Here is a 127,030-nt window from a genome sequence, read left to right as displayed (position 1 = left end):
GATGACATAAATATATTAAAAATGCTATTACACTACACATCTCTATTCTCATCTGAGCATTGAAGTTAGGTCTGTCTGTGTGTCTCATTTTATTTTCACACAGTATCTTTGAGTATATACTGCTGAGATTTTTTTCTTATCTAATGAAGCAAAACTAGCTTCATTGCTATATTTTAGGGACTACATCTGAAAGTGATTGAAGTATCTTAAGAATTATATCCTAACGTTAAGTATTTTTAATGTAAATATTTGCAGCAGATTTTTAAGATCCTCCAACTCTTCTTCTCTAATATTAATTAATTGCTTTATCAGGAGCTATGGGAGGTATCAAGTCATTCTTTGACATTCCATTTGTGTTTTTTTCTACTCTTTATGTTATCTCTTGAAAAGTGATAAAGAGTGTCAGTACATATGTTGGGTATAAGCTGTACGGAGAGCCCATCTTCTAAGAGAGAAAAGCAGTATCTCTAGAGAATCATCGTACAGGAGTTCCACTCTGAAAGCTCTGAGGATAAATCTTGGCTGTGTGATCTTGGACAAATTACTGAATTCTCTCAGATTCAAATTACTCATTTTTAATACAGGAGTAATATTATCTACCATATAGAACTGTGTGACACAATCTGATGATATTGGTGGTTTTAAGGAAGAAGGAGAGAGAATGCACTAATGCCATGAAGAGGAACAAGGGGGATGCATGCCCAAATTGTCACTCTGCCTGCTGGGAAGCAGAGACCTCAGGTGAAGGCCAGGTCCTAGCGGGTGCACAGAACCTACACAAAAAGAAACACATTTCTAAAGTTATTTATCAGTATTTATTTATTTCATTGTTGTCTTCAAATTTTAACTCAGTTGTGTGGAAATGTCAGTCTCAGAAACTGGACTGTGGAAAAATTTCACTGGTCAGAAAAAGAAAAAAAGAATGATGAAACGAGTACTTCATAATAGAATATTTATTCACTTTGCAAAACTATCCATTTTTGTTAAATAATGGCTTTCCTATACTTTCGCTATTAAAACATGCTTTTCTTATGAAATATTGGTAAAGTATATGAAGTTGTTGCTGCTGTTGCTATTTCTGATTTTCTTCACTGGTAAAGTTAAAATTTGATTATTATTTGTTCATTCTCCAAATTTTTAACCAATGTTATTATTTCTGAAACACAAAATTTTAGGAACTACTGTCCTGACTCACTTGTACAATTAATAGTAAAGGTGATATATAGCCAGTGGGTAACAATTTTATATCTCTCAAAACACACTAGAGCAGCATCTGACGAACTCCAAACATTAGAGACAGTGAAGCAGTAATGAGTGATAATAACCTGACATGAGCCAATGGAAGTAGATATTCAAGAAATCAACCACATAGAGAAATTAATATCAAATATATGTTATGAAAAGGATTGTCCTGCATTTTTTCTACCTTTTTTGCTACCTATGAAAACTTCACAGAAATCTAAGTTATTTTTTACTTTCGTATTTGAGGTTAGTCAATAAAGAATAACTAGCCCCATGCTGAGATATAAATTGGAGCATCTTCCTAAGGCCTCTAAAATTCTTGCACACATATGACGCTTCCTATCTTGCTCATAAGATCATCTTGAGTAAATGGATTTGCAACAGTTAAAGATCAAGATTAGGCAGCAATCATGTCTCTCAGGTGTCTGTGATTCTAACACCAATTTCAGCTTCTGAGGCAAACTTTTGTAATCTTGCGTCATCTAAAGTTTTCAGTTTGATACCTACACTAAACCTTTAGCTTGCGAATTTTACCTTCCATAAAACATTTCTAAAATGAACGCCTATTAAGTAAATCATCTCCCCAGCATATGGGAGTGTGATATAGGCCTCATTAGGAGAGACTGACACACATTGCAGAAAGATGCCCTGATGATCTCTGTGGTCCTTCCAGTGGACAAACTCAGACATTTGTTAATGAGAGCAAGGGGAGACAAATGTTTCATACTCTTGTCTGTTAGCATGAGAGGCAAGAAGCACCTGAACACAAAGCAGTGTCAAAGTGTTAAACTGTAAATGTACAGCAGATAGTAATGATAATACACAGTCAATATATTTATCCAACAGTCTAAGCAAATTTTCAAGTGATTGCATAACTAAGCCGGTTCTTATTTTTGTTCTCACATAATTTGATTGTGTTTAACAAGTATTTCTTAGAAATGTATGTTCACTACTTATGCAATATTTTTATTGGGGTGAGAAACAATGCAAAATTAGTCTTTCTCAAATCTCAGTCTCCACATGAGCAAATCTTCCTTTGTCATCCCTTCGTGAGATCTCAGGCAGAGCTGTCCAGTCACTGTGAGTGTTAAAGATGTTCACTATGGTCTGCTCCATTTGAGAACTACAGTCTATATCTAATTTTGCCGAGGGCTAGCACAGTCTCAGCTTGAAAAGCCTTGTTTGAGGGAAGGAGCATGTTTTGATTTTTCATTCCTTATCTCACTCTGCTTTCTGCTGTATTCCACTGAGAGAAGGAGAGAGTAGAAGAAAAGAAGTATAATCATTTGATACTAAATCTAGTCTCCTTGCAACCTTCACTTGGCGATCATGCCTACAACATCTCTGTAGTGAGACTTCAATAATGACATGCAGTGTTTATTTGGGTTATTCAGGTATCTCTGCAGGAGGCACTTTCATTCCCAGGTTCCTAATCTTGTGATCAGCACTGTACTGACTTTTCCAACATCTTCCTCAAGTTCTATGCAATGTGTCATAGACATTTTGTGTACTCTCAAATGGAAGGCTGGCCAGAAAGGCCAAGCCTGACTGGCTTCCATGTGTGTATTAGCCCACATGAAACTAATGACTCTTTGCACTTGAAATAGTGACAGCATAGGCTTCTCCCGCTGCTGGCCCACTTCTCCTCCCAGCCATCTCTCCCCAATTCTACTTGCCTCTGCTCAGGATAAACACAGGGCAGGTCTGCAATATTATTGAATAAACAGATCTAAATAGAGACTCAAGCTTGAATAATCTCACCAATACCTTCATCAGTGGAGGGATCCCCTGGACAAAGGGACTCCAGAAGCAAAAGCCTGTAAGTTTTCTACTCATAGACTCTAAAGAGAACTTGAAAGAGGTCAACTGCAGTGGCTAACTCACGTTAAAGAACTAGGCCGTGTGCAGGTTCTCCCAAAATGAGTCACCCATATGTGTCACACATGTACTTCATAACAGAGCCTATAATTTAGTACCTGCCGCATTCAGGGCATTGTCCAAAATGGACTATGATACCACCAGGCATGAGAAATCTTTTGTCCCACCGTTAATATTCTCTATATTCCATTTCTGTTCTACTATAGATGGTAAGTGGCATTACAAGAAGAGAGAGAAAAGAACTGTAAAAGCGGACTTATCGACCACACCACTATAGGACCCTACTCTAAAACCTAGGATTAAATAGCTTTCACTGCAATAGGAAAGATAAAAGTGCTAAATGGGATATAACTTTAAAGTTTTCATCCAAGTTAGACTTTACTTTTATATGGGATTTCAATCCCAGAAATTGCATGAAAAGCTATGCAATCTGCCCACAGTATTTTAAAAATTTGTCCGGGAGAGACAAGAGAGCAAGTCTGCATGCACTAGTACCTAACGTAGCAAAGCCATTTTACATCTGTGAAGCACTAGTGCAAAGTGTTCCAAAATTTGTGGCATATTCAATGGGACGAGAGAGCCAATTATTCCCAAGAAAGGACATATCTGCTGAATAGAGTCCCATTTCTTCATACTTTTTCTGAAAAATTTGAGGCATACTTCCAACCATCTTACCATACACTTTGAGCAATCTCTTCATTTCTTAGGAAGTAAATAAGAAATAAATATTTAGGAGTTTTGAATACATTCTTAAGTTTCCCATATTTAAGTTTCATGACCAAAATAAATTTATTGTTGATAATCTCTCATCAAAACTTGAACACTTGATTTCTGAGTTATTTTAAGGGTTGATATTTCAAAGCGCTAAAAAAAAAAAAAAATGAAAAAAATAATGTGGCAAAATGTGGCAATGCCCAATCAGAATGGATGCTTTTCTGAGAGACAGAGCAGGCCCTGCAGGTGCCCTCCTTTGCCTTGCATTGATGTTTCAGTAGAATTGATCATGAGGAACCTTTGTTGTTTGGAGGAGAGAAATCAGTGATAAGGTTACAAGGCGTTGCATGAGAGCTAACGGTAATAAATATTTCCCAACTAGTATTTAAGCATTTCAACACTTTCCCAGTTGGAATGGTTGAATTGGTACCTACATCTGAAGATCAGTCCTGTTAACATAGTTTTATTTATCTCATCTGAAGTCCCATTTTTAAGTTTCAGTTTAAGTTTTCAGATATGCTTTGAAATGACTTCAAAAGCATATCTGAAAAAAAAAAAAGTCATGGCATTAAATTGACTAAAAAACAGAGTGGAGAAAAAGAGAACCCAAAATACACACAATGGAGGTTACTAGAGCAGTAAGAGCTATTCTCATGAATAGAGCTTGAGAGAAATTCTAAATCCCAAAAAGAGCAATCAAAGAGTAAAAGGAAGAAAAGAAAACAAAAGCAATTGTTCAGAAAGTTCCTTCTGGGTTAAAGAAAGGTCTAAGGCTTCCAATTAAAAGTATTCACCAAGTGCAAAGAGGACAAACAAAAAATATACAGGGAACACAATCAGACAAGTATAAAGAGAAAATCTTAAAAAGCTTTAGGACAGGGGCCAGAGGGAGGAATGACAAAGGAATGAAATTCATGCTAGCATCACACTTCTTATCAGTACTAGGTCTTAGAAGCCATTGGAGAAATGCTTTTAAAGTTCTGAGGGATTTATTTTTTTTTAAACCAGAATTGTAATTCTAGTTAAAATTATCACTATAATTGAAATCCAATAAAACCCCTGAAAGCTAATTGAGAAATATGTATATATAAAATGGATGGCCATAAATCTATAGGGCCATGTAAGCCAGATGAATGGACAAGAATTGAGGCAAAATCCTCAGAAATGAGAGATTGCGCTGTGACCAGATATTGGAAGAGATGAGCATGGACCCATCCAGGCCCTGTGGACAGATGGACAGCAGTCAAGTGTGGCTAGCCCTCTACATGAATTCATGAGACTCTGGTTGTCCGACCTTGCTCAGGGTAATTAAGCCATAGCTTCCACCTAAAAAAGCATGGTTTAGAATAGATTATTTAAAAGATACCTTTCAGTTCTAATATTTTGTGAGTCCTTCATCACAGTCCAATGACCGAGTGGCAAGGCAAATGTGAAAAAAAACATAGCACTTTTGATATGGAAAATTTTTTTAACCTTTAATTCCTACAGGTAGAGAGTGGGCTCTTTCCAGAGGATGATTCTCTTTTGTGAAGGGAGGAATCTTTCGTTGTTAAGGACACTTACTCTCTGGCCCTCGGGTGTTTATACTGGTTCTGTTGTTAAACATGTATGCTACCTTGGGTATGTGACTTACCTCTTTATGCCTCAGGTTCCTCATTTTAAAAGGGAAGTAATAACATTCTCTTGCTCATAGGGTTGTTGTGAAGATTAAGTGCAGGCAAGGCAGTTCCAAGCACAGAATGAGTGTCCATAAACATAGATAAATAATGATTAGGTTGAAATTGTTTTACTTGTTAGATCCTTCTGGTTTTGGAGCTCAGGTTTTGCATACCAAAAACACTCAATAAATGTTCATTAAAGCAAAGGCCTGTAGACTAGTCCCCACACAACCAGAGTAGTTCACAGAAAAGAATAATGAGGACAGTAGCTTGTCTCTTTCACAACGAGAGTTTTCAAACACTTAAAAACTAGACAGGTAAGTATGTTGATCTAGGAAAGGAAGTAGTAAAATCAGATGATTTGTCTAATATATTAGAGAGGCTACTAAGAAAGGAAAGACAAGCATAAATATATAAAACTAGCATCAAACATAAAGTACTGGTTTGAATCCTGAAGCTTTATAATAGTCATCATAATTCTTACATACTTTGATTTAGCTTATCTTTACAATAGGCAGTAGGATTATTCCGTAGCTTGCAACACAGAATTAGAAAAAGTTACTATAGTGAAACCTCTAGTATCAAAAGAAGTTGATGAAATTCACTGTTGAAACTGAGAAATTGTGGGTACAGTGACAGTAAGCAGTCAGTGTTGGCTTTAATCATCTGTAAAATCAAGTAAAGACAGGAATTTCTCACAAGAATGGTATAGTCAGAAAGAATACACTTTTAGAATAGGTTTACCAATTCAAAGCATTTGTGTGATAGAAATTATGTGCTAATACATAATGTTGATTTATATCAGTTAGAAATTAAAGAAACAAGCAAGACTTTTTTGATATATATCTACTCCAGCCCCCAAAAATGATAACCAGACTTCTAAAATCTTGATGTCTTCTTATGACAAAGCTAAGAGAATAGAATCAAGCCATTTATTGTTCATGGGACATACAGCACCTTCCAGTTTGACTACCAAGAACGATTCTCTGAAATAACTGAGAATTCAATTGCACCTTGTTTCTCTTTATGCTTTGGAACCAAGTTTGTGGGTCAGACGACATTTTCTAGTCTCTGTCTTGGCTTCATTTTCTTTCCTTCATTTTAGTTTTCTTTCTTTTTTTGAACACATTTTTAACCTTTGCTTTTTGTGTATCCTTGAAGTCCCTGTCCATAATTTTTGAAACAAGGTGCAATTGAATTGAATAAGAATAAATATATTTCAAAATAAAGTAACATAACAAAATAAGAATAACAATCTTAAAACTCTGGCTTAAATGTATGTTCACTGGTACAACTTCTGAACTCTAATGTTATTTTAGGCTTAACAGTAAGAAGCTCACTGAGTGTATGAATATTCTTCTGATGCAAGTTACCTTTCCCATTGTAAATTGATATTATAGTTATTCCCAAATAACTAAATTGATATTAAAGTCAATAGCTCTACCTCCTGACTGATTTTAAGTGACTCTGAAATCACAGTTTTGGATGTGCAAATCTGAACACCAGACAGCATATGCTCACTCCTTTATCCCTTTTGAGCAAGGGTCCACCACTTCTCTAAATATATATCTTAATTGCATTTACATTTTAATAAAAAAATATTGCAAAGCAGCTGAGACAAGATGTAAAGTAATAAAAGGCAGGATTTAGATCATGAGTATATACTAGATGTTTTATATATTCTTTTACATTTTCTCAAGACTACTACAAGAGAGGAATTATTAACCAGAGAAATATAATGAGGACCAGAGAGAACAAAGCAAACTAAGATCACAGTGTTAAATGTCACAGTTGGTATTGCATTCCAGTCCTTTCTTGCTCCAAGGCTGAGTTATTTCCATTACAATCAGATTTTAATGTTATATTTACCAAAGAACAATGAACCTGAATTTAAGTGTTTGGGTCAAAATTGAAGCATAATTCAATTATTTTACCTAAGAAGATCTTGCACATTTATGATCAATGTTTTCCCCATTGTGAGTCCACTGAGAATCTATTTTCAATTTTCTCCCAGTCTAAAAGCAGAATCTACTCTGACAATAAATTTATTGTTGAGGAATTTTCTCTTAAGACTTGACCAGTGACGATTAGCTTCATGGCTTTTCGAAACCAAGGATAAAATAAAGCATAAATCAAGGGGTTCATTGCTGAGTTATAGTATACAATCCAAAGTAATATTTCAAAAATATATGTGGGTGTGATGAAACCTAGGAAGGCATCAATTATTGAATCAATGACGTATGGCAACCATGAAACCAGAAATGCTATCACTGTGATGCCCAGTGTTCTTGCTGCTTTTCTCTCCCTCCTGGCCACTCTGTCTTTGTAGCTATCTGATGATCCCACAGTTTTATTGCTCATACTTTCCATTTTTCTAGCCTGTTGTTTAGCAATAAGGAAAATCTTGGAGTAAACAACGATCATCACAAGCGTGGGTATGAAAAATAATAGAAAATTTACCAATACCCAACTTTGATTCACTGCACCTTGACAGCCTCCCACACAGGTGAGAGCACTGACTAGTTCCTCCAGCCCAACTGCATGTGCACCTGTGCTAAGAAGGGTAAAAGAATAAATAATGGAAAGGAGCCAGGAGAATGCAATACATATGCCAGAAACAGATGTGGTGATTCTGGTTGGATAGAGCAGAGGGTCGCTGACTGCAATATATCTATCCAGAGAAATGAAACATAAGTGGAAGATGGAAGCATAGCAGAAGGACCCATCGAAACAAGAGTGAAATTTACAGTAACTCTCCCCAAAGTACCAGCAGCCTTCCACGGACCTCACTGCACTAAAGGGCATCACAGTCACTCCAACCAAGAAGTCAGCACAGGCCAGGGAGGCCATCAAAAAGTTAGTTGGAGAGTGCAACTGCTTGAAATAAAGAATCGAAATAATCACCAGGAGGTTTCCAGATACAGCCAGGCAAGATCCAAAGCAGAACACTGTGTACAGAATCAGGCGGGGTCCAGGCGAGTAGGAAATTTTGACACAGGATCCATTCAGGTTCTCGAAGCAGAGCAGCGCAGCTGCAGGAGGGGGCAAATCACTGCCCATGATTCTCCGTTTTGACCCTGGCAAAGCTATTATCTTTAAATATCTTTAAAAGAGGGGTATTTACAATATGTCAGTAATTGCCAGTACATTCCGGTCCTATTGCTTTGTAAGTATAAATCCTTATTTTCATGTTTAGAAACTGATTCATACCTTTATCTCTTAAATCTACCGCAACTGAATAAGTCGTTAGTTTTTATTATTACCCAAAATTCTGTTTGTTTAAACTTAAAAAAAAAAATCTTTCTTTGCTTAGCTGGTACATATCTGAGAAGCATGAGTTTTCCAAGAGCTGTTATATGATGCATGTAAGAATGCCATATTTTATTAGCTTTCTTTTCCTAATTTATCAGAGCTAGAATAACACCGCAAACACTCTGTCCCCTCAGGAAGTTAGCTAAATAATTTCAAATACCCAAAGCCCTTAAGCTTAAATCCCCATAGTGCAATATGCAGAAAAAGGAATTTTAAATAATGAGTATGTTTTTGCTAAAAAGAATTTTATGCCCTTCTAATATCCTGATGACATTTGACCTTTCCGTGAAATAGAAATAGAAATAGAAATAGTCTTTTACTTTAAAATCTTTTGTCTAAAATTTGAAAGCCATATTGTTTATTTTTACTTATTTTTACTAAAAAGATTTTACAGAAAATATTTTTCTGATAATGATTTCTGCTCATTTTTACAATCAGCTTTTTTATCTAACGTATGATTTATATTTGAAAATTTCATGCTTTTTTCGCTAAAAATCAGGATTTTCTTTTTATTTATTTATTTATTCATTTATTTATCTATTTAATTTTCTGTTTATTCACGCTGACCTTGCTTAACGAAATCCAGTAAGTTTCAGGTATACAAAATATATATATATTGCATTGTGTGTTCACCGCCCCTAGTTAGATTTCTTTTTATTCAAGTTACAGACATGATAAATGTATCCACACTCGTAACCACCTCCACAATCAAGGTATGGAATACTTCTAACACCTCAGTAATTTTATTTGAGCCCTTTTGCAGTCAACCTCTTCCCATATTTCCCTTCTTCTGTCCGGGTGATCACTGGTAACCATTCTATCACCAGAGAGTAATTCCTTTGGTCTAAAAATCTCATCTAAATAGCATCATACACTACATACTCTTCTGTGACAAGCTGCTTCCTCTCAGCTCAGTGTCCGTGGCATTTATTAGGTATATTATCAGTTCATTTCCTATTATTGCTAAAGTATATTCTGTAGTATTAATATACCACAATTATTTTATACAGTACCTGTTGATAGGCTTTTGGAGGTGTGTTCAGTTGAGGGCTGTTATTAATAGCGTTGGTATGAACATTGCATACAATTCTTTGCATGGACATATGTTCTTATTTATTTATTTATTTATTTTTGGTAAATACCTAGAAGTAGAATTGCTGGATCATATGGGAAGTGTATGTTTTACTATACAAGTAACTACAAACAGTCTTCCTAAGTAATTACACCGTTTTGTCAGGACTGTGGTTCTTAGAAAACTTGGGTTTCAGAAATATGTATCTGGTTAAATAATTTGGTAAACCAAAAGGTAATTGCCAAACATTTTCTTTAACCAACTAAGAGCTGGTAAAAAAAAAAAAAAAGGAGATATCTAGCTCATTGTTTTATAAATGCATTAATTGGGATTAGGGTTTGTCCAAATTCTTCTTGGAATGAGCTCCATGCCTCCCACCATGGAGAGCTGCTGGTACTTCTGAGCCAGATTTTGTACCCTTCACAGTTGCTGTGATGCCACATTTTGTTACTCTTCTCTATCCATTTGTGCTTCATCTCCTTTGACAGGTACATTGCTGTCACTGGCCCTCTACTCTATCCTACCGAGTTCACGTGTCTGTGTCAGGAATTTGCATCAACATCTCCTGGAACCTGCCCATTGTATATAGGGGTGCTGTGTTCTATACAGGTGTCAGTGATGATGGCAGGGAAGAATTAGTAAGTGCTCTCAATTGTATAGGTGGTTGTCAAATTGTTGTAAATCAAGACTGGGTTTTGGTAGATTTTCTGTTATTTTCATACTTACCCTTGATATGTTCATTCTTTATACTAACATTTTTCTTGTAGCTAAACAACAAGCTATAAAAATTGAAAATATTGGTAGTAAAACAAAATCATCCTCAGAGAGTTAGAAAGCCAGAGTGGCCAAGAGAGAGAGAAAAGCAGCTAAAACCCTGGAGGTGACAGTGGTAGCATTTATGATTTCGTGGTTACCATATACAATTGATACGTTTATTGATGATTTTATGGGCTTCATGACCCCTACTTATATTTATGAGATTTGCCATTGGTGTGCCTATTATAACTCAGCCATGAATCCTTTGACTTATGCTTTATTTTATCCTTGGTTTAGGAAAGCTATAAAAGTCATTTTAAGTGGGAATCTTCTAAAAGGCAGCTCATCAACCATTAGTTTATTTTCAGAATAAATGTATGCACTAAGTTAAGAAATTTAAGAATCGTTTCAAAATTTTAAATTTGTGATGAAATTAAATATAGGAAATGCATAAAACCTATAAAAATTGGGGAAATAGTTGTCCGATTAGCCAGGAACAAAGTCATGAAAAGGTGTCTCTATTAAACTATTGTAAAGGTATTTACTGTACTAAATAAGAAATAAAAAAATGGCTTTACATATGTCAACTGTCTCAATGCTCCATACGCATCCTTACCACAGGTTCTGGTTTCTTCTAATTTTATTAAATTCTTAATTTCATTTTAGTTGTGAAATCTCTCATCATCTTCTCTGTGACGCTGAACTCTCTTTTATCGTCAGAAAGTTTTTCTTCCTTTTTTTTGCCACACTATTCCACTTTGCTAGGGTCATCATAACTGAAGTGCACAGACGGCATGACTTAAAAAAGAGAAATTTATTTTCTCACATTTCCAGGCATTAGAACTCTAAGATCACGGTGTCAACAAGAACGATTTTTTTCTGCAGAGCCCACTTGTCATCTCCCTCTCCATCCTTACCTGGTCTTCCCTCCGTGTGTGTCTGTGACCCTATTTCCTCTCTTTATAAGAACACTGCTCCTATTAAAGTAGGGCTCACCCAAAAACTCATTTTAACTTAATTACCTTTTAAAAGACCTTATCTCTAGGTATGGTTACTTTCTGAAGTACTGGGAAGTTAGGACTTTGACATATGCATTTTGTGGGATATGATTCAGTACATAACAGACATAGTCCAGGTTTGATGACACTATCCAAGGGTCTGTTTGTTTGCTGCTCCTCTGTGACTATTTCTCCCTGTTCTTTCAATGTCTGTACCTTCCATGAGCTTTGGTGCAACAGGAAAGCATCTCCTGCTTAATGGCTGGTCAGAATCTCGGAATGTTTACATGTAACATTGTGGAACCAATAAATCAGCCTTGGGACCAGGTGTTGATTACAGAAATTGCCAGAAGTTTTGCAAGTGGAAAATCCATCAATTATCATTAGCAATGGTTATTTCTACACTGAAGTTTCTCATTTGAAAATTGTGTGTATTTCACTTCCCAAGAATGTTGTAGGGTCAAAAATTTTAAGCTAATACTGCAAAATAGTTCTATTAAAAAGAATATAAACAATGTGTGTTCTAATTTTACATTTTTCCCATGGAATATTTTATACTATTAATTCAACAAAAGTTATTTTGGGCTACATATCTGGAGTATTTCACGTGATGAAACTAAATTGTTGTAAAATAATGTTGTTAAACATTTTTTCTTTTTCTTTTTCTTTTTCGGTTTATCTGTAGAGTAGCCCAGGTAAAATGATTGATGTATTTTTTCTCATTTGTTTTCACTAAGACTTTTTATTGCTTTCAAACAGATATTGAGCATTAATTATATGAAAGTGCCTGAGTCAGGAATTGCTAAAGATAAAAAATGTATTTTATATAGTACTTTTCTCAAGGAAAGTAATTTTGTAGGTAATACGGACAACACATTTTAAACTATATTATTGAGGAAGGAAAAAGTGTCAGAGATGCTAAGTCCTGTGAACAGAAGACTCATTCACCATCACAAGTCTGGTACCTAGCGTTGGTCATTTCTATAATATTGTCTTCACACACGCATGTAGTCCCATGGCCTGAGGAGATAAAAATTGCAAAAGGAGACAATTTAAGGGTAAAAGAACTTTTGATGCTGCTACCAGCATGTTTGGACTTGTGGAAACAGACAGGAGTGTGTACACTTTTTTGTCAAGAGGAGTAATATCCATAAATGGAGACTTGAGCTTCACAGATTAGAAGACAATAGGTAGATTAGCAGCGTAACAGTCTATAAATAAAGTTTCATTTTGACACTTACTATCCTTAATAGATCAGATTAGCTATAACAAATATAAAAAATGATATGATATTCTCTATTTTTACAGGACAAAGTACAAACATAGAAAAAAATTAAGTGAAAGATTTAGATAAAAGTCCCAGTCTAAAAATCTCTCACGGTATTGCACTGTTACTAAATTAACCTCTAAGTAATGAATATAACAAGAGTTGAAAGAAAAATTAAAGATTTTTTTTGAAATTTATCATATGGGCCAGAAAAATATTGTATTGTTATGAATGACACAAAAAGTTCCAATAGAATTCTAAATATTGAACTTCTTTTGAACAAGAGGTAGATATGTAGAACTTCGCAGAGGAGAGAGACAGTAAGAGGTTAGATTCTTCCATATATATCATGATCATCTTTCCTAAGTGTGACTACCACAGATATGCTGATCGTAACTCTTTAATAATACAAGCAAATAATGCCTTTGTTAGTACCGGATGATACCTCTTTGGCCATAGATGACTGAATTAAAGTTGGAAGTATGATTCCAGGAAAACGTATCGCTAGGTTGGGCTGAATCCATCATATCATCACTCACGATAATACAAACTAACATACCAGTTCATGTTACTACTAAGCATTAGAATAAAGATTCCTGGATTATGCCTATGTTCTGCTTCTCTAAGTCCCGATGGCTCATTGTTTCCTTCATTAATATGATAATATATTTATCATAAAAATTAAGCACATAACTAGAAATAGAAGCATTCTCTTTAGGGTCCAGGTGAGGACAAAATGGTTTAATATTATCACATTGCATAAATACTGTTTCAGAAGTACTAATGAATGCAATTATACAAGAGAAATAACTAGATATAGAAAATCAAAAATAGGAAATTAAGTTATTATTTGCAGCTGATATGACTAAAAACAAATTTGTCTAAGTCTGCCTTGGTGCTATTGAGAACTAGTGCCAAATACCAAACACATAGAAACAGAGATTACAGGCAAATATTTCTCTTGATTATTTGTTTTACTTAAGATGTAAAAGTAATCATTGACGTTGGTTTAAACTACATGTATCACCTAAGAAAATTCTCCTATTACGATTATGAAAAAATTCTACATGTGGGACATCTGCTTCCGGTAATGGCGGATAGTTTACACAGACCAATTCTCATTGAGGACAACTAGAAAATCTGAAAAAGATATTTTTAAAATCTTTAAAATATTAGAGAGATTTAAATTTAGTCAAGAATTATCTAGGATTCAGAAAAAAATGGTAATTCAAAGAGGTGGATCTAATATTTAGGGCAATTGTTTTAAACGGATATCAGGCAGTTCCAAAAGAAACATTTAAAGGATGAGAAACTAAGCAGAACTCTTGATAACCTCATAGGATTAGTTGGAAACTATTAGATGTTAGATCCTAACAAGAAAGACTAGCCAAGGGCACATACTTCCACCATTCTTTATGTTAAATCCATGAAAACTACTGTTCCCTAAACATTAGGGTAAACCTTGACTTCAAATTTTCTTAATTTTTATAACAGATTAGGATCATTCAAGATCGCTAATTCTCTTAGCCAAATGCCAGAGGTAAAGTTCAATTTTCTCTGAAAGAAGACAATAATTTCTGCAATCTCAAATTATTACATCGGTTTTTCATATAAAATGTCTAAAAATGAAAAAAAAAAATTCCCCAAAAAAGAGATGACAGTGTAGTGAAACCCAATGGAAATAACAGACAAGTTTTTAAAAAACAGAAAATCTATATGATACTTTAAAATAACTAAGTGAAATATCATTAGCAGTTTTTCATATAACTGTGCTGATCATATACAAGAAAATAATAATCAAATTTGAAGACTTCAGTAGAGAGGTATGAACCACTTCAAAAACTGGACGTTCTAGATCTGAACAATATTGGTATCTACTTCTCGAGCTACCAAGAACTTAAGCATTGGTTCAACAGAAGTCTACAAATAAGTCATGTAAAAACATTATCTATATGCTGGCTGACACTGGCTACTGTCCCCACAGGTCAAAATTCATGTTACGGAAGGTTTATTCCTTAAAACTCCCGATTATCTTCACCTGCCACTTCAATAACCTTTGAGGAGTTAAATTACCATATTGCTGAGTCTGAAAGTTGTGGGAGATGCTAGAGTCTCTGCAAATCAGCCTCAGAGAGCAGAATTACATGGCACTAACGGGTTTGTGACCTTACTGGTGGCTTAGTTAGAATAAACATTCAAAGTGTGAGGCAGAGAATCTGAGGCTGTAGAAAAGATGGTTCAATACACAAGCCTTTGGAATAAGGCAGAAATCAAAATGAAAATTAGAAAGAATTAAAAGAAATGATGACAAAAATATGACAAAATCACAAAATAAACTCTAACAAATTGATAAAAGATGTGCTATGCAGGAGGGAAATTTGATTTGGACAATAACGAAAGAGGTTGTATCAAACCATCCCTCTCATTGAGAGTAATTATAAAACTCAATTCAACACAAAGGACAAATATTTGAAGCTTTGGAGAGCAACCAAGACAGCCTGAAATTGACAGGACAAAATTATATAGAGAAACAGAGCACATTGCAATGAGGTGGGTCTTCTCCAGCGACTGAAAACGCAGTATAAGGCAAAGGAGGGCATCTCCAGGGCCTGCCCTGCTTCTCAGAATAGCATCCATTCTCACTAGTCATTACCTCCATCTTGCCATTGCTTTTTTAGTGTTTTGAAATATCAACCTTGGATATTGACTCGGAAATCAACTGGTCAGATTTTGAAGAGCATTTCCTCAGCAATAAATTTATTTTTGAACATGAAAACTGAAATAGAGGAAATTTAAAAATATGTTAAAATTACTAAACAATTGTTTCATTATCCATTTTTTAAGAAATGAAGGCAATCTCTAAAATATATAGGAGGATAGTGGGCAGTGTTCTTCAAATTATTCAGGAAAAGCATGAAGAAATAGGACTCTAGTCATTAAATTCATCCTTCCCTCTAGTCTGATAAGAAAGCCTGGCTCACAGAATATGTCACTAGATTTGGGACAGTCTGAGCTTATTGTATCGAAGTGACTTTCCGATGTTATCTTTTAGTGCAGAAAATTTGCTCTATTGACACTTGCTTCCCCATCTTTGAATTATACTCTGGGCGGGTCATATTGCTTTCCATTCAATTCCCAACATATATAAACCCATAATAAGTTCTTCCTAATTCAGATTAAAACTGTAAAATCGCATTCGGTTTAGCACTCTTATCTTTCCTACCTCAATCAGTGCTGTCCTGGCCTAGGCCTTGGGGACCTAGGGCTGGGAGGAATATAAGCCTGCTTTTACATTCTTCCTTCAATTCTATTTTTCTGCTTGTTACCTCAACCACATGCGGTGGAGCAAATATGGAATAAGGAGAATATTAATAATGGGGCAAGAGTTTTCTCGTGCCTGGTTGGGTCATAGGCCTGATGGACAATTCTCTGTATGTAGCAGGTACCCAAATGTAGGCTCTACGATGAGGCACATGTGTAACTCACTCTGGGAGGGCCTGCCCACTGCCTACTTCTCTGCTGTGGGTGAGCCACTGCAGTTGACCTCTTTAGAATCTGTCTATGAGTGGAAAACTTACAGGGTTTTTTCTAGGGGACCACTCTATTAATAAAGCTATTGGCAAGATTATTCAACCTTGAGTCTCTCTTTAGATCTGCTTATTTAATAGTCTCGCTGACCTGCCCTGGGTTGATATTGAACAGAGTCACATAGAATTGGAGAGACGGTGGGGAAGAGATGCGCCTGCAGGGAAGGAAGCCTATACTGCCACTGTTTCAGGTGCAAAGATGTATGAGTTTCATGTGGGCTAACAGACATGTGGAAGCCTGTCAGACTGGGCCTTCCTGGCAGGACATTCATTTTAGGGTGTATGATGTGTCTGTGACGCATCACACAGGACTTGAGGAAGATATTGGAAAAACCAATACAGTGCTGATCACAAAGATCACAGGAACCTGGGAATTGAATGCCTCCTGCAGAGAAGACTGAAAAACCCAGACAAGCACTGCATGACAAGGACACTATTGGAAGGCTCACTACACAGGTGATGTAGTGAGTAAAGGCTGCAGGAGACCAAATTTGGAACCACATGACTATACACCTTTTCTCCTACCTCTCTTTCTCCCAGTGGAATAGAGAAGAAAAGGTGGATAGGATAAGGAATGAAAAATCAAACATGCCCCTTCCCTGAAACCAGGCTTTTTAAGTTTAAATCCCTCTTAGCACTGGACACAGGGATGATAGGGATATTCAATGAGAGATAGATTGTAGTTTTCAAATGGAGTAGACCATCATGAAAATCTTTTAACACTCAGAGTGACTGGACATCTGTGAGGTCTGCCTGAGATCTCATGAAGGCATGACAAAAGATGATTTGTTAGAGTTCATTTGGAGGCCATGATCGAAGAAAAGATAACGTATCATTTCACACACCACACAAGGCATTCCATAACTGATTAACATATATCTAAGAATAATTTTTAAACACAAATGAATTGTGTAAAGAATCAAGTTAATAACTGACTCCATTATACACTAAAGTGAAGAAAGGCAGAAACTGTTATTAGATACATATTCATACATTGATTGTATGTTATCACTACCAACTGCTGCTCATTTCTTGTTCAGAACATTGACCTTGCTTAGTATTTGGTTTCCTTGAGCTTCTAACCAAAAGAGATGAGAGTACACAACACTTCTCTCCCCTTGCTCTTGTTAACAGACTTTTGAATTAGGATACTGGGAAGACCATAGAGATCATTAACACATCTTTCTCCTACCTCTGTCATAATGAGGACTGTCTCACACTCTCAGTCATTTGGGAAATGGTTTATTTAGTGGACTTTTATTTTAGAAATATCCTAGAAAATTTCAAAACATGAAAGCTGAGGATCGACTGTTGATATGAGTGTGAAAACTTAGATGATGCAAGACAACCAAAGTTTGCCTCCAAATTCTGCCCTTGGTGTTAGAATAACCCCTGGGGAAACATGATTGCTGCCTAATCTTGATCTTTATCTGATGCAAATGTATTTATTCAAGATGGTTTTATGAGCAAGATAGGAAGCATCATATGTGTGCAAGAATTTTAGAGACCTTAGGAAGAGCCTCCAACTTATGTACCATCTTAGTTTATGGCAAATTTTTCTTTCTAGAAGAACCTCAAACAAACAGTATAAAATAATGTAGTGTCTTCTAATAAGTGTTGAAGGTTTAGCGAAAAAAAAAAAGATAAGAAAAATAAAAGAAAGAAAGTAGAAAAACACAAGACAATCTTTTTCTTTTCAAAATAGACATTTGTATTGCTTTTCTATAAAGTTCATTTTTTGGACATCTGCTTCCATTAGAACAGACTGCACTATCTTAAATGCTTTGAATTGACCACATGCTGTCCTGGTTTGTTTTCAAGGGCGAAAGTCTTGCCTGCTAAAATACCATCTTTGCTATTAAAATTATCAATGAGTCTAGACTGTGGATCTTAGAAAACTTGGGTTTCAGAAATATCAAGTGGGTTAAATAATTTGGGAAATCAACAGGTAATTGCCAAACATTTACTTTAACCAACTAAGAGCTGGGGGAAAAAAAATTGGAAGATATCTAGTTCTTTGTTTTTTAAACAAATTTATTGAGATTAGGATTTGTCTGGATTCTTCTTGGAATAACCTCCACGCCTCCCACCCTACTCCCACTTCCAGACCACAAGAAGCTAGGCTTTCATCTCTGTCTTTCACTCTCTATCTCTCTTTCTTGCTGGCATAATATTTCTTTGCACTGTTTCCATCTGCTGACAAAGGTCTGAAAACGCTAGCTATTGTTCCATTCATTCTCATTTATTTTTTCCTGGAGTATATTATGTCATTAATTTACAAATATTAAAGTAGCATTTTTGTCTTAAAGTTTTTATTGGAAAATTTTTGTCTACACTTTCCTGTCTGAGTGATTATTTCACTATCACGAACTACTGTCTTTCACTTTTATAATACTATTCCAATATGTATTCATATAACCATTTCACTGTGAACTTGTTTAAAGTTTTTTTCTCCTCCTTAAGATTAAGAGCTACATAAGGCTAAAGATCATATCTCTTTGTTTCATTACTTTGCAACCAACTTCTGGCATTCAATTAATATGTATCAAATAGAAAAATTCAGTAATGAATACGTCTCCAAATAATGGAGGGAATACAAAGTTATTTCTTTACCAAAACTGAGAAATGTTATATGATGTTTTTTATTGCCTAGAATAACAGTTCTCAGTTGGGCAGGCTATTGAGACATTTGTGCCCAAAAGAGATTTGTTGATGTCTAGACACGTTATTGGTTTTCACATTTGGGCAGATTTTATTGGCATCTACTGGCATATAGTAGTAGGGATCCTGCTAAAAGCCTGCCAATGTACAGGACAGATCTTCATAGCAAGAAGTTCTCTGAACTCAAATGTTCATAGTACTGAATTTGGAAAGCCTGGCCTAGACCTTTGTCTATATGAGCGCTGACACTAAGATTAGGCTCTCAAAAATATTTGCAGGAATCTAAAATATTGTTCATTTCACAGTGTGAAATATCTTGATTAGGAATCGTATGGCCAGATGAATTAATAATAATACCCACGGCACTCTTATACCTTGAAAATCAAGTTCACAAATGTCTCTAAGGTCAAAGCTCTGCAATGGGAAGAGTCTGAGCCCTTCCTTAGGAAGGCTGAACAAGGCTTTTCCTTGCTTTGCAATGTTCCAGCATTCCAGGGATGGCAAATGACCAAGACATGTGTTCCCATTTTACAGCTTCCTTCTCATTGTTTGACTTCTTTTAGCATTGGGAATGGGAAGTTCTATCTCCTGGAACCACAAACCAATGTGTAGTCCGAGGGTTTCCTGCCTCTTTCTCACATTCGGGGACACACTTGGCAAATATTCTTCCAGTGAAAATGTCTTCAGAGGAGAAGTGACCTCTTTTCTACCAGCACCTCAAAAATGCTGGTGTGTATAAGCACCATGTTGTTTTCTAATGCTTTGGGGTAATATATTCCATGAATCTCAAGTGGTCCTCAATGTATGTTATCTTTTTCTGTTTGTTGGTAACCACTGCAGATGCAAAAACATGATGCATAACACGAGAGAATAAGCCAAGTCCTGACACTTACTGCTTGCACCCTACTGTATCTCTAACCAAAACTCAATAAGGTGGCCTGTCAATATTGAGAACAGGGAAACTGTTCAATTCTAAAAAGAAGAAAAACTTTGGCCCAAGAAATATAACAACTAACCTACTTTAACATAAAGAGCTGTTTTGTGGAATAAGTTTCTTGATAATCGCTGTTAAAAATCATCTTTCAATTTCACACCTTGTACTACCAGGACTCCACGTAGGGATTTGTCCATTTTGGCATCTGTTTAGGAGGAAGGACTGCATGCTTTAGGCAGGAACATAGTCAGACAACCCAGAAACAGACGAGAGTTGATCCTTCAGCCTTATAATTCCTTCCTAGATCAGTGCCTGTGGCAAAGAGGAATTCTGGAGGTAAAAAATAAAAACACATATTTTTGACTAAAAGGAATCTGTATCAGATGAAGGAGAACACTCATTAGTTGAAATGAATCTCCAGTACACTCGTAGCTATAATTTTTGTTGGATCATATTTTGTTAAACATTTGAGATTTATAATAAAAACTGGTAAATTGAAGAAAACATGAGTACTAATAGCTGATAATTTCCTCAATCATCCTGGTGTATTTATGTTTTCTCCCTCAGGAATATTGAAGTTAGAATCTCATAGTTCTCGTGATAATCAAAAAGGACCAAATTCTCCCAATGTAAAGAGAAGCTTCATGAGCAGCAACTCACTCCCAGCTGCAGCTGCAGAGCTGTGCTACGAAAAACGTGACCAGATCCTGTGTGAAAACCCCGTACTCACCCGGAATCCGCCTGGTTCTCTATGGACTGTTTGGCTTTGGGGCTGTGTTGGCCCTGTTTGGAAACCTCTTGGTGATGATTTTAGTCCTACATTTCAAGCAGCTGCACTCTCCAAACAACTTTCTCATCGCCTCCCTGGCCTGCGCTGACTTTCTGGTGGGCGTCACAATGATGCCCTTCAGCATGGTCAGGTCCGTCCAGAGCTGCTCGTACTTCGGGCAGAGCTTCTGTGTTTCCACTGGTGCTGTGATGTGGCTTTTGTTACTTTTCTCTCTTCCACTTGTGCTTCATCTCCATTGACAGGTACATTGCTGTTACTGACCCTCTGCTCTGTCCTACCAAGTTCACGGTGTCTGTGTCAGGAATTTCCATCAGCATTACCTGGATCCTGCCCATTGCATTCAGAAGTGCCGTTTTCTACACTGGCACCTATGAGGATGGGCTAGAAGAATTAGCTAGTGCCCTCAACTGCATAGGAGGTTGTCAGACAGTTGTAAATCAAAACTGGGTGTTGATAGATTTTTCTATTCTTCTTTATTCCAACCCTTGTTACAATCATTCTCTATAGTAATAATTTTCTTGTGGCTAGACAACAGACTAAGTGGACTGAAAATACTACTGGCAATACAGAATCATCATCAGATAGTTATACATCCAGAGTGGCCAAGAGAGAGATGAAAGCAGCTAAAACCCTGGGAATGACAGTGGTAGCATTTATGATTTCGTGGTTACCTTATAGTATTGACTCACTAATTGGTGCATTTATGGGCTTCATAACCCCTACCTATGCTCATGAATTTTCCTGTTGCTGTGCTTATTAAAACTCAGCCAGGAACCCTCTAATTTATGCTTTATTTTACCTATGGTTTAGAAAAATCATAAAAGTTATTGTAAGTGGTGAGGTTTTCAAACACGGTTCATCCACGATGAATTTGTTCTTTGAACAAATGATTGAGATAGTTGAAGATATCTTTACACTGTCCAAATGATATGAGTTTTTGAAAATCAAGTTATCAACTATTATTATAAAGAAAAACATATTCTTCAACTTTAATAGGGTAAATCAATGTTTTTCAATTATATTAAAATGTGTACTTCCTTGTTACTTCCCCCAAAATACTTATTTGACTAATAAATGTTAAATTCTATTCATTAAGTGCTGCAAGGCTCCCCATACCCCACCCCTGCAGACACTTCCCTCCCTCTATTTTCTTTTTTATTCCACTGACTGTTCCCTTGCGAACCTAAAAACATCTTTGTTTTCTTTGATTTCTTTTCTTCTTTCCTTACAAAGTCTTCTACTCACTCTCAACTTGTCAAAAATCTCTCTGTGATTGACTTCATGGAGCTGTTGCTTTTTTTTTTTTTTATTCCTTCGCTTGCTTTGCTTATTTTCCCCAGGGAAACTATTTGAGTAGCAGTCAATCTATTATGCTTAATGTCTGTATGGTGTCTGTGTCAGGAATTTGCTTCAGTATTTCATGTATCCTGCCCCTTGCATACAGGTGCCCATGAGGATGGAATGGAGGAATTAGTAAGTGCTCTCTACTCCATAGGTGGTGTCAGCTTGTAGCAAATCAAACTGGATATTGATAAAATCTCTATTATTTTCATATTTCTCATGTTAAGATGAGTCAATATATTTTGTGGGGGTGGGGTGGGGTTGGAAAACATACTAAAAAGATTGAAACTACTAGTAGAACATAGCTACATTATCAGGGAATTGTAAGTCCATGGTACCTAACAGAGAGAGAATAGCAGCTAGAACGCTGGGTTCACTGTTAGTGTTTTTGATCTCATGGTTACCACATGTATTTGATTCATTCGCTGATTGGTTTTTGGGTTTTAAAATCCCTTCTTATGTTTGAGGTATTTTACTGGTTCAGTAATTCTAATTCTGCTCTAAATCATTTGATTGATGATTTTTTTACCCTGTGTCTAGAAGAACAATAAAACTTATAAGTGCCAAGTAATAAATGAGAGTTTATCAACCATAACTTAATGTGTAAATAAGCCTAAATTTTAAATTGATATTTTGAAAGATTTGAAGTTAATATGGTTACATAATGGGAATTTCTCAACAATTATGATATGAAATACAGTGCATGGTAATGATTCATTAAATTGGTGAGGGAAAATGGTACCTCAATTTCCACAGCATAACCTTTATGCTTTCTCTTTCTTGGTGAATTGAACTTCTCTTAGCATTTGCTAGAAATGTATGTACTAAGAGTGATGAACACAAAGCTCATCATTTCTAGTTTCCTCAACTCTGCACACTTGCCTGCTCTGTCAGTTGTTAATTATTTTATCTTTGCAAGCCTCCCGTATCTTTCTTACCTTGCCTACCAAGCTTACCTTTCTGTCATTTTCAAAGGTTTCCTGATTTTGTGTTTCCTGTGACAATTTTGTATTCCTTGTGTTTTTGTGGACTTGGTAACTTTGCTTCCATTTTGAGCTGCTTATTTCTGAGCGTCGGTGTTTCTGGAGTTCCTCGAGGTCTCTGAGCCATATACACAAGCCATTTTGACTCAGGACAAGATTCATATTTTGTATGTTGGGGACGTATTTTCTGATCATGGAAAGAACCAGCAGCAAATGGTAGAATTTTGCAATAGAGATTGTCTCTTGAATGATTGTTTTCTTATTCCATGAGGTGTGTTGTTCTACCTATCAGCATGATTGACTTCAATTTTCTGTCATTTTTTTTTCTAGTAACACTACCCAATGTTTATACATTGTCCATTATAAAAATTACAATGTATTGTAAGTTATGGGAAAAAGATGGATTTTTTAGAAATGTTGATGCGTCATTAATCTTGGGACACTATGTTGTTAAGCATCTTGCTTCATTCATTTTCGAAAACCAAAATTGATTTCTTTCATATGTTAAAAAATAGAGAAAACATAGCTTTTGTAATTTTTCACTGGTATAATTATAACCGAAAACCCACCGAAATTCATGCACTCAATTTAAATATTTAAACTTCAAAAGAAAACAGTCATATTAAGGGGAAAAAAAGACAAAGTTGGGAAAAATCATTGGCAGCATACATGATGAAAAAGAGTTAATAGATTTAAAAGTGTAAGCTTTTCACAAAATAGTAAGGAAGCAATAAATATTACATGAAACGGACGAATAGGCCATTTTTCAGAGGAAAATATCAAATGGCCAAAAAACACATTAAAATGCCAATAGTACAATAATTTTAAAATGTAATAGAGTTTTATATATCAAATTGGCAGATATTAGAAAGGTCAACAATACTTGATGTTAACTAGCGTCTGGGAAACTGAGCACTCCCCTGAGAGTTGAACACGCTCATATAGATCTAGGGAAAATATAATTTAGTTTCTCCTTTCTGGGATGGATTAAAATATTTGTATAAATGTTTAAATCATATGTGTCGCATGACTCTGTACTTCTATTTCCACCAAGTAATCCTAAGAAAAGAGCCAGGCAAGGAAGCAAACATGACCAAGACATTCATTGTAAATGCTTTAATTATTAACTGGAAAAAACCTACATCAATCTAGGATAAATTAAACAAATAATGTTCTACCGATGTAAGGGAATGTTATGAAGCCATTAAAAACTGAAAGAAAGTTTGTGTACATTGGTATGGAAAAACAACCACAATATATTTTGTGACTAAAAACAACAAAACCAAAAATCTATAGCCCAGATTGTAAAACAGTGTATGTAATTATGACCCCTTTATATATATATATATATATATATATATATATATATATATATATATATACTTCAATAGGCCTTTAAAACTCTAACTTTATATGTAATGCACAGTGCATATGTATGAGGTAATTTACTTTGTAGTTTATTTCTATTGTTTTAATATTCGTGATGATATATATACATTAAAATTGCTATTACCAAAAAACATCACTATTCTCATCTCAGCATTGAAATTAGGTCTGTCCATGCGTCTCATTTTATTTTCACAGAATATCTTTGAGTTTATATAGCTGAGATATTTTTTTCTTATCTAATGAAGCAAAACTAGCTTCATTGTTATATTTTAGGGACTACATCTGAAAGTGATTGAAGTATCTTAAGAATTACATCTTAAGTATTTTTAATGTAAATATTTGCAGCAGATCTTTAAGATCCTCCAACTCTTCTTCTCTAATATTAATTATTTGCTGTGTCAGGAGCTATGGGAGGTATCGAGTCATTCTTTCACCTTCCGTTTGTATTTTTTTCTAATCTTTATGTTATCTCTTTAAAAGTTATAAAGAGCGTCAGTCTATTAAGTAAATCATCTCCCAAGTGTATAGAAGTGTGAGATAGGCCTTGTTAGGACACAATGGCAGACATTGCAGAAAAATGCCTTAATGATTTCTGTGTTCCTTCCAGTAGACGAACTCAGATGTTTGTTAATGAGAGCAAGGGGAGAGAAGTGTTTTGTACTCTTGTCTCTTAGCATGAGAGGCAAGAAGTACCTGAACACAAAGCAGAGTCAAAGTGTTAAACTGTGTACTCTAAAATGGAAGGCTGGCCAGAAAGGCCAAGCCTGACTGGCTTCCATGTGTGTATTAGCCCACATGAAACTAATGACTCTTTGCACTTGAAATAGTGACAGCATAGGCTTCTCCCTCTCTGGCCCAATTCTCCTCCCAGCCATCTCTCTCCAATTCTACTTGCCTCTGCTCAGCATAAACACAGGGAAGGTCTGCAAGTCTATTGAATAAGCAGATTTAAAGAGGGAGTCGCGCTTGAATCATCTCACCTATACCTTCATCTGTGGAGTGATCCCCTGGACAAAGGGACCCCAGAAGTAAAAGCCTGTAAGTTTTCTACTCATAGACTCTAAAGGGAAGTTGAAAGAGGTCAACTGCAGCGACTCACCCACATTAGAGAACTAGGCATCAGGCAGGCTCTCCCAAAATGAGTCACCCATGTGAGTCTCACATGTACTTCATAACACAGCCTATATTTTCGTGCATGCTCATTCAGGTCATTGTGCAGAATGGAGTAAGATACCACCGGGCATGAGAAATCTTTTGTCCCACTATTAATATTCTCATCCTCCATATTCCCTTTCTATTCTCGTATGGAGCCTGAGTGGCATTACAAGAAGAGAGGGAAAAAAAACTGTAATAGCAGAATTATCTCCCGCGCCACTATAGGACACTACCATAAAACCTAGGCTTAGATAGCTTTGACTGGAATAGGAAAGATAAAAGTGCTAAACTGGGTGTAACTTTAAAGTTTTCATCTGAGTTAGAATTCACTTTTATACGAGATTTTCAATTCCAGGAACCACATGGAAAGCTATGCAATCTGCCTTCGGGGTTTTAAAAAATTGAAACAGAAGTGTCAAGAGAGCAAGTCAGCATGCACTAGTTTATAAGGTAGTGAAGGCATTTTACGTCTGTGAAGCACCAGTGCAGACTTTTCCAAAACTAGTGGCATATTCAATGCACCAAGAGTACAAATTTCTCCCTAAGGAAAACCAATCTGGTGACTAGAGTCTCATTTTTCATGCTTTTTCTGAAAAAACTTGAGGAATACTTCACACCATTTAACCATACACTTTGAGCAATCTCTTTCGTTTCTTAGAAAATAATCAATAAATAATAATTTAGTAGTTTTGAATACATTCTTAAGTTTCCCCTATTTAAACTTTCATGACCAAAAATTAATTCGTTGACAATTTCTCATCAAAAAACGAACACTTGATTCTGATTTATTTTAAAGGTTGATATTTCAAAGCACTAAAAAAACAAAAAACAAAAAACAATGTGGCAAAATGTGGGCAATGACCAATCAGGATGGACGCTTTTCTAAGAGACAGAGCAGGCCCTGCAGGTGCCCTCCTTAGTCTTGCATTCATGTTTCAGTTGAATTGATCATGTGGAACCTTTGGAGTTTGGGGAAAAGAAGCAAGAGATAAGGACACAAGTTGTTGCAGAGAGTTCAGGGTAATAGATATTTCTCAACTAGTATTTAAACATTTCAACACTTTCCCAGTTGGAATGGTTGAATTGGTATCTCCGTCTGAAGATCAGCCCAGTTAACATAACTGAGCACATAGTTTTATTGATCTTAAATGAAGTCCCATTGAAATGACTTCAAAAGCATAACTAAAAAAAAAAAGTGACATGGGATTAAATTGACTAAAAAAAACAGAGTAGACAAAAATAGAACGCAAAATACACTCAGTGGAGGTTACTAGAACAGTAAGAGCTATTCTCATGAATAGAGCTTGAGAGAAATTCTAAATCCCAGAAAGAGCAATCAAAGAATAAAAGGAAGAAAACAAAAAAAAATTGTTCAGAAAGTTCCTTCTGGGTTAAAGAAAGGTCTAAGGCTTCCAATTGAAAGTATCCACCAAGTGCAAAGTGGTCAAATGAAAAACATACAGGGAACACATTCAGACAAATATAAAGAGAAAATCTTAAAAAGCTTTAGGACAGGGGCCAGAGGGAGGAAGTTAATTTAAGACAAAGGAATGAACATCATGCTAGCCTCACACTTCTTATCAATACTAGCTCTTAGAAGCCATTAGAGAAAAGCTTTTAAAATTCTGAAGGATTTTTTTTTTTAAAAAAACAGAATTATAATTCTAGTTAAAATTGTCACTATAATTGAAATCCTATAGAACCCCTGAAGCTATTTGAGAGATTTCTATATATAAAATAGAAGGCCATAAATCTATAGGACCAGATATGTCAGATCTAATGGAGAAGAGTTCAGGGAAAATCCTCAGAAAGGAGAAATTGCGCCGTGACCAGATATTGGAGGAGATGAGGATGGACCCATCCAGGCCCCGTGGACAGATGGACACCACTGGAGTGTGGCTAGCCCTCTACATGAATTCATGAGACTCTAGTTGTCTGACCTTGCTCAGGGTAATTAAGCCATAGCTTGCACCTAAAAAAAGGCATGGTTTAGAATAGATTATTTAGAAGATACCTTTCAGTTCTAATATTTTGTGAGTCCTTCATCACAGTCTAATGACTGAGTGGCAAGGCAAATGTGAAAAAAAACATAGCACTTTTGATATGGGAAATTTTTTTAACCTTTAATTCCTACAGTTAGAGAGTGGGATCTTTTGTAAAGGGAAGAATCTTTCGTCGTTATGACACTTACTCTCTGGTCCTCGGGTGTTTATACTGGTTCTCTTGTTAAACATGTATGCTACATTGGGCATGTGACTTACCTCTTTATGCCTCAGATTCCTCATTTCACAAGGGAAATAATAACATTCCTTTGCTCATAGAGTTGTGAAGATTAAGTGCAGGCAAGGCAGTTCCAAGCACAGAATGAGTGTCCATAAACATAGATAAATCATGATTAGGTTGAAACTGTTTTTCTTGTTAGATCCTTCTGGTTCTGGAGCTCATGTATTGCATACGGAAAACATTTAATAATGTTCATTGAAGCAAAGGCCTGTAGACTAGTCCCCACACAACCAGAGTAGTTCACAGAAAAGAATAATGAGGACAGTAGCTCGTGTCTTTTACAACAGGAGTTTCAAACATTTATAAAACTAGACAAGTTAGTGTGTTGATCTAGGAAAGGAAGTAGTAAAATCAATTGATTTGTCTAAAATGTTAGAAAGGCTACGAAGAAAGGAAAGACAAGTATAAATATATAAAACCAGCATCAAACAAAAAGTACTGGTTTGAATCCTGAAGCTTTATAATATTCATAAGTATTCCTAAATACTACGACGTAGCTTCCTTATCTTTAAAATGGCAGTAGGATTATTCTGTAGTTTGCAAAACAGGATTAGAAAAAGTTACTATACTGATATAGCCAGGATTGAACTGATATAAAGTAATAAAAGGCAGGATTTAGGTGATGAGTATATACAGATCCTTTACATATTCTTTTACATTTTCTCAAGACTACTACAAGAGAGGAGTTATTAAACAGAGTAATATAGTGAGGACCAGAGAACAAAGCAACAAAGATCACAGTGTTAAATGTCACAGTTGGTATTGCATTCCAGTCTTTTCTTGCTCCAAGGCTGAGTTATTTCCATTACAATCAGATTTTAATGTTATATTTACCAAAGAACATTGAACCTGAATTTAAGTGTTTGAGTCAAAATTGAAGCCTAATTCAATTATTTTACCTAAGAAGATCTTGCAAATTAATGATCAATGTTTTCCCCATTGTGAGTCCATTGAGAATCTATTTTCAATCTCCTCCCAGTCTAAAACCAGAACCTACGCAGAAAATAAATTTATTGTTGAGGAATTTTCTCTTAAGGCTTGACCAGTGACAATTAGCTTCATAGCTTTTCGAAACCAAGGATAAAATAAAGCATAAATCAAGGGGTTCATTGCTGAGTTATAGTAAGCAATCCAAGCTAATATTTCAAAAATATATGTGGGTGTGATGAAACCTAGGAAGGCATCAATTATTGAATCAATGATGTATGGCAACCATGAAACCAAAAACGCTATCACTGTGATGCCCAGTGTTCTTGCTGCTTTTCTCTCCCTCCTGGCCACTCTGTCTTTGTAGCTATCTGATGATCCCACAGTGTTATTGCTCATACTCTCCATTTTCCTAGCCTGTTGTTTAGCGATGAGGAAAATCTTGGAGTAAACAATGATCATCAAAAGCGTGGGTATGAAAAATAATAGAAAATTTACCAATACCCAACTTTGATTCACTGCAACTTGACAGCCTCCCACACAGGTGAGAGCACTGACTAGTTCCTCCAGTCCAACTTCATTTGCACCTGTGCTAAGAAGGGTAAAATTATAAATAATGGAAAAGAGCCAGGAGAAGGCAATACACATGACAGAAACAGATATGGTGAATCTGGTTGGATAGAGCAGAGGGTCGCTGACTGCAATATATCTATCCAGAGAAATGAAACATAAGTGTAAGATGGAAGCATAGCAGAATGACCCATCGAAACAAGAGTGAAATTTACAGTAACTCTCCCCAAAGTACCAGCAGCCTTCCACGGACCTCACTGCACTGAAGGGCATCACAGTCACTCCCACCAAGAAGTCAGCGCAGGCCAGGGAGGCGATCAAAAGGTTGGTTGGAGAGTGCAGCTGCTTGAAATGAAGAATCGAAATAATCACCAAGAGGTTTCCAAATACAGCCAGCCAAGATCCAAAGCAGAACACTGTGTACAGAATCAGGCGGGGTCCAAGCGAGTAGGAAATTTTGACACAGGATCCATTCAGGTTCTCGAAGCAGAGCTGCGCAGCTGCAGGAGGGGGCAAATCACTGCCCATGATTCTCCGTTTTGACATCTGAGTAAGCTATTATCTTTAAATACCTTTTTAAAAGGTATTTAAAAATACCTGTAAAAAAGAGGTATTTACAATATGTCAATAATTGCCAGTACATTTTGTCCCTATTTCTTTGTAAGTACAAATACTTATTTTCATGTTTAGAAACTGATTCATACCTTTATCTCATAAAATCTATTCCAACTGAATAAGTAGTTAGTTTTTATCATTACCCAAATTCTGTTTGTTTAAATTAAAAAAAAAAATCTTTCTTTGCATTACCTGGTACATATCTGAGAAGTATTAGTCTTCCAAGGGTGGTTATATGATGCATGTAAGAATGCCATATTTTATTAGCTTTCTTTTCCTAATTTATCTGAGCTAGAATTACACCCCAAACACTCCGTCCCCTCAGGAAAGTAGCTAAATAATTTCAAATACCCAAAGCCCTTCAGCTTAAATCCCCATAGTGCAATGTGCAAGAAAAGGAACTTTAAATAATGATTATGTTTATGTTAAAGAGAAGTTTATGCTTTCTGATATCCTGATGACATCTGACCTTTCCATGAAAAAGAAATGGAAATAGAAATAGTCCTTTACTTTAAAATCTTTTGTCTAAAATTTGAAAGCCATATTATTTATTTTTACTTATTTTTACTAAAAGGATTTTATAAGAAAGATTTTTCTGATAAATGATTTCTGGTCATTTTTAAATCAGCTTTTTTATATAATGTATAATTTATATTTTAAAATTTCACATTTTTTATGTAAAAATCAGGATTATCTTTTTATTTATTTATTTACTCATTTATTTATTTATCTGTTTATTTATCTATTTATACATGGTGACATTGCTTAATGAAATCCAGTAAGTTTCAGGTGTACTATTTAGCAATAAGGCATATACATATATATATTGCATTATGTATTCACCGCTCATAATTAGATTTCTTTTTATTCAGGTTACCGAAATGATAAATGTAACCACACTCGTAACCACCTCCACAATCAAGGTATGAAATAGTTCTAACACCTCAGTAATTTTCTTTGAGCCCTTTGCAATCAACCTCTTCCCATATTTCCCTTCTTCTACCCTCGGCGATCACTGATACCCTTTCTATCACTGCAGAGTAATTTCCCTGGTCTAAAAATCTCACCTAAATTGCATCATACACTACATAAACTTCTGTGACAAGGTGCTTCCTCCCAGGTCCGTGACCGTGGCATTTATTAGGTATATTAGCAGTTCATTCCTTATGATTGCTAAAATGTATTCCACTGTATTAATATACCACAATTATTTTATCCATGTAGCTGTTGATAGGCTTTTACACTTGTGTTCAGTTTGGGGCTGTTATTAAAAGTGTTGGTATGAGCATTGTATACAATTCTTTGCATAGGCATATGTTCTTCTTCTTATTATTATTATTATTATTATTTTTGGAAATACCTAGGAGTAGAATTGCTGGATCATATGGGAAGTGTATGTTTAACTATATACTGTCTTCTACATACTGTCTCCTAAAGTAATTGTACCATTTTGTACTCCCATCAGCAATCTATAAATGTTCCAATTGCTTCAAGTCCTTTTCAACACTTGGCACTGTCCTTTCTCTTTATTTTAACCATCGTGGATAATGTGTAGTAGTATTTCATTTTTAATTTAAGAATGATGATGTTGAGAATCTGTTTATGTTATCATTGTTCTTTAATGTATCCACTTTGGTGAACTGTCCATGAACATTTTGCCCATTTTTAATGAATTTTAAAGTTTACTTATTATTGAGTTGACTGTCTAGAAATATGTGTTATGAATATTGGACTTTTTATTTCATTATTTTTTGAAAATTCAAAAGTTAAATTCAGATGAAGACCAACTTATAAATTTGTTATGTTACAACTATTTTTTTCTTTGCTTCTTCTAGAGTTTTTATAATTTTAGTTCTTATAGGCCTATGATTCTTTTCATATTAATTTTCAATATGTTGTGATGGAGAGAGTGAGATTTTTTATTATTGATAAAAGTTATTTGGATATTCAGTAATTCCAGCAGCATTTCTTGAAAAGACTGTTCTTTCTTTAGTAAATGATGTTTGTTCTTTTGTCAAAAACCATTCAACCATATATGTGTGTCTCTATTGCTGGACACTATTCTAATCCATTAATTTCTATATCTATATTTAGGTCAACGCCTTATTGTCTTGACTGAAACTCCAAAGTAAGTATTAAAGCCAGGTTGTGTATTCTTTGATTTTTATTGATTGATTGATTGATTTTCTTAGAAGATTTTATTTTCTTTTAATATTTCCTCCTATTTAATTCCCACCCCACCCCCACCCCCCGACCTCCACCCCTGACCTATGGTTGTTGCCATTTCCCCTTTACAACTGAATCCCTGAAGGCAGGGCATCTACTCCAATACACTCCTGGCGTGTACCTGGGGTCTCGCGCCACCAGGGGTATGGTCCGTGGCTCCACCTGCAAAGCGAACCCAGGACCCTCTGAGTGTAAAGCCGACATGGTAACAACTACACTATGGAGCCACCCCCTAAAATACCACCTTTGATATTAAAATTATTAATGAGTGAGGACTGTGGTTCTTAGAAAACTTGGGTTTCAGAAATATCAAGCTGCTTAAATAATTTGGGGAACCAACAGGTAATTGCCAGACATTTACTTTAACCAACTAAGAGCTGGTTAGAAAAGAAAAGAAAAGAAAAATTTCGAAGATATCTAGCTCTTTGTTTTATAAATGCATTTACTGGTATTAGGGTTTGTCTAGATTCTTCTTGGAATGAGCTCCATGCCTCCTACCATGGAGAGCTGCAGGTACTTTGGAGCCAGATTTTGTACCCTTTACAATTGCTGTGATGCCACATTTTGTTACCCTTCTCTCTTCCGCTTGTGCTTCATCACCATCGACAGATACATTGCTGTTACTGACCCTCTGCTCTATCCTACCAAGTTCACGGTGTCTGTGTCAGGAATTTGCATCAGCATCTCCTGGATCCTGCCCATTGTATATAGTGGTGCTGTGTTCTACACAGGTGTCAGTGACGATGGGATGGAAGAATTAGTAAGTGTTCTCAACTGTGTAGGTGGTTGTCAAATTTTTGTAAATCAAGACTGGGTTTTGGTAGATTTTCTGTTATTTTTCCTACTTACCCTTGTTATGATCATTCTTTATAGTAAGATTTTTCTTATAGCTAAACAACAAGCTATAAAAATTGAAAATATTGGTAGTAAATCAAAATGATCCTCAGAGAGTTACAAAGTCAGAGAGGCCAAGAGAGAAAGAAAAGCAGCTAAAACCCTGGGGGTGACAGTGGTAGCATTTATGATTTCGTGGTTACCATATACAATTGATACGTTTATTGATGATTTTATGGGATTCATGACCCCTACTTATATTTATGAGATTTGCTGTTGGTGTGCCTATTATAACTCAGCCATGAATCCTTTGACTTATGCTTTATTTTATCCTTGGTTTAGGAAAGCTATAAAAGTCATTTTAAGTGGGAAACGTCTAAAAGGCAGCTCATCAACCATTAGTTTATTTTCAGAATAAATGTAAGCACTAAGTTAAGAAATTTAAGGATCTTTTCAAAATTTTAAATTTATGATGAAATTAAATATAAGAAATTCATAAAACCTTTCAAAATTGGAGAAATAGTTTTCAGATTAGCCAGGAACAAAGTCATGAGAAGGTGTCTCTCTTAAACTATTGTAGAGGTATTTACTGTACTAAATAAGAAATGATAAAGTGGCTTTACATATGTCAACAGTCTCAATGCTCCATACACATCCTTACCACAGGTTACAGTTTCTTCTAATGTAATTAAATTCTTAATTTCATTTTAGTTGTGAAATCTCTCATCATCTTCTCTGTGATGCTGAACTCTCATTTATCTTCAGAAAGTCTTTCTTCCTTTTTTTTGCCACACTGTTCCGCTTTGCCAGAGTCATCATAACTGAAAAGCACAAATGGGATCGCTGAAAAAAGAGAAATTTATTTTCTCACAATACTAGGCTCTAGAACTCTAAGATCAAGGTGTCAACAAGTCCAATTTCTTCTGAGGAACCCCCCTTTCATCTTCCCTCTGCGTCCTTACCTGGTCTTCCCTCCGTGTGTGTCTGCAACCCTATTTACTCTCTTGATAAGAACACTAGTCTTATTAAAGTAGGGCTCACCCTAAAACTCATTTTAACTTAATTACCTTTTAAAAGACCTTATCTCTAGGTATGGTTACTTTCTGAAGTACTGGGAGGTTAGGACTTTGACATATACATTTTGTGGGATATGATTCAGCCCATAACAGACAGAGTCCAGGTTTGATGACACTATCCAAGGGTCTGTTTGTTTGCTGCTCCTCTGTGACTATTTCTTTTTGTTCTTTTAATGTCTGTACCTTCCATGAGCTTTGGTGCAACAGGCAAGTCTCTCCTGATTAATGGCTGGGCAGAATCTCAGAATGTTCACTTGTAAATTTTGGGACGAATAAATCTGCTTTGGGATCAGGTGTCGATTACAGACATTGCCAGAAGTTTTGCAAGTGGAAAAATCATCAATTATCATCAGCAGTGGTTATTTCTACACCGAATTTTCTCACTTAAAAAAATCTGTGTGTATTTCACTTCCCAGGAATTTTGTGGGGTCAAAAATTCTATGCTAATACTGCAAAATACATCTATTAAAATGAGTATAAACAATGTGTGTTCTAATTTTACATTTTTCCCCCAGAATATTTTACACTATTAATTCAACAAAAGTTATTTTGGACTACACATCTGGAGTATTTCACGTATGAAACTAAATTGTTGTAAAATAATGTTAAACATTTTTTCTTTTTCTTTTTCTTTTTTGGTTTATCTGTAGAGTAGCCCAGTTAAAATGATAATGAATTTTTTTCTAATTTGTTTTCACTAAGACTTTTTATTGCTTTCAAACAGATATTGAGCATTATGAAAGTGCCTGTGTCAGGCATTGCTAAAGATAAAAAATGTATTTTACATCGTATTTTTCTCAAGGAAAGTAATTTTGTAGGTAATACGGACAACACATTTTAAACTATATTATTGAGGAAGGAAAAAGTGTCAGAGATGCTAAGTCCTGTGAACAGAAGACTCATTTCCCATCACAAGGCCAGTACCTGGTGTTGGTCATTTCTATAACATTGTCTTCACACACGCATGTAGTCCCATAGCCTGAGGAGATAAACATTGTAAAAGGAGACAATTTTAAGGGTAAAAGAACTTTTGATGGTGCTACCATCATGTTTGGTCTTGTGGAAGCGGACAGGAGTGTGTACATTTTTTTTTTCAAGAGGAGTAATATCCATAAATGGAGACTTGAGCTTCACAGATTAGAAGACAATAGGTAGATTAGTAGCGTAACAGTCTATAAATAAAATTTCATTTTATCACTTACTATCCGTAATAGATCAGATTAGCTATAACAAATTTAAAAATGATATGATATACCTTATTTTTAGAGTATAGAGGATAAACATAGATAAAATTAAGTGAAAGATTTAGATAAAAGTCCCAGTCTAAAAATGTCTCACAGTATTGCACTGTTGCTAAATTAACTCAAGGTTTGGTCTCTCTTTATCTGCTTATTTAATAGTCTCGCTGATCTGCCCTCGGTTGATATTGAACAGAGGCACATAGAATTGGAGAGATGGTGTGGAAGAGATGCGCCTGCAGGGAAAGAAGCCTATACTTTCACTGTTTCAGGTGCAAAGATGTATGAGTTTCTTGTGGGCTAACAGACATGTGGAGCCCGTCAGGCTGGGCCTTCCTGGCAGGACTTTCATTTTAGGGTGCACGATGTGTCTATGACACATCACACAGGACTTGAGGAAGATGTTGGGTAAATCAATACAGTGCTGATCACAAAAATCACAGGAACCTGGGAATTGAATGCCTCCTGCAGAGAAGACTGAAAAACCCAGACAAGCACTGCATGACAAGGACACTATTGGAAGGCTCACTACACAGGTGATGTACGTCATGCCCACCAAGTAAAGGCAGCAGGAGACCAAATTTGGAACCAAATGATTATACTCCTTTTCTCTTACTCTCTCTTTCTCCCAGTGGAATAGAGAAGAAAAGGTGGATGGGATAAGGAATGAAAAATCAAACATGCCGCTTTCCTAAAACTAGGCTTTTTAAGTTTAGATCCCTCGTAGCACCGGGCACAGGGAGGACAGGGATACTCAATTAGAGATAGATTGTAGTATTCAAACGGAGTAGACCATCATGAAAATCTTTTAACACTCAGAGTGACTGGACATCTGTGAGGTCTGCCTGAGATCTCATGAAGGCATGACAAAAGATGATTTGATAGAGTTCATTTGGAGGCTGTGATTGAAGAAAAGATAACGTATCATTTCACCCACCACACAAGGCATTCCATAAATGGTTTACATATATCTAAGAATAATTGTTAAACACAAATGAATTATGTAAAGAATGAAGTTGATAACTGACTCCATTATACACTAACTTGAAGAAAGGCAGAAACTGTTATTAGATACATATTCATACATTGATTGTATGTTATCACTACCAACTGCTGCTCATTTCTTGTTTAGCACTTTGCCCTCACTTTGTATTTGGTTTCCTTGAGCTTCTAATCAAAAGAGATGAGAGTACACAACACTTCTCTCCCCTTGCTCTTGTTAAGAGACTTCTGAGTTAGGGTACTGGGAGGATCATAGAGATCATTAACACATCTTTCTCCTACCTCTGTCATAATGAGAACTGTCTCACACTCTCAGTCATTTGGGAAATGGTTTATTTAGTGGACTTTTACTTTAGAAATGTCCTAGAAAAGTTCAAAACATGAAAGCTGAGGATCAACTGTTGATATGAGTGTGAAAACTTAGATGATGCAAGACAACCAAAGTTTGCCTCCAAATCCTGCCCTTGGTGTTAGAATAACCCCTGGGGAAACACGATTGCTGCCTAATCTTGATCTTTATCTGATGCAAATGTATTTACTCAAGATGGTTTTATGAGCAAGATAGGAAGCATCATATGTGTGCAAAAATTTTAGAGGCCTGAGGAAGAGCTTCCAACTTATGTACCATCTTAGCTCATGGCAAGTTTTTCTTCATAGAATAACCTCAAACAAACAGTATAAAATAATGTAGAGTCTTCTAATAAGTTTTGAAGGTGTAGCAAAAAAAAAAAAAGAAAAAAGAAGAGAAAAAGAAAAAAGAAAGAAAGTAGAAAAACCAGAAAAATCTTTTTCTTTTTAAAATAGACATTGTATTGCTTTTCCTACATAGTTGATTTTTGGACATCTGCTTCCATTAGAACAGACTGCGCTATCTTAAATGCTTTGAATTGACCACATGCTGCCCTGGTTTGTTTTCAAGGGCAAAAGGCTTGCCTACTAAAATACCACCTTTGCTATTAAAATTATTAATGAGTCAGGATTGTGGTTCTTAGAAAACTTGGGTATCAGAAATATCAAGTAGGTTAAATAATTTGGGAAATCAATAAGTAATTGCCAGACATTTACTTTAACCAAATAAGAGATGGGAAAGAAAAAAAAATTGAAAGATATCTAGCTCTTTGCTTTATAAACGAATTTATTAGGATTAGGGTTTGTCCAGATTCTTCTTGGAATAAGCTCCACGCCTCCCACCCTACTCCCACTTCCAGACCACAAGAAGCTAGGCTTTCATCTCTGTCTTTCACACTCTGTCTCTCCTTCTTGCTGGCATAATATTTCTTTGCACTGTTTCTATCTGCTGACAAAGGTCTGAAAACCCTAGCTATTCATTCTCATTTATTTTTTCTTGGTGTACATTATGTCATTAATTTACAAATATTAAAGTAGCATTTTTGTCAACCTTTTTATTGGAAAATTTTTGTCTACACTTTCCTGTCTGGCTGCTTATTTCACTATCACAAACTATTGTCTTTCACCTTTATAATACTATTCTAATATGTATTCATATAACCATTTCACTGTGAATTTGTTTAAAGTTTTTTTCTCCTCCTCAAGATTAAGAGCTTCATAAGGCTAAGGATCATATCTCTTTGTTTCATTATTTTGCATCCAACTCCTGGCATTCAATTGTGCTGGCTGGAAAATTACTGCTTGGCTATCGCTCATGGGAACATAGGCTATCACTCATGGGAACATAACATTCTAACAATAAGCTTTCTGCTTCTGTACTCCCGCTTGCACATCTGACCTGTGGGTTGACAGGTAGTGAATAGGAGAAAAATAAACCTTTGTGTTTAAGACAGAATGAGGAATGGGATTTAGGGCTTAAAAACCCTGTACCTCTACATTTCGGGGCTGCTTAATTTGGGGTCTGCGTACCCCTGGCAGACCCAGCTGGCTGAATAAAGAGCGTGTTTCCTATGACTCACTGATTTCTGGTGGTCTGTGTGTCTTTTGGGGGCTGGCGGCTACAACATTTGGAGGCCCCAGCGAGATCTCAGGCAGTGGCCCTGGGATCTAAGACCGGACCGGCCTCCAAAGCGGTTGCTGTCCCTGTTACGGATTCAAAGAGGTGGCCAACCTGAGACGTTCCAGGGCCCTTGAATGCTGTGACGGGTCAGTACAATCATCAAGGACACAACCTTTAGGACACACTCTTTGTTCCTGGTCCCGACAGGAATCTGGAATCTCCGAGGCCTCGGTGTCTAGATAAAAGGTACCTTCCTGTTTCTGTTGACCGGTCAGTGGGGGTCTGTGGAGAGACTGGACGCAGTCATATCTCCCAGACCATGGCCAGGCCGTGGGACGCTGCCTCCTGTGCTCTGTTGTCAGGTTATATTTATTGTCTCTGGTCTTGTCTAGGTTGTAGGTGGCGGACTTCTCTGGGTCCACCTACACCCCAGTAATTGTTCTTGTCTGAGTGTCTGATTGTTCTTGTCTGAGTGTCTGTTTTGTGTTTTCTGCTCAAGCGATGCGAGGAAGACACCCTTGGGCTGTCTCCTGCGACATTTCAAAGAAGGGTTTGTAGAAAGAGCTGACTATGGCATAAAAGTTTTCTCCAGGCAGACTAAAAACATTGTGTAAAGTTGAGTGGCTGTCTTTTGATGTAAACTAGTCTCTGGAGGGTTCTTTTGACAGTTTAGTGAGGAATGTTTGGAAGATTGTCACAGGAGACCCGGGACACCCCGATCAGTTTCCCTACATTGATCAATGGTTAAATCTTGTTCAGAAAACTCCTCCTTGGCTCCGCCGGTGTGCCCTCTCTCTAGGGGTGCGAGTTTTAGTTGTGGGTCCCCAGAAAGATGCAGCAACTGAATCTCCAAGACAGCTCAGTCCCTCAGTCCTCCAATCTCCACTGGAGGACAGTGACCTTCCCTCATCCTATAATCCAGGACAACAGAGGCCAAATAGCACCGTCTCACCTCCTCAGACGCAGGCAAGTAACCCCTATGGGCCTCCTGCTCCCGCTCTGGGCGGAGCACCAGCCAATACCACCACCCCGCCATCCTCCCCTTGGGAGAAGCACCACCCCAGGGGCATCATACTGACAGGCCCTTTATGGTTTACATGCCTTTCTCAACTAGTGACCTGTACAACTGGAAGGCACAGAATCCGCCTTTCTCTGAGAAACCCCAAGCATTAATGGGACTCTTAGAGAGTGTCTTTCAGGCTCACCACCGCACCTGGGATGATTGCCAACAGCTTTTAATTACCCCCTTCACCCAGGAAGAACGCGGATGCATTCAGAGTGAAACACAAAAGAAAGCTGTGGGAGGGAGGAAAGTTGAGGAAGCAGGGGAACAGATGGAGGAGGAATTTCCCTCCAACGGCCCAGACTGGGGACACAATTCTCAGGCAGGGAGAATGGCCTTAGATCGGTACCACCAGATTCTAATTGGGGGAATTAGGATGGCTGCTCGTCAGCCAACTAACCTTTCTAAGGTAACTGAAGTTATACAGGGACCTCAGGAATACACCCCTATTGATCCTGAGGCCCCTGAGAACCAGCGGGCAATTAATATAGCCTTTGCTACTCAGGCAGCCCCTGATATCCGGTGTAAATTGCAAAAATTAGGTTTTGCAGGGATGAACCTGTCCCAACTTGTTGAGATAGCCCAGAAGGTATTCAACGACAGGGAAGCACCGGATGACCCCAAACGTATGGCTAAAATCCGAAGCTACTGTCATCGACCTAGCCAATCTATTGCCAGATCCAGACCCCGAGACCCCTGTTCATGACTGCATAGATTTCACTGACGTTGTGTGTTCCTCGTGGCCAGACCTCGAAGACTCCCCTCTGCCTGAAGCCGATGAAGTTCTGTTCATGGACGGGAGCAGCTTCATGCAGGAAGGAAGGAGGTATGCTGGGGCAGTGGTCTTAACTCTAACTGGCACCATCCTGTCACAAGCTCTTCCCCATAGGACTTCTGCTCAAAAGGCAGAACTCATCACCCTCACTGAGGCACTAAGATGGGGAAAGGATAAGTCAGTCACAATATACACTGACAGCCAATACACCTTTGCCACTACACATGTACATGGAGCCATCTACAAGAAAAGAGGGCTTCTGACTTCAGCTGGGAAGGACATCAAGAACAAGGGGGAAATCTTAGCCTTACTTGAAGCCATATAGGTGCCTAAGACTCTTGCTATTGTTCTTTGTAAAGGGCATCAAAAAGGGAATAGTCCTGAGGCTGAGGGAAACCGACGAGCCGATGCAGAGACAAGAACAAAGGCCACAAGGCCAGTGGGGCCCCCACCACATCTACTGACCGTTATCCCTTACCCAGAACTGCCTTTGTCTCTGACCTCTTTGGCAGAAGAGAACATATATTTTCAAGATAAGGGAGCCACTAGGAACCAGCAACCCCAGATGGAAAAATCGGGCTCTCACGGCCCTTCGAAGGACTCTCTTCCACCAACTACACCAGACCACACACCCAGGGTGAACTAAGATGCTCCAAGCTTTAAACCCCTACTTTCACTTGTTAGAAGGGAGAAGAATCACAGAGGAGATTGCCTCACAATGCCCAGCTTGTGCCCAAGTTAATCCAAAGAAGGGGAAAATAGAAGAACCTAAGTATAGGGAAAGAGGAACTTATCCAGGGGACCACTGGGAGGTTGATTTCACTGAGGTAACTCCGATTGTGGGGGGCTACAAATATTTACTTGTTTTTTATAGACACCTTTTCAGGATGGGTAGAGGCCTTCCCCACCAGGAAAGCGATTGCCATAGTAGTTACTAAGAAACTACTACAAGAAATTCTCCCTTGATTTGGTCTCCCCGGAACTTTAGGGTCGGATGACGGGCCAGACTTCATAGCAAAGGTATCACAACAATTGGCTAGCTACCTAAATTTGCAAGGGAAACTCCACTGCGCCTACTGGCCCCAAAAGTTCTGGCCAAGTAGAGCGAATGAATTGGACCCTAAAAAAGACATTAGTCGAGTTAGGATTAGAAACTGATGGGACCTGGATAGAACTTCTCCCCTTTGCTCTTCTCCAAGTCATGTATTAATGGATTCACTCCATTTGATATTTTCTTCAGAAAACCCCCACCTTTAGTACCTAGAATAGAAGATGAGAAAAAGGCAGAACTACGTAACCTTGTCTTACTTAAGTCTTTCCAGGCCCTTCAAAGTGTACAGAAGGAGATTTGGTCTGGGGTTCATGCTGTCCACTCAGCCCCAGGGGACAGACTGCCCCATCAGTTTCAGCCTGGGGACTCTGTGTGGATCCGGAAGTTCACTTCCAAGGGACTAGAACCCAAATGGAAAGGACCCTTCACTGTCTACCTGACAATGCCCACTGCAGTTAAAGTAGACAGCATCCCATCATGGATTCATCACTCCCACGTGAAGGCAGCACGAGAGTGGACAGCTCAGGAAGACGGGCCCTTAAGACTAAGACTCAAGCATACATAAGTATAACCCTTTGTTTCTTCCTTTTTATCTCTTTAGCCCAGGCATTCAACCAGCCACAACCAAAATCAGAAGGAGCATTAATAACTTTGCTAACGACAATACACAAGGTCTTAAATAAGACCACCCCAGACATAGGACAAAATTGCTGGTTGTGCCTAAACCTAAAAACTCCCTTACTATGTCGGGGTAGGAACTCCCTTAAACTTAACTGAGCTCAGCAGGCTAGAACTTCAAGTCGATTCACTAGCAGAAGTAGTCCTCCAAAATAGAAGAGGTTTAGATTTATTTTTCTTTGAACAAGATGGATTATGTATGGCTCTAGGTGAAATCTGTTGCTTTATGCTAATAATTCTGGAGTAATTAGAGAGAGCTTACGACTAGTAGAGAGAAATTTAGATGCCAGGGAAAAACAAAGACTAGAATCAGATACCTGGTTTCATAGGATGTTCAATTGGTACCCATGGCTAACAACCCTTCTATCTGCTATAGCTGGACCTTTAATCCTCCTCTTCTTTTTGTTAACTTTTGGCCCATGTTTCCTTGATTTCTTGTTTGCATATATAAGGAAGAGAATTAATTCTATTAAACTTTTAGTATTACAAAATAGAGGCTATGAGCAAATTCCACATGAAAAATCAAAGATTTGATTTTCTGCTAAGGCCAGTGGGGAATGTGCTGGCTGGAAAATTACTACTTGGCTATCGCCCATGGGAACCTAGGCTATTGCCCATGGAAACATAGGCTATCACCCATGGGAACATAACATTCTAACAATAAGCTTTCTGCTTCTGTATCCCCGCTTGCACACCCGACCTGTAGGTTGACAGGTAGTGAATAGGAGAAAAATAGACCTTTGTGTTTAAGACAGAATAAGGAACGGGATTTAGGGCTTAAAAACCCTGTACCTCTACATTTCGGGGCTGCTTAATTTGGAGTCTGCGTACCCCTGGCAGACCCAGCTGGCTGAATAAAGAGCGTGTTTCCTATGACTCTGATTTCTGGTGGTCTGTGTGTCTTTAGGGGGCTGGTGGCTACAACAGAATCAATATGTATTAAATAGAAAAATTCATCAATGAATAATTCTCAGAATGGAGGAACTTACAAATTTATTTCTTTACCAAAAGCGGGAAGTGTTATATGTTGCTTTTTTATTGCCTAGAATAGCAGTTCTCAGTGGAGCAGGCTATTGAGCCATTAGTGCCCAGAGGACATTTGTCGATGTCTAGACACATTTTTGGTTTTCACATTTGGGGAGATTTTATGGGCATCTACTGGCATCTAGTAGTAGGGATCCTACTAAAAGCCTGCCAATGTACAGGACAGATCTTCATAGCAAGAAGTTCTCTGAACTCAAATGTTCATAGTGCTGAATTTGAGAAAGCCTGGCCTAGACCTTTGTCTATATGAGTGCTGTCACTACGAAATTAGGCTCTCAAAAATATTAGCAGGAATCTAAAAGGTTATTTGGTTCAGAGTGTGAAATTTCTTGACAAGGAATCAGATGGCCAGATGGATTAATAATAATACCCACAGCACTCTTATACCTTGAAAAGCAAGTTCACAAATATCTCTAAGGTCACAGCTCTGCAGTGGAAAGAGTCTGAGCCCTTCCTTAGGAAGGCTGAATAAAGCTTTTCCTTGCTTTGCAATGTTCCAGCATTGCAGGGATGGCAAATGACCAAGGAATGTGTTCCCATTTTACAGCTTCCTTCTCATTGTTTGACCTTCTTTTAGCTTTGGGAACGGGAAGTTCTATCTCCTGGAACCACAAACCAATGTGTAGTTTGAGGGTTTCCTGCCCCTTTCAGGGACACATTCAGGGACACATTCAGGGACACACCTGGCAAATATTCTTCCACTGAAAAGGTCTTGAGAACTGACCTCTTTTCTACCAGCACCTCAAAACTTCTGGTGCGTATAAGCACCATGTTGTTTTCTAATGCTTCGGTGTAATATATTCCATCAATCTCAAGTGGTCATCAATGTATGTTACCATTTTCTGTTTGTTGGTTACCACTGCAGATGCAAAAACATGATGCATAACAGGAGACAACAAGCCAAGTACTGACACTCACTGCTTGCACCCTACTGTATCTCTAACCGAAACCCAATAAGGTGGCCTGTCAATATTGAGAACACGGGAACTGCTCAAGTCTAAAAAGAAAAAAATCTTTCGCTCTAGAAATACAACAACTAACCTAATTGAACGTAAAGAGCTGTTTTGTAGAATAACTTTCTTGGTAATCTCTGTTAAAAATCATCTGTTAATTTCACACTTTGCACTACTGGACTCCATCTAGGGATTTGTCTATTGTTGGCGTCTATGTAGGAGGAGGACTGCATGCTTTAGGCAGGAACCTAGGCAGACAACCCAGAAACAGATGAGAAGTGATCCTTCATTCTTATAATTCCTTCCTAGATCAGTGCCTGTGGCAAAGAGGAATTCTGGAGGTAAAAAATAAAAACATATATTTTTGACTAAAAGGTATTTGTATCAGATGAAGGGAAACAATCATTAGTTGAAATTAACCTCCAGTAAACTTGTACCTATAATTTTTGTTGGATCGTATTTTGTTAAACATTTGAGATTTATAATAAAAACTGGTAAATTGAAAAAACATGAGTACTAATAGCTGATAATTTCCTCAATCATCCTGGTGTATTTATGTTTTCTCCCCCAGAAAAATTGAAGTTAAAATCTCATAGTTCTCGTGATAATCAAGAAGGACCCAATGTAAAGAGAAGCATCATGAGCAGCAACTCGCCCCCAGCTGCAGCTGTGGAGCTGTGCTACGAAAACGTGACCGGATCCTGTGTGAAAACCCCGTACTCGCCTGGAACCCGCCTGGTTCTCTATGCACTGTTTGGCTTTGGGGCTGTGCTGGCCCTGTTTGGAAACCTCTTGGTAATGATTTCAGTCCTGTATTTCAAGCAGCTGCACTCTCCAACCAAGTTTCTCATCGCCTCCCTGGCCTGCGCTGACTTTCTGGTGGGCGGCACAGTGCTGCCCTTCAGCATGCTCAGGTCCGTGGAGAGCTGCTCATACTTCAGGCAGAGCTTCTGTACTTTCCACACGTGCTGTGATGTGGCTTTTTGTTACTCTTCTCCCTTTCACCTATGCTTCATCTCCATCGACAGGTACATTGCTGTTACTGGCCCTCTGCTCTATCCTACCAAGTTCACAGTGTCTGTGTCAGTAATTTACATCACCATCTCCTGGATCCTGCCCTTTGCACATGTGCTGCACTGGCACCTATGACAATGGGCTAGAAGAATTAGCTAGTGCTCTCAACTGCATAGGAGGTTGTCAGACAGTAAATCAAAACTGGGTGTTGATAGATTTTCTATCTTTCTTATATATACCCTCGTTACGATTATTCTCTATAGTAATATTTTTCTCGTGGCTAGACAACAGGCTAAAAGGATGGAAAATACTGCTGGCAATATAGAATCATCATCAGATAGTTATAAATCCAGAGTGGCCAGGAGAGAGAGGAAAGCAGCTAAAACCCTGGGGGTGACAGTGGTAGCATTTATGATTTAGTGGTTACCTTATAGTATTGACTCACTTATTGATGCCTTTATGAGCTTCATAACCCCTGCCTATACTCATGAGATTTGCAGTTGATGTGCTTATTATACCTCAGCCATGAACCCTTTGATTTATGTTTTATTTTATCCATGGTTTTGGAAAGCCATAAAAGTTATTGTAAGTGGTCGGGTTTTCGAGGACAGTTCATCAGCAATGAATTTGTTCTTTGAACAAATGTAAGCAATTAGATTGAGATAATTGAAGATATCTTTACACTGACCAAATGAAATGAGTTTTTGAAAATCAAGTTATTGACTATTATTATAAAGAAAAACATATTCTTCAAATTTAATAGGGTAAATCAATGTTTTTCAATTATATTAGTATGTGTACTTTCCTGATACTTTCCCCAAAATATTTATTTGACTAAGAAATGGTAAATCCTATTTGTTAAGCATTGCACAGCTCCCCATACCCCACTCCCTGCAGACACTTCCCTCCCTCCATTTTCTTTTTTACTCCACTGACTCTTCCCTTGCGAACCTAAAATCATCTTTGTTTTCTTTGATTTCTTTTCTTCTTTTGTTACAAAGTCTTCTACTCACTCTCAACTTATCAAAAATTTCTCTGTGATTGACTTCATGGGGCTACTCTTTTTTTTTTGTTGTTCCTTCGCTTTGCTTTGCTTATTTTCCCCAGGGAAACTATTTGGGTAGCAGTCAATCTATTACGCTTAATATCTGTGTGGTGTCTGTGTCAGGAATTTGCTTCAATATCTTATCCTTGCATACAGGTGCCCATGAGGATGGAATGGAGGAATAAGTAACTGTTCTCTGCTCCATAGGTGGTGTCAGCTTGTTGTAAATCAAACTGGATATTGATAAAATTTCTATTATTTTCACATGTCTCATGTTAACATGTTTCAATATATTCGGAGAGGGTGGACTGGAAAACAGTTAAAAAGATTTGAACTACTAGTAGAAAATAGCTACATTATCAGGGAATTGTAAGACCAGAGTAGCTAAGGGAGAGAGAAAAGAAGCTAGAACATTGGGTTCACAGTTAGGGTTTTGATCTCATGGTTATCACATGTATTTGATTCATTCACTGATTGTCTTTGAGGTTTTATAATCCCTTCTTATGTTTATGAGATATTTTCTGGTTCATTAATTATAATTCTGCTCTAAATTATTTGATTGATGATTTTTTTACCCTGTGTCTAGAAGAACAATAAAACTTATAAATGCCAAGTAATAAATGACAGTTTATCAACCATAACTTAATTTATAAATAAGCCTAAATTTTAAATTGATGTTTTCAAAGATTTGAAGTTGATATGGTTACATAATGGAAACTTCTCAATAATTATGATACGAAATACAGTGCATGGTAATGATTCATTAAATAGGTGAGGAAAAATGGTACCTCAATTAACACAGCGGAACCTTTATGCTTTCCCTTTCTTGGTGAATTGAACTTCTCTAAACATTGGATAGAAATGTATCTACTAAGAGCAGTGAATACAAAGCTCATAATTTCTAGTCTCCTCAAATTTGCGCACTTCCCTGCTCTGTCAATTGTTAATTATTTTATCTTTCCAGGCCTCCCATATCTTTCTTATCTTGCCTATCAACATTACCTGTCATTTTCAAAGGTTTCCTGATTTTGTGTTCACCGTGACAATTTTGTATTCCTTATTTTTCTGTGGACTTGGTAACTTTGCTTTCATTTTGAGCAGCTTGTTTCTGAGCGTCATTCTTTCTGGAGCTCCTAGAGGTCTCTGAGCTATATACACAAGTCATTCTGACTCAGGACAAGATTCATATTTTATATGTTGGGGGTGTATTTTGTGATCATGGAAAGAACCATGAGCAAATGGTACAATTTTTGCAACAGAGATTGTCTCTTGAATGATTGTTTTCTTATTCCATGAGGTGTATCGTTCTACGTATCAGCATGATAGACTTCAATTTTCTGTCATTTTTTTTTCTAGTAACACTATCCAAAGTTTATACATTGTCCACAATTAAAATTACAATGTATTGTAAGTTATGGAAAAAAAATGGATTATTCAAGAAATGTTGATGTGTCATATAATATTGGGACACTATGTCGTTAAGCATTTTGCTTCATTCATTTCAGAAACCAAAACTGATTTCTTTCAGATGTTAAAAAATTAGAGAAATAACTTTTGTAATTTTTCATTGGTATAATTATAATAGAAAACCCAAAGAAATTTGTGCGCTCATTTTCAATATTTAATCTTCTAAAGAAAACAGTCATGTTAAGGGAAAAACAAAGACAAACTTGGGAAATATCATTGGCAGCATACATGATGAAAAAGAATTAATAGATTTAAAAGTGTAAGCTTTTTACAAAATAGTAAGAAAGCAATAAACATTACTCGAAATGAACGAATAGGCCATTTTTCATAGGAAAATTACAAATGGCCAAAAAATACATTAAAATGCCAATTGTACAATAATTTTAAAATGTAATAGAGTTTCATATATCAAATTGGCAGATATTAGAAGGATCAATAATACTTGATGTTAACTAGAGTCTGGGAAATTGAGTGCTGCCCTGAGAGTGGAACATAATCATATAGATCTAGGGAAAATATAATTGAGTTTCTCCTTTCTGGAATAGACTGAAATATTTGTATAAAAATTTAAATCATACATGTCGCATGACTCTATATTTCTATTTCCACCAAGTAATCCTAAGAAAAGAGCCAGGCAAGGAAGCAAATATGATCAAGACATTCATTGTATAAGCCTTAATTATTAACTGGAAAAAACCTACATCAATATAGCATAAATTAAACAAATAATGTTCTACAGATGTAAGAGAATGTTATGAAGCCATTAAAAACTGCCAGAAATTTTGTGTACATTGATATGGAAAAACAACCACAATATATTTTTTGACTAAAAACAACTAAACCAAAAATCTCTAGCCCAATTGTAAAACAGTATATGTAATTAGGACCTGTATATATATATATATATATATACACTTCAATATGCCTTTAAAACTCTAAATTTATGTGTAATGTACAGTTTATATGCATAAGATAATTTACTTTATAATTTATTTCTATCATTTTAATATTTATGATGATATAAATACATTAAAATTGCTATTACCAATACACATCTCTATTCTCATCTGAGCATTGAAGTTAGATCTGTCTGTGTGTCTCATTTTATTTTCACAGAATATCTTTGAGTATATATTGCTAAGATATTTTTTCTCATCTAATGAAGCAAAACTAGCTTTATTCGTATATTTTAGGGACTACATCTGAAAGTGACAAAAGTATCTTAGAATTATATCATAACGTTAAGTATTCTTAATGTAAATATTTGCAGCAGATCTTTAAGATCCTCCAACTCATCTTCTCTAATATTAATTATTTGCTGTATCAGGAGCTAAAGCTGTGGGAGGTACCAAGTCATTCTTTTACTTTCCATTTGTGTTTTTTCCTACTCTTTATGTTATCTCTTGAAAAGTGATAAAGAGTGTCAGTACATATGTTGGGTATAAGCTGTAGGGAGAGCCCATCTTCTAAGAGAGAAAGGCAGTGTCTCTAGAGAATCATCGCACAGGAGTTCCACTCTGAAAGCTCTGAGCATAAATCTTGGCCGTGTGATCTTGGATAATTTACTGACTTCCCCCAGCTTCAGATTACTCATTTTTAATATGGGAGTAATATTACCTACCATATACAACTGTGTGAGTAAAGATGGGAAAAGGACCTAACTTACAGTTAAAACAGAGTTACTATGTAACAACCGATAATATACTATAGTATAGGTAGATAATACATGATAAATAGACAGACAGATAGAATATGGTAATCATTAACAGAAAAAATTACAAGTGAATGATTATTTCTTCCAATCAACTTTATTTCTAAGGAGTGATTAGAATGACTGGTGTTGGCATTTAAGCTTGGTGAAGAGGAGAGTTACAACATCCAGCAAATGAGAGTTTAAAAGTTACTTGTAGTTGGCTTTCTAGAGCAAGCGAGCCTGCAAGGTGATCAAATACACAAAATGGAGAGATTTTAGGTTTTAATAAGTCCAAATTCTGAAATTCCAAATGCTATAACACTGGAAGCTTGTGTCCTAATAAATTTGGTGACAAACACCGACATCAGGTCATTTCTAGCATTACTTCTTTCTACTATCTGAACATTGATACTTTGGTACAGAGATAGCAATGTGTCGATTACAAGTGCTTCACACATTTCACTGGTATATTCAAAATATGTAATGGATGAGCCTTTTTAAAATGTAAAAAAAGTTCTGATTTCCCGAAGGACCAAAGTTTCAGATAAGAGATTGCAGCCCTGCTAACTGCAAGCCCTAGGTTATATCCATGTGAATGAGGGACTGGGATAGGCTGGGAGGTGATATCTTCAAAGGACAAGACATCTAGAACCTGCGAGGCAACTTAGCACATGGCCAAGAACATGGACTCGAGGCAGTCTGCCTAGGGTCAATCCAGGTCCTCCCCAACTTCTTCACCTCCCAAGGACTCAGTATTCTCAGCTATGACAGGGGTATAACAATACTACTTACTTGATGGAGTTATTATGATGACTTAAGGAACTGATACTTCTGAAGCACTCACAACAAATGTTTATATTTTATATATTGTAGATACTTAAAGTAGTAGTAGAAGTAATAACAGAGTGATGGGTATTAAAATGAAGGTGAAAGATGGAAGAACTCTGTGGTCAGCGCTTAACAGTATTGAAGAGAAGCCTGAGTGACACAATCTGATGATATTGGGGCTTTTAAGGAAGAAGGAGAGAGAATGCTCTAATGCCATGAAGAGGAACAAGGGGGATGCATGCCCACTTTGTCACTCTGCCTGCTGGGAAGCAGAGACCTCAGGTGAAGGCCAGGTCCTAGTGGGTGCACAGAACTTACACAGAAAGAAACATATTTCTAAAGTTATTTATCGCTATTTATTCATTTCATTGTTGTCTTCAAATATTAACTCAGTTGTGTGGAAATGTCAGTCTCAGAAACTGGACTGTGGCAAACTTTTCACTAGTCATAAAAAAAAGAATGATGAAACAAGTGCTTCATAAGAGAAGATTTATTCACTTTACAAGACTGTCCTTTTTTGTTAAATAATGTCTTTCCCATACTTTAGATATTAAAGCATGCTTTTATGAAATTTTGGCAAAGTACATAAAGTTGTTGTTGCTGCTGCTTTTCTGATGTTCTTCGCTGGTAAATTTAAAATTTCATTATTATTTGTTGATTCCCAAGAATTTAACCAATTTTATTATTTCCGAAACCCAAATTTCTAGGAAGCACTGTCCTGAATCACTTGTATATTTAATGGTAAAGGTGATATTTTGCCAGTGGGTAACAATTTTATATCTATCAAAACAAACTAGAGCAGCATGTGATGAACTCCACACATTAGAGACCGTGAAGCAGTAATGAATGATAATAACCTGACATGAGCCAATGGAAGTAGATATTCAAGAAATCAACCACACAGAGAAATTAATATCAAATATATGTTATGAAAAGGATTGTCCTGCATTTTTCGACCTTTTTTGCTACCTATGAAAGCTTCACAGATCTAAGTTATTTTTTACTTTCATATTTAGGGTTAGTCAATAAAGAATATCTAGCCGAATGCTGAGATATAAATTGGAGCATCTTCCTAAGGCCTCTAAAATTCTTACACACATATGACGCTTCCTATCTTGCTAATAAGACGACCTCGAGTAAATAGATTTGCAACAGTTAAAGATCAAGATTAGGCAGCAATCATGTCTCTCAGGGGTCTGTGATTCTAACAGCAAAGACGGCTTCTGAGGCAAACTTTTCTTATCTTGCGTCATCTAAAGTTTTCAGCCTGATATCTACACTTAACCTTTAGCTTGCGAATTTTACCTTCTCTAAAACATTTCTAAAATAAAACCCTATTAAGTCTATCATCTCCCAAGTGTATGAGAGTGTGAGATAGGCCTCTTTAGGACAGACTGACAGATATTACAGAAAGATGCCTTAATGATCTCTGTGGTCTTTCCAGTGGACAAATGTAGATGTTTGTTAATGAGAGCAAAGGGAGAGAAGTATTTTATATTCTTGTCTCTTAGCATTAGAGACAAGAAGCATCTGAACACAAAGCAGAGTCAAAGTGTTAAACTATAAATGCACAGCAGATAAAAATGATAATACACAGACGATATATTTAATGAACAGTCTAAGCAAATCTTCAAGTGATTGCATAACTGAGCCGGTTCTTATTTTAATTCTCACATAATTCGATTGTGTTTTACAAGTATCTTTTAGAAATATATGTTAACTACTTATGGAATATTTTTATTGCGGTGAAAAACAACACAAAATCAATTTTGCTCCCATCACAGTCTCCACATGAGCAAATCTTCCTTTGTCATCCCTTCATGAGATCTCAGGCAGTCCTCAGAGCTGTCCAGTCACTCTGAGTGTTAAAGATGTTCACTACGGTCTGCTCCATTTGAAAACTACGGTCTATATCTAATGGTACCCAGTGCTAGTACGGTCTAAGATTAAAAAGCCTGGTTTTAAGGAAGGAGCATGTTTTGGTTTTTCATTCCTTATCTCACTCTGCTTTCTGCTCTATTCCACTGGGAGAAGGAGAAAGTAAAAGAAAGGAAATATAATCATTTGATACCAAATCTGATCTCCTTGCAACCTTTACTTGGCGATCATGCCTACATCATCTGTGTAATGAGCCTTCCAATAATGACCCTGTCATGCAGTGCTTATTTGGTTTCTGCGGGCATCTCTGCAGGAGGCATTTTTGTACCCAGTTTCTAATCTAGTGATCAGCACTGTATTGACTTTTTCAACATCTTCCTCAAATCCTATGCAATGTGTCACAGACATTTTGTGTACGCTAAAATGGAAGGCCAGCCAGAAAGGCCAAGCCTGACTGGCTTCCATGTGTGTATTAGCCCACATGAAACTAATGACTCTTTGCACTTGAAATAGTGACAGCATAGGCTTCTCCCCCTGCTGGCCCAATTCTCCTCCCAGCCATCTCTCCCCAATTCTACTTGCCTCTGCTCAACATAAACACAGGGCAAGTCTGCAAGACTATTGAATAAGCAAATTTAAAGAGGGACTCAAGCTTGAATTGTCTCACAATACCATCATAAATGGAGTGGTTCCCTGGACAATGGGACTCCAGGAGCAAAAGCCTGTAAGTTTTCTATTCATAGACTCTAAAGAGAGTTTGAAAGAGGTCAACTGCAACGGCTCAGCAACATTAGAGAACTAGGCAGTGGGCAGGCTCTCCCAAAATGAGTCACCCATGAGACTCACACATGTAACTCTTAACAGCACCTATATTTCGGTGCCTGCCACATACAGGGCATTGTGCAAAATCGAATATGATACCACCAGGCATAAGAACTCTTTTGCCCCACTATTAATATTCTCCATATTCCATTTCTGTTCTATTATAGAGGGAAAAGAACTGTAAAAGCAGACTTATCTCCCACCCCACTGTAGGACCCTACCCTAAAACCTAGGCTTGGATAGCTTTGATTGGAATAGGAAAGATAAAAGTGCTAAACTGGGTATAACTATAAAGTTTTCATCTGAGTTAGAATTCACTTTTATAAGAGATTTTCAATTCCAGAAACTTTGTGGAAAGCTATGCAATCTGCCCACGGTGTTTTAAAAAATTGGACCAGGAGAGTCAGGAGAGCAAGTCTGCACGCACTAGTACATAACGTAGTGAAGCCATTTTTCGTTTGTCAAGCACTAGTGCAGACTGTTCAAAAATTAGTGGCATATTCAATGGGCAAGAGTGTCAATTATTCCCAAGGGCAAGCCAATGTGATAACTAGTCTCATTTTTCATGCTTTTTCTGAAATTCTTGAGGAATAATTCCCACCATTTAACCATATACTTTGAGCAATCTCCTTCATACCTTAGGAAATAAATAATAAATAATTATTTAGTAGTTTTGAATACATTCATAAGTTACCTCTAATTAAGCTTTCATGACCAAAAACGAATCTGATAGTAATTTCAAATCAAAAAATGAACACTTTATTTCCAAGTTATGTTAAGGTTGATATTTCAAAGCACTAAAACAAAACAAAACAAAACAAAAAACAATGTGGCAAAATGTAGGCAATGACCAATCAGAATGGACGCTTTTCTGAGAGACAGAGCACGCCCTGCAAGTTACCGCCTTTGCCTTGCATTCATGTTTCAGTTGAATTGATCATGAGGAATCTTTGGAGTTTGGGGAAGAGAAGCAAAAGATAAGGTCACAAGGGGCTGCCTGGGAGATCAGGGTAATAAATATTTCCCAACTACTATTTAAGCACTTCAACACTTTCCCAGTTGGAATGATTGAATTGGTACCTACATCTGAAGATCAGCCCTGTTAACATACCTGAGCACATAGTTTTATTTATCTTATCTGAAGTCCCATTGAAATGACTTCAAAAGCATATCTGAAAAAAAAAAAGTGACATGGGAATAAATTGACTAAAAAAACAGAGTAAAGAAAAATGCAGCCCAAAATACGCACAATGGAGGTTTTTAGAGCTGTAAGAGCTATTCTCATGAATAGACCTTGAGAGAAATTCTAAATCCCAGAAAGAGCAATCAGAGAGTAAAAGGAAGAAAACAAAAGCAATTGTTCAGAAAGTTCCTTCTGGGTTAAAGAAAGATCTAAGGCTTCCAATTAAAAGTATCCACCAAATGAAAATGAAAAACACACAGGGAACACATTCAGACAAGTATGAGGAGAAAATCTTTAAAAGCTCTTATGACAGGTGCCAGAGGGAGGAAGTTAATTTAAGCCAAAGGAATGAACATCATGCTAGCGTCACATTTCTTATCAGTACTAGGTCTTAGAAGCCATTGGAGAAATGCTTTTCAAGTTCTGAGGGATATTTTTTAAAAAACCAGAATTGTAATTCTAGTTAAAATTATCACTATAATTTTAATCCTATAAAACCCCTGAAAGCTATTTGACAAATTTGTATATATAAAATAGATGGCCATAAATCTATAGGACCAGATAGGTCAGATCTAATGGAGAAGGATTGAAGCAAAATCTTCAGAAAGGAGACATTGGGCTATGACCAGATATTGGAGGAGATGAAGATGGACCCATCCAGGCCCCGAGGACAGATGGACACCACTGGAGTGTGGCTAGCCCTCTACATTAATTCATGAGACTCTGATTGTCAGACCTTGCTCAGGGTATTTAAGCCATAGCTTGCACCTAAAAAAGCATGGCTTAGAATAGATTATTTAAAAGGTTTCTTTCAGTTCTAATATTTTGTGAGTCCTTCATCACAGTCCAATGACCAAGTGGCAAGGGGAATGTGAAAAAAACATAATATTTTGCTTTGGGAAATTTTTTTGTCCCTTGAATGTAGCTACCAATGTCCTACAGTAGAGGAGGGGCTCTTTCCAGAGGAAATACTCTTTTTGTGAGGGGAAAATCTTTCATTGATATGACACTTACTCTCTGGCCCTCGGGTGTTTATACTGGTTCTGTTGTTAAACAAGTATGCCACCTTGGGCTTGCGACTTACCTCTTTATGCCTCAGGTTCCTCATTTTAAAAGGGAAGTAATAACATTCCCTTGCTCATAGGTTTGTTGTGAAGATTAAGTGCAGGCAAGGCAGTTCCAAGCACAGAATGAGTGTCCCATAAACATAGATAAATAATGATTAGGTTGAAATTGTTTTTCTTGTTAGATACTTCTGGTTCTGGAGCTCATATATTGCATACCAAAAACACTCAATAAAGGTTCATTGAAGCAAAGGCCTGTAGACTAGTCTCCACACAACCAGACTAGTTCACAGAAAAGAATAATGAGGACATAGCTTGTATGTTTTACAAGGAGAGTTTCAAACACTTATAAAACTAGACAGGTTAGTCTGTTGATCTAGGAATGGAAGTGATAAAATCAGATGATTTGTCTAATATACTAGAAAAGCTACTTAGAAAGGAAAGACAAGTATAAATATATAAAACTAGCATCAAACAAAAAGTACCGGTTTGAATCCTGAAGTTTTATAATATTCATCATAATTCTTACACACTTTGATTTAGCTTCTTTATCTTTAAAATAAGGCAGTAGGATTATTCTGTAGCTTGCAAAAGAGGATTAGAAAACGTTACTATAGTGAAACCTCTAGAATCAAAATAAGTCGATGATATTCACTGTTGGAACTGAAGAATTGTGGGTACAGTAACAGTAAGCCATCTAGGGTGGCTTTAATCATCTGTAAAATCAAATAAAGACAACAATTTCTCACAAGAATGGCATAATCAGAAAGAATACACTCTTAGAAAAGGTTTACCCATTCAAAGCATTTGTGTGATAGAAATTATGTGCTAATACATAATGTTGATTTATATCAGTTAGAAATTAAAGAAGCAAGCAAGAAATGTTTGCTATATATTTACTCCTGCCCCAAAATATGATAACTGGACTTTTAAAATCTTGATGTCTTCTTGTGAAATAGCTAAGAGAATAGAATCAAGTCATTTATTGTTCATGAGACATACAGCACCCTCCAGTTTGACTATCAAGAACAATTCTCTGAAATAACTGACTCAGTTTATCCACTATTGATTACATAACAAATTGTTTCTCTTTGTGCTTTGGAACCAAGTTTGTGGGTCCTACAACATTTGCTAGCCTTTGTCTTGGCTTCATTTTATTCCCTCCATTTTATTTTTCTTTCTTTTTTTGAATACAATTTTAAACTCTGCTTTTTGTGTATCCTTGAAGTCCCTGTCCATAATTTTTGAAACAAGGTGCAAATTAAGTCAATAAAGAATAAATTAATTTCAAAATAAAGTAACATAACAAAATGATAACTATCTGAAATTCCTGGCTTAAATGTATATTAACTGGTACAACTTCTGAACTCTAATGTAATTTTACATTTAACAGTAAGAAGCTCACTGAATGTATGCTAGTTAACTTTCCCATTGTAAATTGATATTACAGTTATTCCCAAATAACTAAATTGAATTTACAGTTAATAGCTCTATCTCTTGACTGGTTTTCCCTGACTCTGAAATCACAGTTTTGGATCTGCAATTCTGAACACCAGACAGTACATCCTTACTCCTTTATCCTCTCTGTGCGAGGTGCTACCACCTCTCTAAATATATATCTTAGTTGCATTTACATTTTAATAGAAAAATATTACAAAGCAGCTGTTAGAAGATATAGCCATGGGTTGAACTGATATAAAGTAATAAAGGCAGGATTTAGATGATGAGTATATACCAGATGCTTTATATATTCTTTTACATTTTCTCAAGACTACTGCAAGAGAGGAGTTATTAACCAGAGAAATATAATGAGGACCAGAGAGAACAAAGCAACCTAAGATCACAATGTTAAATGTCAGAGTTGGTATTACAATCCAGTCATTTAAGGCTTCAAGGCTGCATTATTTCCATTACAATCAGATTTTAATGTTATATTTACCAAAGAACATTGAACCTGAATTTAAGTGTTTAGGTCAAAATTGAAGCATAATTTAATTATTTTACCTAAGAAGATCTTGCACATTTATGATCAATTCTTTCCCCACTGTGAGTCCATTGAGAATCTATTTTCAATCTTCTCCCAGTCAAAAACCAGAACCTATACAGAAAATAAATTCATTGTTGAGGAATTTTCTCTTAAGACTTGACCAGTGATGATTAGCTTCATGGCTTTTCGAAACCAAGGATAAAATAAAGCATAAATCAAGGGGTTCATTGCTGAGTTATAGTAAGAAACCCAAGCTATTATTTCAAAAATATACGTGGGTGTGATGAAACCTACGAAGGCATCAATTATTGAATCAATGAAGTATGGCAACCATGAAACCAGAAACGCTATCACTGCGATGCCCAGTGTTCTTGCTGCTTTTCTCTCCCTCCTGGCCACTCTGTCTTTGTAGCTATCTGATGATCCCACAGTTTTATTGCTCATACTTTCCATTTTTCTAGCCTGTTGTTTAGCGATGAAGAAAATCTTGGAGTAAACAATGATCATCACAAGCGTGGGTATGGAAAATAATAGAAAATTTACCAATACCCAACTTTGATTCACTGCAGCTTGACAGCCCCCCACACAGGTGAGAGCACTGACTAGTTCCTCCAGCCCAGCTTCATTTGCACCTGTGCCGTAAAGGGTAAAAGAATAAACAATGGAAAAGAGCCAGGAGAAGGAAATACATATTCCAGAAACAGATGTGGTGAATCTGGTTGGATAGAGCAGAGGGTCGCTGACTGCAATGTATCTATCCAAAGAAATGAAACCTAAGTGGAACATAGAAGCAAAGCAGAATGACCCATCGAAACAAGTGTGAAATTTACAGTAACTCTCCCCAAAGTACCAGCAGCCTTCCACGGCCCTCACTGCACTGAAGGGCATCACAGTCACTCCCACCAAGAAGTCAGCACAGGCCAGGGAGGCGATCAAAAGGTTGGTTGGAGAGTGCAGCTGCTTGAAATGAAGAATTGAAATAATCACCAAGAGGTTTCCAAATACAGCCAGCCAAGATCCAAAACAGAACACTATGTACAAAATCAGGCGAATCCCAGGCGAGTAGGAAATTTTGACACAGGATCCATTCAGGTTCTCGAAGCAGAGCTCAGCAGCTGCAGGAGGGGGCAAATCACTGCCCATGATTCTCTGTTTTGACACCTGGAAAAGCTATTATTTTCTGTGGCCAAATACGTCATCACAGTTTTCAAAAGACTTTAAGAAGGGGGTATTTACTATATGTCAGTAATTGCCAGTACATTCTGTCCCTAATTCTTTGTAAGTACAAATCCTTATTTTCATGGTTAGAAACTGATTCATATCTTTATCTTATAAAATCTACTTCCAACTGAATAAGTAGTTAGTTTTTATCATTACTCAAAATTCTGTTTGTTTAAACTTAAAAACAAAATCTTTTTTTGCATTAGCTAGTACGTATCTGAGAAGCATTAGTCTTCCAAGAGCTGTTATATGCTGCATGTAAGAATGCCATATTTTATTAGCTTTCTTTTCCTAATTTGTCAGATCTAGAATTACACCCCAAACACTCTGTCCCCTCAGGAAAGTAGCTTAATAATTTCAAATACCCAAAGCCCTTAAGCTTAAATCCCCATAGTGAAATGTGCAGAAGGAAAGAAACTTTAAATAATGATTATGTTTATGCTAAAAAGAAGTTTATGCCCTTCTAATATCCTGATGACATTTGACCTTTTTGTGAAATAGAAATGGAAATAGAAATAGTCTTTTTCTTTAAAATCTATGTCTAAAATTTGAAAGCTATATTGTTTATTTTTACTTATTTTTACTAAAAAGATTTTACAGAAAATATTTTTCCAATAAATGATTTTTGGTCATTTTTACAATCAGCTTTTTTATCTAACAATTTATATTTGAAAATTTCATGCTTTTTTAGGTAAAAATCAGGATTATCTTTGTATTTATTTATTTAGTCATTTATTTATTTATCTGTTTATTTATCTATTTATTCATGGTGACCTTGCTTAATAAAATCCAGTAAATTTCAGGTGTACAATTTAGCCGTAAGGCATATGTTCATATATATTGCATTGTGTGTTCACTGCCCATAATTAGATTTCTTTTTATTCAGATTACAGACATGATAAATGTATCCACACTCGTAACCACCTCCATAATCGAAGTATGGAATATTTCTTACACCTCATCAATTTTATTTGAGCCCTTTTGCAGTCAACTTATTCCCATATTTACCTTCTGCCCTGGGCGATCACTGATACCCATTCTATCACTACAGAGTAATTCCCTTGGTCTAAAAAATCTCATCTAAATAGCATCATACACTACATACTCTTCTGTGACAAGCTGCTTCCTCTCAGCTCAGTGTCTGTAGCATTTGTTAGGTATATTAGCAGTTCATTCTTTATTATTGCTGAAGTGTATTCCATTGTATTAATATACCACAATTATTTTATCCACGTGCCTGTTGATAGACTTTTGGACTTGTGTTCAGTTTAGGGCTGTTATTAAAAGTATTGATATGAGCATTGTATACAATTCTTTGCATAGACATATGTTCTTTTTTTTTTTTTTTGGTAAATACCTAGAAGTAGAATTGCTGGATCATATGGGAAGTGTATGTTTAACTATACAAGAAACTACAAACTGTCTTCTAAAGTAATTGCACCATTTTGTACTCCCACCAGCAATCTATAAATGTTCCAGTTGCTTCAAGTCCTATTCAACACTTGACACTGTCATTTCTTTTTATTTTAACCATCTTAGATAGCGTGTAGTAGTATTTCGTTTTTAATTTAGGAATAATGATGTTGAGAATCTGTTTACGTTATCATTGGTCTTTAATGTATCCACTTTGCACATTTAGCCCATTTTTAATGAAGTTTACACTTTTCTTATTATTGAGCTGACTGTTCTTTAGAAATATGTGTTATGAATATTGGACTTTTCATTTTTTTTTGAGAGTATGTTTTGAAGAGTAGAAGGTTTAAATTTTGATGAAGACCAACTTATAAATTTGTTGTGTCACAATTATTTTTTCTGTGCTTCTTTTAGAGTTTTTATAATTTTAGTTCTTATAGGTCTATGATTCTTTTCATATTAACTTTAAATATGTTGTGATGGAGAGATCGAGATTTTTTATTATTGGTAGAAGTTATTTGGATATTCAGTAATTCCAGCAGCATTTCTTGAAAAGACTGTTCTTTCTCTAGTAAATGATGTTTGTTCTTTTGTCAAAAACCATTCAACCATATATGTGTTTCTATTTCTGGACACTATTCTAATCCATTAATTTCTATATCTATATTTAGGTCAATGCCTTATTGTCTAAACTGCAACTCCAAAGTAAGTATTAAAGCCAGGTTGTGTAAGTCTTCGATTTTGTAGTCCTCAAAATTGTTTTAGACATTCTATATCTTTATTTTCATATGACTTTCAATTTCTAGGAAAAAAAATTTCTGTGGCTTTTATTGGTATGAAATTGAATCTATAAAATAGTTATGGGGAGAGGTACTGAAATATCTGATAGAACTGTGAGTTTGCTCATTCCACCTTATTGTTATGTCATTTATGATTTATGAATTTAGATGCTCTGCCATTAGCTGCATACATATTTAAGATTGCTATATTTTCTTGGTAACATTGAAGAATTGGACATCTTAATAATATCCAGTCAATTAAGCCACATACATATCATATCTCTCCATGGTTAAGAAGCCAAAGAAGAAAAATTAGACTATATGTCTTATTTTAACAAAAAAAACATAAGCCAACATGAACAACAGAGAAATAAAATCCAAAGGGAACAAATAAGAAATAAATAATAGGATAATAGAATAAAACTCAAATATATATATATATATAAAAAGACATAAGATGTAAATAGATTGAACTCTCCAATTAACAGAAGTTGTCAGACAGTATTAAAAGGCAAATCTCAACTACATGCTGCCTCTTGGAGAACACATATTAAGCATAATGACACAGATAGTTTGAAGGAAATAAAAGAGTGGGAAAAGATATATTATGCAAATAATAAGCATAAGAAAGCTATTGTGCATGCATATATGTATATATATATAAGATAACGTAAAACTCAAGACAAATAGTACTTTAACGAATGAAGACGGACATCATACAATGACAAAAAGATCAGAAGAACTAAATCTTAAGGTGAGTTCTATGTATATGGTCTGGGTTTCCTGCAGTTGGGTATCGGCAGAATTATATTTGAAGGCATTAATGATCCTGTTCCCAGTGGTGGAGAAGAAACTGGCAGCCCATAGCATACAGTGCCATAACATTTACTCAAATTATTATTCGTAAATAATTGACCTGAAATCAAACTCCTACAGAAGAAAGGCTCTGGGTGACCATGTGTTTGCTGCCAGACAACATTTTATTTTAAATGGCAAATGTAATTAGTATATAGTCCATTTAAATGCTCAATAAATGTTTATTGTTACCATTATTATTCTCATACTTTAGAAAAAAATTGGAAACAGTTTTCTAAATTTAGAAAGAATTTAACTTCTACTACATCTGTTGCAAATTCGCTTTTTCCACAAAAGATTTCTTGCCTTCCAATTTATAAAATATTTTTTATTCCCTGGTGTTGATACAGAGGATAGTCCTCTTTGTCAAAGTTAGTGAGATGTCTGTGATGTGTTCTTTATTAGTTACCTTTTCCCATCCACCCTCCCCCACCCCCACCCCAAGACTGTTTGAGGAATAATGACAGTAACTCCGGGATACACAGTCAAATCTCACATCCAAAATCATCTAACATGGAGTCTCTGTAGTGCAAGGTGTGAACAGGGAGAACATGCTTATATTTCATAATCTCTACTTAAAATTTATTGTTTGGTGTAGAATAGCCTCAATACTAAAGCCCACAGTGATGACTTTAAAAAGGAAAATGCATGAACGTTCTCGCTCATAAACATAGATGCAAATATCCTAAACAAACTTTTACAAACGAAAGCCAGCAATATAAAAAAAAAGATGCTACATCATGATTGATGTCTATGCCAAGAATCAAAGTTTGCTTTAATGTTAGAAAATCTATTCGTATAATTTTACATTTTAACAGATTAGAACTTTACAATTATCTGATGAAATGCAACAAAAGCATTTGATCGAATTCTAAATTTATTACTAACAAGAGTCTTAGAAGCTAAAAATACAAGAAGACTTCTGAACAAAAAAGGTCTATAAAAATAAGGCCTTATCACATATCATATACTTAATAGTGAAATTTGAGAGTATTTTCTTTAAGATGAGTAGCAAGGCAGAGATGCTTCAGTAATCAGAAGATTGAGGGGCCTTAAGTCCTCACAAGACATCCATAAATTCAACTATTTTCCAATTTTTGTTACATTCTCTAAGCAACCAGCAGAAACATATATTCAACCAGCCTCTATCTAAGAGCAGTTAGAATAGGGCCACCTCGCAGAGCTAGTGGGTAAGAGACTATAGGAGGGCGGAGGATGCTGCAGTTAATTCTAGCCACAGCAGCATACGTTAAAAAAAAAAAAAAAAAAAAAAAAGACTGCTTCTAAAGATTCCTGGCTAGCTCTAGCATAAAGCCTGATTTCTAAGGTCTATGATAGGCTCATTATTCAAAGCTCAAAGCCCGATTTCTACTGTATTTGCAATCATATTCAAACTTTGTATTATGACCTATGAGACCTCGAATAGTGTTAACCCTGCAAGACTCTCTAACCACATCATATTACTTTCTCTTCCGGCTCGGTATGCTCCCACCATGTTTCCCACTGCCAGCCTCTCACTACCCGAAACAGCATACCCCAGGAGCTTTGTGTAGTCTGTCTCATCTACCGGCATCATTCTTTCCTCAAATCTTCACAGACTTGACTCCGTGTCATTCTTCAGGCCACAGCTTTTACATTACTCCCTCAGAAAAATTGTTGTCTCAGCTAATGTTACTATCTCTCTTTTATTCTTTCATTTACCTTGTTTTCTCATTGCCTTAATTGTACTTACCAGAATTTGTTACAATCTTATTTGTCTATTTACTTACATTTTGTCTATTTGTCTCTTTCAACAACGTGTGTAAGCTCCATGAAGTCGGGCACTTCCTTAAGTATCACCATGAATAAACCAGGTGGTTTTTAGTGCTTCGTTTCTCTGTTTTTTGCTGTTATTTTGTTTCAGTCAATTGAGCAGACAAATAAATAGAAATCCATGCCCTGGCATTGGGAGAATGTGTGTAAATACATTTTTAAAAGAATAACATAGTAAGTTGGCCTTGTCTAAAGAATTTGTTGAATATGGCATTAAATCATTTAACATTTGGTGATTAGCAAGCCTTTTCATTCTTTGGACTCAATAACTGGGGTCTAACTCTCTATAATTGTTATCTCAGCTACTGGTTATTCCTGAGTTTGGTGTTATCCAGGAAAATGAACTTATACACTCAACCATTGATATGTCTCCCTGCTTGAAATTCCGATGTCTCTAGTATAGGTTATTAGGTATGCTGTACTTTCAGGTTAAACCACATTGTTTCAACCTAGAAATAAAAAATATGTAACTGGAAGCCAAGGAAACTCAGTCTTTATTAAGTCAAGGGCATGTGGAAATGTGTGGCCCCACTAGGACAGTCTGTAATGTTGTTGACAGTAAAACCAAAAAATCTTGGATTAAATATAAGAGAAGGGAATCATAACTGTTGGTGGTAGGCAGAACAATGACCCCTTCCCCAAAAAGTCTGTGTCTTAATCCCCAGAACCTATGAATATGTTACCTTACATGGCAAAGAGGACTTTGCTGATATGATCTTGAGATGAGATTTTCCTGACTGTCCACATGTGCTCAATGTAATCACAAGAGACCTTATGAGGGAAAAAGGGAAGGAGGAGAGTCAATGTGTCAAAGGAGATGTGAGGATGAAAGCAGAAGCCAGAGTGATGCCACTTTCTCCTAAATATCAAAAAAATGAATATCAGATGCACAGATTACCATGATTCCACAATAAATTAAAATTTGTGGTTATCAGAGTGTAAGAGGACAAGGGGGAGGTAGATAAAGGTAAAGGGGGTCAAATATATGGTAACAGAAGGATATTTAACTTTGAGTGGTGAACATACAATGCAATATACAGATGATGTATTATCAAATTGTACACTTGAAACCTATGTAATTTTTTTAAAGAAAAAAGGAAAGTTTATTTTCTCTACATCTGTTTGCTACAGATCACAGTTCAAACTTTTCTGTCTATGGCCATGCTACCCTGAACAAGCCCGATTCTGTCTGATCATGGAAGCTAAGCAGGGTCAGGCCTGGTTAGTACTAGATGGGTAGACCACCTAGAAAGACCAGGTGCTGTAGGCTTAAAAAGTAAAAAAAATAAGGGATTGTAAACTGACAAGGTCCTTGCAGTCTGTGAGGTCAACCAAGGGTTGCCTTGCCAAAAAAAAAATAAAACTTTTCTAAGCTCTGTAATTTTATTAACCAATGTCACCATGGTCAATTTAAATAAGTAAATAAATAAATGAACGAATGAATAAAGTGAAATAAAATCACAGTACAAACAGCATACTTCAAAACAGCATACTTTGAGTGAAAAGACTAAAAATATGTATAAAATGTATTTTAAAAGACTTAAATATATATAAAATATGTAAAACTAGTTTTCTCTAGAATGTGGAAATTAGAGAGTTTTTTTCCTCTACTATGCTTCTTGGTATTTTCAAATTTTCTGTAATAGATGATACTGTTTTTATCATTGAAAAAACTTATTTAAAAAACCAATAAAAATGTAAGAAGACACATTATCTGTATTATCTCAAGTACATTAAATTATCCAGCTCTGTAAGCATTAACAAGGAGCAGCAACACACAGCTAGACAAGTCCTTCAAATTGTTCTCCTGGGGAAAAAGGCAGGCTGATGTCATAAAGGCTCATCTACACTGGTGGAGGGCAGAGGGGGCTCAAATCTCAGCTCTGCTCCTTGTTAACTTGGTGACCTATAACAATACCCTTAACCTATCTGAACCCCATCTCTTTGCAAAAATTTTTTGAGTAAGTATTCAAGTTCAGTAAAGAGAGATGTTTTTAAACAATAGTACATGTTAATGTTTATTCTAATCCTTCTTTTTAAAATGCATTTCCCTACCTTTTCTACCCTTTCAGAAACTTCCCATCTTTAAAGCCTATTTCATATGCCACTTCCTCTTTTAAGTCTTTGCGATCACACCAATTTATGGAACACTGCCTTAGCCAGTTACTATGACATTTATTTATGTGATTATCTCACCTCATCTTCACAACACTATGGGACAGTTGTAATTATTTCAGAGGAGAAAACTAAGGCTTATGGGAGGTAAATAACTTTCCCCAGATGACAGGAAAAAGAGGCAGTTAAATCTGAATTTGGTCAGGCCCGTCTGACTCCGTAGCCCTTAATTTGGAATACAGATCCCTCTAGAAATATGAGGCTGCTCTCTCTCCTGAGTATCATAGTTCTTTGTTGTAACTTTATTGGGAACTGATTTCTATTATGCCTTGCTTGTTCTTATTTGTAGTTATTTCCATGCCTTGAGACTAAAAGATTTTTTAGTACAATGATGACATTTCAGGAATTTGGGATCCAGCAGGGTTTAGCATCGCACTCTGCACATAGTAGATTCTCAATAAACGGTTGAGAGGCTGAATAAAATATCACGTTTGAAATATTTGAAGTTATACTACTAAACTCCTCTGAACCTCAGCTTTGAGAGAGGTAGGTCAGAACTACACACTTTGGACCTTCAGCAACAGATGTGAGTCCCTCAGGACAATCATTGAATTCTGTTCAGGGTCCTCATTCACAGTGAGAGTCTCTACTCTCCTCAGTTGGAAGAATTTAAGGTTATGAAGGAAAATATTTGTTTTTTAAGAAAGCTTGCCTTCTGACTCCAAATTTTTCCAGGATGACTAATGTTACACCTCATAATACACTTAACTGAGATCAAAGTGTAGAAATAGGAAGGGATCACTTTCAAAGCTGGAAGGTACTTTGATGTTAAGAGTGGGACAAAATGAGGGCAGCATGAGACAAACACTGGAATTTTGTGTATATTAGTCAATTTTCCAGCATAACGCATATATTTTCAATGGTTTACAACAACAAACATTTGCTTTTTGTTCATGTTACATATGGGTCTCAGGATGACAGAAACTCTGCTCCCCGCTGCACGCGAGTCACGGGTCTGCTCTTCCTGTCTTCTCATTCTGGGACCCAGGCTGAAGGAGCAGCGCCTATTGAGACAATCTCAGGGCAGGGGGCAAAAATTCAAGAGCAGGACTGAACCATACAATTACATTTAAAGCTTCTGTTTGATCATGTATTGCATTGATCAAAGTACGTCACATGGCCAAGCCCAATATCAGTACGCCTGGAAAGTTTGTTCCTTCCAAGAGAGTAGGGAGCAGGGGAGGCCACGCTGGGAAAGGAGCATAAAATAGAGGTGACAATTGTAGAAGATAAAATCTCAGTGACATCATGTGACAGGTGCCAAGGGCCAGGACCAAGCAAGCATGGCGAATCGCTTCTCTTTAATTATCAAAGCTTTCCTCTACAGTTCCAACTCTTCAGTTAATAGAAATCCAGAGAAAAGCTATGTAAACTGTAAAACTCTGAGTGTGAGAGGGAGCCTGATTCTCTCATACACTTTGTGGATCATCTCTTGATTCTTGACGCCCTATGCTGAATGTACTTTATGGAACAGAGTATTCAGAAGTAACATAAAGAGACTCTTGCTATAGAAATCGCCTTGCTCGAAACCATTGGTTATGTAGATAACATATAGATCACATATTTATTCTTCTATACATATACACATATACATTCATGTACATTATATATTCACACATGCTGCAGCTCAGGTGAGCTGTGAACTGGTTTGACTAAATAGTAAGAAAACAATATAATTAAGATGGGAAATGTTTAGAGAAAAAATAATGGCCAGGTTCACACAAAACAGGAAGTTTTTAAAAGACTAAAAAAAAGATATAAAAGCAAATACAAAAACACCAAGAAATGATTCTGCTTGTTAAGTAGTTTTCCAGCGGAATGCTCTGGAGATGAGTTTATGAGACTGCAGGCTATTGGCAGTTAATAGTGAGGTCTGACTGCCACGACCTTCTGTTTACATTTGATCACAAAGTTACCACGCTCAGAAAAGTGATCTGGTGTCAGATTGAAAGGAGATTCTTTAACCAAGGCACCCATGAAGTTACACAGAAAAAATATTATATCTCTATATTCACTAATCTCTACTTGAAATTTAACATTTCCCTCCATTTTAATGTAGGCAAAAATACCATTAATTAGCACTACCTCTGATTTTTATCACCTGTAAAAATTAATATTTTTGTATCACAGTATCTTACAGGTATTGTGAGATTTCTCTTATGCCCATCACTATCACAAAATTACAATAGTTATTGCACTCATCTCAGATGTGGTTATTTAATGTTTCATAAAGAAGCACATGTATGATTATATTGCAAACTCGGCTATTTAAAACATATTTTGATAACTATATATCAATATAATTGTATTCCTTTATAAGTCTATGTGCTATTTTTTAAAAAAACTTATCCACTTAAAGAGTCTTCTCCTGAAGCAGGGTCCATGGTTGTTACCAAAGTGCCAAAGGAGGTCATGGCAGAAAAAATTAACAATACTTGCTTTAAATGTAGATAATTCTCATTCAGCAAGAGAGAGAGTGAGGAAAGGTAATTATCCCATAACAGTAAAGTAGTACCATGGACATTCTACTCGTATCTCAGGAAAACATCATTGAACATAAGTTTTCATTTGTCCTATGGTCTAAACAGACTTTCTAGATACAATGCTTTTGCTTCTTACATCCTGTTCTCATATCATAGATGATAAAGAAGCTGAGCATCAAAGCCCAGTGTCAGGAGCCCTACCTGTTAACCCATTTGCGGCACCCACCACATGGCGATTCTTGTTCTTACTCCATCTTGATTTATTGGTGATATGAACATTGTGCCATGACACTCATGTTCTAGTTTTTCGATGATTCACTAGAAGCTGAAGTCTCCTATCTGCTTTTGATTTATTAGCTGTCCAGTTTCCTCCAGTATCTCAGAGTATATAGGTCAAGACCTTCAATTAAGAGGAGAGTAAATTACCGAACTTCTGTGTGCCTCATCCGTAACATAAGGTTGCTAATGTCCACCCACAGGGTTTGTGAGCAGTAAGTGAGATGCTTAGGTTCTTAGTAAATATGAGTTCCTTCTCTTTCCATCCTTTTCTTCTCCGTATTCTGCAACCTCTCTTGGCTAATGCAGCCTTCTCCCATTTACAGAAAACAGCAAGATGTGAAAAAAAGTAGAATCATTGCCTGCTCCTGTGAAAGTGGCTAACACACAGAGTTCCACCTTGGGAAGTATCTGAGTGTTCTTACTTCCAGGACAGTCATCCTCAGTGGATTGGGAATAGGTGTGGATTTATTTCCAGGAATTTCCAGGAGGGGAATGTGTTTTTTAAAGTAATGACTGACACACTTTGTAAATTGTATTTATTGCAATATCTAAGACAAAGTATTCTTAGTTTCATAATGTCTCAAAACTGTTATATAGTAGGATAAATTTTAATTTATAATTTATTTGTAATGTAATTATCTCATAATGCTTAAGAGCTAAATGGAAAAGAAAGAATAATTACTTCCAGTGAAAAATTAAACATTAAAAATACATTGAAAAATATTTTTACAACAATTATTTTAAATTAGGAATAAGAATGGATTCAAGAGAAGTTATTGCTCTAGGAAAAAAATGAGAAATAAACAGAATAAATAAATTTCAGCCAACTTTATTGACAAAATATGACTTTACTTCTTTATTTATTTATTGAAATTGATATATCTATGTCTGTATCTTTATCCATAACTACACTTATCTGTACATCTGAACTCCAGAGACCACAAATTAATTTACAAATAAGTTTTCCAAGTAAATAATTATTAATCTGAAAAAACTAAGCAAGAAATGTGGAAGTAGAGTGACTAGAGATCTGAGAAAAAGATTTAAGAAAGAAACAGAAGCAAGATATACATAAAAAGTGTCAGTACCTTTGCTAATAATAGCTCCTGAGAAACATTTAGTTCAATTCTGAGGAAGCATGTGTCATAGGTACTTGTTTTTCCAAAGAAAATCATATACTGGTATCCCTGGAAAGATAATAGTTCTAACTTGTGTGATTTTAAAAAAAGGATGTAATATTAAATGGTGAGATGTAACTCAATATCACTTTTATTTTTATTATTTTTGCATGGAAAAATAGTCCTTATATTTTCAAGCTTGTATTATTAAAGAAAAGGAAGAAAATATTCCTTCAAAAATATGATACATTCACTCAGTGATCACCGAAATAGACAAAACTGGCATACAAACCTTTTTAGTGGTTGGCTGCCAAGGAGACAAGGATTCTAAACAGAACATTTTGAAAAATGATCCATACACTTGACCACGATTATGAAAAATGATGTGAAATTAGGATTCAAACAATGTTTCCCAAAGTAAGGTTATAGGATATTTGAGACACCTTAGAAAGCAAACAATACAAGACCCTAATTTTCTAAATGAGCAAACTCGGTGATGGGGGAGGGATTCAAAGATTGCTGAATTGTCCCAGCAGGCTCTGCCAGGTGGCAGAACCAAGACAAGGAATCAGAAGTCCTCGGCGCTCTTTTTCCTCCACCTCTGTATGTTAGTTATCTCAAGAAAGTAATGAATGAGGAGCTGAATGTTTTCAGAATTTTAACTTATCCAATAAATATTTAAATGACTTTACTCTCCCTTTTTCCTCCATCTTACTATAGAAACACTGAATGAGGGGAGTGCTATATTTCATTCCAAATTAAGAAGTTGTTTTTTCTCCGACACTTAAACCAGGCTGCCCTGGAAGCATGTGCATAAACCCATGACACCACACAGCCCACTGCTACAGCACCACTCATCTTTCCTGCAAAGGCCTTCCACTTTCCTGAATTCAGTTAAAAGCGTTATTCTTGGTACAAATCAATGGTGAGTGTCCGAGGTGAAAAGATCTCCCGACTCAAAATGAGTGTCAGTGCCTTCCTGAACCACCGGTAAGAAAAGACATAGATGATTGGGTTACAGGCTGAGTTGAAATAAGCAAACCAGATAAAGATGTCAAAGACAAGGGGTGGCGTGACAAAATTAAGGAGGCTGTCCACCAGTGTGTCGATAGTGAAGGGAAGCCAGCACAAGAGGTATATGCCCACAGCGATACCCAGGGTCTTGGCAGCTTTTCTTTCACGTTTGGCAGTCCCAGCCAGGTTTTTGCTGAGGGAGCTGATCTGCTGGGCCTGCCTGGAAGCAACCACGAAGATCTTTACATACAAGCTGATCATAATGAAGCAGGGGAAAAAAAACACAGGGAAATTTATCCAGCCCCAAAATTTATTGAACAGCAGCTGGCAACTGCCCACACAAGGCATCTCTTCCAGCCATTGGCTGAGCCCTCTCTCTACTACATCTGTGTAGATAAAGAAGGCAGTATAACCTGCTGGCATCCCCCACCCTGCCAAGATGAACCTGAAAGCCACTTTAACTGTGAACTTGGAAGGATAGAGCAGAGGCTCACAGATGGCACAGTGGCGGTCAATGGAAATGAAACAGAGATGAAAGATGGAGATGAGGCAGAAGAGGGTGTCCAAGTAAGTATGCAGGCGGCAGAGGAAGTCTCCAAAAAACCAGCAGCTCTCCACTGAGCGAACAGTGCTGAGGGGCAATACCAGCAGACCCAGAAGCATGTCAGCCAGGGCCAGAGAAAGCAGCAAGAAGTTAGTGGGAGTGTGAAGTACTCTGAAGTAAGAAACAGTGAACACCACAAACAAATTTCCTAGGACTATAATAATTATGCCTACTGCGCAGACGAGGTAGATGGTCACCTGAATACCCAGAGGATGGACTGTCCTGGGGCAAGACCCATTCACCTGATAGCAGAATGCCAGGGGGTATTCTTCAGCACCTTGGTTGAGGACAGCACTCATTTATGGTTTCTACTCTTCCTCTCTCTGGGAACTGGTCACCTGTTCTTAAAAAAAAAAAAAAAAAAAAGAAAAGAAAAATTATCTGCTAAACAATTAGAAAGTGAGATCTAGGAAGGAACTAAAGGGCAGTTTGGAAACTAGTACAATTTCTCTAGGTACTGAATCAAATGCACCCTGAAAATCAAATGCAGCATGGGATTCAAGGTCTCATAAGAGTTACTTCTGTTAGCCCTGGTTCATCTGACTGGGCACTTTTGAAATCAGTGTAGATGTTATCTATAAAGAAAGAAAAGAAAGATGTAAGCTAAATGTTTTCCTAAAGAAAAAATAAGCTATTTCACAGTAGGTATTATACAGTTATTGAGAGGGTTGTCTCTTCCATTTTGATAAATTACCTATTTTTTAAATGTTAACTGAGATTTAAAGTTATGAGTCTGAAACAAGTGAAAAATTAATTCTTGTTAATAAATCATTACTTGGGTAAAGAGTAATTTCTGGCTCCTCTCTTCAAGAATTAAATAAATTGACAATAAAATCAACAGATTAAGCCTTTTAATTGCATGTCAGCTCTTCCAAAGAAAAGAAGAATTCACCATACAAATAAGTGAGGGAATAAAATTACTCTGTTTCAGTTTTGTCTGCTGCTTGATTTCTAAAGATAACACACAGTGTTTACACATCTTGGGAGAATTATCTGATATGAAAAAGTAGTTTATCTATCTTAACACTAGTCTGTAAAATTTTAAGCAACTTAAAGTAAATTGAATTCAGTTTTCAAGCTACTTACAGAGGTAGGAATCAGAATCACTAATGGGAAGAAGTTCTTTTTAGAGCCAGGAGACATAAGTATGCAGAATCTGCTTCCATCCACAAAGATGACAGATGTGCAATCAGTTAATGATTTTATACTCCAAATAGAAACTACTCCTCTATGTGGTGTGTTATGCAAAAGAGCACTGAATAAATACCAAGGGACCTAGTTTGCACTGTTCACAAGTCTCAGTAGTTTAAGATTCCTTCTCAATACAAAATCATCATTTATCCTGCCAATTAAGTAGAGATAAAATTAAAGACACAGGATTTATATAGTCTTTTGTTTAATTTTTTTTAGTGCAGTCCTTATATCCCTTCTGCTTTAGGACTATTTGTATACATTTCTCTCAACAAGAAAAATAATTGAGAATAATTGATTTGTGACCCCCACACTGAATTCATCATGATGTCTTTTTTAAGCTCTGTGTTTTGTGCTGGTTAAAGAAACCACAGCAGATGAAACAGTTCACCTGGACACAGAAGTAAGATTCTTGTACTGCTACTACCTAAATCATCACTTATCCTCTTCCTTCCTCTGTCTCTCCATTGATGAGTATCTACAATTAGACTCATATATCTGTCCCTCACAGGGGTATTATCAAGGAAAATAACATGCTCAGCAATATTCCGGTCTCTCTCTTTCTTGGTATCTAAGAAGACAGAATGCCACTTGGTGAAATCATTTCACAGTATAAGTCAAGCTGATGTTGTAAAAATGATAGAATTCTAAGGGCAACACTAGATTACATCAGCCAGCAGGGCCTATAGGAGAAGGTGGCACAGATAAACAAATGAAAAGGTTGGCATGCACCTCCCACTTCACAAACCCCCAGCTAAACTCAGTGGTGATTGTTTAAAACTTGTCTTATACCAAGTCCATGTACATGAAAACAGATCTTTTACTCTAGAATTTAATTGGACCAGGAAGGATCCTGCATTACCAGATATCATGACATTCTTAGCTTACACGTCATAATCCACATGCAATCAGCCAGAAAGCCTATGGCTCTAAATCTAATCTGACCAAGAATCTGTGAAAAATAGGGACAAATGTCTTACAACTGGAATAAGGCCTAAAGAGAGAAACTCATAAAGGTTTTTGGTTCTGGGATATATTATAACAAACCTAAAATGCAATATACTTCAGTAGTTGGATGTGAGCCTTTTACTAAACTTGTTGACACATTCCTTGGGCCTAAAATCCAAGCAGTCTTCTCTAAACCCCAAGCCAGGCTAAATTTCTTCCTCCATACTCCTTAGCTTCTTGCACTATAATTGAATGGCTATGGTCTTTTCTATTAGACCATAAGCCCCTTGAAGCCAGAACTTGAGTTTATTCATCTCTGAACTACAAGCACTCAGAATAGCACTTGGCATATAACAGGTGTTCAATAAATGTTTGTTAAACTGAGCAGCTTTTAATATAGAGAGCAAGGCGTTCTTAGCAGTCCATCCTCCTGAAATGAAGACTACCTTGTTCAACTTGAATAAGTCCTAGAAAGAATTGCAGTATATTAAGAATGATAGTGATTCATTTTTCCTTGGACTGGCCTGGAAAGAGCATGTGGAGCCATTAGGAGATACAATTGAGCTAATTTTCATGGAAACCCTTTTAAATTATAAAAACTTTTGTTAAGGTAAGAAATGATTATGACTACAGCAGAAGCTTCCACTTGCTCCTTCTTTTCTCCTTTATTTAGCTCTGTTCTTAATGAGCAAAAGAAAATGATGATTTACAGAAAGGACCAGCCCATACCCTCAGACCTCAGTTTCTTGATATTAATTCACACATTTTTATGTCATTTTGAGGATCAAATGAGAAAGTGAGTATGTGTTAAATGACTGACTTCCTTTCTTATTCAGTCCTTCAGATTTAGTAGTCCAAATGTCTCTGTTGAATTCCCAAAAAGGAAGGAGAGGGCTCATCATTGAAAGCAAGTTGTAAAATGCTCCTGTCATCATAAGGTGGTCTATTGCCCCCATCAGGCCCTGGAAGGAGGTGTACCTTGGCCTGAAGCATGAGGAACAATATCTCCTGTTCCTTTGATTCTTCACAATGAAAGAGTACCTTGGCCTCTGAATATTGGCTTCAGGATTAGGGGCAAAGGAAATCTTCTCCTGAAGAATTAAATGACTGCAATCAAAAGAGAAGGAACCAATATGCTTAAAACTCGATTCAGACTTCACATACCATCCTGCGATAATAGTAATTTACTGAAACATCTCAGGACCTAAATATGCTATATTCAAATAAACAAATTAGAAGTATTGATCTTGGGAAGCTATAAATATTCAACAGAATACATAGATCAAGAGGGTACTGGGAATCTAATTGAATAGAGATGTTATTAAAGGTGTTTTGGAGTAATGAGTAGTCTCCCAAAGTAAAGGTAGATTCGAAAAGAAAAAAAGGTTCATAAAAGAATGTATATGAACATTAGAAACCTTAAGATTAGGTGTCCTAAATAGAAGTGCAATGTCATTGGCTAGGTTGTAGAATGGAGGGGGTTTGGTTAACTAAATATTCTACTATTATTATAAGAATTACTACAAAAATAAAATACACTTAACATTAAAACCTATGGTAGCAGTAATAAATTTTTCCTTTGCAAACTGCCAGTATTTTAAGGTTATTATTGTGAAAAGCAATCTTTCTTCCTGCAAAAATTGGCAAACATCGATGAAAAAATTGCTCCAGCCACATATTAACAGATTCAAAGTTTGTATGTTATATTGAGTTAGAAGAGTCCTTCTATTGAAGATCTCATTTAAAAATTTTCCCAATCTGTTAATACATAGGATAGTGAGCAGTATTTCTACATGACCAAACCCTTCTGTAAAGCACTTGGACTATTGACATATTAGGAAAAGGAAGGGGAGACTTAATTTTTACACTCAGGAAGTTCACTGTATGAGCATAAAAGCTTTATTCTAAATGTTGCAAACATTTCTGAGTTGGAGAGTCTTTTTCCACTATGTACCTCTGCTGGCCTTGTCCCAGACTTTCCTAGCACAACACTGAACATATGACCAAAATCCATAACTCAGTTCAATTTCTTCTTTACAAATAGGCTTTTCCTCCATCTTTCCTCTCAAAAAAAAAAAAAAAGAGGCTCCCACTGTCCAATATCCTTTGTTTTATAATTGTTTATTTCTGTGAATTTGAGTAACTTTCTCCCATTTTACTCAAAGATTCTATATTTTAGTTATCCAGTAAATGTGTTCAGAGATTTTTATGGGAAAGGCACCATGCTAAGCATTGCGGGATACCAAGCTGAGTAATATAAGGACATAGTCTCACACACGAGAAGCTTATAGTCTAGATAAAGAATGAACATGCCTGTGCATACCCAACCCTAGTACAAAGCAGGAGTCAGAAGAGATATATTTGCAGTGGTAAGGGGAGCATAAAAGAAAATGCTGGATATGTTGAGTTTGAAATACTTCACTGATAGTAAAATGAGGAACTTGAATTTTGGGGAAATGATAGGGCTGAAGATAAATATATTTGAGAGAAATATATAGGTAATTAGTAATTAAAGCTATGGGATTAGATGAGATTAGAACAAGGTTTCTCAAACATGGCACTACTGAAGTTTGGGCCAGATAATTATTTGTTGCGGGTAACTGTTCTGTTCATTGTAGGGAGTGTAGCAACATCTCTTACCTCTGCCTTCTGAGTGTTGTAACAACCAAAAATGTTGAGGACCACTGGATTAGAGAGACAAAGAGATGATATGAAGGATGGAAAGAAAGTTATAAAGAATAAAATGTAGTGAAATAAGTTCATAAGTAGGAGAAGGAAGAGTGAAACAAAAGGATACTGATAAGAGACAATGAATATTATCTTTATACTCCAGGGGAGGGAAAGAGCTTCCATCTGTAAATGAAGCTCAGTCTTGGTAAATAATTAGTAGGTGCACACACATGCACAAAGAGATGGACACACTACCTGTGTGTAGACACACAGGCCACAAGTATATATAGATAAAAAGTATATATTGAGAAAAAGAAAGAATATATTTCTAAACTCTTTCATTATCCATTCTTCCCATTTAATAAGACAATCCAAATTTATCAAAATAGTGCAAACCTCACATCAACTCTTTTTGAAAGAGATTTAAGTCAGAACCAATAAAATCGTAAGTAAATACAACTGCCTGCTTCCTTCTCCCCTTCTGTCATTCACATATTCCACGATTCAGGCTCCCAGTGTTCTCAAGCTTTCTCTTTACTCTTCTTAGATGTAATAATAATCTCAAGAAAGATTTAGATAAACTCTACATGGCTGTCAATGAATGTGATGATCAACTGTGTCTCCTCTTCTTATGTTTACAAGAAAAAAAGTAAAAGATCCCTTTCTGATTTAAGCCGAAAGAGTGAAATTTTAAATCTCTAATTTTAGATATACAGGAATCAGCAAGAGAGTTTGCTGATTCCTGTATATCTAATTGGAAGAGAGTTTCTTCTTATTGGAAGTGCCTTCCCCAGAACCCTAGAAATTAACCACTTTGGTAGCTCTGGTATACTCAGAAGGCTAGATTGAGTGCTTCTACTTAGGTCTCTATTATACCAACTGGAAGAATCTCTTTATCTAGTCTACATTTGGGTGGAAAGAGCATCCAAGATTCCCTACCAGGAAAGAATCTTAAACAATAGAGAGCACTGCCTAAGTATGTGCCGGAAATAAGCTTAGGGTGGAAGAGTCAGGGCGGAAGATCCTTCCTGTGACAATCATCCTCACTGCCTTGCGAAACCACGGATAGAACATGCCATATATAATGGGATTGAAAGTGGAATTGAAGTAACCCAGCCAGAGGAAGATATTGTACAAATCTTCAGGAGTTGTAAAGTTAATAAAAGGGTCTGTGATGGTCAAGACAAAAAAGGGCAGCCAGCACAACACAAACACTCCCATGACTATGCTTAAAGTCTTGGTGGCCTTGCTTTCTTTTTTGGATGATGTCTTCATTTTGCTCTTTGACCCAACCTGTTTCATCATAGGACCTGTGCAAATTTGCTTAGTGTGCTTCCTGGCTACTGTAAAAATATGTAAGTAAATCCCCACCATTGTTGTCCCAGGAAGAAAGAAAGCTATAAAGGAGGCCAGCACCCCCCAAAGCTTGTTAAATATCAACACACACAAGCCTGTACAGTCAATGGCTGCAACAAAATCTTCTGCACCAATTATGTTTAATTCTGAGAACACCAGGCCAAAGGCGAAAAAAATCGGAATAGACCAACTGATGAGCAGGAAGACCTCTATGACAGGGATGGTAATTTTTGTGACATAATGCAAAGGGTCACAAACAGCATAGTAACGGTCCACTGAGATGAAACAGAGGTGAAAAATGGAGGTGGTACAGAGCATGATGTCGCAGCAGCTGTGGACTTTACAAAAGAGATCTCCAAAGTACCAGCAGGATTCGATGGACCTGATCATACTGAAGGGCATGACCACACAGCTCAGCAGAAAGTCAGTGGTGGCCATGGACAGGATCAGGAAGTTGGTTGGGGAGTGGAGCTGCTTGAAGTGGGTGATGGAAATGATCACAACCAGATTACCCAGCATGGTCATCACTATAGCACCAATCATGACAACGTACATGGCAGAGACACTCAGCATAGACCTCACATTTCTAGGACATGAATTGTTAACCAAAGCAAAGCAAAACTGTACTTCTGTGAGATTCCAAAGGTCAGATGAATTCATCCTCTTTGTCCCGTAGGTACTATGACTCTTTTGTAGAAGTGCTGTGCTCCTCCCATTTCTGTGGAAAAAGGGGGAAAAATAATAAAAATCATTGGCAGGGCAATTTTTCAGAGTGGCCCAGCTAGCTGTATTTCCAATTCCAAGTTGAGCTCTCTACTGACTGGGAACACTGCTTCCCAAACTCTAATGTGCATACGAATCACTGATATCTTTTTAAAACACAGATTCCAAAGTGGGTACGGGGATGGGGTTGAGAATCGGGATTTCTCACCAGCTCTCAGGAGATGCCAGTGATGTTAGTCTAAGGACCATCCCTTTACTAGGGAGGGACTAAAGACAACTGAATAAATATTTTCACCCAACTTCTAAGTAACCCAGTTAAAACCATCTAAGTGATCTAGGCAAATGTGTGTTCTAATTACACTAATGTGTAGCCCTTAATCAGGATTTTAAATCTATAGGCAGATCAAGAATTTTCCCTGTCTCACTTGTATTAACCAATATGCTGGATAAAAGCCCCTCGAGAATTATCTGGACCTGTGAAACTATTATTTAATGTTTAGCTTAAATAAGAATTACCATCTAAAGATTGTGTTTCTTTCTTTTTCTTTTTAAAAAATTTTTTCTTGTGGATATTTACATATGCTTTGGTTCCTGCCACTTAATACATACTATTTAATTAAGGAAATATTTATCTGTACAATGTAAACAATATAGTTTTTAGAATTTAGAGCAAAAAAGGGGAAATATCTCAAATGATAGATTCTATAAATCCCTTGGGGTATCTCTTTTCATTTAGCAGGTACATTCATGAATTCAAATTCAGGCTTAAGTCATCTTGTCCACAGATTTCAAGTCTCAGACTGGGAACAAATTTGAGATGCAGGTGTGCTCATTGTTTAAGCTGTCACTTTATATAATTATGCTGTGCTCTTAAATGTAGAATTAATGGGAATGACTCACCCAGAGTGTGACATAGGTTTGATTTGTTTTTCCAGTACCAGGACTGGATGTGTAACTCTGATGATCAATGACAAACATTAGTGAGATCTAAAGCCAGGTTTGAGAAGTGGACTTTGTCCTGAGAATAAATTAAAACTCAATGGTCCATTGAGAAAATGAACTTACAAGCACGTCCTAACAGATTTACTTGGAAAAAACATTAATGAGAAGTATCTTTGAAAATAATGTTTAAAATATTTGCTATAGTATTTTAAACATTATTTACTATAGCTCAACAATTTTTTCCAACGTGTGTTATTTGAAATCTTAAAATTATAACACATTTTATTTACTCTAGATATATTAAATTAATTTTTCAGATTAGCATTTTTCTTTAGATATATTTTAATTGTACCAATCAAACATTATGCAATTGAGTTGAACTTGAGAAATAAAACATAAAGAAGCAAAATATAAGAAGGACAAAAACTTATTTAACTTTTTTATAAACCGTAGACTATAAATTTTGGAATGCACAGCATAAATTATTTAATTACTTATCATTTTGGTTTCTAAGTTCTATGATATCAATATAATAAAATCTTAAACATCTAATTACTTTAATAAATTAAATTTATTCTGCCTTTTATCTTCTTTGCTTTTGTGAATTAAATTTTTTTTCTTTAATTCTTTTTAAAATTAGCTGTAAAGATAACTAACGATTACCACAAAATTACTTAGACATTTGTTACTTGTATATACATAGACACAGCATTCCTTATACAAAATAGTACAATCTTTAATACTTCATAGTATAATTTTTGGAGTTGTAAATTTTATTTTTGAAAACCTAGTTCCTGAAAGCATTGACATAACTTCACCTCCTAGGTTTGTAAGGGCAATTGTATTTGTTGTATTTTATTTTATTTTTTTGGAAAACATAATATGAAACAGCTAGACAGTTACAGTATTACTTCATGTTTCTGATGCATGGTTATATATGCAGGGAAATATTTAAACCTTTAAATGTTAGATTAAGACAAAAAGAATAAGACACACATTTACTTTAAAAATTATTACATGAGTGAATCATTAAAGTGATGTTGAAGGTAATAATACTTTTAAGCTCCTATCTTAAGTTTTTGGCCAAAAATTTTAAAAACAAATAAGAAAATGCAAATATGACTACTGGTCGTCTGCTCTTTTAACAAAAGGAGATTTTCATTAAATTAAATGCAGTTGTTGGATTGTTATTTAGAAGCTGAACAGAATGATCTTTTTTTTGAAGATTAATTTCCACAAGAGGTACAGTTATTTTTAATAAAATAAAGTTAAACCGTCTATGACTTCTCACTTTTATCATGAGAAATTATTATTGTTGTTATGCTTTTTTTGTTTGTTTTTTACCAATAACATTGCAACAAAGAACCAAATTAATAACAACATTGCAAACAATCACTTAATGAAAACACAGATTGTTTTTGCCAGGAGATAAATAGAATCATTTGCTAACAATTCTGGAGAAGAGCAAGAATTATTGCTTTGTTTTTTGTTCAAATTTAGCCCTTTAAGGAAAAAGATTTCAGAATAAGGAAACAGAAACAAGGACTCTGAAATAATGATTTTGAAAATGTAAAAGTTCCTCAGAATTTCAAAGAAAAAAATGAAAATGGAATTATGTAATAAATTTTTCTCAAGTATTAGATATCTAAAATTCTACTAAGTGTATATATATTTCTCTCAAATAAGAAGAAAAATATTAAACAAATTCAATAATGTGTTGTATATGAAGTGGAAAAATTAAGAGAGAACACATCATACCTGCTTATCAGGCATGATTTTTCTTCTCTTACTAGTAACATAGCTCAAACATTCTGCTCTGAGACTGTTTCTCTGAAAATGATTTTATCTCACACATACAATAGTGTCTTGGGTAAGGGAGATTATTTGTGAATTAGATTTAAGAAAAATCTGCTGTAGGTCTTCCTCTCATTGCCTCTTTAGAATTTCAGTGATTTTTTAAAATGATCCAGATTTATTTTTATAGAGCAGTGTTTTAAGTTTGGTTCCTTTCGATATGCAAAAAAAAAAAAGGATAAATCTATTTGATCTTTTTTCTTCTCTTAGTATATTCTTCTTTGGTTTAACAGAATTTGTTTAGCCGATTAGATATTTCAGAGCTGAAACCATTGAAAGGTGACTTATCTGTTATGCTAAAGTTTCTTACCATGCAAATGAGCATTATGCTCCACTGTTCTCTTTCCTGCTGATTTCTCCCCAGAAAACACAGTTAGGCCCAAGCCCTTATAGGTAGGCTCCTGGCAGGTTGTGCTGACATCAGTATTTAAACATAAAATATGCCTCCTGAGACTGTATTACTTGTGTCCTGCTTTTGACAGGTGTGTTCTTCAGTGCGCTGCCAGCAAAGAGGCCACAGCAAGTCATTAGAGAATTGGTTCTGGGAGGATGAATCAGTTATATGCTATCATCCTTATGATTCCAAAGGGATAACGTGGACTAGCCTCACAAATGGCTGAAGTGGAGAAGAATGAAAATATAGAAGGAAGAAAGGAAGCATGGAAAGGAGAGAGGGAGGAATTTAGAAAGGGAGAGAGGGAAAGAGGGAGGAAGGGAGAAGATTTAAGTCAAATCCAATAAATGTTCACTCCCCTTATTACCAAATGCTAGATATTTTCAAACTGTGAACTCTTTAATCTTTAGTGAAAATTCGACTCATTTATATCTTTTTGTTTGGCTGCCATGTACAATCAGTAATATTTACTCACATTGTGGTTCATGGTCTATAATTTTCCAAATAAAGGTCTTAGCTCAGACAAAAAGCATTAAGAACTGTGTTTCGAGCCAGCCCAGTTAAAAGTGAAAACTTGCATCATCATGTGCCAGGGAAAAATAGCATGATGATTCCAGGGGCAGATCCTGAAGCAAAGGAGTCAAAGGGGAAGGATGAGATGGTGCCAGAAACAAGGAACATAAGGCTTCAGTAGCTATTTTCTCTTTCTTTAGAAGTTTGTTAGCCTCAGTTCATTTTAAAACTTTATTTCAAAAAGAGGCAACTTCAGATTCCTGGTAGTGTTTGGAAGCCTCAAAATATCACTCGAAACAGGCATTCCATTCACTTTTGCAAATGTCAGAGCTATTATTATCCAATTCGATTTTAAGAAAATTAAGTTTAGGGATTTCAAAAGTTCCCCACAACGGCCATTGGTGTTCTAAGTTACTTTTGGTCAGATCGGTCCATTCAGTTAAGAATGAATATAAGGAGGGACTCTGGATTTTAAACATAAATTTGGAGTCTATCCCCAAAACTATTCCTTGAGTATAAATCCCCACTTGACCTTGTTGGAGTCTGAGTCTACTCTCTCTCTTACTACAAAAACCCCATTGTAGAACCTCCCTTAAATAAGTCTGCCTTATCATCTTTAACAAATGTTGTGAATAATTTTTTCTAACACATACCACATGAAATTTTTAGAGTAGAGAAATAGTTCACAAGTAGAGAAACAAATGAGACTTTCAAAAGCAGGAACTGAGAGGAAGCCAAAAGTAATAAAAGAATCACTAGACATGAAGTGGGGCAAATCAATTTTAATGTCCTCATCTGTGAAGGAAGAGGCGTGATTGGGTGACATCTGTGGTCTTGTGAGACTCTCAGGAAGAAAGAGCCTGGCAGCGCTCCTCATGTCCTAATGTCTCCACCTGACACAGCCTAAAATGTTTACCTCAAGGCCAGCAGTGAGATTGGATCAGTAAATAGCCTTTGGTAAACATGAAAACACTTAAATTATAACTTTATCAAGCACATTTGCTTTCCTACTAACAACTACAGAGAATGAAATTGAAATGGTGACGAAGAGTAGTCCTTACAGAATCATATTGTCCTTCAAGACACCAGTTGAGCCTGGGTAATTTTCTGTAGTTTGATCTAAGATATAAGGGTATCAGGGCACGTGAAGAGGACTTGGAAGAGAGACAGGAAAAAGCCAAAATTAAAATTTCCTATTCAATGCTGACCTTAGATTCAGAAACAGTCTACTCTCATTCTGCTCCACCCTTCCTCCCTCCCACAAATTAATCCCCAATATGAGGGGATACAGATATGATTTTTACATATAGTCATGTGTGTCCAAATCTATCAAATAAAAGAAAGGTTCTGTTTGTCTCTTAATGTTTCACAGAACTTTTACTGGAATAATTTTTCAATGAAAGTTAATGATATGACTTAAATCATAGGCATTGTGGTGTGGATGAAATTTATTTGGTGGGACCCTCAGTAACTTTCAGAGAATGTGGTTAAAACAAGTACAAGGAGGGGCCTTGTGATCACTGGCCTATGGCGTAGACACTCTACACAGATTAAACAGCTAGAGAAGGAGGAAACAGGAAGTCATTTCAAATATAAACCACAAAGTGAAAAATCACAAGGATAAACTCAAATTGTGTGTGATAATTTGTAATCAACTGCTTCTCCTATGGACAGCTCTTTTTAGTGAGTTTTGGGGTGTCGGAAAATAACTGAATAATTTATATAATGATTGTTAATAATTCTCCCAAACCACATGATAAGGTGGACTGCTAGTTGATAGTAAAGATCAGTCTCATGTCATACTTTTTCCATGGATTCACAGGTCACAATGATGTTCCCTTTTCTGAATTCCTAGAGTGAAACCAGAGAGGAACCGAAACCATTAGCACTTTATTTTCTTTATTCTTATATTGTCTCATGTGTATAAATTGAGTTCAACCTATTCTGAACTATGTTTTATATTTCTTTTGTAAATTTTTCTTACCAGTCAGAGCTGAGTGTTGATTGGATACCATTAATAAGTGGTTGATTGATTGTCTGATCAAAAATACTAAATGTAGCACTTGTGCAGGTTATAGAACACTTATCTAGATTATTGAAATTTAATAGAATAATATTTGTAGGAATCTGGGGATGTAAAGTAGGTGCTTCGGGTCAAAATAATAACACTCTCATTTTCAATATTCTGTTCACTTTTGAAATGGCTTTTTTATTAATGTGCTTCAGGAAACAGATTTGCAGTTTCTGAATGGGAGCTAAATATTTTTCCTGACACTATGTACTTGAGAGCTTTCCGAAACCATGGATAAAAAAAACCATGAATGAGGGGGTTGCAAGTGGAGTTGAAGTACCCAAGCCACACTAAAAGATCAAGTACTATTATGGGAGTGGAATAGTCTAAATATGGGTCGATCAAAACAGCAAGAAAACAAGGCAACCAGCAAGCTAGAAACACCCCCATTACTATACCCAGGGTCTTTGCTGCTTTCCTGTCTTTTTTCTTAGATAGGTTGTTTTTCACTTCTCCCTTTGCGTTTTCAGACATATTGCTAATAACTCGAGCATGTCGCTTGGAAACGATAAAAATTTTGCCATAAATACCAACCATAATGGAGCCAGGAGTAAAGAAACATGTAGTGAACATTATTGTCCCCCAAAATTTGTTAAAAGTAAGTGCACAGAAATTGAAACAAGCAACAAGAATCTCATAGTTCTGCATACCAGAAACATTGGCCTCAGATAGAACCAACCCGAAAGAAAAAAGAGCGGGGGCCGACCAGCAAAATGCCAGCAGTCGCTTTATCATAGAGGTGGTCATTGTGGTTGAGTAGTGTAGAGGGTAACACACAGCATAAAATCGATCAATAGCAATGGAACAGAGGTGGAAAATGGAGGTCAGGCTTAGCATCATGTCAAAGCTTGCATGGAATTTACAAAAGCCATCCCCAAAATACCAACAGCTCTCTACTGATCGCACCATGCTGTATGGCATAATGACAAAACCCAGCAGAAAGTCCGTGGTTGCCATGGACAGAATCAGAAAATTTGTAGGAGAGTGAAGCTGTTTGAAATGAGATATGGAAATCATGATAACCAAGTTTCCGAAGACAGTGATGACCATGGCGCCAGTCATAATCAAATACATTATCATCCGGACATGAAAAGGACGGTTGGTGAAAGGACAGGATTTATTTCCAAATTCTAGACAACTGGATAGGTCTTCAGGAATATAAGTTAGATCCATGGTGCTTTATCTCTTCAAATTCCTAAGAAGATGAATCGGTGTTTCTTCTCTTAAAATGATTCCAGTAAATTTCAGCTCCTAATATGAGTACAATAAAGTTCAAAGTCACTTGTTATTACTTCAATTATAACTTATTTAATATTTAAAATTATATCAATTGTGCCTGCCTTCTGAGCTATTTGCTGCATTCGAAAATGAAAAATCTCAACTGCTTATCATTCCTGTTCTATTCTAGTTTATTCTGTTTCATCTATTGCCATATATTCATTCAACGTGGGTTTATCTATCAACTAGTCAATTCCCAGTAATGTAGAAGAAGATTTTCAAGAGTTTACTTCGCGTATCTGAGTTATCTAATATAGTCAAACTCATAAAAGCAGAGAATACAATAGTGGTTATCAGGGGCTGAGGGGGTGGGGCAATTTTGTTCAATTGGTATACAGTTTCAGTTATGCTAAATGGTAAGTTTTAGAGATCTGCTGTACAACATGGTGCCTATAATTAATCATATGGTATCGTGCGCTTCAAAATTTATTAAGAGGGTAGATCTCATGTTAAGTATTCTAACCATAAAAAAAAAAGACCATAAAGGGATGTGAAGATTCTTTGGAAAGTATTGAATATATTTATCACTTTGATCATGATAATGTTCTCATGGGTGTCTTCATATGTCCAAATTGTGTAGTTCTTTGTCTGTCAATCACAGCTCAATAAAGCCGTTTATTTTTTAAAAGAATTTATGGTTGACTTTCACCTTGATCAATCACTTTCCTAGTAGCTCCTTTGAACCATAACAAACTAATATCTTTTTCACCATAAAAATACTTAATACATGAAAGCGAAGTAAAACACAATATTTTTCTTTATGCATTCTTTCAATTATTGAAAATCTTCATTTGTAAAAAGACTACACATGTCTCAAGAGTTATAAATGGCACATCACTATTGAAATTCACAGAAAGTCATGTGCCTATACACTGAACCATACACCTAGGTCGATGTTTCATAGCTTCTCTACTCTCTGCTTCCTTTCCTTTCCTCTGTCTTCCTCTCCTGTCTTATCTTCTTTATTCTTCTTCCTTATATTGCTTGAGTCTTCTCACTTACCTGAGATTCTAACTAGTGGAGCCATGTTACACACTCTATGCCCAAGTGACCCATAGAATCACAAATTTCACACTCACAGACTCAGGCCAATCAAATCTCATGTGACTCCTGTTGGCCACAGGCATGTCTTTTTGATATACCATCATGAGGCAAAGAACTCTATCTTGTTCACCACAGGATTCTCAGTACCTTAGTTAGGGCTTACAGCCGGCACTAAATACATACTTTTGAATAAATAAATATATAAACAAATAGTAAATTATGTTCATTAAAAAATATCTGCATTGTTCCAATAAAAGCAACTGATTCAATATGTTTGAAATTTTGCTACAAATGAATGAACTAGTTCCAGCAGCAAAGTTCATGAAAATATCTTTCGAAATTAAACTGCTTCTGATGCTGCTGTAAAACAATCCCCTCGGAGTAGCATTTAAACAAACATTGCTGAGAAATTTGCTCTATACATACTTTACTGATCCTTTAGGCTAGTGAGAAGAGATCTAAAATTGCTGAATCCAGATAAAGCTATGAAAGTAACGCAATAAAAGCTGTATTTGGGAGTGGGTGGCAGTTGTGGCAAAAGAGTCCCCTCAGTATTTTATGGATGTGTTAAGATGGGGTTATAGGCTCTTTTCAGTCCCTTATGCAACGTTTAGCGCTTTACCTACCACTTACAGGAGTTGAGGATTTTCTTCCAGGTAAAACTCACATACTCTCAAAAATGAGGGAAAATACTGTGTTGGAGAGCTCAGACTTACAATTAAACTTGTACAGTATTTGAGTGCATGAAGGCATGTGCAGTTAAAGTATATTATAACCCAGGAAATTCTCTGTCACATCTCAATTGTCCATATGATCTTAACGATCACAGCCATAATATTGAAACAACCTCACACAGGTGTTGCATACAAGCAATTGCTTGATTCTTTTTTTCAGGATTGAGAGGATTCTATGAGATGTTTCAACATGAGATCAAAATTTCCACTTCACACACTTATATTTATGTAAGGGAAACTTCATACACTTTCAGAACTGGAAAAGACCTCAATTGGAATATTTACAAAGATTTATTTTCAGCCCCTTCGCTATCTTACCTTCTACAGTATGGCTTTGAAATCAGGCAGATCTGTGTTTGATTATTGGTTCCACAACTTATTAACCACATTATTTTGGAAGGTATTCCTGAGCCTCAGTTTCTCCTTTATAAAATACATGTTTCATTTAAAGATCAGAGATAATGAAGAGCCTATAACCCCATCTTAACACATCCATAAAATACTGAGGGGACTCTTGTGCCACAACTGCCACCCACTCCCAAATACAGCTTTTATTGCGTTACTTTCACAGCTTTATCTGGATTCAGCATCTTTAGTTCTCTTCTCACTAGCCTAAAGGATCAGGAAAGTATGTCTAGAGCAAATTTCTCAGCAATGTTTGTTTAAATGCTACTCTGAGGGGGTTACTAGGCACCTACCTAGTAAGCACTCAATGAAGCTCATATTAACCAGGTTTTAAAACTAACAATATTCTTTTGGAAAACTATATTCTGATTTCTAAATGACTAATTTTCAAGTAAATCATTATTTCATAACTTGCTTATGAGTTTCAAAGTTGTCTATGAAGATATATAAGGTCATTAGCATTATTCCTACTTTCCTCCCTGCTTTTCCTCATAAGAATTATGGCATTTCCTTCAATTTGACCATTTTTTTAGTCTTCCATGCAACCTATTATGTTGAACCACATAGCCTCTACGACAGTATCATTTTTGTAGGTCAAAGTGTTCAAATATTAACCATTTGGGAACTTTTCCTTTTCTCCTCAAGTTTCAATTTCAAGCTAGCTGATAAAAAAGTTTGTTTATCTCCAGTCACATACTTTTACAAGTAGTCAGATGTTTAATGAAAGATTATATAATGGAGTTAAAGCTTATTGAATAGAAACTTCAATGCAGTAAACACTTTTATTTCAGCAGGAGGACGAGATGGCCCGACAGCAAACTCTAGGTACAGAATCTAATTGTCATTAGCCTTAAAATAGGAATGGCATATAAGATACAATAGAAAATGAAAACTTACTATCCATGGTTCTAACGGGAGGCAAATATTTTCACATGCTATCTCTCAGGTACTGATCAACTAACTTGAGTGTCACCACTGTTATAAAACACGTTCCCCTTTTCAAAAACTGAACTATTCAGGTAAAAAACAAAATTGCCGTCGCCACCTATGTATTTATATATGTACATATGTAGGTACAGATATAAATTAATCCAAATTATTATTTTTCTCATTTTTATTTGTTGAAAAAACATTAGGTAAGAAGGATCAGCAAAGTAAGACATGAGCAATTAACGTTATTATTCTTTAATATACTGATTCAGATTAAATGTACTAAGAAACAAATTTTAAAGTTTTCTAAATTTGAGCATAAGTTTGGTTAATGTCCATAAATAATGTGCTTTTTCTCTCTCTTCTTAAATTCTGGTCGCCCTCGTTTCCTGAAATTTAAGGCTGAAGTCTAAAGTATTTTAGTGGGTAACTGCTTAAGAGAAACACATAAAATTTCAAACTAGCTTCTCTGATCTCTTCTTAATGCCTGCTCATGGTGTACCATGTAGGAGGAAGAGTTTCTTACCAAAACCAATTTAAAGACCTGGAACTAACATTAACAGCAATTATTCCATCATTGCTCTTGCCACAGGTCAGAAGATAATATCCAATTTTATATATTTATTAAAAAATTGATCTTAAACTGTAAGGTTTCAAATATAAATTCTATTTGTAGAGCTCCAAAATCATTCTTAGCCTAAAAGGAAATTCCATCTAAAGAGAAGTTTAATTTTTTATTAAACTTGTTAAATAAAAACAACAGGGTGTCAGTATAATTTCACGAATGATTGCAAAATTTAGACTAGTATCTTATACAAATGCTTAAGTGGTTTACGTAGTATAATAGAAAAGCAAAGTTTTGAAATTTATAAAAATTCATTATATTGGATCTTTTCTGGTTAATTCTCTAATATCTAACATAGACAATAATGAATATTTAAAGACTACTTGGAAGCCATTTTAGAGATGAAAATAAGTTGACTGTATTCAGACGTAGCACTGAAAACAGAAAAACAGAAGAAAAAGATCTCTTCTATAAATCTACTTAATAACTATCTATAGTAGCTTATACATTGCAACATCAAAAAGTAAAAATAGTATCTGGAAAACTTTTACTGTAAGTTTTTTCAAACAGCTCACAGTACACAATAGCCTTATAAATCCACATGGCTGTTGGCAGTGAGCAGAGATGTAATATTGAAAATGTTGTCTTCTTAAAAGCAGCTAGGAGCAAGTGACAGTAAATACACTCACAGAACAGGCAGAGCAGCCTTCATTTCAGAGAACAGGAGCAGAAAGGAAAGTGAAAATTAAAATCAAGGCAAAGCATCTTTGTTGTAATTAGCTATAAACTATAACATTATTTGAAAACTAGTAGAGGAGAAGAATCTTTACTAAAACTAAGTATCAAAGAATATGTTAGAAGTAGAAGGCCCAAGAGGAATTGATCTAAATAAATCTTTTATCAAGGCCACTAGTACTTATTTTTGGTGGCTACAAGGAAAAGGGCCTGGGAAAACACATCTTGGCTAGAACATCAGAGCACAGTCTTGCATATTACAAATGTATCTTTCAGCATCTGTTTTGCCTGAAAACCCTGGTAGTAGCCTTTTCTCCCTTCAGTCTGCAATACTCCTGCTACCTTTGGATACAGTGGTCCCCACACTGCCCTGCAAATTCCCATTCTGTGGTGGGGCTAACTCTTTTCCTCCACCTGATTGCCAGTTCTTTTATCCCTGATCACTTTGAATCTCGGTTCAAATATCTCTTCTTTCCAGAAACCTGTTTTGACTTTCCCAGTTGGAGTGAATCTCACAATATTATAGACTACTAGGGTGGCCAAAGATCTTAGAGACAAGTGTTTCCACTTCCTTATCTTATAGCTGACTTTGATTTCAAATACCTTTGTTCCCTTCTTCTGGCACAGAACTTTTAAAAACTGCCTTATCTTACCTGTAAATTTCTCAAGAAATTTACAGCTACTAAGATAACATCCCACTAACCATCTAACCCTTGAAATGTTTAACACAAAGCCGTGTACATGTCAGGAAAGCAGTAACAGCTTGAATTAAATGAAAAGGAAATGCCAACACATTATGAAACCTAGTTAATATGTATCTTGTCTCATGGTATAAAAGACATATGGTTTGAGAAAGTTAAAAATATTAGGAAAACAGTAAATGCTGCTTAGAAAGTAACTAATAAACCCACTTTCAAAACAAATAGCATTCCAAATGAAACCCAGTTAACAATAAGAATTCTGGATGTCTTAAAGTTTCTAAATTACTTGAAAGGCACATTTCCATTGCATTCTCTCACTGTTCCATGTATATTAAATAACAAGACCTTGAGGTAGCAATTGCTGCTAAATACTAGAACCAACATTATAATCTAGGTCTTTTGGCTCCTGTTCCAGTAAACCTCCCACCATCCCTTACCATCTCTAATAAGGGCAATGATTCATTTCTGATCAATTCAGGCAACAAAAAAAAGTCTATGGCTTCATCTGCTTACAGTTTCTCCCATCTGGTCCTTTCTAATCAAAGTTTGGTTCATACATCAGCCATATCATCATCTCCTGGGAACATTTTTGAAAATGAAAAATCTCAGACCCACCTCAAAATGGACTTCTTAGCAAGATACCTATATTATTTGTATGTCCATTGAATTTGAGAAGAACAGTTCTTAGCAATAGAGAAACTTCATTTTTACCTTGGGCATCTTTGTATTTGAAATGAGTAAATAACTTGAAGAGCAAAGAGAAACTGAATATCTTCAGTAAATGCTGCTTGAAAGAGAAAAAAATACCAAAAAAAAAAAAGGAAAAGAAATATGTAGTATCTGGCAGTAAACTAAATAGTATATAACAAGATTTTTTAATTAAGACATAATATCAGAGGAGTGCATTTTAAGATTATTGAAATTCATGAGTACCTTACATTTATAAAATCATGTGTTTCATAGTCCTTATACTTTTGGAAAAATATTTTTTATATTGGCGCTACATGTACATTTATAAATTGCCAAGCAAATTTTGATGGAAAATTTAAGAACTTTCTTTCACTTAAATATTATAATAATTATTTTCCAGTTGGGGGGGGAACCCATCTTCTCTATTGCAACCTATTTGTAACAATTTCTGATTCTCTTTAAAATTTAATTATCACTGTTCAATTATTTCAAAGCAGAGAATAAATCAACAATTAAAAAATAATACATTTCCACTTATTTTTATTGATTCATTACCTTTCCTCTCCTGAAAAGCTAGGTGTGAATCACTGTGTCTTTTCTGGTGTCTTTGCAGGCAAGAGGTCAGAAAATTCTAAAAAGTTTAGTGTTGACAATTAAGATATCAGGTTCATATGAGTTTGCTTCAGCTCTCAAGAGAACTGTAGTGAAGAACTCAGATCCAGGAACACCAAGGGAGGAACTAGCAGCAGAACCCCAGTAGAATTGTTCTTCTAATTTTCCTTCCTGGGGGGATATTGAAATATTCTATGTATTTTTAATGTCCCAAATAGTTCTCGTTTTATTTGTTTGTTTGCTTGGTTGGTTGGCTTTTTGTTTGTTTTTTTTTAATCAAAGGAAGCACAATTTCATAGTCACTTGGGTTTCAATCTAGGAAGATAGATACTGAAACTTCTATAAGAAACGTCTATCAATTAGAAATACATAAACATGTGTAGCTTGAATTAAATGTTGGCTGATATCCAAACAAGGAATAATTGCTGGAATCGTAAAAGATTTCTGTTTATACTTTGATTCTCGAACGTAATGAGAACATTTTGGGGTGGGCGGGAAGTATTTATTTTTGCTTTAGTGATTTGTACTAGTTTGACTAAAACTCTTGGTAAATAAAAGAGGGCAAGGGAAACTGAAAGTGTCACAAATTTTGAAAAAGCGAGTTCAGTAAAAAATATAGGGCGAGAAGTCAAGGGATCTGGGTTCTAGTCCTGCTTCGATAATTAGTTGTATAATCTATTGCAAATCACTAATTTCCTCAGCTTCTTTTTTCTAATCTACAACTTCCTGTAAAATTCTGGGTTTGGAAGGGAGATATTACTTTACTAACACTGGGAAATGAAAGCAGGATGAACGATGGAAGGCACAAAGCACATAGGAGGCTTTATGACTCGTTTGCTAGCACACTGGGCAGGATGACCACACTATGAAACTAAAAAGAGCCATAAAAAAGTACAGAGAAAAATATGCTCTAGTGAAAGGGGAATAACTGAGCAGAACTTTACAGAGGAGCTATTTGAATGATGTTGTAAAGTATGAAAAGAATTCTAATAGAGAGAAGTATCGTTAGAAATCTTTATGGCCCACATAGGCCTGCCAAATTTTTTATTTTATCTATAAGCACCAGCATAAACAATAACCACCATCACATATATCATCATTCTGTAAAAAGGACAGTCATAAATTCCTTTCCAACAAATGTCAACAGGCAAGCTTACACCAAGCTATTTAGTTTTATTTTCTATTGTCATATGTTAGCAAATTGAGAGGTAAATTTAATAAATATTAATTCAAAATTATTCTACTTTATAGTAAGGCTAAAATCTATTTTACTCATTTTTTTAGCGACTGGCATTTTAAAATAATGTTCTTTATGTGTGTGTGCATGTTTAAATACCAGAACATAATCATTTCATTAAGAAGAATTACAAAAAAAAAAAAAAAACCTCTTTAGTATCTAACACACCACATTAGGGTCTCATAAAGCACTTTGTTTTAATTTCTCCGTTCTTGTAAAATCACTTTTCCATTCATTTTGTACTCATAGTCTCTTTTGCCATTTCGAAGAAGCTCCTCTATTTCACCTTTACCCTATAGGCTGTAGGGAGGGAACAGCAGGCCAGTAAGGATTAAAGGGTGGTAGAAGGTCCAAATATATGTGCAGGCCCATTTTTGGTTAGCTAGGCAAGACTAACACTTAAGATGACAAGTGAAAAGTCACTGTTTAATTGCGATCTGTGCAATGAACTAAGGTCATAGCAAATGTGTGGGCAATTATGCAAACTTTTCCACAAAGAGAAAAAATTGTTAATTTGTTCACTGAGATATTGAAATTGAAGAAATAAAACCAAAAATATTTTGGTGAAACAGTTTACTTGCATACATGAAAACACATACGCAAACATATACATATATATGACTCAAATTAAAAATTCATAAGGCAATATTTACTCTCAATGCAAGTGATATATTTGAGATTATCTATTTTCTTTTATTCTACTTTGTTTTTCATTAAAAATTTTGTTTGCAGTCAGTGGTATACTGAAATCATTCATGCCCACTTGCAAGAATAGGTTAACTTTTCAAAGATTTTGAGAGCCAGCTAATATTACATTCAAGCTTAAAATCAGCTAAATGAAGATTAATATATACATATATATGCACATATATCAAGAAAATCATCAAATTATACAAATCAGAACTTTTTTTCTTTTCAGAGCCAGATGTTAAGCCTTTACCAGCACACCTCTGGTTGATGACCACTAAATCAATTTCACAAGTTATTAATGGGTCTCAACTTACAGTTAAAAAGACACTGGATAACAAATACAGTATTAAGTTTCCAGTATCCAGAGGCCTCTCCATCCTATAAATATTAGTTTCCTTTGCTTCCTTCTCTCATTATTCTATTATTCAAACATGTATGTATAAATATTAAGAAAAAAGGAATGATGGATTCAAAACACAACTTTTAGGTGTATATATATATATATATATATATACTTTATATATATTAAAAGTCAGGATACAAATTAGCAATACAAAATGTGGATGAGCCTGAGGAAGAAAAGAAGACACTGAATAGAATTCTTCTACTAACAAAATAGAAATTGCTAACTGCTACGATTAAAATGATATGAATGAGAACGCTATAATTAAGATGACATAAATGAGAACATGGGTTGAATCTGTGGCCTTGATTACAGAGTTTCCATATCCTCTTTCATTTAAAAAACATTTAATCTCACAAAATCTAGCAAACACTTAACTCAGCTAACAAGACTGATTCCTAGTAGAATATGGATTTTTTTTTTGAAATTGTCATTTCCATATTTATTTACCTGTAATTTTTAATTGTTGATGTTTCAAAATGCATCTGGTCAGACACAAAGGAAGAAAAAAAAATAGATATATCATAGAAAGTGTGTGTGGTGGTGAGACTCTCAGCTTGTGTTTTAATTCCTTCCAAATAGTATACACATTTTTGTGCGTCCTCTTCATCCCACTCCTGGCTTTTCTTCATCTTCTCCACCTTTCTAACATTCTCTTTTCTCTACCTGGAAGTTGTGGGCATATGAAGTATTCTGAAATGGAGGGATTTTTAGTTCAAAGAGAAGACTCCTTTTTTCCCCTCAAGTCTTTTAAATTAAGACCTTTCCATGGCAGCCAACATATACACACACAACGCACACACACACACACACACACACACAATTTGAGCAATTTCATTCTTATGAAGTTCAGTTCTTTTTCTTCAATTCACTCATACAGAATAAGTCTATTCAGTTTCTTTTTGAGTAAACAAATTAGTATTATGGAAATGTGAGCTGAAAATTTTACCTAGAAAAATATACTTAAGCGCTCTGCGAAACCAGGGGTAGAAGAAACCATATATTAAAGGATTACACGTGGAATTAAAATAGCCAAACCATGTCAAAGCATCAAACAAAACTATAGGAGTAGAGAAGTTCAAAAAGGGATCCAATAAAATTGTAAAGAAACAGGGAAACCAACATAATAAGAAAACACCCATCACTATTCCTAAAGTTTTGGCTGCTTTTTTGTCTTTCCTCATTTGATTATTTTGATTTTCTGGTAAGTTATTGATTGCACGAGAATGTTTTTTGGATACTGCAAAAATTTTGCCGTAAATCCCCACCATCACAGACCCAGGAGTAAAGAAACCTGCCATAAACAAGGTGGTCCCCCATAGCTTGTTGAACATCACTGGGCAAGAACTAGAGCAAGCGACTAAGATGTCATAGCCCTCTATTCCATCAGCATAGGCCTCCGAGAAGACCACTCCAAATGCAAATGCTCCGGGGACTGACCAGCAAAGAAGTAGTAACCGTTTAATGACCGGAATTGTCATTTTGGTGGAATAACGTAAAGGATAACAGATAGCATAAAATCTATCAATAGCCACGGAGCAAAGATGGAAAATGGACGTTATGCTAAGCATCAAGTCAAAACTATAATGAATCTTGCAAAATGTAAGCCCGAAATACCAGCAATTCTCCACCGATCTGATCATACTATATGGCATGATGGTAAATCCCAGGAGGAAATCAGTAACCGCCATGGAGAGAATGAGGAAGTTGGTTGGTGTGTGAAGCTGCTTGAAGTAGGAAATAGATATTATCATGGTAAGATTACCAAACACCGTGATGAATATGGCCCCTGCCATAAATGAATACATGGCAGCTCGGATACCCAGCGGTCTTTCACTTTCTGAGCAAGATCCATTTCCGTATTCAGAGCAATTGAATGTTTCCTTCAGAAAAAGCAGAAACACATGGAATTTTGTTAGATAGCAGATAAAATATTCTGTTTTATATAGTTTTCATAGGAAACTCAAGAAAGACATACTAGACTCAAGGAAGATACTTTATGCTGAAATATTAGTCATGATCTTTCTCATTTATCTTAATCTTTATTTGCAACTTCATAGAATTCTAACCATAGTTTAAATGATCATTTCTTTATACTTTTCTTGATTCAAATTACACCACCAACATTTAGTAAGCTCTTAATTTATGCCAGGACCTGAAATTAAAAAGAAGGAGGAAGAGGAGTAATAGGTTTACTATTGAACTTATAATAATTGATCCTTTTTGTGTGCATAAGAAGAAATACATATATATTAGATGAGACATTCACTTCTTTAAATAATTTGGGAACACCTATCAGTTTTGATTTGATTGTGGTCTATTGCCTTGTGGGACTAGGAGGTTTTTAAAAATGGTTTTATTCATGTATTCTGTTATTTTCACCATCCTTCAATTTTTTTCATGCTAAGGTTATTCGAAAGAGGAAGAATCATTTAAGAATGTCTAATGATCCAGTAGAATCCTCCTCTTCAGTTAATCATGAAGCCTTACTAAGCATCTTACCAGCCAGAGAAGCTAAATCAGAGGTGGGCAAAGGCCAAAACTGGACCATACTCACCTCTTTGTAAAGAGCAGATGTTTAGTGAGCTTTAGGAAAGCAAGCCATCTCCACTATAAGAAAAACAAATAGCTCATGCTCTGTCTGTGTCGACCTAGTATCTTCATTTTGTTTATAAAAATCAGCGTGCTACCATTTAAATATATATTTGGAATGTAACATGTTTATAAATGTTGGTACATTTCTATTTTAATGTACACTGAGGAGAAAAAGCACTATCTAAATACAAAGCATTTCTATTAATATTGCAGAAAGGCTTTGGCCGTCAGTGACTTCATGCATATCATATCTAACCAATTACTAATAGATAAACCAATAAGTTCTCAGCCTCTGTGATGTAAGAGCACCATCACACATAACTGTTTATTGAATGCTTACAGTACAAGGGACACAATGAAAGGAACAAAAAAGCATGAACTAGTCTACAAAACAGCTGAAGAGACAAAATATGTGAAACCTAAATGGTTCTGCACCACTGATAAAAAGCAATAGTTTGTGATTAATTGACCAAAGAGAGGTCTCAGGAAACTCTGAAATTAAAGATCAAACTAGACAAGAGAATTTCAGGCTGGGGCAGAGAAGAATGTTCCAGTGAGGGTGGGACTTTTGATCTAGCTCTCAATGGACCTGTGGGATTCAAACAGAAGAGAAAGAAGCCTATTCCAAGCAAAAGGAAGGGTGAAGAAAAAACATGACATTGTTATGAGAACTCTGAAAACCATTCTCAGAGTCTCCGAAACATAACAGAGAAATTAGAGACTGAGGAAAAGATAGTGTGGGGGAAAGAAGGGTTTCTAATTTCATTGTTGTCCCTCAAGCGGGTGTTTTTAGCCAGCATAGAGTTGGAGGAGCTTTCCAACTTGTTTCTCAAATTTAAGTAGTGATTTTAAAAAGAAAAAAAAAATAGAATTAAGTGAGCTACAGAAGAATAAATACAGATTTGAAATTAAAAGCTTTTCCCAGCTGATTTAAGTGTTGAGTCCCAGGCAATTTCACTCTCCTTATCCTTTCTGTTCTGGGGTCGCATTCCCACCTGTGCAGAATCAATGATCTAATTATGAGAAGGGACATATTTCAACAATGGAACTAAAGTTGGAGATGGGGGCATATGGGTAATCATAACCACATAATGGGAACACTACGAAACTGCATTTGGGATCTCTATCAACTAATGTCCTAACTGCTGTTTATAGAAACGACAGACTTATCCCTGAAAAATGAAAAATGCTTTTTTTTTTTTGACATTTTTATCCAAAAATTTCTAAAATGTATACAGCTGATTCTCAAACTGTATTCATTTTTAGCAGCTACCATAAGGATTTCTAATATGTATATAGCATTTCTCTCCTGTTTCTTCTAACATCCTCCCAGGAAAAAAGGAGAAAAGAGGAGAAAGGTAGGTAGGCAAGGAATATTCCCCATCTTGTTAACAAGTTTTTCAACTGCTTGTCATTCCTTGTTAGCCACCTACTGACCAGTTAAGCATCATCACAGAGAAAATACTGAGAGAAAATGCAGTTTTATGAAATAGAAAGGAAGGTTTGAATCACATTGAGTGTACTCACTAAGAAGCATAGGATAGCCAAAGAAAATATTGTTGGTGTATTTTAAATCACTTTATTTTTTGGAAAGTAAAACTAAGAGAAATACCAAATAATTTCATTTTCATGAAAATGGCAGACACACACACAATATTCTTGTGCTAAAAGCAACACCACAACACGCATTTTAAGATTTAGTTGCAAACTTCTTTGTGTTCCTGGCTTAGGGATTGATGTTATTATTCACTCTACCATCCCTCTTTTGGAGAAGTCTTACTCAATTCTTCTAAGCATCAAATTATAGGGTATGGAGCTCGCCTCCCTTTCTTTTTAACATTCAGGAACTTGAATTAACCAATCAACTCTAAGCACTATAATAAAATTCTTTGAAGCACATAATACGATGCTTACATTGCTAATGTGTATTCATATTCCCCATACACTTGCCATAAAGGGAAGGAGCACTTTAGATGACTATCTGGTGAGCTCATCAAACAGTACTTTTAAGCAAATTGCATTCATCATTCTCCATGGTGTATTTGGCATGTTTCTTGCATGTGACATTTATCATCAGTTTAAACCTTCAATGGTCATATCTTTCACACCTTTCAGATTGATCATCTGTGAAAGCTAAATGCATAAAACAATATTTTTAAGACTATATTCTTCGAGTGTCTTTTTTTTTTTTCTATTTTTTAAACCTGTTAATAGAAGCACATACAGATACCAGAATTGCAACATAATTAAATGGAAAGTTTGGCCTTTTCTTCATTACTGTTATGTTTATATGAAAAGCACAAAAATTAAAGATTTGGAACATAATGAATTGCTTGCTCATTCATCTTAGGAATAAATACCTTATCTAAACTTTATTCTACTAAATTGTTAAAATAAAAGTGTCTTCTACATTCCCCAAGGAAGCGATTAAATTGCAAGATTGTCACCATGCTAATAAAAACTTTTCTAATGTATTCTCATTTCTTTTTACCTTATCATTAAATTTGGAAGGTACTTTCATATTAAAGATTCATCTGCTTTAGCAATCACATTTTAAACTTTTAAGCAACATTATGAAGTCTTTCTCCCTGCTAATCATTCTTTCTGCTTTCCTTGAATTGTTTTTCCCTTACCAAAGCTATTGATTGCTTTCAGTTGTCCAATTTCCATCAAATATTAAACATTAATGAATCTTAACGTATGAAATAATGCATATAAACAGCCTGAGCACAACACCTGACATTTAAAGAGCTCTAGCAAAGGTGACTTTCCTCTCCTCCTTCTTTCTTTCTTCCTTGTTAAGATGAACACCACATGCAATAACATATTTGACCAAAAAGATTTCTCCTAAGAAAGCAATGGCAGGGTGTTGTATGTAAAAATCCCAGGTAATGCCCTCAACTCTCTGCTTCACTTGAGTGAATACTAGTGATAAAGAATGTATTCAGCCACTAATAAAGAGGTAACCTTTTCTAGGACTGTAAATCTTCTTCCCAGGAAATGTGTTCCACTGCCAAAAGGCAGCACATTATCCTGTTCACATATTTTAAAAGGCTCTGTATTTTATTACAAATTCATATTAAGTTCTGAAACTATAAATTACCACATTCCTACACATTCTCTCTACACATGACCAAAACACCACCAAAAAAAAAAAGGAATCAATGAACCAGCAACGCTATGGCATCATTAGGATGACAATTTACTTCTTTAAATAAACCTGAAGGAAAACACAGATTTGTCCTAATCCCTTCTCCCCATACCTGTTGCATTGTAGAAGGTGCCATTGTTAAACTCCTTACTGAAGGAACTTTATTTCTTTGTTTCTTTCTAATGCTTATATGGAACTAGAAAACCTGAACTATGTGATTTTGTGCTGCTCAATAACTTAACAATTAGTCTCAAGGGAATTGTGTCTGAAAAGTTAAAACAAAAGCAAAAGTAAACCCTACCTTTCTAAAGTTTAACAGCTTAATGAGCCTAAACCACTCCATCCTCTCAGGAGCCTCTGCTTACCTAAGTTTTCATCACCTGCAACACCGAGGGCTCTTAGTCTGCTATTATATAACTAACTGTAAAGCACATCTGAACCATTGAGTTACCGGTGGCCCTACGGAACCCGATCCCAACCACACATGGATGGGATTAGTGATGCAAGTAGAAAAACAGATATGTTCCTTCCATCTTAGGAAAATCTGAGACTGTCACAGTATACATTTTGTCTCACATTCTAGTCACTGAGAAGAGGCCTTACCATCCATTGGTTTTCTCTTTTTCCCTTCGTATAAATGTGACTAAAAGAATAAATCTTGTCAACTCTCTTAGACCTGGAATAATGGGGCATAATTATTATCTCTTTAAGGAATTCGCATAACAGTGCCAAAATCTTCTCCGATGCTATTAGCTTAAATCTACTCATATGTTAAAGAGTCTACGTTTTTTTGTTTATGTTCTTTTAAAATGTGAAAGTTCATTTTGCAGTGATGGGTAGCTTGCGAGCAACACACCCCAGATGTGGATGAAATATAATACTGGTCGCTAGAAGACATCAAGGTCCTACTTAAATTATAATTATGTCTACTCTGTGTGATCTCAGCTTGGCTCAGGGCTGCTGCATGGGCATGCAATTTGTTCAGTCAACTGGAACTTGAACTCCAAAGAGCCCATGATTAGTTTAATGCCTTGCAGTCACCCTCTTGAAATTCTTAATAATTTTTTTTTTAACAAAGAACTCTGTATTTTCATTCTGCAATGGTCGTCACAAATTATGTGGCTGAGCCTCACGCAATCTTTCTTAGGAGCTCTTTTTGAAGATAAGAAAGAGTAACTTAAAAAAAATCTCTTTTCATTTCAGAACACATTTATATCTACATTAGGATACAATGAGAAAATGTACATGAAAGTATTTTAAAAGAAAGCTTTATACATCTTAGCATAGTTGTTTGCCGAGAAGTAGAACTTAATTTTTTTATTTTTTATTTATTTATTTATTTTTTTACTAGCAGAAGATGTTGCTATTCAAAAATTGCTAAAAACTGTCTCTTCTTGAGGAGACAGTAAGTTGTTTTGGATAAACCTTCTTGATTCTGTAAAGAATTACTTAAGCATTCTCTTTTAATCATGTATATAAGAGACAAGTAGCAGGGGGCAGTCAGAACTTAAACTGTTGTTTTTAAAGAGCTAAGGAGGCAGCCTGGAGCAAAAGCAATGAATCTTGTGTTCTTTCATTTTGGGGTTTACTGCTATTAGACCATATCTAATAATCCAAAATATACATTTTGGGCCAGCTAGCAAGCAAGAACACAAGGGCTTTACTGATTGGGACTGACCATGAGGAAGAGTAGAAGGAGGATTGATGGTGCAGAGTCAAAACCAAATCCTAGAAATGATCTATGGCTGAGCCTTGAAAACCCTTCTGAACCAGCCTCTCTAATCCAGAGGGCAAGATTTAAAAGTAAGAGCTCTCTGGTGAATGTAAGTATAAATGAGCAGCAGCCCATTCCTCTTCTTTCAAGCCCTGAGAAATTGTGGTTTTCTCTCATAGTCGCATATCTCCACATCATTGAGGATGGAATGACATTGTTTTCCACCTGGGTGGCCACCTTTTTTTAAGAGTGACACCTTGTGGCTGCTTAGAAATAAATTTTCAGATACAGTTCTCAGAGAATATAAAAAACCCAAAGAGATATGGGAAAACTGGCTAATTAATTTAAATAACACAAAGATATATGATTTTATTTTGTACCTCAAGCTGGAGAAACTAAAACGAGTGGTCACATTTTTAATGGGACTCATATGTAAAGAAATTAAATTAGCCACAGTTATGCTACCAGTGATTTGCTTGTTTCTTTGTTTGTAGCATAACACCTATGACTATGAACTAGGTTGACAATAGTTTATGTGCACCTATAAGCTACTTTCTGCCCATTATCTCAGGTAGCTATTGCCTTTAATTTTGTTTCTTTTGTATTTTTAATAGCTTTATCAAGTATATTTGTATAAGTAAATTGTTGGGTTAACAGTTTTTAGAACTCTGTAAATGGTCATTATGTAATTCGTTATCTTTTGAAATTAATTTTGTTCTTATTTTTCTACTCAACTTTATACCATATGTAGCTATAGTTCATTCATTTTCACTGTCCTATAATAATCTACTTTCCTCCTATCAATGAATATTTGAATTATTTCTAGTTCTTTTGCTATTATGAAGAATGCTATTTTGAATATTCTGATGCAAGTCTGGTGTATAAATTTAAGAGATTTTCTTGGAGATATATATATAATTGCAGAATCAACAATATGAATATTCAACTTCACAAGACAAAAAATACATTGTATTTCAAAATGGCTGTGCTAATTTGCATTCTCACAATCAATATGCAGAAATTCTATTGACCTACATCCAACTCATGGTCAGGGTTAAATTTTTGACAATTAAATGAGTGAAAAGTGGTATTTTATTGCAGTCTTGAGTTGCATTTTCCTGATTACCTATGAGGTAGAGCACTTATTCATGTTTATTATCCTTAATTGTTTCTCCTATGTAATATTGTCCTTTTTTGCACACTTTCTTTTTCTTTTTGATTTATAGAATAATTTTTATATTCTTAATAACCTCTTATATATGTAGCAAATATATTCTCCCAGTGGATACCCTGCCTTTTCTTTTTGTTTTAGATATTTTTTGATAAACGCTTCTTTCATATCAATAAATTAATCAATTATTTATGTTTCTTCTAACTGTATTTTAAAACTCCCTCCCTACTTAAAAGTCAGAAAAATATCCATCCATATTTTCTACTGAAAATTTAAAGTTTTATTTTTAACATATAAGTTTTTACTTCATCTGAAATTGTGTATAGTATAAAGCATGGATATACTTTATTTTTTATATATAAACCATAAATCATACACACACACACACACACACACACACACACATATATATGTATATGTGAATGTGTGTATGATCTGGTCTGCATGATCTGGCTTCTGGCTACTATTTGACCTCATCTCCTACAACTCTCCTTCTTAAAAAGAAAATATTATCAGATTTGATGGAAAAAAATGCAACTCTATGCTGTTTTAAAGAGATTCATCTAAAAAATAAGAATACAGAATTTTGGAAAATAAAAAAGATAGAAAAACATTCCAAACAAATAGAAACAAAGAAAAATTTGTATCATATCAATATCAGACAATAAATATGTTAAGGCAAAAGGCATTGGTAGTAAAAAGGATAAGTTCCAATTACCAAGATGATAAACCTAAATTTAATAGCAGTCTTCAAATCTATAATAAAAAATGACCAAACTACAAGGAAAAACAGACAAAATCCACAATCCTTGTGGTAGATTTTAACACATATCTATCATTTAGACAATGATAGATTTAGAGAATAACTAAATGTCAGTAAGATTCTTAATAAGCTAGACTTAATGAAAATAATGTAGACTTCTGTATGAAACACCTGCTGAGCACATAGTTTTCTCAGGCATACACAAAATAGTTGCAAAATTTGATGAAATATTGTGATACAAATTCAGATCTCAACTAATTTCAAAGGACTGAAATCACATATATCATGTTCTCGGAGCACAACACAATTAAGCTAGAAATAAATAACAAAATGATAATTAGAAAAACTTCCTATTATTGGATATTAAAAGATATAGTTTAAATAACTCAATGACCAAAGAAGGAATCCAATATTGAAATTAGAATTCACTTTGAACTGGAAAAAGGAAAAAAATGAATGAAGGCTTGAAGGAGTTAGCTAAAGCAGAACTTAAAGGGATAATTTTTCTCTTAACTGCTCATATTACAAAAGAAGAAGGCATGAAAAATAACTAAATAACCACACAAATTAAGAAGGTAGAAAAAAAGCAGTAGAATATTAAAAAAAAAAAACAGAAGGAAAGAAATAATAAAAATAAGAGCAGTAATTGATACAGAAAACCAACATACAATAGAAAGGATAAACAAAGTCTAAAATTTTTTTAAGAAAGAGAGAGAAAATAAATAATATTAAAACAATATTAGAAACAAAGTAAGTATATAAATGTGTAATATTTAATATTAAATATTAAAAAGGTAATAAGAAGACATTAGAACAACTTTATGCCAATAAATTTGAAAAGCTATGTGAAACAGACAAGTCCTAGAAAAATATAATTTATAAAAACTGACTCAAAATAAATGGTGAACTGTCTATTCTACAGTGTGTGTTTCTATAACACAAATTAGTTTATACCCAATTGGTACATAGTACAATCAGATATGTTGATTCTTATGTGATTTTTTTCCCCAACACATTAATGTTTTGAAGTGATTACGGCAAACGTTCTCACAATTGAAGAAAAAGTCTTAGCAATATATGGAGACGTTAAGAATCTTTCTAAAATACAAATGGTGCTGCTTTGGTGTTTTGAAAATGACTGCAATTTCCACAGCATTAAACTATCTGGTGAGGCTAAGAGTGAAAATAAAACATTGCAAAAGCATGTCCTTCTGTGATAATTTGTTGACTAATGATCAATAAATAGCATGCCTTAAGTTAGATATTTTTATTTTTATTTTTTTTTGTATACTGATCTCTATTGGAAGCAAAGGCATTCATGGATCCACAATTTGAAGGAGCAAGCATGAACCCCTGGCAAAGAAGTTGACTGACTGACTGTGAAGCTGCATGCAAATTCCAGTAAAAATTTACTCTACTAATGTTTTTGTTAAGATTATTATTGCTTTCGTTAGGGTTCTAGTTAAAGAGCTACATAGTACTTGAGGGATCTGCCATAAATCTGATTTTTCTCATTTACTCTGTTATTCTTAGTGCAAAATTTTAAGAACATTGGTTTTTCAGATGCCCACACATATGTGAAAACAGAAACATCTGTGATTAAATAGTCTGTGACCATTAAAATGAATTAATATTTTCAAATGTTCTCATAAAGAAAATTGCATATCCAGATGGTTTTAATGGCAAATTCTACTGAATATTCAAGAACCAAATAATATTCATCTTACATAAATCATTCAGGACACAGGAAATGGCCAATTAGCCAGATGATTTTATGAGATTAACATAAACTTGAAACAAATCCTGACAAGGATCTACAAGATAGGAAAATTAAAGTTTATTCTTACTCGTAAACATAGATGTAACAGTCTATAGATTTCTGAATTATTTTTTTTAAAAGATTAATTATGCCTATGATTGCTTACCCCGATCAGTAAGCATGTTTTGATATTTTGACATTATGCCATCACTTAACATAATTCACCACATTATCAGATTAAGGGAGAAAATCTCAATAAGCACATAGTAAAATGCAAACCTATTCATCATTAAAAAAAAAAAAACTCAGCAAATTAGGGAGGAAAACAATTTTCTTAAGAGTATATACAAAAATAAAAATTTTCAGCAGACTTTTTATTTAATGATGAAACATTAAAAGTATTCTCTTGAAGATACGTAATAAGTCTAAAGAATCTTCTAAAAACACTTCAGTATTCTTTTGCTGGAAGTTTTAGCCAGTACAGAAAGGCAAGAAGGAAATGTATACAGATTAGAAAAAACAAGAATTAGGAAAAAAATTATTATTGACAAATGATATGTCTCCATAAAATATCCAAAATATACACTTACATTTTTAGAATTAATAAGAGAGATTAACAAGGTTGCTACTTTTAAATATCAGATATTGCTTTTCTAACAATAAAAAAGGATTAGAAATTATAACTTTTAAAAAGTTTATTTTTACAACATAATCAAAAAATATGTAAAGTAACTTCAAATAAAATTGTAAGTTATTTATGGGAAAAGTTTAAAATTGTATTAGAAGACATAAATGAAGATGTAAATAAATGAAGAAATATACCACACTCAGGGATTGGTGAAGGTGTCACTTTTCCTCAGATGATCTACAGATTTAACGCACTATCAAAATCTCAAAGGTTTTCTGTATGTGTGTTATTTGCTAAGTTGTCTCAAAAATTTACAAGAAATTATAAAAGGCAACAAATTATAAAACCTAAACTGCAGATGAAGAAAAGTAAAAAATGAGAGGAGGACAAAATGGGGAAGTATAAGGCAAAGGAAATATTTTTTACCCGATTTAAAGACAATATAAAATTATAATAATTAAGAAAATATGCTATTGGTATAAGGATAAATAAATACATCAATGAAGACTTTAATGAGCCTAAAAGCATATATTTTTAAAATATATATGGAAACAATTTATTATATTGCCAATAACAGATTAATGGAGAAGATTTAAACTTTCCAATAAATGGTACTAAGACAGTTATATAGAAAGAATAAATGAAATTGGATCTTGTCTCACATCATATACAACAACCAATTCCAGAATTAAAGTGAATTAAAACCTAAATATAAAAGGAAAATCTCTAAAATTCTTAGAAGACAATATAGGAAATTTTTTCTGATCTCATAGTGGGGAAGGATTACTGAAGTTACAAAAAAGCACAAAACGTGAAGACAATTGATAAATTTGACTACATGAGCATGAAGAACTTATGTTTAGCAAAAGTCATCCTAAGAAACTTAAAAAATAAGCTACTGGAGAAAGATATTTGTCATACATTATTGACAAAAAATTTGCATAGAAATATGCAAAGAACTACAATATGTTGTTTTTCCTAAACTAAGCGTAGGCTGCAAGGATGCTCATTGTGATTTTTATACTTAATCTTTATACCTTACATATATTTTAATAAATATTCTACTCAACTTTTATTAAAAACTATTTTTTTTGTAAAGACAGATTATCACAATGCACCATTCATATGTAATAATAGAACCTTGTCTGAATTGTTTTTGGAGAGCGGAGAAGAAAGCATCACCTCAGCCTGAGCAGGGCAAGCTTCAGAAGAGTTATGCTTATGGTAAGGCTTCAAGAATGAGTAAGTCAACCATTTGATAAAGGGTATTCTGAACAGCAGGAATCAAATGTTCTGAAAAAATAGAGTTTTCAGGAAATTTAGGTAACTTGGTATGGTTGAAATATAATATGCTTATAAGAGACGGGGAGAAGATACAGGTAGACAAGTAGGCAGGACAGATTCAGATTGTCTTTTATGCTGGTCAAGGACTTTGGACATTATAGTGTAAATAACACAAAAAGCACTACAAAACCACATAAGAATGTTCAACAGCAGAAGATATTAGGACTAGGGGCCAAATTTGGGGTTTAGGTAATTTGTAGCTGTTGTGCTGAGAACGGACAAGAGCGTCCAAGACAAAATGAATGAAACCAGGTGTGAGATTTATCCAAAGTACATGGATGGGAAAGCTAAGACCTAAATTAAGATGCATTGCCCACATTTGACTGGTTGGAGGGAGTAAGGAGGAGGAGTCAAGGATTACTCCCAGACTTCCAGCTTGAGCAATTCCAAGGATAGGGAACATAGGAAGAGAAGGTTGGATAATGGAATAATTTAGTTTAGTTTGGCACATACAGAATTTGGGGTGCCTAATGAAAAAGAGATGCCCAATAGACTGACAAAAACACTGGTGTATTTTATGTGACTTAGTCTACCAGAAAAGAAATTAGGAGAAAGCAATAAGAGCATAGTCACAAAAATGACCTTCAGGGTTTACTGTATCAGTTATATACAGAAAGAGTGGCATAGAATGCTGTAAATCTGAGCTCAAAATTGATAACCAGGGATATATTTTTTAATTCTATCTCTGTAACTCTGAATCAAGTTGATAATGGCTAAGTAAATTGTAAATAATAACAATATAATAACTTTAATTTATTGATCATGTGCTATGAATTATCTACTGTACATTTTGCAAACACTTGACAAATAATCTCATTTCATTTCCAAAAACCTCATTTCATTTCCATGAAAATTCCAGAAGGGTATAGAACATGTTGGTCTCATTCACATCTGTATCTTTAACATCAAGCTACCATAATGATGGCATATAAGAGGCGCTCAATAAATACTTATATGAGTAAATAAATTATTTAATGAATAAATCAATACGACAACCTTGTAAGTTATGCATTACCTATAATGCAAATGAGAAAACTAAAATGTAAAGAAGTTTAGTAAATTACTTCTGCTGTTGAACATTGCTAAACAGCTAATAATCACCAATATTTGAATATAAACTCAGATCAACATATTTCCAGGTACATTACAATCAATGATTCTGGTTTCTTTTGTTTGTGATCTTTTTTGATCACAGTAACAGGACTGATGAAGAGAATTCAGATGACTCATTTACTCAGATAATAACATTAATCTTTCACTTTGCTTTTTTACATAGAACTAGCCCTTTCTTCTAGCTGTACATATTCAAATTTAGATTTGTGATAGTATAATCTATACATAATGTTTTGTTGTGTATTATTTTATTGTAATAGAACCATGGAAGGAAAAGCAATGAGTAGTCTATGTGTTTTTCCTTATTCCCCAAACTTTTTTACTTTTCTGTGCTTAGGAGACTCTACAGACAAAATGAAAACCCTTAGCCATTTAAAAATAAAGTTATCAACACATTTCAAGCATATGATATCACTGTTTGTAAACTCTTGTGTTCGTTAAAAGTAAAATCTTGTGAGAATTGCTAATAACAGTAATTAAATGTGTTGATTGGGTATTTATCAATGCTCACTGCACTTCATTTACAGTTTGAGATTTTGAAGCTACAATTGGATTCCACAGTCCAAAGAGACAAGTATAAGCAACATTTCTCTCACTTTGCTCTTATTTGCCAAACTTCCAAGTAAATAGAGACCAGAGGGCATCATTAACACATCATCTGTTCTGGCTTGGTCATGCTAGAAAATTATTTCACACTGTAAGTCATTGGGGAGATAGTTGTACTTAGCGAAGATAGGAAAATATTTATCACAGAACTTTATTTGAGGAACCAAATGTTTGGGGAATTCTCAGACTATTAAGCAAAGGCAAAGTGTAAACCTGAGAAAGAAAACTTTAGCTGATGCAAGAGAGGCAAGAGATATTCAACATATGTACATATTCATAAAGAATACACGTTTATTGCCAAAATTAAACACATATAGGTACATCTGCTTCAACTTGGCCGAAAATAAAAGTACAAATCCCATAGTTTTCCCATGGTTGGCCCCACTTCTTAAAATAGGAAAGAGGGGTAGATTTTGCAGCCAGACAGACGGGCTCAAATCTGTCTCTAACTTCTATTGCTCTATCTTCTTGGATACCTTATATTTCTTATTCATTTATTCCTTAGAAAACATGCATAGAGTGACTTCTCTGTGCCAGGTGTGGTACTAAGCATAGGGTACAAAGATGAATAAAGCACAATGCCTAACTTCTATAATTCACAGTCCAGTGGAGGCAGCGGGCATTTTAATATAAACAGTAAGTGCATCGATAGAAGTGCATGGGGTATTTGGGGAGTTCAGAGAAAGATGCCTATCTAGCCTGAGGAGATTATAGATTGTTTCCTGGAGAAATAACCTCAAAGAGGAGTTTTTTCAAATGAGTAAATGTCAGCCAATTAAGGGAGGTGGAGTGGAAGAGGAGGCCATTTCAGGCACTAGGGGGCTGTAGGATCAAAGGCATACAGGAACTACAAAGAGAGCTGGGATTTTAAACCAGGCTCATCTGGTTCCAAAGCCTGAGGATGTGTCTCAGTGCTTCAGGATTCTGCTCTACACTAAAGTGCTTGGGGCTTACACGAAGCGTTCAACCAATATCATTAGCTAGGTAGATAAGTTATTTTGCAGATAGATATCAATATTATGTATTATATGTAAATATATATTTTATATGTATATATACACACATTTTATGTGTTATTTTTTAAAGAAATAAAAATTCACAGCCTTTCAAACATACTATATGCCAAACACTGACACATTGCAGACTAACAATGTGAAAATGTGTCACCAGGTTAACTTCCTTCAGTGTAGACTTTGGAATAAATCTTTGGCTATATTCTTTTGCATAATTGTAATTGTAAAATTTATTAGGAGAGAGGATGATGTTATTCTGCACTAACTTAAAAAAAATATATATATATTTTTTAACATTATATATATATAACATTATAACATTATATATATATACATATATACATTATATATGTATATATGTGTATATATATATATATATATATAAATATAATGTTTGCCTATGTCAGCTTTTCTGAGTCAGCACTACCTTAGCACATAACAATAAAATAGCAAGAAATAATGCTAATAATGTCTGTTTGCTGAGTGTTTCTACATGCAAGGCCCCATGCTAGACATTATGTCTCACCTAATAATTAATAGTCCAGTGAGGTAGGTAATACTATTGTCCTCATTTCGTGAGTAAACTAAAGCTTAGAGTTTTTAAGTAATTTTGTCCAAATAATAGCTGATAAATACTGGAGCCAGAGTTTAAACCCATGACATCTGGCTCCCAAGCTTGCCTCTTCATCACAAATCATCTTCTTGAAATAAGGGCTGAGTATTCACATTATTTATATTTATATCATAGCTTTCCAGCAGCAGCCATGGTTGAAAAACATTACTTTAATACATCACATTGTGAAACTGTTGGCCAGTAAACAAATTTTAGAGTTTATCATCTCAATTATTGCTTATCTTACCTATTTATGAAGAGGAAAGTTTGCCGTTGATAAACCATTGTGAGTGGCTTAACATTAAGCCTCTAAAGTCACTTTAATTGATAAATATGCTGATAACTTTTAGTTTGTCTGAGTCAATGATTTCTTTCTCCCAGGAAAAATTAAAGACAGAAACAAATTAGATATTAAGGCTGATATGAATTGACAATAGAACCAGCCCCAGTCAAACATTCTAATCGAGTTAGAATATTGGAGAAGCATAAATTCACCGGGATCTTAGAGACTTGGGAAAGGGGTTTTAGGATGTGGAAGAAAAGGTCAAGACCTGTCAAAGACAAATTTACTTTCTTACATTATCTAGATTATTTGAGTGCAGCATTCAAAATATCTCTCTGAATAATTGTTTTGTTGGTACACTTTATCATTTGCTAAATTTAAAAATGCAAATCATTCTTTGTATATATCTTTACACATTTAAGTTAAAGTTCAAGCTCTTGTTGACTATGTACAACTAAACAGAAACTATGATTCACGAGAAACCAAAATGAGCTGGCATTTATATGGTTTGCCCTACTTTCTTGGCAAATATTTATGATTTTCCAAAGATTGGATTATTGACTTCAAAAACCAAGTTTAAAATCAGGATGGAACTTTCCAGTTCAATGATCTCTTAAGATGGGATTATTTTTATTAACAATAAATCAGTACCAACAAACTTCCTTGCTAGTATGTTTATTTTCATTTTCTCCTGAGTAGAAATTTACATGAATACTCCTCTTTGAAAAGAGAGTGGAGCATGAGGCTGTTTTGATTGGAAATTGTCTGGACTTGCAGAAGGAGAATCATGTTGTTGAAATCACTTGCTTGGTGTTTACCACAACAATATAGTATATCAAGCTAAGGCTCTTTCTGTAGATGCAACCAAAAATTATTCTCAAAGGAAATTTATGAGAAATGGATTCTTTACTCATAGAATCCACTAGAGACTGGATAACTTAGTTTGGAAATGGGCAGACAGTTAGCAAGCTCTGGAGTCTAGAAAGCAAGAATGCCAACAATACCAAGAGCAGTATGGTCATGATTTTACCACGTGGATGGAATGGAAACGCGTGTGTTTTTATTGTTTTCTGCTAATCATTCTGCTAAAGACCATCGTTTTTTCTCCTCTGTTAAAGATTCAAATTCTAGAGAAAGATTTTCTGAACATTTTAGCTTGCTTTATCCTCCCAACTGTTTAGTTGAGGGGAAGGGCAGGGGACCAATCTTCTCATTACAGTTCCAACAGACTATAGCTAGTTGGAATGGAAAATTTCTCAAAAGCTAATTAGATTCCAGGTAGAAAATGGACTTTGGACAACCAAAAAACCAAAATACTTTCTGCGGTGAATGGAAGCTAGAGTAAAGCAGGCAATATGGCCAAACAAAGTTTTGCTGAGAAGTTAGACTATGGGTTATCTCTTATTATGAGTATTAAAAACAGAGGCTACAAAGAAAGATAGGTATAGGGGCCTTAGTACTAAGTTTAAAAAAAAAAGGTAGAATTATCTGAATTATGAGCTTGTTCCAAGAAAAGTGTGGAATCAATATTAAAATCTAAATAGTAATTTAAAATAAATGTAAAACAGGATGACCCCATCACTATTATTGCTTATACTGTTGCCATCAATATTACTCCAAAATTCTGACTAATGAAGTACAGCAAATATATATATAAACAAGAATCATAACTGTTGAAGAGGAGATAAAAGAGCATTGTTTGAGGATAATATGATTATGTATAGTGAAAACCCAACTGAAAAGCTAAAATAAAATTTTACTGCATGCCAGCCCTAATAGAAAATATAATGGCTTAAAAGAAGATTTATTCACAATAGGCAAAACATGCACATAAGAGTACAAAACATCTAGGAATAATCTTAAGAGGAATGTGTGGAAGGAAATGAAGAACAACACAGAAACTTGCTGTAAGGTACAGAGAACTGTCTAAATGCTTTTGTTCCCTTTTTAAAACTTGACAGAATGTTCTCACAGGTGAAAAAAAGTCAAGGAAGTTTTTGAAATTGGGAGTGATTAGGGGCAATTTGTCTTACTCTATTCGAAATGAAAAGATAACTCCAAGTGCTTTTTAAGTGGACTAGAACAAAAATCTAGTCAGATCAGTGAATCAAAATATGTAGCCCTAAAACAGACTGTAACAGATGGAAGGATTTAACAGATCTTCAGAAGATCATCAGGTTTGTGAACAGAAATTTACATGCAGGAAATGTGCATCTTAGTTTCATTTAAAATTAGCTGCCTTGACCTAACTTACTCATGAGCCTAAGTCACTACTATTAAATAACTAAATCCAAATTCCTGGTGCTACTCAACGTAAAACAGGCTTCAGGAAGTCTGTATGAGAAACAGCTCAATTGCAAATCTATGCTTATAATTTAGAATGTTTGCTCACTTCCTTTTAAAGGATTTTATTTGAAACCACTGTTTGTTCTTCTTTTTTTCTTTCTGAATATGTCATTCTAATAGGCATTGAATGTCTATTCTGATTATACCTCTTGTTATCCTTAAGATTTAGCTGCATTGATGGATGACTGCCTCTCTTTCAATGTAGCCTAAAACCCAGCAATTGAACTTGTTTTACTTCATGCAGTTTATATTTTGAGTCCTACCATGCCTGGCATAACCTTTAAATATATATGGAGGGATCCTTCAAGACACTTTTATGAGCTGAAGTAGAAAGTAACAGGCAGAAACTTGATTTAATTTCTATATTTTTTTTTTTAAGTAATTAAAAGCACTGAAGTGGTCAACAATAGGGAAATGGTTAAAAAATATCTTTGTACATCCATACAATGTACTATTATACGGTCACCAAAAAAAATGTTGTTTTTAAGAATTTTAAATAATACAGTTCTTTCAGGAGGTGAGAAGTAAATTATATCTTTATTTTTTATTTCTATACAGTATTTGATTTTGGTTTTTTCCTTTATTTTCTAAATTTCCTAAAGTATGAGAATCAGCAAAACTTATTGTAAAAAGATGAAAATCAAGATGTTAAGAACTGGAATATATATTAATAAGGATTCATGATAAATAACAAATTATATATACATAGCTATTTAATAAATAACATTTAATGTATACTTTTAGTTGGTTTTACAAAAAGACATATAGAGTCAAACAAATGAATGACAAAGTCACTCTAACTTGCATTTTCAAATGCAGCCCCATATTTTCTACCACTCAACAACTGAGTAAGGGCCCACTGTCAATTTAATGGCAGTTCATGTAAAAGCAGAAAAGGATTTTTTTTAAATATAGGACCTTAAATTCTAGACTTTCAAAACTTGATATGTATATTAAGAATGGCAAAGATCATATCCACTATATCTCAAATAGAAACAAGATATAAGCATCACGTCTCATTATACATTCTTTGACTCAAATAATTGGTAAGAGACCCTACAGTTTGTACATGTGGTTGATGATGTTGCGCTCATAAATATGATCATCATTTGTTTTGCAAGACAGTAAAATATTATAATGCTATTAACTTGATTCTAAAAATAATTTACTCCTAGATGAATCTTTTTGGAAAATTTTACCAAATAGAATTATTTTCAGTGCTCTTCTGAACCATGGATAAAAAAATGCATAAACCATTGGATTAAAAGTAGAGTTCAAGTAGCCAAACCAAATCAATGTGTCATTCAAGGTGGGTGGAATAGTATAGTCCAGGAAAGGATCCATGACTGTACAGACAAAGAAAGGACACCAGCATATTAGGAAAACTCCCACCACAATTCCTAAAGTCTTTGTTGCTTTCCTGTCTTTGCTTTGTGAAATTCTGTTTTTCTCTTCTAATCCAATTTGAAGTTTGGGATTTGAATCATTAATTGATCTTGCCTGCCCTTTAGCAATAAAATATATTCTACAATAAACACACAACATAATAGATCCAGGTATATAAAAAGAAGTCATAAAGGCCAATATCCCAGATGTTTTGCTAAAGAAGACAGAGCAACCCCCAACGCAGTGAGTGTGTTTGTAATACATCTGCTCAGCTCCTTTGATGTTTAGCTCCATAAAGATCATTCCAAATGCAAAAAGAGCAGGGACGCTCCAGCTAATGAAGATCATCACAAAAATAACCAAGATACTGATTTTGGCTTTGTATCTCAGTGGGTCACACACAGCGAAGTAGCGGTCAATGGAAATGAAGGACAAGTGGAAAATGGATGCTGAGCTAAGCATAATATCAGTGCTGGTGTGAATTTTACAGAAGACTTACCAGCAGTGCTCAACAGATCTCACCATGCTATACGGCATGACCAGGCATCCCAGCAGAAAGTCCACAGTGGCCATGGATTGAATGAGCCAATTAGTTGGGGTATGAAGTTGCTTGAAGTGTGATATGGAAATAATAACTATCAGATTGCCAACCAGTGTGGTCAGAATTATGATCATCATCAAACTGTATAGAGAAGCACGGACATCATTTGACCAGCTGCTTTTCACACAGGAAATATTAATTATATTGTGGCAAAAGGACATGTTTTTGAGGGCTATCCACCACTTAATTCTTCCTTTGTGTGCTGAGGAATCTTTCTTTGAAATCCATAATTGGGTTAGAGTCCTTTCTTTTATTTCCATATGCCTATCCTAGAAACCTGGAAAAAAGAGAGAGAGAGAGAGAGAGAGAGTGAATCATTGGCAATTTGATTCCTCTTACTTCTAACACATTTACCTATTACTTCTTGTTAAAAATAATTATTTGGAGGAAAAGCTGTTACTTCTAAGTTTAGTTCAATGGTTCAGTTCAACAATTTATTAACATCTACATGATGCCAGACACTGTGCTAGAAATGAAAAGCTAAAATTATTAGGACGAAATAAATGAAACTGAATTTTTATAGGTCAGAGAGTGTCAAATGATAAAATTTTTATATGCTTTAATCACTGGAAACAGTTTTTGCCCAAAGGAAAGTTTTGTGAAAGAGACTTACATTCTAAAGAGTAGATACCAATTGCCAGAAAGTTTAGAATTGAAATATCTTAGTGAAAAAAATGTAAAATATTTGAAATGTGCCTCTTATACAGAAGTAATATCTACTAATGCCTGCTTATGCACTTATGTATATCTTATTTTATAATTGATTGTAATGGAAAGAAACTTACATATGTTTACTACCAGTTTGTCAAGCAATTATACATGTATTCTGTGCATTATTTCTTTTAACATTTTTATATCTACAATATCAACATTACTCTTTATAAGGAAGACATGACAATTTTACTGGAAAGAAATTGAGGCTTAATTTGTAAAACCATTGAAGTTGGAATATGACCTGATGTCTCAATTACTAGTAAGAATTTAAGATGTCTTGAATAATGGCATCTACTTGTGGTTTGAATTATTAAGGATTTTAAATATGCAGACCAATATGTATGGTAAGAAGTAATGTGACATGGAGACAAGAGCATTGAGATGAGAGCCATATCACAGTAGGTAAACATTTCTATAATTTACAAATTGATTCCCCTGGATTAGTCTGGTACCCACTTGGCACTGTACATAGTTATAACAATATTATCGACTATATTTCCTATGCTGTACTTCACATCCCTGTGACTATTTGGAATTACCAATTTGTACTTCTTAATCCATTCATTTTTTTCACCCATCCCATCCCCACGCCAAATCTGGCCATCATCAGTTTGTTCTCTGAATCAGTGAGTCTGTTTTCATTTTGTTTGTTCATTTATTTTTTTCCTTAGATTCCATATATAAGTGAAATCAGGTTGCATTTGTCTTTCTCTGCCTGACTTATTTCACTTAACATAATACTCTCTAGGTCCATCCAGGTTGTCACAAAATGATAAGGTTTCATTTTTTACGGCTGAATATTCCATTGTATATATCTACCACCTCTTATTTAACCAACTGTTTATGAATGGGCACTCAAGTTGCTTCCATATTTCAGCAATTGTAAATAGTGCTGTAGTGAACATAGGAGTGCATGTATCTTTTCAAATTAATGTTTTAGTTTTCTTTGAATTAATACCCAGAATTGGAATTGCTGGGTCATAAGGTAGTTCTATTTTTAATTTTTTGAGGAACTTCTATACTGTTTTTCATAGTGGCTGTCCCAATTTGCAATCCTACCATGAGGATTTCCTTTTCTCTACATCCTTGCCAACACTCGTTGACTTATTGTTGATAGCCATTCTGATAGGTATGATTTCAACTTGCATTTCTCTGATGATTAGTGACATTGAGCACCTTTTCGTCTCTTGGCCATATGTATGTCTTCTGTGGAGAAATGCCTATTCAGGTCCTTCGCTCATTTTTTAATTGTTTTGTTTGTTTGTTTGTTGGGGTTTTTTTGGTGTTGAATTGTATGAAGTCTTCATAAATTTTGGATATTAACCCCTTATCAGATGTATCTTTGGCAAATATCTTTTCCCATTCAGTAGGTTGTCTTTTCATTTTGTTGATGGTTTCCTTTGCTGTGCAGAAAAATTTTAATTAGATGTAGTCCCATTTGTTTATCTTTTGTTTCCCTTGCCCAAGGAGATTTATCAGAAAAAAAGAAAAAAAGAAAAAACATTACTAAGAGCAATGTCGGAGAGTTCGCTACTTCTGTTGTCTTCTAGTTATATGGTTTTGGGTCTTATATTTAAGTCTTCAATCCATCTTGAGTTTACTCTTGTATGTGGTGTAACAAGGTGGTCCAGGCTTTATTTTTTTGAATGTGTCTTTCCAGTTTTCCCAACAGCATTTATTGAAGAAACTGTTTTTACCTCATTGTATATTCTTGCCTTCTTTGTCATAGATTAAATGATCATATAGGAGTGGATTTATTCCTGGTCTCTCTAGTCTGTTCCATTGAGCTATGTGTCTGTTTTTATGCCATTACCATGCTGTTTTGATTACTACAGCTTTGATATATAGTTTGATACTAGGTAGCATAATACCTCTAACTTTGTTCTTCCTTCTCAAGATTGACATGGCTATTTGGGGTCTTTTATGGTTCCATGTAAATTTTAGGGCAATCGCAATTTATGAAACAGATAAAAGTAAAATTTGTTAAAACCTTCTAGTAGGCCTCCTCCTCATGCATCACTGAAAAACCCTAAGGAACCCAGTTTAAAAATGCCCATGGGACCCAGTTTAAAAATGCCCTTTTTATTTCTATTTGATTCTGTAATTCTCAGTTAAATTTTGGAATTTGCAATATATTTTGCAATATACATGGTACATATGTATATACTATACATAGTGCGTATATATCTATGAATATGTGTGTGTGTGTGTGTGTGTGTGTGTGTGTGTATAGAGAGAGAGAGAGAGAGAAGAGGAAGAGAGGAAGAGTTTGGAGGAAGAATGTAAATTTTTGGCAATTAATAAACAATCTGTCACTATGTTGTGAAAATGCTAGAAAATAACAACAGGTGTTAGAATTCCAGGAGTCTGACTTCCTTTTCATCTCTTCCTTTCCCTTTAGGCTAACAATTTAAATCAATACCACATAAAAATATAAATTTATCCAAAACAAGAATTGAAAAAATAGAATATTTAGGTACTAAAATGCAAATTTTAATACATTTAAAACACCTCTCCCAAAACCCATTTCTGTCGTCTCTTCCCAGGTGGAAATAGATTCCTACTAAATGAATCTGTAAGATTTACTTCAATAGATATCCAGGCCTGTTTCATAACAGAACAAAGAGTAGACTAAATCTAGGTTATTTGAACTAAGCAATATTTAAATTATAATTAAAATTTCACTAAAAGAATGATGGGTTTTTTTACTATGCACTTGACTGAATTCTATCAGTTAAGTTATAGATCTTCTACTTAGATTTTTTTTTCTTTTACTTATACTGTTGGCATATTAAAGGACAAAGAAGCACACCCAAATCACTGTTTAGAAGGGTTTGCTAATTAATTACTACCAGTCAAAAAATTATTCTACCTGATATCATCTTGAGTAGGTTCATTCAGCAGGAACTAGGGTCCAAAAGGAAGTAAAGGAAATAGGGGAGAAAAAACTTGTTCAATTTTTAAAGACTAAATTCACAGAAGATGAAAAAGTCATTTGACAACTTTGTATGCATTGTTCTTTCTGCACCTGAAATGTTAGTTTCTCAGATAAAAGCAAACACCTCTGAGGCTTTCTCCTCATGTTTGTACATCCTGATTTCAGACAAATAGAGCCTTAAGTATAATATCTTGGAAATTGTTAATATTAATGACACTTCAATTAAACAATTTGCCTGCCAGCTTAAAAATATTACGCATCATTTTTGTGTTAGTATTTTTACTATTATAATTTATTTTTAGGCTTACTTGTTTAAATAAATGTCCTATGATGATATTATGATTTGAATGCTTATCTAAAAACATGACGTAATAGTGGTTTTGTTTCTTTTCTTTTAGCTTTAAGAATTTAGCTAGCTAGAAATGATAATTATCTGTATATACAAATTATCCAAGTTGAACAAGCAATAATAGTATGGAAAGTTAATAAATCTCTCTTTGATTATCTAGTTAAGCAAACAGTTCTATGAAAATTATATAATCACCTAATGTTTGAAAATCGCATATGAATTAAAAATATATTGGTTGGAGTTATAGTTTAAAATAAATTTGTCTAGCAGGAAAGGAACTCACTGGTAGTAAGCTCTCAATAAAAGGCCATCAGTACTAATACCCCCAGGCCTTTTGTCCCTGGTTTTATTAAACACCCATCTCTAATTGCTCACATAGTCTCTCATCTCCATACTGTTGTATACAACTTCTAAACTGAACCCATGTCCTAATCTGCTATTACTACCATAAATCCTTCTAAATGTGCCCTTTGGAGCTCATGTTCATTTATTACCCTACACTCTCAAAATTCTTTTCTAAATTTTCTTTGTTCTCACTTTGTTCTAACTAAAATTGTTTCTCCTCTAAGGATACTTTATCCCCTGAGGCCTTGACAAAGGTATCTATTTTCTTTCCTGCATCCCTAGCCCCCCATTATACCATAGGACCTGGAGAAAAAGTAAGAGTCCTCTTGCACTCATTGCCATTGCAGATCATTGTCCCACCTTCCTTTCTAACCTTTACCCCTTGCAAGCTTTGAAATTCTGTGTTTAAACTATATCTCTTCTTCTGCAGACATTTATAGATTCCCAAGTCATTTTTCTTTATTTCTTAAAGATGTTAGCTCTTGACCTACTGTCACTCTCTCCAAGGCTACAACCACCAAAATTCTTGATAATTTTGTTGTCCACATGAATGATCTAATACTGGACTTTCAGCTTCTTAACCCTCTGTCTTCCATTGAGAATATTCTCCACTCCATTTTATCTCACACTCCCATGGCCATGCTGTTCTTATAAAAAGGCAGGAAAGAGCTACAAATTTGAAGTTCTGTGATATGTGTAAGCTAAGTTTTTTTTTGGGAGGCGGGGTTCCATCGATGTTCAGGAGACAAGTTCTATGAAGTAATTTTGGACTTATGGGTGAAAAGCTAAAAAAGAAATGATTCAGATGTGAAATTTTCATTGGTAAAAGTTTAAATAAAGTTTATGAATTTCAGATACAATTATCTTTTAGGAAAGACAATCTTGCTTGTGCATAGTGTTAACTGAATGAGTAAACATCCAAGGGCTACGTTAAGGGCATGTTAAGGGAAGGTATGAGAAACATCATAAAGCTTTTTCAAGAACACGCATATATTTAAATTAATATAAAAAAGATGCACTTTAGAAGGTCACTATAGCCAGAGGAAAAAGGGGGGAAAGGGATATAGGGGGAGAAATGATAAGATAAAATGAAATAAATAGAGGTAGTATGTTAGAACGGAGTGAACCGCTATAGCCCCAGAGTCTAGAGATGTCTGGAAAATGTCTAGAATATTTAAAAATGAATGAACGATTGAACGAATGAACAAAAGAACTGAGGAATTCATGAGCTCATTTCTGTGCTCCTTGGGACCCATAATAATTTAGGCACATACGCTTAGCCTGGTTCTGAATTCCAAAGATAAAGAAGAAAACCTTACAGGCATCCAGACAGAAATTCCTTCATTGTGGAAGTGGTGTTTCCACATGTCCAAACCTATTAAAATGTAGACCTTAAATATGTGCAGTTCTTTGCGTATCAATTATACCTCAATAAAGCTGTTGAAGGAAGGAAGGAAGGAAGGAAGGAAGGAAGGAAGGAAAGGAAGGAAGGAAGGGGAAGGAAGGAAGGAAGGAAGGAATGAAGGAAGGAAGGAAGAAGGAAGAAGGAGAAGAAGAGAGAGAGAAGAAGAAAAGAAAGAAAAAGAAAGAAAGAAAGAAAGAAAGAAAGAAAGAAAAAGAAAGAAAGAAAGAAAGAAAGAAAGAAAGAAAGAAAGAAAGAAAGAAAGAAAGAAAGAAAAAGAAAGAAAGAAAGAAAAAGGAAGAAACTCAGGCTTGCATAGGACTTCTCATGTGTAATTTTGAAAGTCAGAGGGCATTGGCATGAGCTTAGAAACAATTACGGAAATAGAATGGCAATTTAATGATCTTATATTCAGCCAAAACAATAATCATATGAAAGTAAAAGAAAGATAACAAATACACATTTGTGATCACCTTCTATGAAACTATAAGAAATACTCTAACATTATAAAAATTAAATCAAAACAAAAATTTTTAAATAGAAAGAAATGAATAAAAGCAACAATAGTGTATCTAAGTTAAGATTTAGTTTAAATCAAACAGGATTATGATAATAGGACACAATGCAAAGCTTGTTAATTAAAGATTTTTGAAATGAAAAAATAAATTTCAAGAAAACACTTAATATTAACCTGTAACTTAAATTCTCAACTGTCACTAACCTCCAGCTATAATCAGGGTTGGTGAGGGGTGACAAGTTAATTTTCTTGACTGGATCACATGATGCAGAACTAATAATTTAATTTTATAAGCAGGGTCAGGCCTGGTTAGTACTTGGATGGGAGACTACCTAGGAAGACGTGGTGCTGTAGACGTAAAAACTAAAAAATAAGAGATTGTAAGTTGACAAGGTCCTTGCAATCTGTGAGGTCGACCAAGGGTTGCCTCTCCAAATAAATAAATAAGTAAATAATTTGATTTTAGAAAGTTTCTCCAGCAGCATTTTTTAAAGTTTAAAATGACTGTATTGTTTAACCCAGCAAAAGTTTACTGCAATCATTCTTGTAACAACAACAAAGGCAAAAAATAAAAGTCTATCAGATGTATGTATATCAGTAAATATGCATGTTTAGAAAGATGTTAAATTAAATGAGTTCATTCTTTCCATATAGAGACAGAAAGATCTCAATGGTATCTTGTCAACTAAAGAAAAAAATTTGCGTAGTGTTTTGAAATACCATATATAGGGCCACACACACACACACGTTTATATAATCATGGAAGATAGGTATAGAACGGCATACTTCAAATTCATTTACTCAGAGATAGTGAGATTGAAACCAAAAAATAAATAAACAAAATGGAGAGAAAATATCAAATTTTAGCAATAATTTTTCTTGCTCTGGTGGTGAAATAACAAGTGAGTTCTATTTCTTCTCTATAATTTCTACATATTCCAAGTTTTCTACTATGAGAACATTTCATTTTTATAACTAGAAAAGATGTTCAATAAAATTAAATGTATTGTCTCCAAATGTTTCAAATGGAACTTTAAAAAAACCATTAGTGAATAATTATTAATACATTTATATTATTTGTGCTTCTTTCATTTGTATAATTCTTTACATGAGTTATTTATCTATTTTACTTTCATATCAAAATCAAATTTTTGCCAAATTTCTGAACTGAACCGATATCCTGCTTTTGTTCTACCCTATAAACTTGCGGAAAAAATTAGAAATGAACTTGATAATAATTATATTCTAAAAATATGATTGCAGCTCTGTAACTTATCCAGTATTCTTCATTAAAATACTAAGATTATTTTTGAAACAGATATTTTAAAAGAGAGAAAGGGGATGGGGAAACAGAATTTTCAAATGTTTAAGTCATGATTCTTGAGATAGAACATCGCTGGAAACAAACTGTTTCCATCCTAGAGAAAAAGGAAACATGGCAAAATCCATTTGTTTGCTTACACATCAACGTGGATTGATAGATAAGAGAAAAACAATCTCCAGCAATATTATGATCAATAGATTATACTTGAAAGTGTTTCTGCTATGTAGACATGCATAAGATAACGTGTCAGATTTAGGTAATTATAACTGAAAGATTCTTAAGTTAATTGATCTACAGACAGGGGAAAGACTGCCTTTGGGAGGAGATGTGACTGCTGCTGCGGGCTAGAGCCACTGCTACTCTATGGCATGTATACACACACACCACACACATATGTGCGCACACACATACACACACACACGCACACACACACAAAGTAGGAAGTCATTTTGAAATGTGCCAGGATTTTTCCTACCAAATAATATTTGTGCAAATAAGATTTTAGTTCTATAGTTTAGTATATAGTAATAATAAAATATATTTTAGTTTAAAAACTTGTAAAAAATTCTATAAAAGTCTCTTTTTATTATGTTAAAATTAGCCAAGTACACAACATGGATTTTCTTATTTATGTCCAAGAAAAGGAGATAAAAAATCATGTTTTAACTTTTCAAATTTTCTAGCTTTCCATAGGGTGAATTTTTCATAAAAGTGACCTATTTTAAAAACACATATAAAGATAACTATATTTAAAAATATATTTTTAACTTTACTTACTAAAGCAGGTATTAAGTAACTAAATTACAGAAACCTTGTTAATTTTCACAATAAATAATCCTAAAATTAATGTATGAATAAATACCAAACCATTGATAAGTCTTATTCTTTCAAGCATTCTCCCTGTAAAAGATTACCTAGACCTGCAGGCTAGTCTCTACAAGCTGATGTACATGGCTGTTCTGTGCATTCAGACCTACCTTCTCAGGTAAGAGTGACCAGAGAGAGCAGATGAGCAGACAGGGGAAACACTGCCTTTGGGAGGAGATGTGACAGCTGCTGCGGGCTAGAGCCACTGCTACTCTATGATAGGCCACAGTTAACAGAGACAGGGTGACGCAAACATTAAAATTTGAAAAAGATAAACTGATAATAAATTTTTCTGAAACAAGGTAAGAGTATATTATCAAGGAATACAACTGGGAGGTGCTTTTATTCTAAACCAGTATCAGGAAGCTAGCATTGAGCAAGCTAAATAGAGAAGGTAAATATTACCATTATTTTAAAAATAATCTAAGCATGAATCACCAGTAACCACAGTCATGAGTAACAGCATATAAATGAAAGCACATATTCATTGAAACTGCTTTAATTGTTGATTGATTTGAAAGAAAAATACTCCTGTATTAGACATCTGAACAATGGAAATAAGTAGCACTGGGGGGAAAAAAAAAAAAGCAGTCATTTTCAAAACAGATGACTTATACCACAAAAGGAATATTTCTAAAAATAGAAATTAAACTCAATAACATCCTATAGTTAGAAAATACTTTAAAGCAGTGGCTTTCAAACATTTTTTAAACCACAATAAGAAGAAATGCATCTTAAATCCTTACTCAAACATATGTAGGTATACATCCATAGCAGAAACAAATGTTTTCATTAAAAAATACCCTTACCACATTTAATTCACTCTGATTATTTTCTATTTTATTTTTTTAAGTTAGCAGGATTTACACCTCAATAATGTTACTAATCACAATAAGAAAAACACTGCTTTAGAGGCTATAGGATCACACATATTTACTACAACAATTTTTTAATCTCTATATATAAAACTTCCAAAACGATCTTCTCCTTATACAGGGAGCTAGAGCCTTCAATATAGCAAAATGAATAGTTGAACAAGTGCAGTTTCTCATTTACAATTATTTGTTTATTCTGCCACAGAAAATCATAGGATCATTACAATAGATTGATTATTGTTTTCAGTTCTTACTCTACTAGCATCTATACCTTTTTCTTTGCTTCATTGGGAGTGGAAGGTATTTCCCTATCCTTTGAACTTGAGCTTTGCCATTTGACTTGTTTTGGCTAAAAGAAGGTAGACAGAAAAAAAAGTGTGCCAGTTCCAAACCTAGTCATTAGAAGTACTCACATGTTTATGAATGTCCTCTGTGTCATCCCTGTGAAGAGAACATGCTCCAACAAAGCCCATTTGTCCAAGGAGGATGAAGGACATGTGGAATGAACTGAGGCATAAAGATATGCAGCATATGGCAGAGCCATTCTAACTGACCCTACAGATTCATGAGCATAAGTTGCTATTTTCTAAGCTATAAAGTTTTGGGGTGGTTTGTTACACCACATTTTTATGGCAATGACTAATTAGATTAAAGCATTTCTGAAAGAAGCCCTTGAGATTTATTACCCCATTCTCCTTCCTTGGAGTTACACTGACACCACAGAAACAATGACACCACACAATGGGTGATCTGTAATATAAATAGCCATTAACAAAAGTTGCAATAGCGAAAGCAAACAAAAGAGCAGAAAATAAAATTACCTTTTACTAAGTAAAGTTGATTTTTTACTGGGTGAATATAACTCCAGCTTCAGAATTCCTAAATATTAAAGGTTGGGAACAATCCCTTTAAAATATTATCATTAAGAAAGGTAATTCTCCTATCTGCTAGTTTTTACAAGATGATAAGAGCCTAATTTCAGTGGACACCTCACTTCCAAGGTACAAAACTACCCTTTGATATAAAAAGAACTTTATTTTTCATTTGGTGAAAGCCAATTAGCTAACACAGATGGTGAATTTAGGATAAACTATATGTCACAGATGGTGCTATCAGCCCTCTTACTTGAGGACTAGTTATTGTTTATCTTGAGAACATGTATGTATGAGTCAGGGTTCTCCGGAAAAACAGAACCAACAAGTTGTATATATACATAGAAAGAGATTTATTACAGGGAATTGAACATGCCCAGAGATATTTACCATTAAAAGGACTTAAGCAAATCAGGTGTTCGATACATAAAAGAGTCTCAACTTGTAGAATTTGGGGTAGGAGGGGAAAAGGTCTTGGTATAAAGGATATGGCTTCAAGCCCCTGACATCATGGCATAGCACTGGCATTGTGTAGAACTTAGCCTTTTTTGACATGGGATATGTATATGGTCAGTTGGGCAGCGCCATTCCTATTGCGGAAAAAGCTGATACAACAAAACATCCTGAAAAGTACTCATAAGAACATAAATTTCTTTACCCTAATTTTTAAATGATTTTTAGCAAACAGACATATGTATTATTTGGGTTTCTCAAGCAAGTTTTATATCATGAAGTTGCTGCTGTTCTGAAATAAGTATCCAACTGGCTTAATAATAAGCAATCAATCACTCCAGTATGCCAGACCTTATATTATGCTGTCACATTTAATCTTGCCAATCCTGAGACTGTGGAAATATAGACTGATGCTCAAAGCAATCGAGAAATTTGGACTCACAACAGCAAGTGGCAAAGCTGGGAATAAAGGTAGGCCTAAATCCAAAGTTCCATCTCTCTGTGCTACCATTTTATTTCTCCCATTATATAAACAACTAGACTCACTCTGGTTTATAAACTGTCTGGCAAGTTTAGTTAAAGTGTCTCAATTTCTTAGAGCCCGGTCACTTCCGGTAGAATTGAGACAACTGAGTTTCTGAACTTGCAGTATGAAAAACAGACAGGAACTAGACCCACACCCCCACTACCTCCCAAGGGGGGTAGGGAACACAAAGGGGGTGGCTTTGTACAATCTCTCCATTTCTTGACTAGGAAGAAGAGTAAATTATATATTTTATTAAAACTTAATCTACAATAGAGTTCAGCACAAATAATTATTATGATTAGCTGAGAGTATTTAAATATAGAACTTGACAACAATGCTTTTTATTAGTAGCCTTGCAAAAGACATGAAGCCATCTGTGGGCCTGATATCCAACAGCTACTTACTTGATTGATGATATAGAACACTTCATGAAGATCCCTAAGTTGGAGCTGAATATTATATCTGGAGCACTTATATCTAAACACTTTAGCATATCTAGAGCATTTAGATCAAATATCTTAGCATATGTGGAATATGCTAAGGCTTAACACACTCCTGGAACTTAGAAACTCAATAAATAATAGTTATGGAAGCCAATAATAAATAGTATGGAGGCTAAAAAGCGAAATGGTACTTCAAAAACTGTGTTCAGAGTTCTGAGGACAGATTAATTGTTAGCAAGTCTCATTAATCTCCCAAAACTCCTTTTAAAGAATAGGTTGACTGATAAATAAAATCATCTTGATGCTATAACTCTGAATAGTTTCATGAATATTACAGGAAAGAGCTTTAGAAGATTGTCTATATATCTATTCTTTGGCTACCACAAATAGAAAAATAAAATATAATGAGACATTCAGCTTATACATTTCAGGAAGGATATTTTCTCTTTCTGAACCCATCGTCAAACACTACACCTTGAATGATCTTACTGAACTTGAATCTCTGGCCCAGATATTATATTCACATGGACCTATAGAGGGCAGGGTCCTGCAAATTTTTGTGGGATGTGGGTATTTTATATTGGGTCGCTCCTCCTTCCTCCCAAGGGCCCTAGACTGGAATGACCTAGTATGAAGTAACCTCATCCTTCTCACTATTTTTCCCCATGAGATGGGGTTGAGAGTAAGTAAACTAGGGTAACAATTTGTAACAGTGCATCTCCCACAGTGTGCTACTCGGAACCTTCGTTGTATCTTAGGAAATCTTGAAGACAGAATTTGAACATGCTGCTCATGTGGGCACAGCCTAAGAATAAACAAAAATAATAGGGAGAAAAGAGAGGACAAAGAGAAGAGGTG

General features: G+C 35.2%; 9 protein-coding genes and 4 pseudogenes across 10 annotated transcripts; 5 read left to right on the top strand and 8 right to left on the bottom strand.

Annotated features, from left to right (window-relative positions):
- Nucleotides 1-7,469: 7,469 nt before the first annotated feature.
- LOC120615840 (trace amine-associated receptor 7a-like) lies at nucleotides 7,470-8,552 on the bottom strand. Its single transcript, XM_039879082.1, has one exon. It carries the CDS (start codon nucleotides 8,550-8,552, stop codon nucleotides 7,521-7,523), a length of 1,032 nt encoding a protein of 343 aa, XP_039735016.1. The 3' UTR covers nucleotides 7,470-7,520.
- Nucleotides 8,553-8,619: 67 nt separating this feature from the next.
- Nucleotides 8,620-11,005, top strand: LOC120615831 (trace amine-associated receptor 8-like; annotated as a pseudogene).
- Nucleotides 11,006-20,723: 9,718 nt separating this feature from the next.
- Nucleotides 20,724-21,914, top strand: LOC120615838 (trace amine-associated receptor 6-like; annotated as a pseudogene).
- A 7,099-nt stretch (nucleotides 21,915-29,013) lies between these two features.
- LOC120615830 (trace amine-associated receptor 7a-like) lies at nucleotides 29,014-30,045 on the bottom strand. The gene has a single exon (XM_039879075.1). It carries the CDS (start codon nucleotides 30,043-30,045, stop codon nucleotides 29,014-29,016), a length of 1,032 nt encoding a protein of 343 aa, XP_039735009.1.
- A 968-nt stretch (nucleotides 30,046-31,013) lies between these two features.
- LOC120615829 (trace amine-associated receptor 8-like) lies at nucleotides 31,014-33,610 on the top strand. The gene is given in 3 exon segments (XM_039879074.1): nucleotides 31,014-31,055; nucleotides 32,444-32,563; nucleotides 32,825-33,610. Coding segments are annotated over 3 exon segments (948 nt in total).
- An 11,070-nt stretch (nucleotides 33,611-44,680) lies between these two features.
- On the top strand, nucleotides 44,681-45,703 carry LOC120615837 (trace amine-associated receptor 6-like; annotated as a pseudogene).
- Nucleotides 45,704-57,133: 11,430 nt separating this feature from the next.
- LOC120615828 (trace amine-associated receptor 7a-like) lies at nucleotides 57,134-58,180 on the bottom strand. The gene has a single exon (XM_039879072.1). It carries the CDS (start codon nucleotides 58,163-58,165, stop codon nucleotides 57,134-57,136), a length of 1,032 nt encoding a protein of 343 aa, XP_039735006.1. The 5' UTR covers nucleotides 58,166-58,180.
- A 6,073-nt stretch (nucleotides 58,181-64,253) lies between these two features.
- On the top strand, nucleotides 64,254-64,372 carry LOC120615888 (uncharacterized; annotated as a pseudogene).
- Nucleotides 64,373-69,987: 5,615 nt separating this feature from the next.
- TAAR5 (trace amine associated receptor 5) lies at nucleotides 69,988-71,109 on the bottom strand. Its single transcript, XM_039879081.1, has one exon. It carries the CDS (start codon nucleotides 71,072-71,074, stop codon nucleotides 70,061-70,063), a length of 1,014 nt encoding a protein of 337 aa, XP_039735015.1. The 5' UTR covers nucleotides 71,075-71,109; the 3' UTR covers nucleotides 69,988-70,060.
- Nucleotides 71,110-76,556: 5,447 nt separating this feature from the next.
- On the bottom strand, nucleotides 76,557-77,600 carry LOC120615835 (trace amine-associated receptor 4). The gene has a single exon (XM_039879079.1). The coding sequence runs from the start codon at nucleotides 77,598-77,600 to the stop codon at nucleotides 76,557-76,559; it is 1,044 nt and encodes a 347-aa protein (XP_039735013.1).
- Nucleotides 77,601-83,561: 5,961 nt separating this feature from the next.
- Nucleotides 83,562-95,339, bottom strand: LOC120615814 (trace amine-associated receptor 3). The gene is made up of 2 exons (XM_039879066.1): nucleotides 95,227-95,339; nucleotides 83,562-84,688 (listed from the first exon to the last, which is right to left on the bottom strand). The coding sequence occupies exon 2, from the start codon at nucleotides 84,608-84,610 to the stop codon at nucleotides 83,579-83,581; it is 1,032 nt and encodes a 343-aa protein (XP_039735000.1). The 5' UTR covers nucleotides 84,611-84,688; nucleotides 95,227-95,339; the 3' UTR covers nucleotides 83,562-83,578.
- Nucleotides 94,330-124,428, bottom strand: LOC120615813 (trace amine-associated receptor 2). Of its 2 annotated transcripts, XR_005656368.1 has the most exons (3): nucleotides 124,292-124,428; nucleotides 114,469-114,824; nucleotides 113,778-113,906 (listed from the first exon to the last, which is right to left on the bottom strand). XR_005656368.1 is itself a non-coding variant. In XM_039879065.1 (2 exons), the coding sequence occupies exons 1-2, from the start codon at nucleotides 124,373-124,375 to the stop codon at nucleotides 94,349-94,351; spliced, it is 1,080 nt and encodes a 359-aa protein (XP_039734999.1). In that variant the 5' UTR covers nucleotides 124,376-124,393; the 3' UTR covers nucleotides 94,330-94,348. The 2 variants fall into 2 exon arrangements, 1 of the variants encoding a protein (XP_039734999.1); XM_039879065.1 differs by lacking the exons at nucleotides 113,778-113,906; nucleotides 114,469-114,824 and adding an exon at nucleotides 94,330-95,344 and having other exon boundaries at nucleotides 124,292-124,393.
- Nucleotides 113,682-123,186, bottom strand: TAAR1 (trace amine associated receptor 1). Its single transcript, XM_039879064.1, is given in 2 exon segments — nucleotides 113,682-114,824; nucleotides 123,114-123,186. A coding segment is annotated over 1 exon segment (1,104 nt). The 5' UTR covers nucleotides 114,808-114,824; nucleotides 123,114-123,186; the 3' UTR covers nucleotides 113,682-113,703.
- Nucleotides 124,429-127,030: the final 2,602 nt, after the last annotated feature.

Source organism: Pteropus medius, unplaced genomic scaffold (genome assembly GCF_902729225.1).
Source record: "Pteropus medius unplaced genomic scaffold, Ma_sr-lr_union100, whole genome shotgun sequence".
NCBI lineage: Eukaryota > Metazoa > Chordata > Mammalia > Chiroptera > Pteropodidae > Pteropus > Pteropus medius.
This window is presented reverse-complemented; position numbering and strand designations above follow the sequence as displayed.

Excerpts from the sequence above, each read along its gene's own strand:
- LOC120615840 (XM_039879082.1), bottom strand. The coding sequence starts at position 8,552 with ATGGGCAGTGATTTGCCCCCTCCTGCAGCTGCGCTGCTCTGCTTCGAG.
- LOC120615830 (XM_039879075.1), bottom strand. The coding sequence starts at position 30,045 with ATGGGCAGTGATTTGCCCCCTCCTGCAGCTGCGCAGCTCTGCTTCGAG.
- LOC120615828 (XM_039879072.1), bottom strand. The coding sequence starts at position 58,165 with ATGGGCAGTGATTTGCCCCCTCCTGCAGCTGCTGAGCTCTGCTTCGAG.
- TAAR5 (XM_039879081.1), bottom strand. The coding sequence starts at position 71,074 with ATGAGTGCTGTCCTCAACCAAGGTGCTGAAGAATACCCCCTGGCATTC.
- LOC120615835 (XM_039879079.1), bottom strand. The coding sequence starts at position 77,600 with ATGAATTCATCTGACCTTTGGAATCTCACAGAAGTACAGTTTTGCTTT.
- LOC120615814 (XM_039879066.1), bottom strand. The coding sequence starts at position 84,610 with ATGGATCTAACTTATATTCCTGAAGACCTATCCAGTTGTCTAGAATTT.
- LOC120615813 (XM_039879065.1), bottom strand. The coding sequence starts at position 124,375 with ATGTCCTTCATCCTCCTTGGACAAATGGGCTTTGTTGGAGCATGTTCT. Across the intron at positions 95,345-124,291 it reads CAGAGGACATTCATAAACAT|GAAACATTCAATTGCTCTGA; the intron begins GTGAGTACTTCT and ends CTTTTTCTGAAG.